General features: G+C 36.6%; 2 protein-coding genes across 3 annotated transcripts; one reads left to right on the top strand and one right to left on the bottom strand.

The window, feature by feature from the left end:
* Positions 1 to 18795: 18795 nt before the first annotated feature.
* LOC149840799 (uncharacterized) lies at positions 18796 to 22445 on the top strand. Of its 2 annotated transcripts, none has more exons than XM_090004552.1 (4): positions 18796 to 19548; positions 21272 to 21393; positions 21512 to 21602; positions 21738 to 22079. In XM_090004552.1, the coding sequence occupies exons 1-4, from the start codon at positions 19003 to 19005 to the stop codon at positions 21768 to 21770; spliced, it is 792 nt and encodes a 263-aa protein (XP_089860678.1). In that variant the 5' UTR covers positions 18796 to 19002; the 3' UTR covers positions 21771 to 22079. The 2 variants fall into 2 exon arrangements, with proteins under 2 accessions (XP_089860678.1, XP_089860676.1); XM_090004550.1 differs by lacking the exon at positions 21738 to 22079 and adding an exon at positions 22106 to 22445 and having other exon boundaries at positions 18802 to 19548.
* An 8419-nt stretch (positions 22446 to 30864) lies between these two features.
* LOC149840798 (tetratricopeptide repeat (TPR)-containing protein) lies at positions 30865 to 134022 on the bottom strand. Its single transcript, XM_090003341.1, has 11 exons — positions 133558 to 134022; positions 87533 to 87746; positions 86059 to 86151; positions 85878 to 85979; positions 85559 to 85723; positions 85351 to 85439; positions 84352 to 84473; positions 51264 to 51445; positions 39269 to 39553; positions 31435 to 31582; positions 30865 to 31346 (listed from the first exon to the last, which is right to left on the bottom strand). The coding sequence occupies exons 1-11, from the start codon at positions 134019 to 134021 to the stop codon at positions 30889 to 30891; spliced, it is 2322 nt and encodes a 773-aa protein (XP_089859467.1). The 5' UTR covers position 134022; the 3' UTR covers positions 30865 to 30888.
* Positions 134023 to 144179: the final 10157 nt, after the last annotated feature.

The raw sequence follows: 144179 nt of genomic DNA, 5'->3' as shown, positions 1-144179 counted from the left end.
TGGACATGTCTGCAATGCTCTATGATTCTTAAATCCTGTGATTGTAAATCACGATCACCATATTTTCTCAAGGTTAATGAAACATGAAAAAGTACAAGTGATTCTGATTTCCAACAGTGATTGGTTTTGCCCGTTTTTCCCTTGAATCTTATGAAAGTTTATTACAATTCACAAGGTTGACCTTGTCACCAACAATCACAACTTCTACTTTCTCAACTGTAACTGAAGCAAACATGCCCTTACACTGCAGACATAAAAACAAGGCTACGGATATCGTGGCACTTCCTGACCTATAATGATACATTTAAACCAAAGCAATGACTTATCCTATGCATATCAGGAAAAAAAAAAAGATCCATCTTTTTTTCATTACTTATAGATATCTACGATCAAAAGAATCTACAAGGTTCAGAATTATGGCCAGGAAACAGTGGTGGAGCTAGGAGTTTTTCGTTGGGTGGGCAGACCTGGGGTCTCGGGGACAATGCTCTGGTCTTGAAGGACGATCCATTTATTCAGATCAATGGCGGAGCCAAAAAAAATTGGTTGGAGGCACAGTCGTTGGTGAAGAGATAAAACTTAAATAAGTCTTTGAATTATATTGAAATCTATTGGTTATCAATGTAAAAAAAATCAGCAATATTTATCACAATATACTCAAATCATTTGAGATCAGTCTTGCATACATTCAGCTCAAATAAACAGCAAGGAACCAGAACATTATGCTGCTTTTCGAAAGCAGCTTCTAAAGCTTAAAACGCACAATCCAGAACCCGGTTGAATGCAGATTCGAACTCGGGGATTGACAGACGCGGATCCAGATTAGGTGGAAGCTTAGGGTGTATGTGATACCGCTGCCACGGAAAGACATAAACGTGTTAGCACCACTTGCTGATTGCTGTCCTGAGCGAGTGCTAGCCACCTAAAACAAACTGCATCTAAATGACAACACACCACGGACGATAATATCCAGAGCAGATTGCTGGATTAAAAGTAAACATACACTTATTTTCTGTTTGTCACACACCAGACAAATTAAAACACACATAGCGGTAGGCATTAGCATGCAAGAGTTAAAATCAGATTCTTTGTTTCTTTATGAAATATCGTTGGAGGCACAGTATTTTTTTTTTTTTGGTTTCAAATTCTGGGATGGGCGACTGCCCACCCATGCCCATCCGGGCCACCCCTGGCTCTGCCACTGCCAGGAAACATTGAATATCAACCATATAATCTTTAAGATCAGATAGCCAAAGGAATTCATCATGGTCACAATGTTTTATTACCTTTAACTTGCCAAAATGATAGGAGTCACTCATTTAGTGGAGAAGGCCTTCTCTCCATGTTAGAGATCATGACTCTTCACCCACTAAAAGAGGAGGTCTTGATGAAGAAGGTAAGTTTACCAAAAAAGAAAGAATTGGTAAAGAAGGGAAGTCCACCACAAGAGAAAGTCACAAGTCCACTAAAAGAGAAAGTCTTGAAGATAACATAAAACAAAAAAAAAAATAGACCAAAGAGAGATTCTTGATTATGGCATCAACATAAGAGATCTCCAAGACAATAAAGAAACTAAGTTTTCTAAAGAAAGAAGAAGAGAAGGAAACCTTATCATACAAGGAATTTCCATAATTGATAAGGATATAAACTTTCAAATGGAAGTTGGAATTTGTTATGTTTCTATAAAAATAGAAACTCCTCAAAACTTTGTATATGGTTGAGGTCCTCTGTATTGTCATTTGTGAGAGATAGAGAGATGATCATATCGTGGACACGAATCCTTGAGATCTAACTACATTGAAATCTGTTGTGAGCCTGTTTTTTGCATTTATGTGTGGTTTGGCAAGTCTATTACTTTCGCAATCCGGATTCTTACAATTATCTTATAGTATGATAGTCTGTTTGTTCGAGCATGAAGATGGAGCACCAAAAACTTAGCATTGGTTAGGATCCAGGATAGAGGTTTTGCAAATTTTGGTTGTTTTGAATAGGACCAAATCTTACTCCCCAATGTATTTAGCTGATTTGGATCAGAACCATTTGCATCCCTGGCACCAGTATTATTGATCAATGTGATAGAGACTAAGATGATTGATCATGCACAAAGTGTTTTAAATAAAATCATGTCTATGTCACAGGGACAGATTATTTTGAGTCTTGGCATGTCACTTAGCATGCTATGACACACATTTGACAATATTTATTTTTTAAATAGTTCTTTCTATATTTTGTTTTAAAGTTAATATGTTTTTACATATTATACTATTTAAGAGATATATTTTTATATATTATGAATTGAAAAAATGTCTTATCATGGTCATTCTTTTTATAAAAATCACATGCTTATGTCTTGAACTTGTTTCGTATTTGTATCCATACCCATATCTATGTGACATAGAACCATATGAAAATTTCAAGCATTATCTCATGGATTGGACTCGATAAGGATTTGTTACTCTACCAAGTCAAGTCAATCTTGGAGTTCTTAAATGGCATGATGACTCTTCAAAGATATGCATAAAGACTTGGTTAACAAGTCAAGCATCGGGTAATACAATTCTCCCTACAAGAATATGCAACCGAAATTTACAAATTGACCTTTTGATGATTTTTTGGTACATTTTTTTTCACAAAACCAACCTCGTAGATGTGTTGGCATGGTCGATTTACTAGAAATTAACGCTTGAATAATGTTTTTTTTTTAAAATATGAATTTTGAGACTTGAATACCTGTGAAAATTTTGAGATGTTTTTTTTTTATATAAAATCAAGCAGCATCTCTTTCGGTTCTTTGGTCACCCAAGGGTGTATATTCATTCGATTCAGTATGGACTGATGTAATATCTAATGAACAATTGGCTTAACCAAGTCTTTTTCTTTTTTTCTTTTTTGAAAGGCAAGTTGGGGTTAGGCAGACCCCTACCAGTTATACCAATTATACCATTGGGTTTTGAACCTGCAACGTCTCAACATAAGGTGACGTGCACTAGCTGTTCCTACCAGACAAGCGGAGTCCCCGTTGGTGTAACCAAGTCTTTTTCATAATAGCCCTTCTCGTCTAATACACCATTCTTGGTTGGAGGATCTTTCTCAGACCGACTATCTTAAAGTCACGTTTGGACAAGAAATATCAGGAAACCAGGATCACATCTATATGATCAAATTAAAAAAAAAAATACATATTTACTTTTCATATTTTGGTAGGGAGAATTGGATTAAATCATGAGTAATGTGCTGGTTCTGCCCCACTTTCTCGTTATGCCCCATTAGGTTCCTTCTAAAATCGTAGTTTTTGGTATTTTTTTCTCACATCTAACACCATAGGTGTGATCTATAGGTTTTGTTTAGTGGGAAATGGGTTTTGGATCACCGGAATCTGACATTTATACAGGTTTTTTGGGTGATCCAAAATCAATGGCCATGAAGGTATCAGTTTTTTTAGGCTCAAAAAAATATGTTTTTCCATCAAAAAAACATGATCCAAGAGCGGATCCTCACTAAATCGAGCATGTTAAACACATCTAAGGGTTCAGATCTGTCATAAAACACTTTGAACTATGGGGCCTAATGGTACGGAACGAGAAAGTGGAACTAATATGTTCACATCATAGCTGATTTAAACGGTGGAGCTTATCTAAATCAAGCATCTCAAAACGGCTTTGTGATCATTTAGTAGAGCCTTAATTAAGTTGTGTATCCTAATTAAATTAACGCGGTTTTGGTAACCCCAACTTGCTTCAATCTTTTGGCTTTCACCCTGTAGGGGTCAGGTACTCAACAAAAGTCATGACCCAAACCTCTCTTATATGTCATTTTTCAGCTATATGCACTGAAATTTGAGAAAAATAAAAACAAGAACAAAGATAGATCAAGACATTAGCTTTTCAACATCATTAAAATCACCTTATCTAACGACTGGTCGGGGAGAAATATTCTGTATAAGATAAATTGTTCGGTTGTTCCAGTCTACAAAATATACCTTTATTATAGTTTTGAAGTTAAAAAACAAAAATTTTAGATGGGTTTTCGGCTCTAACTCAAAACAAGAAAATTATAGGCCTATGTATCAGCTTTCCAACGACTATAAAAATGCAAGTTTTTAATATTGAAGTGGAGAGATATAGACCTGAGAATAGTGACTGTTCTGCAAAAAATATATATGCAATTTTTGCACATGTTTTATGTTAATTCCTCTTAAATATATGTGGAGTTTCTTCTATACAATTTTTCTCCTGTGTATATGATTTTTCTCCTAAATATGTAACTTTTTCATCTATTTTTTACTATTTTCTCTTAAATATATATGGAGTTCTTCTTATATATGCAATGTTTTTCCTAAACATGTGATTTTCATATATATTTTTTGTGATTTTTTTTAAATATGTGTCCTATATGTGTAATTTTTCTTCTATATAAGTGATTTTCTCTTAAATATATATATAATTTTCTTCTAAATATATATATGAAATTCCTTCTATATATATGTTTTTTTGTTCATAAAAATCATATATATAGAAAAAAATCAAATATTTGAGAGAAAATTATATATAAAAGAAAAAATCACATATATTTAAGAGAAAAATCATATATAGAAGAGAAAATTGCATATATTTAGAAGAAAATCACATATATATATAAAAAGAACTTTACATATATTTAAGAGAAAATTGAAGAAAATATATGCAAAAATCACATATATATTTTCTATAAAATAGTCTATATTCTCATGCATGTATCTCTCTGCTCCGACGTTGAAAACCTGCATTTTTATAGTTGTTAGAAAGTTGAGATATGAACCTATAACTTTCATGTTTCAGTTAGAGCCGAAAACCCCTCTATGGTTCTTATTTTTGAGCTCCAAAACCAAAATAGAAGTATGTTCTGTAGACTGAAACAATTAAACAATCTAACTTTTATTTTATATTTCTCTCTAACCGCTCACAAGATCAAAGTAATCTTGGTGGCGTTGAAAAACTAACATTCTGATCTATCTCTGTTATTTTTTTTATTTTTCTTAATTTTAAGCATATGCGGTTGGAAAATAGCATAGAACAGACAGAAAAGACATAGTCGCACATGTTCTAGTCTGCAAAGCACTCTTCTATTTTGGTTTTGGAATTGTAAAAATGAAAACCCTAGAAGGGTTTTCGGTTCCGACTCAAAACAAGAAAGTTATACACTTATGTCTCATATTTTTAACGACTGTAAAAATATAAGTTTTCTTCATCGAATATGAGAATAGAGATTGTTCTTCAAAAAATAGTTATATATTTAAGAGAAAATTCACATATATTTAAGAAATCACATGTACGAAAGGTAAAAAGGTCTTTTTAAAACTAGATATTTGTGATTTTGGACATGGAGAGAATAGCAGAAAGTGTGAGGCATTTCGATAAATGCATCATATTTGTTGTACAATGTTGATTTTTCAACCTAGAATATCCAACATACAAGTTTGAAAAATATGATCCAACTTCTACTAAAACAAACATATAGATTACATTTGGAGAGTCACATGTATAAACAAAATAAAAAAATTAAAGTTTTATACTAGGGAATTTGGAACCCATGAGCATAGCAAACATTTTCACTCACATGCACAAAATGATAGATCTTTCCAATAGTCGGATGTAAACTTGGGATCCAGGTATCTCTTAAGTGATCCCTTATGTGCACTACAAGAAAATTGTTAATTAGCGACGGAAATTTGCAACGGATTTTTTTCGTCGCTAATTAGCGACAGATTAGCTAGAGATACAATCTATCGCTAATTCGCGACGGATTAGCGAGGAAACAACTTTTATCGCTAATCTGTCGCTACTTAGCGACGGATTAGCGACTGCAATTTTTTGTCGCTAATTTTTATTACAAGAACACCATTTTAGCGATGGATTTAGAGAGGGAACTCTGTCGTCGCTAATTAGCGACGACGTAGCGACAGAATATATTCCGTCGCTTTTTTGGTATTTTAATTTACGACGGCTTAGCGACGGAATTTTTCCGTCGCTAAGTCGTCGCTAAATGTCGCGTAAATCCCTAATCCCATCCCTCTTTCTCTTTTTCCTGTTTCGCTGTCTTGCTCCCGCCCGCCGCCCTCTCCCTCCCGCCGCCCGTCGACTCTCGCCACCGCCCGGCCGCCGCCGCTCGCCAGCCGCCGCTCACCAGCCGTCCACCGCTCGCCAGCTGCCGCTCCCCGTCAGCCTCCCGCCACCGCCCGGCGACGCGCAGGTAATCACTTGCATCTTCTTCTTCTTCTTCTTCTTCTTCTTCTTCTTCTTATTCTTCTTCTTATTCTTCTTCTTCTTCTTCTTCTTCTTCTTCTTCTTCCTCTGATTCCTCATCTGCAGCCTCCGATTCCTCATCTGCATACTCAGGCCTGACTATTTTCGTCATAGATTTTTCTTTCTTGTCCCTTTTTCGGAGAGCAGTACTTGAAACAACTAGAATATCCTTGTGATTTTTTCTGGAGATTTCTCCTTAAGAGAAAGATTTTAAGATATTTCATCGTTTTTAATCCCTAAATGTCTTGATTTTTTTTAGGAAGGGACGGCCTGCGATTTTGTGGTGGTAATTGAAGAAAGCGTTAGTTTTTTGTGGGTATTGAAGACGAGTTTTGGAGGAAGGTGGGAATTAAAAGGCCACGACCAGAGCCATTGATAGAGGTAAGCGCGTTCACGTTTCTTGCCGTAATTTTTCAAATCAAAGCAATTTCTTTCAGCTATTAGTACCTAGTTGTGTGCCTATCTCCAACTGTACGAAATCCAATGACCCATTCCTTTCCTTTCCTGCTGTGAGAAACCCTGTCCTGTTCTTGACTCTTTGTTCCACCTCTTTTCTGATGACCTTGTTGTGTTTATCCATTCTGATGGTTTTGTCCGGTTTAGGTGATTAAAAGTTAGTCAGGCGATCATTTCACAAATTTGGTTTTGTCTTCTCACATCTATGAGCAAATACCATTCAGGATAAATTGTTTCTCTTCTCTAGTTAAGGGTTGCTCTGAATACTTTCATTTTATAAAGAAAGGTTGACCGATGCATTCCTTGTCAGGTGGATATCCATGCAGAGAGTTGAATGGTCTAGATGAGAAAGCTGATCCACCAGTCATTTTATTTCTAGTAGACCTTCTTCAGTCCATACTTCCAAGAAAGTCATAATTGAGTAATATGATCTGCATTAGGCTTTTCCTATTTACACGGTTCAAGTGCTTTTGGGTGTTTTTTGATCAGTGGAATTTGCTAACTGCAAGTGATGTGCTGAGCATCATGGTTCTGCCATGTGTGCAATGTGAAAGTGATCGAGGAACTTTCAAAAAAGTTTGTTATATTTTTCTTTCAAAACAATAGTTGCAGATTTAGAGGTTTTGGATTGCATAAGATTTCGGTACTAGAAATGCCATTCCATGACTATGTGTGATTGGGATATTATTGATTCATTATTTGAAATTTGTTTTCCAATCTTTAATTACCCAAATTCCTGGTTTCTAAACTCCTATCGAAAAGGATAGGAATTCTATTCTTCCTGGTTACGCTATTTTTTTTTCATAAAAGTCATCTATAACTAAAGTCATAGTATATTCTCGTTCGATATAGAATGTCATATAGTCAGCAAGAAAATCATCGTCCATTTTGTTACGAATTTTCATCTTACATGCTTCATCACTGAAAATGCTCATTCTGTAGTGATTATAGAAACTAGTAATGTCAATACAAAATAAAATAATCTAGTTAGTATGACATAACTTTCTGACTTTCCACTTGTAACCAACTTTTGATACAAATCAGGTAGAGTAGGTATTTGAAATCGAGGATCAGAAACCACATCAATTTGCTAATATTGTAACTTTGCTTTCAAGTTAAATATATCTTGGATATCAGAACATTAAAACACAAGTTAGAAATAAGGACTTTTCTATAATTCTATATAATTTGGTCATGCATTTCAAACTCATCCTTGTCACTGCTGATTTTTATAAGAGACCTATGCAATAAGGTATCAATTGCTATGTCAGGGTAGAAATCCTAATCCCTCCACATGTGAATTGCTTCTTCTTAATTCATTTTTTCCATGATGTTCAATGCTTCTTTTTCACTTTATTTCATCGCATTTCATCATTAGATATATCATCAACAGTTTAGTTGTTTTTTGCATTGCATAAGTGTTTGTGTTTCCCTAATTAGCTTCAATATTCATTTTAACACAGTGTTTTTTGCAGATTTCTCAATGGAACTCGCTTGTGCCCCGCCAACCGTGGTAAGTAAGTGACAAAAACAATGCAAATCGGGTAAATACCCGTGGTGAGTAAGTGATGCAAGCGCATCACATGTTATTTAATTTATTGAATGTAACACTTTATTGTTCACACACTCACTTAGTTGTTGATATCTAGGACTGCTTTGTTAGAGTTCGGAGATCACGCTGAGCATGATTTTAATGTATGAATATGGAAGTGTTCTTATTTTTGGAGTACGGAGTCCATGCTATGCATGGTAGTAGTTAGTGGGATATTGAAGTGTGTTTGCTGCAGGTACATGTTTGACATTTGTTTGATATGAATTATTTCGATGTATTGCAATGTTTGATGTGATTGTATCCATGCTTACATGTAGTTACTTTCAATTTGATTATGTCTTCCATGTGAAATTGTATACTGAAAGCATGCTTCAAATGAATGTATCGTGTCATGAATAGTTTGCACATGAAAATATTAAGTTATCAATGCATGCATCATAATTCTTGTGATTGTATGACATCATATATTGCATGATAAATTTGATATTTTCTTCATCATAGCATTCTGATGGTTCTCTTTTAACTGGTTAGGATACTATTCGTAACATCATACGACAGAATGACTGCAAACCGTGAATGGATGTACCGTAGGATAGTGGACAATGAGTTATCGCATAAATATATGGATGGTGTCGACAGTTTTATTGAATTTGCAACGGCAAGTGTCAGTACGGTAGATCCCACAGGTCGGATTAGGTGTCCCTGCAAGATTTGTAAGAATAATCGATTTGTAGAACCTCATGGCGTTAGACATCACCTATAGAGGAAGGGTTTTGTGAGTGATTATCAGAACTGGACGTTTCATGGAGAAGAATTTAGAAACGATTTTGATGCACGGGTGAATATGGTGCACGATAATCCATATACGAATTTGATATTTGATGCTGCAGGAACAGAACTGGGTTCAACTAATGAATTTGAAGTCCGAGTATAATTTGAGTCAATCATGTTTTGACCGTTTGCGCATGATTGTGAAGAGTATGTTGCCTAAAGATGAGAAATTGCCACAAAATTTCTATCGTGCGAAAGTTATGGTCAACGCTCTAGGTATGGGTTACAAAAAGATTGATGCTTGTCCAAATCACTGCATGCTGTATTTCAAGGAGCAGGAAAACGACATATCATGCCCGTCATGTGGGCATCCTCGGTTCAAGCCAAAGACAAGAGGCAATGGTAGCACGAGATCAAAGGAAGTTTCATACAAGTCGCTCCGCTACTTTCCTATCACTCCTAGATTGTAGCGATTGTATATGTCTTCAAGAACAGCTAAACACATGAGATGGCATGCAAATAAAGTTCGACACGATGAAAACAAGATCACGCATCCTGTTGACGCTGAAGCTTGGAAGCACTTTGATCGTACTCATCAGAACTTTGCAATGGAAGTGCGAAATGTTAGACTCGGTCTATGTACAGATGGATTTAATCCATTTGGGGGTAGATCAACTCCATACTCATGCTGGCCAGTATTTGTAACTCCATACAACCTTCCACCAAGCTTGTGTATGAAACGTCCAAATCTTTTCTTGTCTCTGTTGATCCCTGGTCCGACCTCACCTAGCCAAAATCTTGATGTATATCTAAGGCCATTGATTGATGAATTAAAAGTACTTTGGGATGACGGTGTTACCACGTATGATGCCCACAAAAAACAAAATTTCAACATGAAGGCCGTTGTTCTATGGACAATCAGTGACTTCCCTGCATATGGTATGTTATCTGGTTGGAGCACACATGGGAGGTTGGCTTGTCCGTACTGCATGGAGGATTCCAAAGCTTTTAGATTGAGGCATGGAAGGAAGCCTTGCTGGTTTGATTGCCATCGTCGATTTCTACCCAGCGATCATCCATTCTGACGTCAAAAGAATGCATTTAAAGCAGGCACAACTGAAACGGAAGGTTCATCCTCAAGATTGTCTGGCATAGAGATTCTAAGAAGATTGCGATACTTTCCAGATGTATTAACAGATGCCCGCAGTCCTACACCCTTCCGTGGATTTGGGAAGGATAACAATTGGACGAAAAAATCTATTTTTTGGGAACTACCGTATTGGCCGACCCTATTGATACGACATAATTTGGATGTGATGCATGTAGAGAAAAATGTGTTTGATAATGTGTTCAATACAGTAATGAATATTAAAGGAAAAATGAAGGATAATCCGAAGGCCCGTATGGATTTAAAATTAATATGTAAAAGACCAGAATTGGAACTCAAAGAGTATAATGGCAAAGTACTGAAACCAAAGGCGAAGTACGTGCTCGGACCTGATCAAATAAAACATGTATGTCAATGGTTGAGACAACTGAGATTTCCAGATGGATATGTCTCTAACATTGCTCGGGCTGTGAAGATTGACGATGGACAGTTATATGGGTTGAAGAGCCATGATTGTCATATCTTTATGCAACGATTGATACCCCTAGCATTCCATGATATGTTAGACAAACCTATATGGGGGGTATTGTCTGAGTTGAGCGGATTTTTCAGAACATTGTGCGCATCGGAGGTCGTTGTATCAGATGTAAAGAATCTCGAGGACTCTGTCATCACCACTGTTTGTCTGTTAGAAAAGATATTTCCGCCAGCATTTTTCGATGTTATGGAACATTTGATCATACATCTGCCATATGAACTAAGGGTTGGTGGCCCTGTGCAATATCGATGGATGTATCCATTTGAAAGGTATATGTTTTTTTATATTTGTCTCTTTAATGACAGATATTTAAAATTTGAAATGTATATTCTTGTCAGATGCATGTTCGACCTAAAAAAAAGGTTCGTAATAAAGCAAGAGTAGAAGGCTCTATTTGTGAGGCGTACACTTTAGAAGAGATTTCAAATTTCTCATCTATGTACTTCGAACCTCATATTCCAACACGTTACACATGCCCGCCTCGTAACGATGATGGAGAACAAGTAACTGTAGCTGACAAGCTGTCGATATTTCGACCACTTGGGCATGCATTTGGTAGTTGCCGATCAAGGCTATTGACAGATCGAGAGCAAGATGCAACACACATCTATATTCTTTTTAATTGCTCAGCGATCGACCCATACATCGAGTAAGTATATGTATATGCAACTCAATTATAAATCCTTTTATGTTCTATATGTAGATACATGACTCGGTAATATAAGTATTTGTGATTTGCAGACGATTTGATCTGGAGTTGCAAAACGAAGTTTCACATCTCACTGATGCAGAAGTACAAAAAGAACGTGAAACTAAGTTTGTGGAGTGGTTGAAACAGTTGGTAAAGAAGCTAACATAAATTTTGTACTTATAAACAACACTAAGTTACTTAATTGATCGTGATCACAATCATTGTTTATGTTTGTGCGTAGGTTCGCAATGGTGATGTTAAAGATCAAGGAATATGTGATTTAGAAAATGGTCCGACCAAAGTTGTGCAATGCTACAACGGGTATATCGTAAATGGTTATCGATTCCATACAAAAGACTACGGTATAAACAAATCAACGATAAATAGTGGCGTGTGTGTCAAGGGTAGCAGCTACGGTGAAAATGAACATGATTACTACGGTGTTATAGAGGAAATAATGGAGTTGACTTACTTAGGCATGAATAACAGGGTTACGATATTCAAGTGTCATTGGTTTGATCCAACTGCAACAAGACTCGACAAAGCTTCAGGCATTGTAGAGGTGAATCATAAATCCAGGTTTGGAACATATGAACCATTCATATTAGCCTCGCAAGCTCAACAAGTTTATTATACTTCATATCCGAGTATAAAAAAGTCAGATAGAAATGAATGGTGGGCAGTTTGCAAGGTGAAATCCAAACTATACCCCGAGTATGATCAGTTACAGGAAGATGAGTTAGCTGAAGACAGTGATTACTATCAATCAGATGATGTTTGTGACTTCGCTTATGGTCACGATGTTGCGCATGATATGCATGTCATATCTCCATTGGCCGATGAAACATTCATAGAGGAATGTGATCCAAATGATGTACCAAGTGGATGGGCAAACAATGAAGAAGAAGAAGAAGAAAGTCAAACTAGTGACGAGGAAGAATTCTTAAGCTAGTGAGCAAAATCTTATACTACAAACCTCTATTTAAATGCATTGTAATACTTGATGTGAGTTGTATTGCAATACTTGGTGTGAATGATTAAAAATTTTATTTGAATGTATTGTAATACTTGATACGAATGATTCGAATGCATTGTAATACTTGATGTGAATGATTTCAATTATCTGAATGTATTATAATTTATGCAATTAACGAATGATTTGAATTAGTGCAATACTTGATGTCAATGATTTGAATTATTTGAATGCATTGCAATGCTTGATGTGAATGACTTGAATGCATTGTAATACTTGATGTGAATTATTTGAATGTATTGTATGACATATGTTATTTGTTAGAATATGGTTCGTGGAGGTTATAGTGGTCGCTCATCCAGTAGTAGCCAGGCTCAGCCTTCATCTTCACGGGCTCCTGTGATAGGTATATCATATAACTAATTAGATGCTTGATTAGTTCAAATGCACATTCTGAGAATTTCTAATGTATTTTTTTACAGATGATGTTGCGTCTGTACACGACCCACCTACATCAGTTGATCACACAAGTCAACAGCCAACACAGGAAATAGGGTCTTCTCAGGCTGGCACAAGAAGACTCATTCGAATAGTGTATATCGATAATCGACCGTAAGTATTTTGTTTTCAATTATTGTATATCTTTTAAATATTTTATATTGATATTTACTGTGTAACAATTCATGTGCAGCACGAGGTTTGAGCCACGAGAAGTGGTACGGGAGATTAGGAATTCACTTCTTCAACATCTACCAGAACCAGTTGCTCAATGGAAAGAGTACCCAAAGGAGGTGTTAGACAGATTGTGGTCCTCATTCATGGTATATAGTTGTTCCTCATAGTTAATGTGTTTCATATTTAATTTATTTAAGCAATGTCTACTAACTTTCTGAAAATATTTGTAGGCTTTGAATCGCTTCGCAACTACGGTGGAAGAAAATGATGCAAGGAAGGTGTGGCAGAAGGTGGCTGCCAATCGATTTGCAGACATGCTGCACACTATGAAGACTGCAGCAAAAAAAGCATCTGGCGTAGTAGATGATCCATTACTGTGGAAGGGCCATGGTCCTATTACTATCAGGAGAGATTACTGGGATGAAATGTGCGATAAGTGGGCGGGAGATGCATTTAAAAATCGCTCTGCGAAGGCTTCACAAAATCGATCGAAGATGCCCGAAGCCCATCTACACACAGGTGGATCTAAGACATTTGGGAGCCACCTAAAGAAAATGGTAACTCATCAATATATAATATTAATTTTATAAGTATTGTTGCAAACTTGTGTATTAAATCTTTTGTTATTTAACTTCGCAGGAAGCAGAAAAAGGAGGCAGTGTACCATATAAGGATGTGTTTGTAGAAACACATAAACGGAAGACCACGGGAGTCTTCGTATCAGAGAAGGCGAGAACGACAACGGTATGTATTAATTCTATTAATAATCATTGCAATATATATGCAAGTTATCATAATGTTATCATTAATTATTAATGAATACTTTAAACATTATTTTGTAGGAGGCATATGAGCAACAGATGGTAGAGCGATATGACGATGACGCTACTCAGCATCCATCATTTGATCCTACAGCATGGGTGACTGCAGCAGGTGAACCCAAAAAAGGTCGTGTGTTCGGGTTTGGGAGTAATATGAACACTTCACCAGTTATTGGTTCTTCCAGTTACGGCTCACCGACTTCTTGCGCCGACATAAGCTCCAAGCAACCGACTATTCTTTCCGGTGATGATGTACGCCAGATCATTAATGAATCACTGAATAACTACTTTCAATACACCGTCGCCCCCTTTCTCCGAAATGAGATCAAGGCCGCTGTTCAGGATAGGGGATCTTCGATTCCAGGTCCCTCTCAGGTATAATCACATATTCAGTTTTTTGACTGCCTTAGAGCACATATGAGCATGCTATAATAACATATAGAGTTTTTTTATTGCATTAGAGCACATATGAGCATGCTATAATCACATATAAAGTTTTTTTGTCTGCCTTAGAGCACATATGAGCATGCTATAATCACATATAAAGTTGCTTTGCCTGCCTTAGAGCACATATGAGCATGCTATATTCACATATTCAATTTTTTGACTGCCTTAGCACACATACGAGCATGATCGAATCACATATATAGTTTTTTGCCTGCCTTAAAGCACATCTGAGCATGGTAGAATCACATATAGAGTTTTTTTAGATGCCTTAGAACACATATGAACATGCTATAATCACATATTCAATTTTTTGACTGCCTTAGCACACATATGAGCATGATAGAATCATATATATATATATATATATATATATATATATAACTTTTTGTCTGCCTTAGAGCACATATGAGCATGATAGAATCACATATAAAGTTTTTTTGACTGCATTAGAACACATATGAGCATGCTATAATCACATATTCAGTTTTTTGACTGCCTAAGAACACATATGAGCATATTATAATCACATATTCAGTTTTTTGACTGCCTTAGCACACATATGAGCATGCTATAATAACATATAGAGTTTTTTTACTGCCTTAGAACACATATGAACATGTTATATATCATTTATGATAGAATCACATATAAAATTTTTGGCTTTGCCTGCCTTAGAGCACATATGAGCATGCTATATTCACATATTCAATTTTTTGACTGCCTTAGCACACATACGAGCATGATCGAATCACATATATAGTTTTTTGCCTGCCTTAAAGCACATCTGAGCATGGTAGAATCACATATAGAGTTTTTTTAGATGCCTTAGAACACATATGAACATGCTATAATCACATATTCAATTTTTTTACTGCCTTAGCACACATATGAGCATGATAGAATCACATATAGAGTTTTTTTATTGCCTTAGATCACACATGAGCACATGATAGAATCACATATAGTGTGTAATTTATTTCATTATATTTTGTTTATCAATACTGACTGTTCTTTTCTTGTGTAGGCTGCTAGCGATAATCAGGGTAGTGGAGCTGAAGGGACAGATAAAGACAATGAACAAGAAGACGCACGAAATCTTGGCGATGATTAGAGGACTGTGTTGAAGAAGTTCTATTTTTTTTATTTTTCCTAATTGTAATTGTTGAATTGTAAATAATGAAACTTCTTAATTTTAAGGTGGAACGATTAATTGTTGTAGATTCTTGTTATATGAATTTTTTTGTGTGGTTTGTTTTTTATTTACAGGAAATATAAATTGTACAGGAAATAGAAATTGTACAGTTCTCGGTAATTAATTTTCAAATAAATTTTTTTAAATTTTTTTTCGTGTTTGCGACGGATTAGCGACGGAACCATCCGTCGCTATTCATATTAATCTAGCGACGGAAGTAAATCCGTCGCCAAGCTGTGGTCGCCGTTTAGTACCGGCGGATTGGCGACGAAATATAGCGCTCGTTATTCCGTCGTAATTAGCGACGGACCTAACAATGAAATAATTCCGTCGCCAGTTAGCGTCGAAATATTCGCGACGTAAGCATACTGTCGCCTCGTTGTCGCTAATCCGTCGCTAAATGTGGTCGTCGCTAATCTACTGCTTTGTTGTAGTGGTGCCCCAGCCAACATGCTTTAGAGACTATGAAAAACCAAGCAGGTTTTTTAATTGTGCTTTTCTTGTATACAACTATGGAAACCATACAGGTCCAAGGGGTTTGGCATGGTAGGATGACTCATAGACTCTTTGATTGGCAGTCTAGGTTCAAATCTCACCTAAGCCATTTTGCTTAGGTGGGGCTCGGGTCTATCCAAATATTAGTTGGGTCTGCACTTTTCATGCCCAGACTCAAGAATTCGAGTTAAGGTTAGGTCGGGTATCGGATACAAACCGGACCCGTGCCCCGACACTAAATAACCTTACCTTTTTCAAACTTTTTGTGAGAAATGCCATCCAAAAGTATCACCAAAAGAACTTACCAACATCGTGACACTGACGGTAGGAAGGGTAGGCATCATGAATGGCGTTTTCTTACCGTCAAATCCACGTGGACGACTTAATATCTAGCTCATGAAAAAGGCGTCCTATGTGGGACCCAGTAGCCCTTGTTTTTTAGGCTCGCTTTTTGTACTTTTTACAAGATCACGTGTCATAGCATTCCCCACAGCCATGAAATGAACCAAAGTCCACTTGGCTCGGCTCGGCTCGGCTCGGCTCGGCTCGGCTCAAGCCGTATCAGAACCATACTCCCTTGGCTGCACTTAATAGACGGGTCAAGTCCTAGCAGTGTTTTTGTGCATAGGGCTCCCCCTCTTCTGAGAAGGACAATGTGTGAACGTCACCAAGGTGAAGGGACAATTTGTCATGGTTTATGAGTCCTGTATTTTCACTAAAATTTGAATCGCAAATTTTTAGTTTAAAGAGAGAGATCTTACGGTAGTCATGGCATCACATCGTGTCAGATTGTTGAATCTAAGGTGGAAATTAATCAAACTTAACGCACCCTTACGTGCTTTGTGGAACGTGCTTTGTGGAGTGAGCTTACAACTTCTCCATTTTTCTCCTAACCCAATTAGTAAAAAGAAGCGGAACATTCAAGATAACAGAATTGACAAGTCTGAGCCGAGTCACCAGCGCAAGCCGAGCCAGATGCAGCAGTCACACGTCAGCAACTACAGCGTGAGGAAATCTGGATAACATCATAGCTTCCAATCATTGTTTGCCACGTGTCTCCCAAGGATGACGATTCTCGAAGATAACACCGATCTCTCCTTCCCCTTCAAATTGACTTTTAGAAAGAGATGACGAATCTAAATGTTAAGTCCTATCGTCATGCAAAATTACAGCTTCGCCACTGACACCGTTCACCAGGCTACTTCCTAACCTTGTTTTATTGAAGGGCTCGAGCTTTGGTCACAAATCAGACTTAGCAAGGGGCCCTGGATGCCGTTCATCAAGAAAATGAATGGCACCCAAAAATGTACCTTCGGCTGTCCATTTTACTGTGGTTGATGATGCCGTTCGTCTGGAAAGTGAATGACATCAAAACTTCTTGTAGGGCCCATGTTGGTGGGGACAATCCTATTTGTTGAGTTTTGGATGCCGTTCATTTTTTTAGATGGGCGGCATCTAAGGTGCTTTAGACAGTTTTCTGTCCAAAGTCGCTTGTCATGCTCACGTTGAGTACCAGTTTGTGCCTGCAACCATCAACCATAACCATATGTGATATAGATACTCATTGTTTATTTTTTCCTATTTATTATTGGAAGCAACCACATCAGGGATACAAGACTTGGTCGCGCTGGCTCAGCTTGCATACCTATAGTCGTCATCTCATAGGCCTAAAACTTTGAGTCTAGAACCCTTGCCTATGTTCATTGTTAGCCCCCAATGAAGTCAAGCCAGGGCTCGTGAAAGAGCCCATTGAACCAAACATGATATGTTCAGCTCGAGTCTAATGCAAGCTGACTCATGTAAGAACATTTCTTGTTATTTATACATAGAATATATATTATATATTAAACTATAATATATTTATAGATATATACTACATATTACACTTATGGAGATGTAAATTATAGGATAAAGGTTAGGTGGATGAAATGAAAAAGTATAACTGGAGTGTTCTGCGATCATAAAATGATATTGGATTGAAGAGAAAGTTTTATAGAACGACAATTAAGCCCAAGTTACTATATGGTACGGAATATTGGACTGCCAAGAGACATCATATTCAAAAAATGAGTATAGCGGAGATGCGTATGCTTAGATGAATGTGTGAAAATACAATAAAAGATAAGATTCGAAACGAAAAGATACGTAAGAAGGTAGGCGTTGCATCCATTGAAAATAAGATGAGAGAGAATCATTTGTGGTAGTTAATTTGAACATATTCGGCGAAGGCTTAATGATGCTCCAGTTAGAAGGATGGAGAAATAGAAAAATATATTAGTTAAAAGAGATCGGGGTAGGCTTAAGAAAACTTGGATGGAGATGACAGAAAAGGATATGAATGCTTTGAACCTCACCCGGGACATGGCATTGGATAGAAATGATTGGAGGAGAAGAATTCATGTGGAAGACCGAGAATGATTTTTTTTTTGTTCATATCCAACCCCAATTGTTTTGGGATGAAGGCCTTGTTGTTGTTGTTGAGCCGATCTTAACACCCTATGTTCAGCTTCAACTCGCTTAAGCTAGTGAGCTGCTCATGACTCAGCTCGGCAGCTATACGAACCAATTACAAGCGAGTTCGTGATCCAAACCCAACGAGTCACGAGCAGATGGGTTCGTTTACCAGCCCTAAGCCAAGCCACCATCAAAAGCATATAGCACCGACGACAGAAATGGCCTTACGTAAAATTATCCAAAAATGTGGTACAAGAACTGTGTATAGAGAGAGAGAGAGAGAGAGAGAGATTGATTGGTGTGAAAAGTATACAAAGGCCCACCACCTCACAAGCATCACTCCAAAAAGGCGCAGGCTTCTCCTCGTTTGCCAAAAGTGACGGAAGCGCTGGGGAGGGCAGCAGAAAAACAACCACTTCATCTTCATCCTTTTCTTCCCAACTCACACTAACAGCAGCAGTGAGTAAGCAAAAAGAACAAATCAACCATCACCACCAATACCAAAAGGCAGAGGCTTCGCCTCGAGCATCCCTTACACAGAGAGAGTGATGACTCCGAAACCGTCAGATAGCGAGCTGAACCTGTTCCCCCTCCACCCGGAGAACCTCGTCAACCACCTGTCCAGGGAGCCCGAGGATAAGGACATCGCCGGCAACATGGCGTGGTTCCTCGACCCGGAGGGCGGCGCCACCATGAGCGGCCTCCTCGGTGGCTCCCTCTCCGACGACGATCCCTTGCCGCCAGCTGACTACAGCCCGGCGGGGCCGGAGAACTCCGAAGGCTCCGGCGACCTCGCCCTCGCGGCCCTCCGGCACAGGGGCCGCTACCCGGAGGAGCCGGAGAGCTGGATGTTCTATCCCAAGGTGATGCTGATGGAGAGTGGCCGCCACAACTGCTCGTCGGTGGAGGAGGAGGACTGCAGCAGCACCGGATTCGGGAGCTGCTCCGCCGTGGATGAACACCAACAGCAGGCGCAAGGCTTGTCGTTGAAGCTGGACTATGAGGAGATACTCAACGCCTGGTCCGACAAGGGCTCGCTCTACATCGATGGAGAGTGCCCTCAAACCGTTCCTCACGATGATTCTCACATCACGGTCTCTCTCTCTCTCTCTCTCAAAATAGATTCAGTAATCTGACAGTCTGATTGAAGGACGGAACTGGAACTGAACAGTTCACTGCTGGCCGGGCGCAAAGGTGTCCTGAGCAAGTCGAGTTTTTATTCTAGGTGTTTCACAATTTTCTAAAATTTTCTTTATTTTTTGGGTTTTTGTCCCATGTGTTTCGCACACCCTGCTCCAAAGGGAGAGGTGGAACACCGAAGGACCGCTAGATGCAAGGGACAATGTTCCTGACGTCCCGCGGGTCTGATGTTTGCGTCGTGCGCAGGCAGCAGCGACCCACCACGGATGCTGCTGTCTGCACAATCAAACGCCCATCACCTACAGAAGTAAGCATGTGTTCCTTCTTAGCTAAGAGCGCCATTGTTATCGATTCATGCCCACAAACCGCATTAACAGTCGGCTTTCTATTTATCTGGCTATTTATTCTCTTTCCGATCTAGCGAGTTTTATGTGATCAGAACATGAATTACAACCAAAACTTGTAGTTGCTTAAAAGCAATTTAATTGAAAAGTGCCTCTCAATTTAGTTTGTCATTTCCTCTCTGTTCAAACTAGCAAGTTTTATAATGTTAGAGCCGTTAGATACACTTCAATAGGGGACGCAGCTGGTCTTCTTCTGGAGGAGTTATCACTTCTCTTATTACTGGATCCATGATTTATCTATCTATCTATTTTTCTATCAACCTATCTATGCAGTATTTCTTGTCATTGTTGGTATTATATTATATTGTGTTATGGGTAATTAGACTTTAATTAACACAAAGGGACTATCGAATATAGGCAACTGGCGCCTAACTTATATGTTCTCATGGCTAATTAATTTACATCCTACCAGTTTGGTTTACACTTAGAACGAGGGATTGGATCTTATCCATTTCATTCTGGCTGTTGAGAAGATGGTTTAAGTCATCTGACACTTTTGGATCGGTTGGTTGAAATGTTAAGATCCTCTAAAAAACCAAGTTGACTTTTCAAGCATAGATTTTTAATTAAAATATTAAATTAAGCAAAAAGGTTCGTGGTATTAAAGTATCAAAGACAGGAATTGTGGACAGAAGAAGGCTCGTGGTATTAATTCACAACTGTATTATCCGATCTGCCAAAAAAACGAAAAATTATGAAAAAAACTGATTTTTCTTCAACTATATATATATATATATATATATATATATATATATATAGATAGATAGATAGATAGATAGATAGATAGATAGATAGATAGATAGAGAGAGAGAGAGAGAGAGAGAGTAATAAGTAGCTCCTAAATAATTTTATCTCCTGAACCCTTTAGTTTGAAAGGACAAAGCTTCAGTGTTTGAGAAAGAGAGAGTAACGAGTATCTCCTAAATGGTCTTATCTCCTAAACCCTTTAGTTTAAAAGGACAAAGCTTCAGGTGTTTGCTTAATCCAAACTCATATAGGTATTCTCTATAGTTTATGTAGTAAAAAACATGTATTAGATTGAGCATTTTCATGTTTAAATATGTATTTAGAACAATCGAAAATCAACGGCTCATATTGCACCAACACTTGTGAAATATAGAAATCAAGGTTTTCTCATTGAATCAACTCAGGGCACGTGGTTGAAATAATAGATTCTTATCCTTCCATAAAAAGGAAGAAACCCTTTCCTTTTATTAATGAATAGCATTTAAATGGTTGTCTGTTGCTTGATAAAATGAGTGTGGCAATGCAGGTAGCCATGGAAATGGTACATGGGAGGAATATGGCATCATGGAGGGTGCCTGAGGATGCCTGTGGCACTGCAGAGGACAGTGGAGAAGGAAAATTAGGTACAAGGGAGGCACGTGTGCTGAGGTACAAAGCTGTCACAGAGACACTTTAATTTATTCACGCGTGTCGTGTCTTATTTTAAACTATTCTTAACGACAACATTACAAAAAAAATGTGTCCTTATCGTGTCCTTTTGACATAGGTACAAAGAAAAGAAGCAGAGTAGGCTTTTCTCCAAGAGAATTCGGTATGAGGTTAGAAAACATAATGCAGAAAAACGCCCACGCATGAAGGTAAGTCCTCTCTCTCTCTCTCTCTCTCTCTCTCTCTCTCTCTCTCTCTCTCTCTCTCTCTCTCTCTCTTATTTTATCTTTTGAACATCCTGTTACACTTCTAAAAGAGTTGTCCTTTTTTTTATCTTTTTACAGGGTCGATTTGTGAAGAGGATAGAGGGATTCTAGTTCCATTATGCTTTTTATTTTTACTTTGTCCAGCAACAGATTATGTCTTAATTCTCCTCTCGGTTATTATTTGTAATTGTGACTATTAAAACCTAAAGGATAAGATGGTACCCCATAAATATTGATAAATGGAGTCAAATGTTTTCACTTACAGGCCATCCAGTTTCCTACGTATAGACCATTCCACAAATTGGGATCTCTAGTGTGGGACACAGTTTTCCTATGTATGGACCATTCCACAAATGTGGATGTCTAATGTGAGAGGAGACATGCTTTATGTAGAATAAAATAATTACCCTTTGAAGGTAATGTGCTGTATTTTTTTTCTTTTGCAGGATGTGCTCCCCTTTATGTTGGGAACATGCTTATTTTGTGTATTGGAGGGAGAGAGAAAAAACAGAATGTTTTCATAGTGAAGGAAAAGTTAGAAAGAGGCCAGTCAATGTGCAGCTGATGATGGGGGTTTCCCTTGGATTATCCCAAAAAAAGAAAAAATTTGTTGTATAGTAAATGGAAGACTCCAATGTAGTTGCAAAACTGTGATTTACGCCATAATCAGAATTTAATATCAATGCAACCCGAGGCATCGGCCTCGAGTATTTAATAAAGAAAGTAGAGGGAAGATACCTGGAGTTATGGTGTGTGGACTCTTTGAATAAGTTGATTTGCAGAAGACAAAATACTCTCCAAACAAATGGAGAAAATGTTGCTTCATTGTCATCTACTGCAATATGGAAAAGCAGCGAATTTGAGTCTTATGCAAAATATGATAAATCATGACAGGATAAAAAACATCAACATATGCTAGATTAAGCGAAACAGGCGATGGATCAGGTGCAATCACATTGTACCAAGTGCATTTGCCGCTGCACCTGGCCACAACCCATCATTCTGATACAACCTGTGACATGTGGGGGCCCAACAGCTGATGGGTGATGGCTAGATGAAGCGGCAAATGCACTTTGTGCTATGTGATTGCACCTTATCCAAATTCAGCTAAACATGATACCTGGATTTTTAAACGGGAAAGAATTTTCATCAAACTCTACGTGTCTAAGATCTGGACGTGATAATTGGTGCAGTTAGACCCATGTATCATATGATTTCATGGTTTTTTTTACTCGGTGAAACCGCTCCAAGCGCAGAGACCTAGCCGCACTGGCTCAGCCTGCCATACTTACCATGTCAGCATAAAACTCGAGGGCTTAATTACCTCTCGACCCCAGGGAGTCGCCAAGCTTAGGCTTACTTAGGGGTGACTTCCATGATATTTGAACCTAGACTGCCCATCCAAGAGTCTAGGCTTCATCCCACTACGTCAAACCCCTTGATTCTATATGATTTTATGGTTGTATACAAGAAAAACACAATAAAAACCTGCTTGGTTTTAGCATATTCTCTAAAGTATGGGAAACATTACATCGGATACAAAATGCTGTCGCTTGATTGGCTGGGGGCACATAAGGGATCACTTAAGAGATCCCTGGATCCCAAGTTTGCATCCGAATGTTGGAAAGATCCATCATTTTGTGCATGTGAGTGCGAAAATGTTTGCAATGCTTGTGGATTCCAAATTCCCTAGTGTAAAACTTTATTTTTATTTTTATTTTTACATGTGACTGTCCAAATGTAATCTACATGTTTGTTTTAGTAGATGTTGGATCATATTTTTCTAACTTGTATGTTGGATATTCTAGGTTAAAAAATCAACAGAAAATGACTGTATTGTACAACAAATATGACTCATTTACCGAAATGCCTCATAATTTTTGTTTTTCTCCCCATGTCCAAAATCACAAATATCTAGTTTTAAAAAGATCTTTTTACCCTTCGTACATGTGATTTCCTAAATATATGTGAATTTTCTCTTAAATATATGACTATTTTTTGCAGAATAATATCTATTCTCAGATCCAACATCGAAAACTTACATTTTTATAGTCGTCAAAAAGCTGAGACATAGGCATGTAACTTTTCTGTTTTGAGTAAAAACTGAAAACCTCTCTACGGTTCATGTTTTTGCATTCCAAAACCAGAATAGAGGAACGGTCTGCAGACTGGAACAGGCACAACTGCACCTTTTCTTTTTGTTCTATGCTATTTTTCAACCACATGCACTAAAAAACGAGAAAAATAAAAAAATAACAGAGATAGTTTAGGGTGTTAGTTTTTCAACGCCACCAAGATTACTTTGATCTTATGGGCAGTTGGAGAGAAACATCATTTGAAAGTTCGATTGTTTAGTTGTTTTAGTATGTAGAGAATGCTTCAATTCTGATTTTGAAGCTAAAAAATGGAAACCCTAGAGGGGTTTTCAGCTCTCACTAAAACATGAAAGTTATAGGCCCTTGTCTCAACTTTCAAACAATTATAAAAATGCAGGTTTTCAACATCGAAGCAGAGAGATACAAACGTGAGAACAAAGACTATTTTGCAGAAAATATATATAATTTTTGCATATATTTTCTATAATTTTTTCTTAAATATATTCGGATTTCCTCCTATATATGTGATTTCCTCTTATATATGTAATTTTCTCCTAAACATACAATTTTCTTATAAATATATATAATTTTTCTCCTAAATATATGCAATTTTGCTCTTTTATATGTGATTATCTCCCAAATATGTGATTCTCTTCTTAATTATATATGATTTTCATAAACAAAAAATCATATATATAGAAGGAACTCCACATATATTTACAAAAAAATTATATATACTTAATAGAAAATCGCATATATACGAGAAAATTGCATATATATGACATATATTTAAGAAAAAATCACAGAAAATATATGCAAAATTTATATGTTTAGGAGAAAGATTGCATATATAGGAGGAGCTCTATATATATTTAAGAGAAAATTATAGAAAATATATGAAAAAATCATATATTTAGGAGGAAAATCACATATATATGAGGAACTCCTCATATATTTAAGAGAAAATCATAGAAAACATATGTGAAAATCGCATATATATTTTTTGCAGAACCGTCTCTATTCTCAGGTTTGTATCTCTCTCCTCCAATATTAAAAATATGCATTTTTATAGTTGTTGAAAAGTTGAGACCTATGCCTATAATTTTTTTTTATTTTAAGTCAGAGCTGAAAACCTCTCTAGGATTTCTGTTTTTTAGCTCCAAAACTATAATAGAAGTATGTTTGCATACTGGAACAACCGAACAATTTATCTTCTAAAAGACGTTTCTCTACAATCGCTCATCAGATAAGGTGATCTTAATGGCATTGGAGAGCTAATGTCATGATCTATCTCTATTCTTCTTTTTATTTTTCTCGATTTTCAGTGCATGTTGTTGAAAATGGCATAGAACATATAGAAAAGGCGTAATTATGCATGTTTTAGTCTGCAGAGCATGCTTCTATTCTAGTTTTGAAATGCAGAAACAGAAATCCTAGAGGGGCTTTCATTTCGGATTCAAAACTGAAAAGTTATAGGCCTATGTCTCAGCTTTCCAACAACTATAAAAATACAAGTTTTTGATGTTGAATCAAAGAGATATATATCTAAAAACCGATATTGTTATGTAAAAAATAATCACATATTTGAGAGGAAATTCGTATATATTTAGGAAATCGCATGTGCGAAGGGTAAAAATGTTTTTTTAAAACCAGATATTTTTTTAATATGGGGAGAAAAGCAAGAATTGTAGGGCATTTTAAAAAATGTGACATATTTTCTGTATAGTGCATACAAGCATTTTTCAAAAAATCAATGGCCCACAATGTACTGAATTTTCAACCCCCACAATAACGTAGTTTTACAGTGAAAAAGTAAAATCCAAGGGTTGATTCCTACTATTTTGTTCATGTTTAACACATCCATAGAATTAAATCTTATCAAAATGACCTCCTCTTAACAAAAAATCTTGTTTACAACTTACATGCATCCATATTTGGTATTATGGTGTTAATATAGACAAAAATTCCCTTAGGACTAAATCCTATACTATAATAAATACCTACACTTTGCAATATTTGATTAATGACAATTTTGTAAATTCCAATCACTATAAAGGTTCTCAAGGAATTCATTAGAGGAATGTTTTCAAGTAATCTAGTTTAATTTTTCATATTTTTACTGATTCTTCAAATTAACCCTATGAGTATATATAACTTAGAGGAAATATGTAATTGATTCATAAATATCCTTTTTATCAAAAGTTTGACCAATAGATATAATTCTAAAATAATTAAACTTCAATTTCTTGGCCTATATCTACAATTTTTGCAATTGATAAAGTTGTTCTATCAAGCCCTAATCCCTCAAATTTGATCTAACAAAATCCAAGTAAAAACATTCCCTCAATCCTACCATCCTAGTGCATCTTAAGTTTCCCACTTTTTAGAAAGATCCTATTATTGGCTCACTCTTTAAACAACTCAATTTATCAATGATGGCAAATTTATTCCATTTAATGAATCATACAAATTTTCATTTTATCCAACCAATCTTCGTCCCCAACCTTGAAGTATCAATGGGTCGAGTTTTAACCAGAGCCAACCCATACCAAACCCTATAGGGTCAAGGTTTGGTGATAAATAAGGTCCTATTAGAATCTAGGTTAACCTAAAGGATCCAATTAATATATGGAGCCTGGTATGGTTTGTGAAATTCCATACTAAACTCGGGCCCGACCCGAGTTCAAATTAAGATCTCCAAATTTTCATTGTAAAAAAGATAAAGAATATTATTTTACTAGATATGGTTCGGGTCTAGTTCATATAATCGTTATAGGATCCAGCTATGGTCTCTCTTATGGTGGATTTGATTGGACCTGGGTCCAAACCTGGTACTATCATCACAAATCAGGTTTGGGACTGGTTTCACCTGGGTCTGAACTAAACCCAACCCATTGACACCCTACCACAAACCCTTTATATATATATATATATATATATATATATATATATATATATATATATATATATATATATATATATATATATATATATATATATATATATATATATATATATATATATATATATATATATATAGAGAGAGAGAGAGAGAGAGAGAGAGAGAGAGAGAGAGAGAGAATTTGAGCATTTTTAATCTGATCAAATAAGTCCATTATCAAAAGAAGCATATACTTGTTCTTCATTGTCAATTTGTTGAATGCTTGGTAAACACACAAGCACTTTGATCCATCATGTTTTGCTTGAAACAACATGGGCACTCCAAAGAGTACTTTGGATGGTCGAATAATCCTTACTTCAAGCATGTCATTCAGTTGCTTTCGCAATTCTGCCAACTCAGTGATCACCATGTAGTATGGTATCATCGTGGGTGATCATGCACCCAACACCAACTTAATCTGATGGTCTACCTCACGTTGTGGAGGTAAATTTTGTGGCAGCTCGGTGAGCATCATATCATCAAACTCCTTTAGTACGAGCACTAACACTCCTAGGACATTAGCAATATCTCCTACTTCTTTCACTTCTTGAATAGTCACAAGGAATGTCTTGTCACCTCTGTTCATGCCTTTGTTTAGTTGAAGCACAAACACCAAACGCTCACAAGGCTTCTCTGCAGGATGTGTGACAATCATGCAAGGTTATTTCTCTTCCTCAAAGTTGAAAATATTCAGATAAGGCATCGCCAGTGCCTTGTTGTTTCACAGGAATTTCATTCCAAAGACGACCTTAAAATCATCTATCGGGGCTACAGAAAATGTGACTCTTCCAGACCAACTTCAGATGCGTAATAGCGCACCATGGACAACATTGTAGATAGATTTGGCTTTAGAGTTGACCGTTTTCATCTAGCTCTCTTTTTTTTTTCAAATGCAATCCTAGTCACTGTGCTTCTTTAAGATAAACAAAGTTGTGTGTGGCACTCATGTCTACTGAGGATTTGGTAAGTATCTCATTCAAAAGAACATACAAGTACATTAGATCTTTGCTTATGGTTGGCTCAATGGTAGGTGTCACCTTCACGACGTTCATCATTTGCACAACTGGCTCAGACGGTGCTTCTTCAATCGCATGCCCTCTTCATCTTGAATAGTGTTTGCAGCTCTAGGCTCATGGCTATCTACGTTTCCTTGACCATGATTATTGTTGGGATACTCATTAGCCCAGTAATCACTATGACAGTGATAACAGTCACGACGATAATAGTTTCACCCTCTATAGTTGTTATTCCTTTGTTGATTGTTGTTTTGTATATCCTGCCAACTATGATTATGTTGGTTATCACCTTGTCGGTTCTCATTACCAGCATTATCCCTGATATTATTCCTTGTGTTATCCCTCTTGTTGGTGGTGTTACTATTATGGTTATTTCTTAATGGTCTACCTTACTTTACATATTCGAGCAACTTGGCGACCTATCCCCATATGTTGCACTTCATCCAGCAGAGACAATTTTCAATTGTCAATCTAGCTGGTCATTATTTTTTTGGACCTCAACAATTTCTTCGACCATAGTGTTGAATCTCTCCAGCAGATCTTCGAAATTGATCGTAAGATTGTCTATAGAGTCCTTCACTACTTTCATTGCAGACTTGATCTCGTGATCAAGCATCAAAAAATTAGTGCTTTCATTATTAATCAACTGCTCTATGTTGGTCACAGTATCTGTCAGCTTGGAAACAACATTCACCAAAGTCGTCACACGGTCATCTACCATGAACTCTTCTTTGGGAGGAACCAGACTCCTTGAAGCAATCTCTTTCTGCTTTTGATTGTGATTCCCTTTGAAAGGTGGTTTAGTCATCTTCCAAGACATGATCAACGATGATCATCAACTCGCTAGACACTGGTCATCGAGCCTCTTTCTCAGCTTTGGCAAGACTCGGGTACCACTTTGTCATGAGCTTAAAAGCAAAGGCCCCCATGACTTGCCCCAATGCTCCTTAATACCGAAGGCTAGCCTCTTGAGTATGCAGCGAATGCTTGAAAGTAGACGGTCAAAGGCACATGGGTGCGAGAACACAAGCCCGCATGCGTACAATTACATAAGAGGCAGAAAAGGCAGAGAACAAGAGAGAAAGATTGCAATAAGACAAGAATGCATAAACTTCTTATAACATAAGAAATCATCTACAAAGGGGTCGTGTATCTCTTCATACACGAGGATTCTTAGGGCAAAGCTCATTCACATCACTTAGAAAGAGTAAAGAAGTACTACATCAAGTAAACAAAGTGAAAAACTTGGCGGTCTAGAACACTAATAATGAGTTGACAAAAAATAAGTGGTAGAAAATTCTCGTACACAAAACCAATGAAAAGAGGACTTTTTGTGCCTAGGATTTATGCCGACTATGTGGGCCCCCATTGAAATTGGGACCTTTCTCGTATCATGATACCACAACAATTCGAACTGTTACCAAAGCCTGAGTGCATTGCACTCAAGCACACAATAAATATATATATATAGGGTTAATATTGGCTACTAATGAAGGTACGGAACTAATGAGTAGAAATCACTCTTTTTTTCAAAAATTTCTAATTTTTATAAATCAAATGTCATAGATGTGATCTACATGGTTTGTTCAGTAGGAAACTTGTTTTGAATCATGTATACCATAAGTAATTAGGTTTTTAAAGGAGTTAAAAAATCAACCACCCCACAGTGTGCCAAAATTTCATAACTCAAAATATCACAATTTTACATAAAAAAAAACATGATCCAAGGCTTGATCCTTATCAAATAAACCATGTTGAATGCATATATATATATATATATATATATATATATATATATATATATATATAGAGAGAGAGAGAGAGAGAGAGAGAGAGAGATTGGTTCCTCCTAACCTTCTATAAAGTATGGACAATACTGATTTTCAATGTTCCAAGCAATGTTTGATAAATTTGACACTACAAATGTGTTCAGCATGACCTATTTGCTAGGAGTTGATTCTTGAATCAAGCTTTTTGACAAAAAAACATGAATTTATTAGTTTTAAAATCTATAAAATTCTAAGCCATTGATTTTGAATCATCATAAAAACTTACCTCACATGTCATAATTAGATTATTCAAAAGTTGATTCCTACTAAACAAGGTATGTAGGTCACATATGCAAGGTTAGATTCTAAAAAATTGTCAAAAAATGAAAAAATTACAGTCCACACACCGTTAGAAAGAACCATTCATTTTATATGTGTGTGTGCGTGTGAACAAAAAGAATGGAGAGAGGAGAATTTAGTGCCTATTGGTCATGTTGAATAGGACAAACCGACCTTAATCAAAACAAAGCCCTTTGAATTAGGCGTGATCAGCTACATTGTGTATTATCCATATAAGAGATTCCAATTGAGATTTGTCAACTTGAAACGAAGAACAAAGTTTACACATTTTATTTAACATCTAACAAAAAATTAATTTCACCGTCTGTTTTGCACCAATACACAAGTAACTCCCGATATAACAGTAAAATCAAAGCAAATTAACTCATCAAGTTTCCATTGAAATAGAAATCACTCGTCATTCCTTGCTTATAAGAGGCATCCCAGAATTGTGTGGCTAGAAATATGACTTAAAAATTAAGTTCCAAATTAGTTGATGCTGCCAAAGAGAGTAGCAATGTTGTATGCAAAAAGGAAAGCTCATATAATATCCGAGCTATATGAGCTTTGGTACATTTTTTGTTAATCCACGAATAGGATCAAATCTTATTTCATGATACTCTTCTTTCTTATTCTTAAACAAGCCCTCTAGAGGACTTGGTTGCTCTACGATTTATGTTTCTTTCTTTTGATTTGTTTTGAGAAACAATCAACATGGATTCTTGTTTTTCTTATTGATTTTTTTTATCAAGATGTATGAATCCATGGATCTGTCTATAGGTATTGATCCTCTTCATGGGAATCTGTAAATATCTCATTTAAATATTTCTAAAAACACTTGAAACTTTTTATGAAATTGGGTGCAGTTACTAATTCATGATCTAGTGTATCCAGAATGAAGCTTCATTCTTGATTCTGTGAGATTTTTTATGAAAAGTGCTTCATTTGCTTTTTTTTATGAAAGTTTTATTTTTCAGAATGATCGATTTAACCCGTTATCAACACACACACACACACACACACACACACACACACAAGACAAGCTTTCAGCCCAAAGTGATCTACATTTCAGTCAGATGTATCATGAGGCGCATGAGTTGAAAGATGCATTTGGTTTTTTGAACAAGAATCAAATGGACCTCTAGACTGAACAATTTCTTGAGCAGCCGATGGATCCTTGACTGCGATAACTTTAGACATAGCCACTGCTTTCATCAGGTTTGACTTTGCTGCATCAAGCAGAGGATCAGCCACAAGTGCTTTGCTAAAACAATCTACAGCATCGGCCCACCGACCCTCAGCAACAAACACCAGCCCCAGATTATTGTATGCAGGTGCATATCCAGGGCATTCTTCAATCGATTTTGTGAACATCTTGTGGGCATCTTCAAAGCGCTTCTGTTGACGGTAGAGATTTCCGAGGTTGGAAAGAGCAACATGAGACTGTTCTGGGGTTGATAACGACAACGCTCTTTTGTATGCCTCCTCAGAAAGTGTTGGATCATCAGACAATTGCAATGAGATACCTAAATATTTAAAATACATCTCTAAAATTAAACAAGCCTACACAAGTACACAATGGAAACGAAATAAGCTAATACAATTATCCAATACCAAGATTTGACCATGCATAGCTGCAGTGATTATGGCGTGCTACTGCAGCTTTTAGATAGTCTTGTGATTTCTTGAACTGTAGGGTGCAAAGAGAGTGCAGCCCAAGTTGGTGCCACTGAACAGCATCATCTGGATCTTCAGATATCGCCTTCAGAAAACAAGACTCAAATTGTATCAACATGAAAGATGCTAAGGATGTGACTTGCATAATGAGAATTCTCACGTGGGTAAATGAAATACAGAAAACTCTAGAATGGTGTCAAAGTTCCACCAAAATTTCAAAAGCTAGATAGATGGCCTTTTCAACAGTGTTTATTTCTTGGAAGCTGCTGAGCCTATGGTACCTGACAATTCTCATGACCCGTGTTAGAAACCCTGATTAATGGGAATTCCTTTTGCCACCACCTTCTGTCTTACCCAAACGCACTATTCCTTCACAATCATATTTAACATATTTCTAGGCGAGCATAAAATTAATCTTACATAGAGTTTCAGTACATGCATAATTTACTTGGCAAAGATTAGTAACAAGCATTTACATGACCAAGCTTAGGCATCTACAGAACTTCATCATTCAGTATGGATGTCCACAGCAAATTTTGTTGCATTAATTTTAAGCAAATACAATAATTTTATACATTTAAGGGAAGTGGTGGTGGTGAAGAAAGGGGTAGTAGTTGTGTCAGTGGTGGAGATGGTGATGGAGGAGTAATGATAGTGGTGGTAGTCATGGCAGTGAAGAGGAGGTGGTGATGGTGATGGTGTGGTTGAAAAGGTGGTGGTGGTGGTGAAGAACAGGTGGTAAAGAAGAAATGGTGGTGGCTCTAGCACTGAAGAAGGGGGATTTGTCGTGGTAGTGGAATGGAAGAAGACAAATAGCGGTAGAAAGAAAAAATAGGACCCCTTGTTTTTTAAAAAAGAGATGCTTAACATTTATATTTACGAAAACTCGACAGAAAAATAAAAATAAAGTTGCCAAAAACAAACTTTGTTATTTAAAATAAGGGCTTTTTGCAAATTGGTCCGTGCCCTATAGCCAATTTGCAAAATAGTCCCTGCCTTATGCTATTTTGCAAATCCGTCCTTGCCTTTTCATTAACCCTTACAAATTAGTCCTTGAGGTTACCAGTTGTTAGCTTTCTTGACAGTAACTGTTAAAGGATAGACAAATTGATGGTTCTGCCCTTACATGAGGACAAATTTGAAAAATGTAAATAAGGTAGCGACTAATTTGCAAAAAGTTAATACACTAACTATTTGATGAAGGGCATTTTGGTGACCAGTTAACCATGGCCAGTTTTTTAACATAGTCAAACTAACAGCTGTTGACAGAAGGACCAGTTTCTAATAACAGTGAGAAAGCCGAGGACTGATTTGCAAAATGGCATAAGGCAAAGACTATTTTGCAAATCGGCCATAAGGCGGGGACTAATTTGCAAAAAAAGCCTTAAAATAAATATAAACCGCAGGGAGCTATTCATAAAAACATCCAAAGGGGGGTACAGAATCACAACTGCAGTCCTCAAAAACTACAGGCCAGCACAAACAACACAAAGGTCCCGAAGACCATTGAGAAAGCAAGATACACTTCTCCATGTCCTCGCTCCACTACAATATTAAGATTTAGAGAAGGCTGGAAGAGATTAGAAATAAAAGAATGGCACAGAAGCTTACTGAAAGAGCAGTGAATAGATAAACCTATACTAATGAAAGACAAAGATGGACTTTCCAAACATAAACAAGTCATTGATGAATACAAACATAAACCATGAACAACATCAGCAACATGGAAACAAGTTCCAGAAATAGGTCATCGATGAATACTGTAATGAAATAGTGGTTTTCAACAAATGCACAAATAACTCACAAACAAGTGTCTATTGGAGACACTACAAGCATGACCCTTGAAAGGGTATAAAAGGAAGAACACTTGAAAAATAAATAATACTTTATTCATGAACAAAATGCTTAAGAAGCATAGTTATTTACATTGAAGGGGTTCACCCCTATATATACAAAAAACTGGGAGAGAGAGGAGAGCTCATTTTGAGCTCTCCAAAAGAGACGTTGGATTCCAACGTCTCTTAATATAGCTGTTGGACTACAGTCCAACAACATTTATTATTATAGTTGTTGGACTATAGTCCAACAGCATTTATTATAGCTCAGTCCAACAGCTATTTGCACAGTCAAGTTCCTGGATCAAATATCTAGTTTCTATTGAACTAGATGCTAAAAAAGAAAATAAAGAAAAATAGAAAAAGAAAATAATAAAAGAAAATATAATAATATTAAATTATATATATATATATATTACAGTTTACATTTTAACACTCCCCCTCAAACTTACGGTACAATGAGCGAAAATTTGTCTAAGAGGAAGTGAAATCTGGGAGCAGCGAGAGGCTTGGTGAAGAAGTCTGCTAATTGATATTCTGATGTAACATATGGCAGATCAATGGTTCCATGTAAGTATTCCTCTCTAACATAGTGGCAGTACATCTCAATGTGTTTAGTGCGCTCATGGAATGTCCGGTTGCTTGCAATGTAGATCGCACTTTTGTTGTCACAGCACATCTTTGAAGCTTGCGTTGCTTTAGCTCCCATATCCGCTAGCAATCGTCTGAGCCAAACAACCTCCATAGTGGTGGTTGTCATGGCTCTGTATTCAGCTTCGGTGGAGGAAAGAGAGACTTTCTGTTGCTTCTTGCACCTCCACGAAATTAAGGTTTCACCTAAGAACACACAAAAACCAGTAGTTGAGTGTCTATTATTGGGATCACCTCCCCAGTCAGCATCAGTATATGCAATTAAATTTAATGAAGATGAAGCAGACAAGAAGAGTCCTCGTGAAAAAGAGGATTTTAAGTATCTAATAATACGCAAAATCGCTCTCATGTGCACGGAGGTGGGAGCATGCTGAAACTGACTGACTGTATGAACCGCATGAGTTATATCTGGCCTAGTAATGGAAAGATAAAAAAGAGCTTCAACAAGCTGTCTATAAGGAGTAGGATCATCAAGAAGTTCTCCATCATCAATTTTCATTTTAACATTGACAACTTCTGGAGTGTCTACTTTCTTATCATCTGTAATTCCAGACCTGGAAACGATATCAAGAGCAAATTTAGATTGAGATATCAAATACCCCCGAGGGGAATAAACAACTTCAATGCCTAAAAAATGTCTTAATAAACCTAAGTCAATCATTTCAAAGTGAGTTTTAAGAAGAGATTTGATATTTGCAACTCCCTGTTTGTCGCCTCCGGTGATGATCATATCGTTCACATAGAGAAGAAGAATAATGATGCCAGCATCAGATTTCTTAACAAACAAAGCAGTGTCAGCTAAACAAGGTTGAAAACCAATATCAAGCATAACATGACTAAATCGGTCATATCAGGCTTTTGGAGCCTGTTTAAGACCATAAAGAGCTTTTTCTAGACGAAGAGCTTTACTGTTAGGGATACTAATACCAGGTGGGGCTTCCATGTATACTTCTTCAACAAGATTCTCATTCAGGAAAGCATTTTTGACATTTAATTGAAAGATAGGCCATGTTCTAATGGAGGCCAAGGCTATTAAAGTTCTAACAGTGGTCATACGGGCCACAGGAGGAAATGTTTCTTCATAATCGATGCCATACTCTTGGGCGTATCCTTTTGCTACTAAACGGGCCTTATATCTTTCCAGGGTCCCATCACTTTTGGTTTTGACTTTGTATACCCACCTACAACCTATAGGTTTCTTACCCGGAGGGATATCTTGTATCGTCCAAGTATTGGCCTTTTCTAGTGCATCCAATTCTATTTTCATGGCTTCTATCCATTCTATATGATTTTTTGCTTGAGAATAGGATGATGGTTCAACATATGATTGTATTAATGTAATGGCGGCCCTATACGTGGGTGAAAAAGATTCATAAGACACAAATATTTCTGGAGGTTTAGAGATTCTAGACGTTCTTCTAGGTGAGACTTCAGAGTATTTTTGTAATGCACATGGAAGATTTTGCTCTCTACGTCTTGAATATTGTAGACTAACATCCCTATGGATTTGCTCTTCATTATAATCATTTTCAACAACAATAGGACTTTGATCATTGTCAAGGTCACATCCAACATCACATTCATTGGATTTTGAAGTTGGATCAATTAAAAACGAGTATTCAGTGACATCCTTGGATTTTTCAAATTCAAAGAAGCTTTCTTTTTCCAAAAAAGATACATTTCTTGATACATATAATTTGTCATTTTGAAAATCGAAACACCTGTAGCCTTTTTTATTATCAGCATATCCTAAAAAGGCACATGGGATTGCACGAGGAGAGAGTTTGTCATTTCTGTTGGTGAAAACAAAACATTTGCATCCAAAGACTCTTAATCTAGAATAATTTGGAGTTAAATTAACAAGCTTTTCTATTGGAGTTGTATTCTTTAATGAGGAAGATGGCATCCTATTAATGAGGTAGGGGGCAGTTAGGACCGCTTCAGCCCAAAAACTTTTTGGAACTTGATTTGCAATTAACAATGTCCTAGTAGTTTCCATAATGTGCCAATGTTTGTGTTCGGCTAGGCCATTCTGTTGTGGAGTGTGTGGACATGATCTTTGATGTGTAATACCATGTAAATTGAGATAGTCTTTGAATTTGTTGGACATAAATTCTCCCCCTGAATCAGTGCGAAAAACAGAAATATCATTTTGAAACTTATTTTTAACCATTTTATGAAATATTTGGAAGTTAGCAAAGACATCAGATTTATGTTTAAGAAAATAAATCCAAGTATGTCTAGAAAAGTCATCAACAAAAATGACATAATATGTATAACCACCTTTAGAAATAACTGGTGCGGGGCCCCAAACATCCGAATGTATTAACTCAAGTGATTGTAAGGAAACAAAAGTTCTAAGAAATGGTAACCTTTTCATTTTGCCAAGAATGCAGTCTTTACAAGAAAAATTTTCAGAATTACAAAATTTTTTCAAACTTGGAAAATATTGAATTTTAGACATATGAGGATGGCCAAGCCTTTTGTGCCATAAATCCAATTCTAATTTCTGAATATTATAACAAAATGCATTCTTGGGTAATTCCAAAAAGTCCATGTAATAAAGTCCTCCCTCTCTATGGCCTTCCCCAATCAGCTTCCCTGACTGGCGATCCTGTACCCAACAACCATGAGAAGAGAAGGAGATATTACATCCATAATCAGATATTTGCGAGACAGATAAGAGATTCAAATTAAGTTTAGGGATATATCTAACTTCTGGGATAAAAAATCTTTTGGATTTTTGAAGATTTTCAAAACATCTTATTCCTTTTACTTCAAGAGATGTGCCATCGGCTGTAAAAACCTTTGACACACTTGAGTTATTTTTAAGACATTCGGATAGACTATTAACATTTGGGGTCATATGAAAAGAAGCACCAGAATCTAAAAGCCAAGGAAAGTTACCTGGACCGGAGAAAGATGCAACTGCCGCTCCAGTTGAGGCTTCGGTTGAGGAGGATACCCCTTTGAGAAGAGGTTGAACGATTTCCATCAGTTGAGCCATAGACACAAGTGCATCTTGATCTTTTGACTCAGATTCAACAGATGCAACTCTTTTTTCTTCTCTTCTTTTTAACTTTGGACATTGAGGCCTATAGTGCCCCGGTTCATGACAATGATGACAAATAACTTTTCTTTTATCAAAGTCGCTGTTTTGCCTTCCAAAATGAGGCAGCTTGTAAGTACGAGTATGATTCTCCGGTCTAGATACAACTAAAACAGAGTCATCATCAACTTTTGGAGTACTTTTCCAAGTCTATTTTCCTCCATAGTGAGCTCTTCTATAGTATCAACAATAGAAGGAATTTTTCCACGATGTAAAAGGGTCGATTTGGTGGATTCAAACTCCAGCCTTAGACCATTCACAAATTGATAGAAATGTTTCATATCGAGTTGCTTTTGGCGAAGCTCGATGTCTTCGGCACAATGCCATTTGGGCTCAAGAAGAGCCAACTCTTCCCAAAGTTCGGACAACTCATTATAATATTCTCGAATAGTTTTATCTTTTTGAGTCATTGTCCGAACTTTATCTTGTAAATTGCATACATGTGCAATATCTTTAAGGGAATACATGTTTTTGAGGTATTCTCAAGCCTTATCGGCATGCTCAAACTTAGCTAGACTAGAGCATTTTTTAATGTTTATGCTATTGATGAGCCATGACATAATTTTTGCATGCCCTATCCTCCATTCTTTCCATTTCTTCTCATAAGTGGCTAACGCCCTACACTTCTCTTCTTCCGTTAGAGGAACCTCTTTATCACCCTCTTTCTTGGTAAGAGATAGTTTAGGTTCCAAATCGAAACCATCCACTATACCCCATAAACCTTTTCTCCAAATGTGGTGCTTCATAATCGAAGTCCACATTACATAGTTACTATCATTTAGCTTCATAGGAATGATGGTGATCTTATCATTGTCATCCATCTTTTACAAGGGTAAGAGAGGAATAAATAGGAGGAGAGAGAGAAAAATAAAAAGAAAAGAAAAAGAGTAGACAAAGGAATAAGAGAGGATACAAAACCAAAATTTTTGTAGCACAAGTTCGCCTTTCTTCAAACAAATCTTCTTGAGCCAAGAACAAGGTGATGAAACACCTTTTGTAAATGTGGCACAGAAATCGAGGCGGAAGCACTTCAAGATCTAAGGATTTCGTAGCTCTGATACCATGTAATGAAATGGTGGTCTTCAACAAATGCACAAATAACTCACAAACAAGTGTCTATTGGAGACACTACAAGCATGACCCTTGAAAGGGTATAAAAGGAAGAACACTTGAAAAATAAATAATACTTTATTCATGAACAAAATGCTTAAGAAGCATGGTTGTTTACATTGAAGGGGTTCACCCCTATATATACAAAAAAGTGGAAGAGAGAGGAGAGCTCATTTTGAGCTCTCCAAAAGAGATGTTGGATTCCAACATCTCTTAATATAGCTGTTGGACTACAATCCAACAGCATTTATTATTATAGCTGTTGGACTATAGTCCAACAGCATTTATTATAGCTGTTGGACTACAGTCCAACAGCTATTTGCACAGTCAAGTTCAAACAGGAACTTGACTGGATCAAATATCTAGTTTCTATTGAACTAGATGCTAAAAAGAAAATAAAGAAAAATAGAAAAATAAAATAATAAAAGAAAATATAATAATATTAAATAATATATATATATATATTACAGTTTACATTTTAACAAATACAAACATAAACGGTGAATAGCATCAGCAACTTGAAAATTAAGTTCCAGAAATAGGTCATTGATGAATACAAACATAAACCATGAATAGCATCAGCAACTTGGGAATAAGTTCAAGAAATAGGTCATTGATGAATACAAGCATAATCCATGAATATCATCAGACAACTTGGAGACTAAACACATAAACAAGCAGTCTTTTCAACCAAAGATTATCCATACATAGGCAAACACAAGTTCCAGAAATAGATCAACAATGAGTACAAGCACAAACCATGCAATAGCATCAACTTGGAAACTGAATACATAAACAAGCAGTCCTATCGGCAAAAGATCGTGCCATGATCTATTACTACATTTGAAGAACATAGAAACAACATGAGGAGTTTGAACAGAAACAGACCAAACAAACACAAAAGTTGTACAGAGAAAATCTCCTTAATAACCATCACAAACAAAGACAACGAGATGTACCAAAGCAAACCACAACTTGGTTATACCAAACAAGAACAAATGTTCACCATGCAATTAAATATGTCAAACAGTTTTCTTATGTGCGAATATACAAGTGCAAACAGTACCTGCTGCAGGGTATACAAGGCTCTTTCTTCAACCTCTTTTAAGTCCAGTTCTACATTTCCAAAACCTGCTGCAATTTCATGTTGTGCTCTGTGAACCATTGCAAGTCCTGCCCATGCGATACGAGGTTCAATGACAGCTGGGTCGCCTTCTCTAAGGATTGAAGCCATTTCATAGGCAGCCCATGATAACTGCTGTGTGGGATCTTGAGACCTTTCTGCATCTTTTATCCGATGCAGTGCAACTGCATATCTAGTAGACATTCGATTGGGATCAAACTTGCTAGCCTGCAAAACATGCAGAGGAAAGAATAACAGGAAAATCTTATAAAAAATTCATGAACTCTAAATCAAATGCCAAAACTTTAAAGTAGGTAACCCACAATTTTTGAACCAAAAGATTGGAAAATAACAAAAAATTCCACCAATAAATAACAGAATGTATTTGCAGGAGACTGCACACGGTCTTCTTCCCTTTCCATCAATCCTTACCATTTGTAAAAAAAAGTTGATTTCCCCGTAATCAAAGTGTTCACAAACAGACAGAAAAGATGCTTTCCTTTGCAACATGGGTACAGAATGACAGTACAGAATGCTTTACAGTGGTTCATGACAAAAGGATACACTCAATAACCTATGTCACATGGACATGCCCAAAAGGACACAGAACACTTCACTTTGTGTAATTTTCCATTAGGACAGTATTATAAGGGGATTCAACATGGCTGCAGCTTAAAGTGCCCCTATGAAAGTTAAATAATGTAGCCTGGACTTCGAGACATTTAGTCATCCAAATGAGGGACAATCTGGACTATTCTGTAACTTGCAGCAACTCATTGTTTAGAATTATGTTAAATGGACGTCAAGAATGGCTTCCTATCTATGTCACATAGGTGCGGGTGCGGGTGTGGATGCGGATGCACCTGCGGGTACGGGTGCGGATGCAGCACTTTAAAAAAACTTGGGTGCAGGGGTGCGGGGAGGATATATATATATATATATATATATATATATATACAATTTTTAACAGTTTTAAGTTAACACTATGTGTATTTGTGTGCATTTATGTATTTATACATATAATATAGATAAAAATGGACTTGATTAGGGTTAATTGAATCTACTTTTGGATAGAAATGGACCTCAGTGTGGTTAACTTCACCTAATACAAAGGAAGCTGTGTCCAAGTGTCGCACCCACCTGGGTGTGGTGCCCTGTTAGAAGAGTCCGTGTCACATAACTTCCTATAAGACGTCAACAATCTTCATGAGAAGGTAATCCTTTAGTGTATCTTGAAGGTAATGTTTGCACAACTATGTCAGCTAAAGAAGGCGATTTATGTGCTCAACCAAGCCCTCACATGCATGTTCAAGCCATTAGCATAGTTATACACTCCCTTGGTTTTGTTCAATAGAATCAATACTTTTCATTCACTATTACAGGTTGAGCATTTTGTTCACATGAATGATATAATTACCACAGGGAGTGACACAAAAGTAGCAAGGTTGAAAGAAATGCTTAATCATAAATCTGATGTGAAGGACTTGGATGCCTTAAGTTTGGTTGGAGGCTGATTAGACCAAGGATATTGTGGTCCGGGCACAATGCAAGTATGCTATGGATCTCCTTAATTGCTAGGAGATGCTTGACTACCAGCTAGTTCAGACACCTATTGCTTTGAATATAAGATTATGTGAGAACCAGAAAGATGATGAGATATTTCAACCAAAGAGGTTCAGAAGTTAGTCAGGGCATTGCAATATTTCACTTTTACAAAGTTGCATTGCAATTCATGCATTCTTCATCTATAAGACAATGAAAAAGAACTAAGCAAATAGATGTTTAGTTGTGATAGCTTATTTAGATGCAAATTAGGCAAGGGACCCTTCTATTAGAAGATCAATACAGGTGCACTATTCTTGGGGTCTCATTTGGTATCATAGCCCACTTCAAGTACGGAAGCAAAGTATCAAGCATTGGTGGCAATAAGATGCATTATCTTCTAAGTCTGCTACATCAGATTATTACAATATCAGTGTTATACTGTGATAATAGGAGTGTTATAGTAATTTCCACCAATTTGGTACATGAAAAACTGAAACTTGGAGTTGGATTGGAAACTAGAAGATAATCATTATTTGTGAGAAGCGAATACCAAACAGCCAATCCATTCACTTAACCAGTAACATGCATTCAGTCATTGATATTTAAAAGGCATGGTTTTTGAACATCCATACGCAATTCGAGGAGTGTTAAGGATGGACATGCAGAGATATTTCTTGTAATATGTAGCCATATTTTATTAAATTATCAATATGGTATATTATGGTGGTGGTCGATGTGTAATGTTAAATATATGTATATGTTTATACATGTACAAAATGACTTTTTTATAGTTTGTATTTAGGTATTTTTCGTATTTAGTTTTCTGTATTTTTATTTCTCTTTTGACATATTTTTCATGCCCTTTAAGGGCACTTTTGTCCATTGGGAGCTAGCCATTGAGCTAGGTCTAACGGTTAGCTAACTAGCCGTTGGACCATGCCAATGGCTAGTTTAGCTAGCTGTTAGAGCTACCTAACAGCTAGCTCTCCCTCTCTTTTTTATGTATATTCTCTCCTCCCTCTCTCATGTATATATTGGGGTATTTCCCTCTTCTCCCTAATGCTTTTCTTGAGCATTTGAGTTCTAATAAAATTATATTTTTTATATTGTGCTCTTAGCCCTTGGTGGCTTGTGTTTATGTACTCTTGTGCTTTTGTATTTGCCTATAGTGGCTCTTGTGCTTAGCCCATTAATGGCCTTGTGATTGTGCACTTTTTCTTGTGATTTCATTACATGGTATTAGAGCTAATAGGCTCTTGATTCTTGGACCTTTGATCAAGTGCTCATGTGAGATTGTGAAGATCGAGGTTTGTGGTGATCAAGCACATGTCGCTTTCTTTCTTCCTTCCACCTTCCTCGTGAGATCGTGGAGATATATGTAGCACGAACTCCTCTAATAGAGCACTGGTGCGGGTGCGACACTTGGACACGGCTTCTTTTGTGGCAGGTAAAGTCAACCACACTGAGGACCATTTTTGTCCAAAAGTAGATTTAGTTAACCCTAACCAAGTCCAGTTTTATCCATTTTGTGGCAGGTAGGCGTTGCACCCATTGAAAATAAGATGAGAGAGAATCGTTTACAGTGGTTTGGACATATTCGGGGAAGGCCTAATGATGCTCCAGTTAGAAGGATAGAGAAATGGGAAAATATATTAGTTAAAAGAGGTCAGGGTAGGCCTAGGAAGACTTGGATGGAGATGATAGGAAAGGATATGAATGCTTTGAACCTCACCGAGGACATGGCATTGGATAGAAATGATTGGAGGAGAAGGATTCATGTGGAAGACCCAGAATGATTTTCTTTGTTGGTTCATATCGCCGACCCCAATTGTTTTGGGATGAAGGCATAGTTGTTGTTGTTGTTGTATATATAACAATACATAAATGTGCATGCATACACATAGTGTTAACTTAAAATTGTTAAAAAAATTATATATATATATACCCTCCCCGCACCAAAGTTTTTTTAAAGTGCCGCATCACCACATCCGCACCCGTATCAGCACCCACCCCTGCACCTATGTGACATAGGTGATGATCTAGTGATCGTTGTTTTCCTTCTTCCTACATTCTCTGGCTTCCTCTTATTTTTTCTCTTCATCATGGCCAAGCCCAAATCAAAGATTTAGCCCTCATTCAAACTAAATGGATCAAACTACTTAATGCATACCACAGTTATACAAAATCACCTCAAAGGAAAGAAACTTTGGAATTATGTTTGTGGCAATCCCCGAGCCGCAACTCAAGCTCACAAAGAAGGAGATCAACATAAAGCACCTCTTGGAGATAAAAGAGAGAACAATGTTCAAGAATAACAAGCTAAGATGAAAGATTGAGAAAGTGGACATGTTAAGACCTTGTCATGGTTCATCATAGTTGGCAAACCCGTGACTCAGATTCGGATCACTTGACCCTTGACTAGTGGGTCAGTGGGTCGATTCAGTAACTCGGATGGATTACAACCTAAATTTTTTAAGTGTTTTTTCAATAAAACCTTAAATATTGAATATAACACTATGTTTTTCTACAATATGAATGCAAATAATCAAAATCCAAGGCACAAGCAGCAAATTATAAAGAAAAGAAAGGCGAAAGACCCCTAAATATGGGGTTTATTTGTTGTCCATGCTGCACACATAGAGGAACCCCCATCAGTCTCTATGAGGGCCTCGCTCACTATTGGGGGTTCCTCTCTGTGAGGTGAGACAAGGCTCTCATAGAGAGGAACCCCCAACTGTATGGAAAAAAATGGCTTCAGCGAGAGTGAGTGCCTCGCTCAATGTCGGGGGATCCTCTATGTGAGGTGAGCCAAGGCCCTCACTCTCACCTCGCAGAGAGGAACCCCCAACAATGAGGGCCTCGCTTCAGAGAGAGAGAGAGACTTGCAGAAAGAGAGAGCCTCGCAGAGAGAGAGAGAGAACCTCTTGGGCTCAGAGCCTTGTAGAAAGAGAGAGGGAGAGAGAGAAATTGGTTGTTTGCAACGCAGATGGTCGTCGATGGTCACCGACAATTGATGGTGTCATCAGCAGTTCGTTTGGAGTCTCTGGACACCAACCTGAGGGAGGGGGAAATGGAGGAGAGGGATGAAGGGTTTCGACCCCTTTTTTAGAAGAATATATATCTTTTAAAACTAATTTGTCTCGGAATGAACTAATATGACTCCCGGTTCAACTCGGTGAATCGGGTTGTAACCGGGTGTCAACGTATATGTCCTAAATTGGACGATTCAGGACTGACTCGGCAAGTTGTCGATTCCAGGCTGAGTTGGTTGACTCCTAGCCGATTCCCATCCAACCTTGCTAAAATAGGTTTAGGCTGAATCAATGGCCGAGTGGTTGGGCGATCCAATCCAACCTTTTTTTCCAACAAATTCACCAACTCCCATTTTACTAGTGTTTCTACCATCGATGGCACTTCATTAGAAAATAAAGGTGTTGAAAATTTAGAAAAAGTTTTCAAAAATTCCAAAGAATTTTTTTTCTTAAGATAAGAATTATTCCTAAATTGAATTTAAATATATTTTCGGTCTCTCAAATTTTCAACCATGGATGCGGAATCTCCTTCCTCTCATTTAAGAGTTGCTCTGTACAGGATCTCCAATCAATAAAGTTGATTAGGCAAGGCCATAGGAGAGGAGAGGAGATCTCTACTACATGTATTTTTTCTCTCTTCCTACCAATTTTTTTTTTGTAACTATGCTCAAAAACAGGATATTGTTACTTCGCATAAAAGACTTGGGCATCTTACCTCATCTAAGTTGTATATATTTCCTTTCTTGAAAAATTCTTATAATTGAAAAGAATTCATTTGTAAGGATTGCATTCTTGAGAAAATGAGGTCTTTACCATTTGCAAATAAAACCTTTGTCTCAACTAGACCATTTGAGTTGGTGCACTCATATATATGAGGACCCGCTTCCATCTTGACAAAAGGAGGATACTTGTATTATGTTACATTCATAGATGATTTCAATAGATATGTATATATCTACTTCCTTAGATTTAAATTGGATGTTTTATCATATTTTAAAAAAAATTACATGATAATCAAAAATCAATTTTAAAGCAATATTTTCATTTTATGATCTGATTTGAGAGGAGAATAATATCTAATGAATTTTAATAATTATTTAAAACAAAATAAAAATTTTCACCAAAGATCTTTCCCAAAGGCTCCACAACAAAATGGTCCAGAAGAAAACATAGGCATATCATTGAAACAACTACAACTTTATTTATTTCAAAAAATGTTCCAAAAAAGTTTTGGGTTGAAGTCACACTTACCTCCATTTATTTGAAATATAGGATGCCTTTTCTTCTTTAGACAACATTTCACCCCTAGAAAATTTATTTAATATTACTTCCAATTTCAAATGGTTAAGAGTCTTTGGATGTAAATGTTTTGTTCTTTTTAAAGGAAATGATAAACTATCACCTAAAGCTTTGGACAATATCGTTCTTGGTTATGGTGAAAAGAAGAAAAGATATAGATGTTATGATATAAAAAATGATAAATTATATATTTCAAGAAATGTCACTTTTATTAAAGAAAAAAATGGATTTGAAAAGGAAAAGTCTGAGGAGGAAGTAGATTATTCATTTTTATTTGATCTTTTGCCTAAGAAAAGTGATAAAACCCTTAGCTCAAATGATTGTCAATCCAAATAATGAATCCTCATATGAGCTTCATGTCTACACCCAAAGAGATAATGGGGAGAATCCATGTGCCTTAGAGAAGCACTCTGAAGAACAAGCTATAGATGAACCTAATCCTAGAAGATCCCAAAGGGTATCTAAACCACCAAGTAGGTTTATAACTAATGAATCTTTTTCTCCAAATTATAGAGCATGCTTAATAGTCATTTACTCCTACTATGAACCATCCAACTGCAGTGAAGTCAAAGACCAACCCAGTGGATAGAAGCAATGAAAGTGGAACTATAAGCCTTATATAGAGCCAAGACATGGGAATTAGTGACCTTACCCTTAGAAAAAAAGGTCATAGGATATAGACAAGTGTTTAACGTCAAAACTAAGAGTAATGGATCCCTTAAGAGGTATAAGGCTAGATTGGTTACAAAAGGGTATTTACAGGAATATGGTATTGGTTACGAGAAAACCTTTGCTCTCATAGCTAGGATGACGAGTGTTAAGACCCTTATTGTTGTTTCTTCCGTCAAACAATGGCCCATCTAACAATTACATGCTAAGAATGCATTGGCAATCTTAGTGAAGAACTCTACATGGAGCCTATGTCACAGGGATTCGGCTAGCAAGGTGTCGCACCCGCGTCGACGCGACTCGACGCGGATGCAGGTGCGGGTGCGGCACCGGGTGCGGTCAACCCAATCCTGGGTGCGTTGACCGCACCCAGGATCATTTCGGTCCATTTTTGTTTGGATTTTTTTTTTTTAAAAAAAAATTGCCCTACGAAATGGGCTGCGAAATTTTTTTAAAAAAAAAATTCTGCTGACAGCTGCTGTCAGCAGCTGCCTTTTCAATTTCGTAAAAGATTTTCTCTCTCCACAATAAATGACAGCAGCTGTTGCTCCTGCCTTTTCAATTTCGTAAAGGATTTTCTCTCTCCACAATAAATGACAGCACTGACTTTTCAATTTCGTAAAAGATTTTCTCTCTCCACAATAAATGACAGCAGCTGCTGCTCCTGCCTTTTCAATTTCGTAAAGGATTTTCTCTCTCCACAATAAATGACAGTTGCTGACAGCAGCTGCCTTTTCAATCCTTTTTTGTAAAGGATTTTCTCTCTCCATAATAAATGATAATGATGGTTCTTTTTAGTAAAGGATTTCCACTGTTCTCCTGACGAAATGGGTGCGTGCAGCTGTATATAAAATGAAATTTGAAAAAACCCGCGTCGTATATATATATATATATATATATATATATATTATATATTTTTGCCCCTGCCGCACCCCCGCACCCGGGTTTTTTGGAAGTGCCGAATCCCCGCACCCGCACCCGCACCCATGTGACATAGCATGGAGCCTGCTCCCGGGCTTAACATTGAAAAAGTTGAAGTATTTCGTCTTAAAAAGCCTTGTATAGTTTAACACAGACTCCTAAGGCCTAGTATGATCGCTTTACTAAAAGTCATGATAAATCTTGGAATTGCCTCTTGCTATACTGACATTGCTCTTTTTGTTAGAAATACAAAGACAGGTATGGTTGTTTAATTGTTATATATTGATGATATAATTATTAATGGAAGTGATAAAAAGGGGATTGATAATATTAAAAACATTCTTAAAGAAAGTTTTGATATGTAGATACTTTTTAGGAATTGAAGTTGTGTACTCCCCAAGAGGATACATCTTGTCTCAAATGAAATTGGCTTTCAATATTGTTAAATCAGGATTGTCAGATGATAAGGTAGTTGACACTCTGAAGCTTATCAATGCTAAAATAAGAGCGAATAATGGATCCTTATTCGAAGACCCTACTCCCTATCGGTAACCGATTCACTCTCTTACATATCTATCAATCACTCGTCCTGACATTTCTCATGTAGTTCACAGTGCAAGCCAATTTCAACATGTTCCTACAACGGTTCATGAGTGATGTAATGAGAATCATCAAATATTTGAAAGGCACCATAACCAAAGGATTATTTTTATCTTTATTATCTTTGGATTTAATTGCCTATATTGACTCTGATTGGAGAGGAAATCTCAATTATCGTATCTCAACTACTGGTTTCTATGTTTTTCTAGCTAACTCCATTTCTTGGAGGTGTAAAAAGCAACAAAGGTGTTTATTTCTTCTATCGAAACAGAGTATCATGTCATGGAAACCACAACCTATAAGATAGTATGGTTGCGAAGTCTCTCGAAAGATATGGCCATCACCATCTCCAACCCATCGAAGTTGTATAAGAGTGTTATCTACATTGCAAGCAACCACACCTTCCATAAGTGCACTAAGCATATAAAGAAGAACAATTTAGTTATCATATGTTAAATCTGAATATAAGTTGGTCGATTTCTTCACCAAGGTGTTGCCATTAGTACACACAAGCCAAGTTTAAGCTAAGCTTGGGTTGTTCAAACGTGGCTCGGTTCAAAATGCCTTTGTCCAAGATTAGCTCGAGCTCAGAGCCGATCTTGAATGGCATTGTCCAGACTCAGCTCGATTCCGAGCTCGAGCGTAGCCGAGCTTTAATGACATTACAAAAAGGTTGATCTTGTAAAAAAATTTGAGAAGTTAGGATTTGATCCCCGACCTCTCTCAACGTTTCACAAGTGATCCACCACTAAGCCAAAACATGCATTTTGTCTATTGTGACCAAAAAAAATATATACATACTAAAAATTCTCTAGATTAACGTACAACAAAAAAGGTAAAAGACGGGATTCGAACTCAACACCTTTTGAGGAAAAGACTAATGCTCTACCCACTACGATAACAATGACTTTTTGATGTTTTTGCAAACATATTATATATATATATACTTTTATCTGCGCCTTATCAAGCCTATCGAGGCTTATCGAGCTTAGTAGGCAAAGTAAACTCGGCTTGTTTGCTCGTCTGAGCCTCAGAGCCATGTAAAAGCTTGACTCATTTAAAGCACGAACGAGCTTCGGGCCGAGCTTAACCGAGACGAGCTCGATCCGGCTGAGTTTGTTGTGCATCCCTAATTGCCATCACTTTGTTTCATGTTTCCTTTTGGCAAACTTTTAGTGATTACACCGTAAGTTTAAGGGTGGGTGTTAATTATATGTATATTTTTATACATATACTTCCCTTTGTACATATATATATATATATATATATATATATATATATACATGATCCTTTATAGTTTGCATTTAAGTATTTTTTTATTAGTTTTTTTTATATTTTATTTCTCTTTTCATGTATTTTTCATGCCCTTTAAGGGCACTTTTGTCCATTGGGAGCTAGTCATTGGACTAGGTCTAACAGCTAGTTTAGCTAGTTGTTGGAGCTAGCTAACAGCTCTCTCTCTCTCTCTCTCTCTCTCTCTCTCTCTCTCTCTCTCTCTCTCTCTCTCTCTCTCTCTCTCTTATATATTTTCTCATCCCTCTCTCATGTATATAGGGATTTTTCCCTCTTCTCCCTAATGCTTTACTTGAGCATTTGAGTTCTAATAAAATTATACTTTTATATTGTGCTATTAGCCCTTAGTGGTTCGTGTTTGTGTACATTCTTGTGATTTTGTATTTGCCTATACTGGCTCTTGTGCTTAGCTCATTAGTGGCCTTATGATTGTGCACTTTTTTTTGTGATCCTATTACAGTGTAAGGGACTACCTGTGCTTCAAGATGAAAGGTTAATATAAAAATGGGGGGAGGGGTGCAGGTTGTTTGTAAGAGAAGAGAGCATGATTCCCTACATTGTCCAATCCTCTCTCTCCTCTTCATCTACTCCATCAACTTCTCTTCCTTCAGAATGTTTGCTTTTATTGTGCAGGACATGGCTTCCAAGGACATATTTACAGTGCACATGGGTAGCTTATATGTGGATAACGACTAAGAACTTGAACATACAATAAAGCTGGAAAAAATCCACCAATGGTGCACTTGAAAGCAAACTAGGCTTTTCTATCATACATTGAACTAATAAGTAATATACTGATCAATTTTACAGTTGAAATATGAAGATCTTTTACAATACGAGGAACCTGTTAATATTACAAGGTATCTTGGACGTCCCTTATAGAACTCACTCATAATTTAGGGCCTGTTTATCTCATTGGAAAAGACTCATTTTCGTACGAAAATAGGCCTTTTCAACCATTGGGTAAAACAAACACCCCATAATGCCTAGTAGCATGGACCCCACATTTTTGGAGGAAAATGGGTTTTCCAATGAAAACCTTTTCATTCATCCTCCTAGGGAAGATGTTCATTCATCCTCCTAAGGTTCAAAGTTCATATGATGACTTTGTAAAACGCCCCCACCCACCAACTTTTCAGTCCAGTTGCTACATGGTTTCACTCAGGTTAGTGACACCATCCATACTGATTTGGCTGATGGCACAAGTCCTTGATACAAAGATTTTTTTATGCTTATTATCTTCAAAAGAGAAGCTAAAAAGTAGTGTCTTTCCCTTTTTTCCTTCTAATATATCATTGCTTCCACACTGAAAGTAGGATACAAAATTGTTGATACAAGCCATTTCCGAAGAGACAAAGTATGAAATCATATTCCATGAAACAATAGACTCCTTCATGTTGTGCGGGAAGCATGGAACAGGATCGATCAGTACCAACAATCAATGCAAAGAAAAAGAGAAAACAAACCACAAGACAGATATGCGTGGTTCACTACAATATGTGGTTACGTCCATGGGAACACTGACATAATATTTCATTGTGTGTCAAGGCAAACACAATACAAAGAGCAATATGCAGGGTCTTGTCACAAGAACAAGACTCCACCAATGGAATCAATAGCGTAAAGCTCAAAATTGTCAAAGACGAATCTCTATACCTCCAAAATAGACAAAAGAGTACATGTGCAATCTTTTTCCCAAAGCCTTCACAAAAAAGATGCTCACTATCTCCTCCTCTCATAAGGGATGCAGATGGTAGTCACTCTCCTCCCACAAAACCTCACCCATAAAAGGGCAAAAACCAATACCAGTCAACAAAAGGATACCAAAACCCTAAATCACCTCACAAGAATAGAAGTCCAACCTAATGTCCTATATGGTTTCCAAAAGAGAGCAACATTTGACATTACCCAAAATGCATTTGATGGGCCTTCTATAAAACACATGCCTTATGAGGGATTTTTGTCACACAAATAAGAGGCATATTTTCAACACCCCATGCTTCTAGAGAGAGCACTCATCTGCCTTTCACTTTGGAAAACTCTTTCCCACTCCGATATTTTAATAATGTTTTCCCTTTTATTGGCAATCAAGGGAACAATTAAAAATAGCACTTGACAGAGAAGAAATAAAACTGTTCATCTGAATAACATGAAAATTAGAATAGCCTAAATGACCAATCCAAGTAGTTGTTTTGGTGTTCATTAGGCAGACGCTAATGCTGTAAAAGAACTCATGCCTCAACTAGTAAAAGTATCCTTTAACACTTCCATACATGGTCAAAAAAGAACATCAAGAACTCCAGATGGTATATATATTCCATTTACTGTTGGAAAATGTTCCTTATGTGAAGATCCTTCTGAATGGAAAAGGGTCTGAAATAACAATAATAAACAAGAATTACCGCTAAATGAGATTTATATCCATGAGAATAGAAAAGCTAAGTAAAGAAATACTGAATAAGAATGAAAAAAAAAAACATTAGTTTTCTAAGAATAATGATGCCAACAAAGGTTGCTTGATGTCTGCCAAGAGCTGAACTTTTATTAGTTCATTGAAATGAGTGACACAGATGGAATACCTGCTCTAAGCACTTCCCAGCACTTCTATGGTCACCAGTCATATGGTATGCATTAGAAAGATTCACCCAAAGGTGCCCTAATTTTGGATCTGTTTTCAATGCTGCAGCAAAACATTCCTTTGCAACAATTGCAGCAACATTTTGAGGTGCATTTGACCCTCCACTACCGTTAGCTCCAGCACCTAACGAGTCATATTGGTCTTCACAATCAGGGAGTTCTTTCAGTTGCAAAAAAACATATATTGACTGAAATTTACATCCGGAGTAAGTCTATTTAGAAAAAGTAGCCTAGACAATTAAATTACATGCGACAGGTTAAGAACTACAATAATTGCATAATTGATATATGACATCATTTAAGAGCGCCAGAGTTCTTTAATTCTTATATACTAGTAGTGTGCTGGTGCTCTACAACAAAACACGTGAGAGAGAGAGAGAGCATAGTGGTGAAAACAGCACACCCTTTTGCCACACTTTTAACCTATGTCGCTTGTTAAATTATGTATATATGTACATATGTACATGTTAGTAATATATACATCTATTATATATATATATATGTGTGTGTGTGTGTGCATACGTATATGTATGTATACATGTATATATATAAGTATATAGATTTTTTGTACATATTTTTTATCCTATTTCTTTTTTGTATTTTTTTTTTGTTTTAATGGCTAGATTTCTAGTCTAATGGCTCATTTGGGCTCTCTTTGGTGTATATAAAGGGGATCTCCCCCATGTAATTTTTATGCATTATTTGTGCATTTCAGCCATTAATAAAATAATATTTTATATCTTGAGTGTGCTTCCTTGTGTGTGCCTATTGTGCCCTTAATGGCCCTTGTGAGTTTGGCCTTAGTGGCTATGGTGTTTTTGCCCATTGTGGCTGTTTTGGTGGACTGTTATACTCATCAGATTAGTGGCATTGATGCGCTTGGATCTTGCTTTGGTGTTGATGTGCTTGGATCTTCCTTGTGGGTGATTACTGTAAGGAAATAAGGTCCTCTAAAATGTATTCACTAAAACAACAAGGTGGACACACAAACACCTACTAAAGGGGCAAACACAAGGAATAAAAATAATGTTTTATTAATCAAGACCATACAAGAAGCTTACATTTGAGAGGAGGTTTCACCCCAATTTATACATGCATAAGGGTCTCCTAGGAGAGACGTTAGGAGAGGCCCCAATGGCTCATATAGAGCCATTGGGCACTCACTCCAATGCCTTTCTAGCTAAAAAGAAACTAACCTAGTTACTATTTACTAGTTAGATACTAACCTAACATTTATATATATACACAAATATGTATATGTACACATATGTTGTATATATATTTACATTTTTAACACTCCCCCTCAAACTTCCTGTTGAATAACCGAAAGTTTGTCCAAAAAAAGAGGAACCTAGAAGCAGCGAGAGGCTTGGTAAAAAAGTCCGCCAATTGATATTCTCAAGTAACGTAGGGAAGATCAATAGTATCATGTAGGTATTCCTCTCGTACATAGTGACAGTCCATCTCAATGTGTTTGGTTCGTTTGTAGAAGGTCCAGTTGTTGGCAATATAGATGAAACTTTTATTGTTACAGCATAGTCGTGATAGTCCTATGCTTGGAACTCCCATGTCAGCCAACAATCACTTTAGCCAGACCACTTCCATAATGGTTGTAGTCATGGCTCGATATTCTGCTTCGGTTGATTTGAAAGAAACTTTATGTTGCTTCTTGCACCTCCATGAGATCAACGAGTCACCTAAAAACATACAAATAGTGGTTGAGTGTCGATTATTGGGATCACCTTTACAGTCAGCATCAGTATAAGAAAGGAAGAAGCATACAAGAAAAGTCCTCGAAAAATAGAAGTTTTGATATATCTAATAATATACAAAATTGCTCTCATATGAATAGTGGTGGGTGCATGCTGAAACCGGCTCGCTATGTAAACTGCATGGGCAATATCAGGTCTCGCAATTGATAGATATGATTGAGCCACGACAAGTAGTTCTCCATCATGAATCTTCATTTTGACATTTACAACTTCGGAAGTATCAACCTTCTTATCTTCTGAAATATTTGACCTGACAATAATATCTAAAGCAAATTTAGATTAAGTTACTAAATAACCTCAAGAGGAATAAGCAACTTTTATACCAAGAAAATACTTTAAAAACCCTAAATCAATCATTTCAAAATGTGTTTTGAGAAGTCTTTTAATGTTTTTAACTCCCTATTTGTCACCTCATGTAATATCGCGTACTTTTCCATGTTTTTTAAATTTGAAAAATAAGAATTTTTAGTATATATATTTAATTAAAATTGATAAAAATAAGAAAAAATATATTAAAATATAAGTGGTATCAGCTGGGTCTAGGCATAGCCCAGAGCCCACTGACAAGACCTAAATGAGTCAATTATAATTTGAGATTTTTTCAACCTTTAAATTCAAGCACAAATCAAGCGAAGTTTAGATTAAATTCAGGCAAAATTCAAAAGCGAAAATAAGGTATGTATACCATTTAGATGCGCCTCGTAATTCTGAGTACATTGAAAACCTGTTTTTCTGAAAGTGTGTTACGGTTGGCCCAAAAATCACATTTTTCAAAAATAGCCCACCTCTATTTTTGCTTTTTTCTATATTGGATCGAACTGGAACCGCTCTGTTTGATCCAAGTTAGTATGGATCTGGACCCAATACAGGACCCATATTAACTAGGATCTGGTCCGGGTAGGATCCATATAGATTTGGATCTGAATTTGGATATCAGATCCAAATCTAGATCTGAAATCCATCTATGGATAATTTAAAACTTTAAAATCAATTTAAAAGTTAAATTGGTAGGTAGAGTTCTACTTGGAGTAGAACTCTACTCTAAGGAGGCTTCCAGAGGGTGGTGACACCCTCTCTAATATTCCCAAAATATTATATTATTAAATTAAATAATTAAATAAATTTTTGAATTTATCTAATAGAAGTAGAACTCTACCTAACTGAGTATTCTAGAGGGGACGTCACCCTTTAGATAAATCTAAGTTAAAATAAATAATATCATAATAAAAATAAGAGGATAATAGTATATAAAAAGGAGATAGACTCCTCTCTCTCTAGAAATCATGATTCTAGAGAGAGAGGGAGAGAGTTAGAGAGAAAGAGAAAGAGAGAGAGCCCCAAAAATCGTGAGAGGGAGAGAGAAAGAAAGAAAGGAGAGAAAAAAAGAAAAAGGAAGAAAAGAAGAGGATAGTGTAGAAAAAAATTTGTTTTCTATACATCCATCGTCTTCCTTGTAAGAAGATGAAGCCCACAACTAAAGCTTCAAATGAAGAACACAAAAGGTCTCTTTCAATGAACACAATGGTTCATTCAACATACACAATAACCGAAATACATAAAAAGAGTGTACACAAGAAGAGAGGAAAAATTATATATCATTCAAGTGGGAAAACCCACACTCAAGAGTATATCTTACAAGGGAGAATAGCCCCATATTTATAGAGCATAAAGCATAGAGCTGGAGGGAGTTGTTGGGCTCCCAACAGCTCTAATTAGAGTCGTTGGAAGCCCAACAAATCTAAAAGTACATGTTGCTTTTTTACTATGGTCAAAAAGTAACATGTCCAAAAGTCTAAAAATGTCCAAACTAAAATCCTAAACCTAATTCTAACTAGTTTCTAACTAGTTTCTAACTAAACTAAAAAAGGATAACTAAACTACAAATATATTACATATAAATATTACATTTTTTAACATTCCTCGGGTCTTTTTCTACGCTTCGATTAAGGTACAGATTTTTCTCTAAGTCTTTATAGGAAGGAATAGGTAAAAATCTGATGCATGTATAGGTTTAAGGAAAGAAGGGAAATCTGATTAAAAATATGTATATATACTTGCATAAAGTGACATTTTTCATGCATATATACATATATGAGATTATTTCTTGAGATTTCGATTTTCCTAGAGTATTACGTTCTGAAATATCATGGTTTTTAGTGTTCATAAATATTGATTTTTCTTGATTTGATATGAGCATGCCATCGATTTTTCCTTGTTTAAGCATGTGTTCAACTTTTGTTGACTTCAGATATGCATACAGCGTGGGATACATGTTGTCGATTTCTTTTTATAGTCAAGCATGCTGAATAAATATATATATATATATATATCCCTGGTCGGCCTTGATATTTGATGATTCTTTTTATGTTCTGGAAAAAAAATTATTGATTGGATCAGATTTGATCTGATCTGATTTTGTCGATTTTAGCATATTGGCAAACCTAATCAGATATACCAATATATAGTGTTTGTGCAATCTGATCAGATCTGCCGATATGTATTTGATGCAGTCTGACTGCTGATATGTTGTTTTTTATGATGTTAGCAAATCTGCAAATATATTTTTTTTATGTTAGCAGATCTGCAAATATATTGTTGTTTTTATGTTGTTAGCAGATATGCAAATATGTTGTTTTGATGATGTTAGCAGATATGCAAATATGTTGTTTTGATGTTGTTATCATATCTACAAATATGATATTTTTTATGTTGTAATTTGATCTACAAATATGTTATTTTTTTTATGTTGTGATGAGACATGCACTATACTACATGTATGTAATCTGATCAGATTTGCACTATGTTGCATGAGTGCAATCTGATCAGATCTGACACCATGTTAAGTGTATACAATCTTATCAGATCTGCACTATGTTGCGTGTAGGCAATCTGATCAGATCTGCACTGTGTGTTGTGTGTGTAAGCTAATCAAATCTACCACCGTGTTTTGCATGTGCAATCTGATCAGACTGCTGATGTGTGTGCATGTGCAGATCAGATTTGCCAAAGTTTTGTGCTTGTGCAATTTGATCAGATTTGGTCATATATGTGCATGTGCATTCTGATCAGATTTGCCAATGTGTCAGTATGTGTGCATGTGCAATTTTATCAGACTACCGGTGTCTACATTAGCAAGCTGATAAGACTGTCGATATGTGGGGTTTGAGCAATCTGATCGAAATTGCCAATGTCAGCTATGTTTGTAATCTGATCAGATTTGCTAGTGTGTTGGGTTTGCAATCTGATCAGATTTGCTATGGTGCCCTATATGTTAAATTTGAACAGTTTTGTCATGTTCAGACCCACACTCATGTTGACTACAGGATTATGTATCTGATTATATGTTTTGATTTGGTTATGAATGCTCATGCATTTGAATACCATGTTGCAAACGTGCATATCATATTCATGGAATCTAAAGTTTTTTTTTATGTTTGCATAAATATGATCATATTCATGTTTGGGTGTTTATGCATAGAATTGATCATGATAATGTGTTTCAAGCATCTCTTCACATGCGTATGTGTTTGGCTTTACGTGCATTCATATTGTGTATTTGAATGTACATTATGAACATGTTTTGAAACAAGGTATGCATTGCATGTTCTATAAAATTTTGCAAAAGATGCATAAATCACCATTGAGATGTGTTGGTCATCAGATGTGAACCATTGCGGGACGTGTATGCCAGGAGCATGTGTTGCTCTACATATTATTAATTTTATTTATGCATTACAAAATTTACTTTTGGAAAGTTAATGGTTATTTCCAAAATTAATTGCCATGTTATATTTTACAGGCTAGGGCCTGAAATTGGTTTTGCATGTTGATTTGCAAAACGGTTCTTGTGTAAAGAACTGGAAAGTATTTAAAAAGGTAAAAAAGACCAAACAGTGAAATTAATTTCTTCATTGATGTCCCTTCCACAGTATGGGAATCTTGGATAGTGGTTTTAGAAAACAGTGAGAATACTAAAACTTTGTGTATGATTGTGCCCCTGAACTCGATATGGTGGTTCACCTCCGGGTTACGGTTTTAGGAAGATTCAGCCACTTTGTTTCGGGTGGTGTTGTTGACTCAGTTATAGTTATTGGTATAACAAGAAACTGACATCAGTGGATATTGATTTTCCTGATGTCCCGACATTAGATGTTGATTTTTAATATTCTGGTGAATGGTGTTGATTCTTGATATTGATCAAGGAACGAGTGTAGAACCTAGCAACAAAATACAAATTGTGTGTTAAGTTACAACTGAAAATCTAACTTAACTTCAAAAATTTATGCCCATTTTGAATATCCGTAGGTTTAAAAAAATAAAAATTAAAATTGTGTATATTTAATAGGGACATGCATGAAAAAACAACTCTAATAAATAACTTAATAAATTATTCATGCATCTTTACTGTTCAGCATTAGTTCATGCATTCATGCTTATTTTGTTTCGCATGATATTTGTTATTGCATGATATTTTGTTTAAATACTTGAATGGTAAGTTGATTCTGATAAGTTGTTAATTGTGATATTTCTTTGAAATTTATACATAATTTGGTTTATGTTATTTACTTATTATTTGAATTTTTAGATGAATTTGTACGAAGAACTTTGGTTCTTACTCATTTTCATAAAACTGTTTTACAAGATCCGATGCTCAGTGATGTCTTGACTGGCTGACTAGAGACTACGAGCCCTGTGACTGATTTTGGGTTCTCTAACATAATGGCTCATTTATGACATAAACGATTTTTTGGTGTCTTGGTCTTTTGACATTATTTAATAAATTAATAAAGTTGATTATTCTTCTTCTTTTGATTCAATGCAGTGGTTTGGTATATTAAATCTGTGAGACTCTAGTTCCTTGGGTTTATTTCTGCAATTGTTTTAAAAGAAAATAAATCCAATATTTTTTCAAAGGTCAGTTGAGGTCGTTACACCTCCCGTAATGATCATATTGTCCACATAAAGAAGAAGAATAATACATGCATCAGAAATCTTAACAAACAAAGTTGTGTCAGTTAAACAAGATTGAAATCTAACATCAAGTATAACTTAACTAAACCTGTCATAACAAGCCTTTGGAGATTGTTTAAGGTTACACAAAGCCTTATCTAAACAAAGAGTCTTTCCTTTAGGAATACCTATACCAAACGGTGCCTCCATAGACTTCTTCAACCAATTTACCATTAAGAAACGCATTCTAAACATCCATTTGGTATATAAGCCATTTTTTCACAGAGACAAGGACTACTATGGTTTTAACTTTGGTCATCCTAGCAACAGGTGCAAAGGTTTTCTCATAATCGATTTTATACTCTTGGGAGTATTCTTTGGCAACTAACCTAGCTTCGTACCTTTCAAGGGTTTCATCACTCTTAGTCTTTATCTTATAAACTCATCGACAACCTATGGGTTTCTTTCATAGGAGAATATCTTGAACAGTCCAAGTATTCGCTTTTCTAAAGCATCTAATTATACCCTCATGGCTTTCACCCATTAAGAATGTTTCTTTGTTTCAACATAATTAGAGGATTTTATGTAGGAATGTATCAATGCAATGTAAGCTTGATACTTAGGTGAAAAGAACTATAGGACACAAATTTCTCAGGGGGGGTTAATACTCACGATGACCTAGTTTGTATTTCTACATTGTTTTCATTAGTATATTTTTCAAAGGCACATGGATGTTCAGAACTATTATGCTTGGAATATTGAATACAGTTCTGATTTTTAGATTGTTCTTCACTCAACATATCATTTATGATATAATGATCTTCATCAAGATCAACATCACAATCACCAAACTTTGGAATTAGATCTAACAGGAAAGAATACTCAGAAAAAATCTAAGAAAGGCACATTTCTTGAAACATATAATTTCTTATTTTTAAAATCAAAGCATCTATAGCCTTTTTTATTATTTACATACCCCAAAAAAGAACAAGGAATAGCACGAGGAGAAAGTTTATCATTTTTATCGGTGAATACAAAACATTTGCATCCAAAAACCTTAGTCTAGAATAATCAGGAGTAAGTTTACAGAGTTTTTCAACTAGTTATATATTTTTCAAGATAACAGATGGCATTTTGTTAATAAGATAAATTGCGGTCAAAGTGGCTTCGGCTCAAAAAAATTTAGGTATATGATTTGAGATAAGCAAAGTTCTTGTTGTTTCTATGATGTACCTATGTTTTCTTTCGGCCATAGGAACAAGATTTTTTTATGTGCAATACCATTTGATTTAAGGTAATCTTTAAAGTCTTCTAATAAAAATTCTCCCTTCGAATCATTGCGAAAGATAGACATCCTTTTAAAATTTATTTTTGATCAAATTGTAAAATATTTTAAAATATGAAAAAACTTCAGATTTATGTTTGAAAAAATAAATTCATGTGTGTTTGGTAAAACCATCAACAAAGATTACATAATATGCAAACCCACCCTTCGATATAACAGGTGTTGGGCCTCAAACATCTGAATGCACTGACTCAGGCAGTCGTGTAGAGACAAAAGTTCTTTCTTGGAATGGCAATCTTTTCATCTTAACAAGAATACAATCTTCACATGTAAAATTTTCAAAATTATAAATTTTTTTCATATTTGGAAAGTGTTGGATTTTGGATACATTAGGATAGCCAAGTCTTTTTTCATAAATCCAAATCATGTTTCTGAACATTGTAGCAAAAGGTATTTTGGGGTATTTCCAAAAAATCCATGTAGTATAAACCTCCTTCCCTATGGCTTTTCCCAATCTGCTATTCTGACTGGTGATCCTGCACTCGACAGCCAATAGAAGAGAATAAAATATTATACCCATGGTGAGATAATTGAGAGACAGACAAAAAATTTAAGTTTAACTTGAGAATATATTTAATTTTTGGAATAGAAAAACTTTTTAAAATATTTTTGAAATTTCCTATTCCCTTTATCTTCCAACAGCAGTAAAAACATTTGACCCGCTTGAGTTATGACACTCGGATAAGATATCACTATTTAGTGTTATACGAAATGAGGCACCTGAGTCAAGAAGCCACGAAGTCTTACTGGGATTAGAGATGCCAACAGAAGAGGTCGTGACTTCGGTTGATAGATTGGTGAGCTTCTACAAGTTTAATTAAAGACATGCTCATAATGTTTGATTCTTGTGTAGCTTTGAGCTCACTTGATTATTGTGTGATCGATGCTACCTTCTTCTCATAGGATCTTTTTAATTTAGGACAATATGTCTTGACATGTCTCGGTTCACGATAATAATAAAAAATATATTTTTGCTTCTCAAACTCATTATCTTTTTTTCCATAGTTATCATTGTTTGATCTCCCATAATTCGGTGGTTTGTAAGCATGGACATGATTTTTCGGCCTAGACATGGCTACGACCGAATCATCATCTTCTTTAAATGTCTTCTTTTTTAGTCTGTTTTCCTCCATACTTAGCTCTTCAATAGTATCTTCAATAGATGAAACTTTTCCTTTATGAGGAAGAGCCAATTTGGTAGACTTAAACTCCGATCTTAAACCATTGATAAATTGATAGAAATGCTCTCCATCAATTTGTCTTTGATGAAATTCTGTCTTCAAGACAATGCTATTGTGGCTCAAGAAAAGCCTGAAATGAAATGGGGATCTTCGAAACACGAGCTTTGATTAACAAGAGCAAGTGTCAAGAATGACACTAAAGCATAACCCTTAAAAAGGGTATAACTGGAAACAAAATAAAAATAAAAATGTATTCTTTATTGATATGAAAAACCAATTGCTTAAGAAGCATTGGAGTAAAATACAAGAGGGGCTGCACCCCTTTATATACACAACTGAAAGAGGACTCAATAGAGCTGTTGGGCACAGTCCAACAGCTCTATTGCTAGTCAAGTCTGGACAGGACTTGACTAGCAACAGTCATTCTAGTTCAAACTGAACTAGATGACATAAAGACAAAAAATAAAAATAAAGGAAAAAAAATACAGAAAAGAAAGAAATTAAAAATGTATTTATATATATATAATAATATAATATTATTATATATACATATATGTACAGTTTTACATTTTAACACTCCCCCTCAAACTTACGGTACAATGAGCGAAAGTTTGTCTAAGAGAAAGTGAAATCGGGGAGCAGCGAGAGGCTTTGTAAAGAGGTCTGCTAACTGATATTCTGAAGTGACATATGGCAGATCAATTATCCCGTGTAGATATTCCTCTCTGACGTAGTGACAATCCATTTCGATGTGTTTGGTGCGTTCGTGGAATGTTCTGTTACTGGCAATGTAGATCGCACTTTTGTTGTCACAACACATTTGTGAAGCCTTTGTTGCTTCAACTCCCATGTCAGCAAGCAGTCGTCGGAGCCAAACTACTTTCATGGTCGTGGTTGCCATGGCTCTGTATTCAGCTTCGGTGGATGAGAGAGATACCTTCTGCTGCTTTTTACACCTCCACGAGATTAATGATTCCCCTAAAAAGACACAAAAGCCAGTGGTTGAGTGTCTGTTATTGGGATCACCTCCCCAATCAGCATCAGTATATGCAATTAAATCAAGAGAAGAGGAGGAAGACAAGAAAAGTCCTCGTGAAAGAGAGGACTTGATGTATCTGATAATACGCATGACTGCTCCCATATGAACAGAAGTAGGAGCATGTTGAAATTGACTTGCTGTATGAACAACATGTGCTATATCTGGTCTGGTAATGGATAGATAGGAAAGTGCCCCGACAAGCTGTCTGTAAAGAGTAGGGTCTGCAAGAAGTTCTCCATCATCAATCTTCATTTTAACATTAACAACTTCTGGAGTGTCAACTTTCTTATCATCAGTAATACCAGACCTGAAAACAATATCAAAAGCAAATTTAGTCTGAGATAATAAATATCCTCTAGGAGAATAAGCAACTTCAATGCCTAAAAAATATCTCAACAAGCCCAAATCAGTCATTTCAAAATGAGATTTAAGAAGTGTTTTGATTGTTTCAACTCCCTGTTTATCGCTTCCGGTGATGATCATATCATCCACATAGAGAAGAAGCACAATGATCCCTGCATCAGAATTCTTAATAAACAAAGCAGTGTCAGTTAAACAGAATTGAAAACCAATATCAATCATAACACGACTAAACCTATCATACCAAGCTTTTGGTGCTTGTTTAAGTCCATAAAGAGCTTTTTCTAAGCGAAGGACTTTACCCTTAGGAATACTTAGACCAGGAGGGGGTTCCATATATACTTCTTCAACTAGCTTTCCATTTAAAAAAGCATTTTTGACATCCATTTGAAAAATAGACCATTTTTTGATAGAAGCTAAGGCAATTAAGGTTCGGACAGTAGTCATACGAGCCACCGGAGCAAAGGTTTCTTCATAATCAATCCCATATTCTTGGGCATAACCTTTGGCTACTAAACGGGCTTTATATCTTTCAAGAGTACCATCACTCTTGGTTTTAATTTTATAAACCCATCGACATCCTATAGTTTTCTTCCCTGGAGGAAGATCTTGAATATTCCATGTAGAAGCCTTTTCAAGTGCATCTAATTCAACTTTCATGGCTTCTATCCATTTGATATCATTTTTTGCTTGAAAATATGTGGATGGTTCTTCATATGAGTGAATTAATGCAATAACTGCCCTATATGTGGGTGAGAAAGACTCGTATGATACAAACTTTTCTGGAGGCCTCGAGATTCGGGATGATTGTCTAGTTGGAATGTTAGAATATTTCTCAAGTGCACATGGAGTATTAGACTCTTGTCGCCTGGAATATTCAATACTAGTATCTCTATGAACTTCTTCATTTTCAACATTAAGATCAATAATTCTTGGATCATCATCAAAGTTACAATCAAGGTCATATTCATCAGATGTTGATGTTAGATCTAGCAAAAAGGAGTACTCAGTGCCGTCTTTTAATTTTCTAAAATCAAAGAAGCTCTCCTTTTCAAGAAAGGAAACATTTCTAGACACATATAGTTTATTATTTTTGAAGTCAAAATATTTATAACCTTTCTGGTTTTCAGCATATCCTAAAAAGGCACAGGGAATCGCACGAGGGGAAAGTTTATCATTTTTGTCAGTAAATATGAAACATTTGCACCCAAATATTCTTAATCTAGAGTAGTCTGGAGAAATGTTCATAAGTTTTTCAATGAGAGTGATATTTTGTAACGAAGAAGATGGCATCCTATTAATGAGATAGGTGGCAGTTAAGGCAGCTTCTGCCCAAAAGTCTTTAGGGACTTGATTTGCTATTAATAAAGTTCTAGTGGTTTCTATAATATGGCGATGTTTTCGTTCTGCCAGTCCATTTTGTTGAGGTGTATAAGGACAAGATCTTTGATGTGTGATGCCATGCAATTTAAGATAATTTTGAAAATCTGTGGATAAAAACTCTCCCCCTGAATCTGTGCGAAAAATAGTAATATCATTTTGAAATTTGTTTTTAACCATATTATGAAAAGTTTGAAAGTATGAAAATACTTCAGACTTATGTTTGAGAAAGTACATCCACGTATGTCGGGAGAAATCATCGACAAAAATAACATAGTAAACAAATCCTCCTTTAGAAATTACTGGTGCAGGACCCCAAACATCCGAGTGTATTAATTCAAGTGGTCTTGAAGAGAAAAAGGTTCTGTTCTGAAATGGTAATCTTTTCATTTTGCCGAGAATACAATCTTTACAATCAAATGATTCAGAGTTACAAAATTTCCCTAGATTTGGAAAATGTTGGATTTTGGCTATATGTGGGTGACCAAGTCTCTTATGCCACAGTTCCAACTCTATTTTTTGAATATTGTAACAAAAAGCTTTCTTCGGCATTTCCAAAAAATCCATGTAATAGAGTCCTTCTTCTCTATGGCCTTCCCCAATCAGCTTGCCTGACTGGCGATCCTGTACCCAACAACCATGAGAAGAAAAAGAAATATTACACCCATAATCAGAAATTTGAGATACAGATAAAAGATTTAAATTTAATTTGGGAACATGTCTAATTTCTGGAATAAAAAAAAATTTTGTTTTATAAATTTTTTCAAAATCTCCTATTCCTTCTATTTCAAGAGAAGTCCCATCAGCAGTAAAGACCTTTGACACACTTGTTTTATTTTTAACACATTTGGATAGACTTTGATTATTTGGGGTCATATGAAAAGATGCACCAGAGTCAAGAAGCCAAGAAATTTTACCTAAATCAGAAAAAGATGAGGCTGCTGCGCCGGTTGAAGCTTCAGATGAGGAAGAGGCACCTTTGATGAGAGGCTGAAGGATCTCCATTAGTTGGGCCAGGGAAACTGGTGCATCCTGATCTTTAGGCTCCGATCCAGCAATTGCAACTCTTTTTTCTCTCAGCTCCTTAAGTTTGGGACATTGTGGCCTGTAGTGTCCCGGTTCATGACAGTGATGACAAATAACTTTCTTCTTATCATAGTCACCATTTTGTCGGTTAAAGTGAGGAGGCCTATATGATCGAACATGATTCCCTGGTCTAGACACAGCTAAAACGGAATCATCTTCAATTTTTAAAGAACCTTTCCGGAGACGATTTTCTTCCATTGTTAACTTTTCAATAGTTTCAACAATAGAAGGAATTTTTCCCCAGTGAAGTAGGGCCGATTTAGTGGTTTCAAATTCCGGCCTTAATCCAGTGATAAACTGGTAAAAATGTTCAACATCGAGTTGTTTCTGACGAAGCTCGATGTCTTCGGCACAATGCCACTTTGGTTCTAAAAGGGAAAGTTCTTCCCAAAGTTCGGACAACCCATTGTAATATTCACGAATAGTTTTGTCTCCTTGTGTCATCATTCGAACTTTTTCTTGGAGGTTGCACACGTGTGCAATATCTTTAAGGGAATACATATTCTTAAGGTATTCCCATGCCTTATCGGCATGATCAAATTTGGCAAGACTTGAGCATTTTTTAATATCAACGCTATTGATAAGCCATGACATTATCTTCGCATGAGATATTCTCCATTCTTTCCATTTCTTCTCGTATGAGGCAATAGCCTTGATTTTCTCTTCTTCCGATAGAGGGACGTCTTTATCTCCCTCCTTTTTAGTAAGAGATAGCTTAGGTTCCGAATCGAAACCATCCACAATCCCCTATAAGCCTTTTCCCCATATATGGTGCTTCATGATTGAAGCCCATGTTACATAGTTCGTATCGCTTAGTTTCATAGGCATGATGGTGACTTTATCATTGTCATCCATCGATTACAAGGAGAGAAAGAATAGGGATAGAAGAGAAACAAGAAGGAAAATGAGAAAGAAAGAAAAAAAAAACAATACAACAAGATGTGAAATCTTCTCCAATGAAGTGATAAAACACTTCTCTTCAAGTGGCGAACACTTTTGCAAACGGGCACGGAAACCGAGGCAGCTTTTCCTCAAGATTTAGTACTTCCGCGGCTCTGATACCATGAAATGAAATGGGGATCTTCGAAACACGAGCTTTGATTAACAAGAGCAAGTGTCAAGAATGACACTAAAGCATAACCCTTAAAAAGGGTATAACTGGAAACAAAATAAAAATAAAAATGTATTCTTTATTGATATGAAAAACCAATTGCTTAAGAAGCATTGGAGTAAAATACAAGTGGGGTTGCACCCCTTTATATACACAGCTGAAAGAGGACTCAATAAAGCTGTTGGGCACAGTCCAACAGCTCTATTTAGAGCTGTTGGAATGTGTCAGTCCAACAGCTCTATTAAGAGCTGTTGGACTGTGTCAGTCCAACAGCTCTATTGCTAGTCAAGTCTGGACAGGACTTGACTAGCAACAGTCATTCTAGTTCAAACTGAACTAGATGACATAAAGACAAAAAACAAAAATAAAGGAAAAAAAAATACAGAAAAGAAAGAAATTAAAAATGTATTTATATATATATATATATATATATATAATATTATTATATATACATATATGTACAGTTTTACATTTTAACAAAGCCAACTCACTAAAGTATTATCTAATATGTTTTCCTCCTTGAGTCATAACATGGGCAACATCTTTAAGAGAATACATTCTCTTGAGATATTTTCATGCTTTATTTGCATGCTCAAACTTAGCTAGACTCAAGCATTTCTTGATATCAACACTACTAATGAGCCAAGACATAATTTTGGCAAGCCACATTCTTCATTTTTTTCATTCTTTTCATTTTTTTCATATGTGGTAATAGCCTTGGCCTTTTCCGCCTCCGTAAGAGGTACCTCTTTTTTTCCTTCTATCTTAGTAAGAATTAGTTTGGGTTTCAAATCCGACCCATCCACTAATCCCCATAACCCTTTTCTTCGTATGAAGTGCGTCATGATTGAAGCCCATGTTACAAAGTTTGTCATTGAGTTTGATGGGTTTTAAGGCGACATTAGCATTGTCATCCATGTTTACAAGAGTTAAGAGAAAGAAGATAGAGAGGAGATAATTAAAAGTATCACGAGCACTCTATCACCAAGAGAACACCTCCAATGAAGAACACCAACACACGAGCACTGCACCACCAAGAGAGCACTTCTAATGAAGAGCACGAACACGAGCACTTCAATAAATTTTGCAAAAGAGACTTAGTCTTTTCAAAATCTTGAGTGGCACACTTCCCAATGTACCAAAAAAACATTTTGATCTCCAAGCTCTGATACCGTGTAAGAAAACAAGGTCCTCCAAAATGTATTCACCAAAACAACAAAGTGGACACTCAAAGAGTTCCACCAAAACACCAAAAGAACATTCACAAGCCACAAAATGGGCCCACACACAAACACCCATTAAAAGGGCAAACACAAGGAATAAAAATAATGGAAATAATGGAAAGAATAGAGGATCGAGTATACAAAAGTAATGCCATGGCTTATTAATAATGTTGACATTAAAAAATGCTTTAATTTGGCTAAGTTTGAAATGCCCCTTTGGAACTACCTTAAGCACATGTATTCTCTTAAAGACATTGCGCATGTGTGCAATCTTCAAGACAAGATAAGAACTATGACGCAAAGAGAAATAAGCATTAAAGAGTACTATAATGTTCTAACCGAGTTGTAAGATGAGTTTGTTGTTTTGGAGCCAAAGTGGCACATGTGGGTAATCTTTAAGACGAGATAAGAACTATGACGCAAGGAGAAATGAGTATTAGAAAGTACTATAATGCTCTAACCGAGTTGTGAGATGAGTTTGTCATTTTGGAACCAAAGCGGCATTGCCCTTTGGATATAGAGGTACACCAAAACCAAATAAAGGCGGATCATTTTTACCAATTTGTCAATGGGTTGAGACCCGAATTTGAAGCAACTAAATCAGCCCTCTTTCATAGGGGAAAATTTATTAAAATATGAGTTGTATATGTTAATGTATATACATATATACATATGTAATATACAATGCCCTCTAGGGGCATTCTTGTCTTTTTACCTGCATGTAATAGGTACTGCCCATTAGAACAGATTTGTCTTTGTTTATATTTTTATTTTCTTTATTTTATTATTTGTCTTTTCTTTTATGTATAAGGGCATATTGGTCATTGGGATCTCCCCAATGGCTATATTTATAGCCATTCGGAGCATCCGAACGACTCTTTTGGGTGTCATGCCATCAGTAGCACCAAATATTAACTCATATATATTGTATATATAGCGATAATATCAGGATATTATCAGTTTTGTTTTTGAATGACGCTGGGGGGTTACCCCGAGATTATCAGGATAATATTAGTTTCTTTTACATTTTTTTACTTTACTATATCTTAAAAAAAAATCTGCATTCCTTTATATTTTTACTTATTTATTTTATTATATTATACTCTATTATCTAAACATGTTATTTTCTTACTTATTTCTGTTATTTTTATATTTTTAAAAAATTTGAAGCACCGAGTATTTCATGAGATTTATCAACCAAATCTATATTATCGTGAGAAATTGCTTTGCTGAGATATAGTCAAGACCAATATTTGTGACCATGGAACTTTGGAGCACTCCACTCAAGGGTAATCATAACTTTATAGGATGAGACACATTTATGAAGCAAAATTTTACTCATTTTGGTCCCTTCCATAGCTTACGTGTCCAAGAGCTTCATTTGTTAGGAATATAGGATATGTTTGTAATTTCATGTTCTTGGTATGTTTGTATTTTTATATTAAGTGAACGATATTTTGGTAAATCACCAAACCTTAATGTAACCACAATAACTAGTTATACATAAGAATGGGCATAGTCCCTGGGTGTACAGGCCATATTGGCTTTACACATTGTTTTACTCTTTCTCTTTTGTATCTTCATTGAGAAAACTGTTACAGTATCAAAGCCATAACACCCAGGTACGTCCCATTAATCTAAGCTCCTTATCTTCCTAGTTCTTTCTTTCTTACCTCTTCTTATTCTTTCTTCTTTCTCCTTCTCTCACTGTTTCTTTTATCGTTTTTCTCTTCTACCTTTGCATCAGATCTGACCTAATCAGGTCTGACCAGATTCATTCCTCCTCACGACCATTTGAATCAGATCTGGTTCTTTTTTGGGGACAGATCTAATCCATTTTTCCTCTTCTTTCTTTTATACCAAATCAGATTTGACAAGATGATTTGACTTCTTTATAATCTTTCCTGTTGGTTCTATATCAGACCTGTTTTAATAAGATCTCATCCATTCTTTATCTTCCAAAGCCATTGAATGTGTGCTTCTTGGTTATGCTAATAATAAAAAAGGATATAGATACTAATGATAAGAAAAATGGCAAACTACATGTTTCAAGAGGTGTTAACTTTCTCGAAGATGAAAATGATTTTGATTTTGAAAAGTCTAGGGATAATTTCGAATATTCCTTTTTGTTCGACTTATTGCCAAAGGCATCTGATTAAATTATGCATGATAATGATCATGATGATATGCATATTGATGACTCTGGTGTTCTCATGGAGGATATCTAGAATCATGATATTCAAACTAATTCCAAAAGAACTCTTGATCATCCTCCATGTACACTTGATAGATATTCCTAGAACCAAAATCTAAGATAATCTAGTGTTAAGAAATCTAGTAGATCCTCTAGACATCCTAAAAGGTTTGTATCATATGAGACCTTTTCACCAAGATATAGAACATGTCTTTTGTCTATTCACTCTTTTTATGAACCATGAACCATCAACCTATAATGAGGCTAAAAAAAATCCAAAATGGATTGATGCCATGAGCTTAGAACTAGGCACTCTCGAGAAAGCCAAGACCTGGAAAATTCAACCATTACCTACACAAAAAAAGACCAAAGGATGTAAGTGGGTATATAAGGTCAAAAAAAAAAGGAGATGCATCTTTAGAAAGATATAAAGCTACGTTGGCCAAAGATTATTCTTAAGAGTATGGAATAAACTATGAAGAGACATTTGCTCTCGTAGCCCATATGACTAGTGTTAGAACACTCATTGCCTTAGCATCCATTAGAAAGTGACCTATCTACCAACTTGATGTTAAAAACATTTTTTTTGAATAGTGACCTAAACGAGGTAGTGTACATAGATTCTCCTCCCGGTCTTGAGATCGAGAGAGAAAAAGTTCTTCAGTTAAGGAAGGCCTTGTATGAGCTAAAGCAAGCACTCAAAGCTTAGTATGATAGGTTTCGCAATATTATGTTAAACTTGGGTTATAAATCTTATTATACTGACACTGCTCTTTTTGTTAAAGATGCAGGTATTGATATTGTCATACTTTTATTATATGTTGATGAAATGATTATCACAGGGAGTAATAAAAAGATAATTGATGAAATTAAAAATATTCTTAAAAAATATTTTGATATATCTAACCTTGGCTTTCTGAAGATATTTTCTAGGTATTGAACTGGCTTATTCACTTAGAAGATATATATTGTCTCAAATGAAGCCGGTTGCAGATATTATTGTCAAATATAGAATCTTTGATGATAAGAAGGTTGATACACTAAAAGGTGTAAATGCAAAATTAAGATTGGAGGATGGAACTCCTCTTGAAGATCCAACTGTAAAATTGCCTACGAAGAGACAATACGCATACAAGCATAAATACTTTATGAAAGATGTGCACGAAAGCACTCACACAACACTTGAACAAAATACGCACAAAAGCGTAAAAGTAGCAAACATGCACTAAGGCATGCATTTTATAGAAAAGAGCAAATGCCTGAGACTCTCAAGCTTCAGAAATAACAAGGGGGAACACCCCTATTTATACAAAAGCAAAGGGTTACAAGGGGGGCTCCCAAAGGAGTCATTGGGGGTCCCCAACGACTCTATTGGGGGGGACCCCCAATGCACCTTTATGAAAAAGAAAAATAAAAAATAGAAAAAAAAAGAAATACAAAAAAAATAAAAAGAAATTACAACATATTCGAAGTGGAATATGCGCAAGATGTGAAATTACAAGAATACCCTTTTCGGGTATAAGAAAATAAAATATGTATATATATAGAGAGAGAGAGAGATACATATACATATATGATATATATGTATATGTATCTCTATATATAAGTATATATATTTATACTTACAACAATGGTTTTGGAGATACATTTTAACACCCCCCCCCTCAAACTTACGGTGCGATAACTGCAAGTTTTTTAAGTAGGAAATGAAATCTGGGCGAACAAAGAGCTTTTATAAAGAAGTCCGCAAGTTGATACTCAGATGTCACATACGGTAGATCAATGACCTTCTTCAGGTATTCTTCCCTGACATAATGGCAGTTCATCTCTATATGCTTTGTTCGGTCGTGAAAGGTGTGATTTTTGGCAATATAAATTGCACTTTTGTTGTCGCAACATAGCTTTTTTGGTTCTCTGATAAGCACTCCCATATTTTCCAAAAGGCGTCGAATCCATACAATTTTCATGGTAGTGGATGCCATGGCTCTATATTCTGCTTCAGTGGATGACAGAGAGACCTTCTGTTGCCTTTACATCACCATAAAATCAAAGACTCTCCTAGGAAACACAAAAGCCAGTGGTGGAGTGACGGTTATTAGGGTCACCTCCCCAATCTGAGTCAGTATAAGCAAGTAATTTTAATTCAGGAGGAAGATAGAAATACTCCCTTATTCACTGTTCCCTTTAAATATTTGATGATGCGAAGAACAACACTCATATGAATTGTTGTAGGGGCGTGCTAAAACTGACTGGCGATGTGAATAGCATGTGACAAATCAGATCGAGTGATGCTAAGGTACATTAAAGAGCCTACCAACTGCTTGTAAGGAGTAGGATCGGTTAGAAAAACACTGTCATCAATCTTTATTTTTTATCCCACGACTTCAAAAGTTTTGTAGACTTTGTCATCAGAAATCCCTGACCTGTCAATAATTTCACAAACAAGTTTAGACTGAGATAGAAAGTAACCATGTTGAAAATAGGCAACCTCAATTCCAAGAAAGTATGTCAGAAAACCCAAATCTGACATCTCAAATTTTGAAGTCAAGACGGACTTAATACCCTTGACTCCTTGAATATCATCACCTGTAATTAACATGTCATCAACATAGAGCAATAGTATCACAATTCCTGCATCAGATTTTCTAGTAAACAAAGCAGTATCAGTATAACAGGAGGAAAAACCATTTTCCAGCATTACACTGGTGAATCTATCATACCAGGCTTTGGGGGCCTGTTTCAAACCATAGAGGGTCTTTCGAAGATAAAGAACTTTATCTTTAGGAATCTTCATGCCTGGTGGAGGATCCATATAAACTTCTTCGTTAAGATCACCATTCAAAAAAGCATTTTTCACATCCATTTGAAAAATGTTCCAATTTTTAATAGATGCAATAGTAATAAGACATCTAACTGTAACCATTCGGGTTACAGGAGAAAAAGTTTCATCATAATCAATTTCATACTCTTGCCCATATCCTTTTGCGACTAAGCGAGTTTTATACCTTTCCAGTGATCCATCGCTCTTAGTCTTAACCTTAAAAACCTATCGACAACTTATAGTTTTCTTTCCTATGGGTAGAGTTTGGAAATCCCAGGTTTCAGCCTTCCTAAGAGCGTTAAGTTCATTTTGCATAGCTTCTTGACATTCTATACATTTTTTAGCTTCTTCAAAATTTCTAGGTTCAAAATAAGAGTGAATAGCACTAAGACAAGCCCTATATCGGGGTGAGAAGGAATCAAACGAGACAAAACGAGTTGGAGGTCTCCTATTCCTTTCAGATCTTCTGTGGTCGAGAGTAGGAACAAACTCACTATATTGATCAATATCACTTCTAAAGGTATCTTGCTTTCTTCGAGAATAGGTTATTGAATCACTTGAAATTCTACCTTCTTGTTTATTGGGTAAGTTATATTCACCAATATCACCATCATTTTCCCCATCATGGTTTGATGATACATTATCATCACTAGATATGTCATCATTGCTAGACAATAAGTCAAATAAAAAAGAGTAATCAACATTTTCTTGTTGAGAAACATTTTTTTCAAAGCCGCTTTCATTTTCTAAGAGTGTTACATTTCTTGAGACATATAACTTATCATCTCTAATGTCATAACAACGAAACCCTTTTTGAGTTTCAGAATATCCAAGAAAGGCACAAGGAATAGTGTTGGGAGAGAGCTTGTCATTTTTATGAGTAAGTAAAAAACACTTACACCCAAAGACTCGTAACCTATTATAATCAAGTTCAAGCTTATGTAATACCTTAAAAAGAGATTTTTCCCAATATCCTAGAGGGTAAGCGATTTATCAGATAAACAGAAGCAAGAGCTGCTTCGGCCCAAAAGTTTTTAGGAATGTTTTGGGATATAACAAGGGTCCTAGTGGTCTCAATGATGTGCCTATGTTTTCTTTCGACCAACCCATTTTGTTGAGGAGTTTTAGGACAAGACCTTTGGTGAACAATTCTGTTATCCTCAAGGTACTCCTTAAATTGATTGGAGAGATATTCTCCACCAAAATCACTTCTAAATATCTTTATGTTACTGTTGAATTGATTTTTGATCATTGTATGAAAAGTTTTGAAACACGAAAATACTTCATGTTTGAACTTAAGAAAATCGATCCACGAATATCTGAAAAAGTCATCCACAAAAATTACATAATAAGAAAAGCCTCCTTTTGAACAACAGGTGCGGGTCCCCAAACATCTGAATGAACAATTTCGAAAGTTTTAGAAGAGAACATAGTTCTTTACTCAAAAGGCAAACTCCGCATTTTTCCGAGAATACAATCATTACAAGAAAATGAACTTTTACATAGGTCTTTTGTAAAGTGTAAATAAGATAACTTGGTGATATTAGGATGACCAATTCTTTTATGCCACACATTTATATCTTTGTGTCAGGCAACATTCCAAAAAAAAATTGGAACTTGAAGAGAGTCCATATAGTATAAGTCTCCCTTCCTAAAGCCTTCCCTAATCAATTTCCCGGACTGACGATCTTGTATTAAACATTTATCATAAGAGAATTTAATATCGCAACCATGGTCCGAGAGTTGAGAAACAGAGAGAAGGTTTAAGTTTAGTTTAGGTATAAATCTAATTTTTGAAATAAAAAAGTCTTGAGTTTCAAAATTACCTATGTCTTTAATTTCAAGAGAGGTTTCATCCGCAGTGGAAACAAAAGATGAAAAAACATTTTTTGAGTAATCGAAAAGCGAAAATATGTTTGCAAACATGTAAAAAGATGCACCGGAGTCCAAAAGCCAAGAGACTTTACCTGGAGAGGAAGGAGTAGACACGGCGGCACCGGAGGTAGCTCCCTTGAGGAGAGGTTGAATGGCTTCCATTATTTGACTTAGAGAGAGATCCACTTGAAGATGCCTCCTCTTTTTGCAGTACACTGGTGGTAGCCATCGCGAGAAGCTTCTTCCATTTAGGACATATGGGTTTGATATGCCCCGGTTCTTTACAGAAATGACAAATAATTTTGCTATAGTCCTTTTTCCCTCTTTGCCCACCGTTTTTACTTTGATTTTGTGGTTTAAAGTGAGGAGTTTTTACATTGTTTTCGGGTCTTGATACAGCATTGACCCCATTGTTTTCTTCATAATTACAAGGAACCGCAAGAACATTTGATCCTTGTTTACATAAACCCATACGAGTCTCCTCACCACTTAATTTGGTGAGTACATCTTCAAGAGAGGGAGGAGTAAACGATGATAGAAAAGATGACCTTATTTGCTCAAATTTGGGACTTAGCCCATTCAAAAAGTTGAAGAACCAATCTTCTTCAAGTTGCTTGTGACGGAGTTCAATCGCCTCTCCACTCCATTTTGGTTCAAGCATGGCAAGATCGTCCCAAATGGAAGAAAGATCGGCAAATATATTCTCTAATAGTCATTTCACCTTGAGTAAGAGAGAGAGTCTTCTTTTGAAGGTAATACTTGTAATGAAATGGTGGTCTTCAGCAAATGCAAAAATAACTCACAAACAAGTGTCTATTGGAGACACTACAAGCATGACCCTTGAAAGGGTATAAAAGGAATAACACTTGAAAAATAAATAATACTTTATTCATTAACAAAATGCTTAAGAAGCATAGTTATTTACATTGAAGGGTTTCACCCCTATATATACAAAAAACTGGGAGAGAGAAGAGAGCTCATTTTGAGCTCTCCAAAAGAGACGTTGGATTCCAACGTCTCTTAATATAGCTGTTGGACTATAGTCCAACAGCATTTATTATAGCTGTTGGACTACGGTCCAACAGCTATTTGCACAGTCAAGTTCCAACAGGAACTTGACTGGATCAAATATCTAGTTTTTATTAAACTAGATGCTAAAAAAGAAAATAAAGAAAAATAGAAAAAGAAAATAATAAAAGAAAATATAATAATATTAAATAATATATATATTACAGTTTACATTTTAACACTCCCCCTCAAACTTACGGTACAAAGAGCGAAAGTTTGTCTAAGAGGAAGTGAAATCTGGGAGCAGCGAGAGGCTTGGTGAAGAAGTCTGCTAATTGATATTCTGATGTAACATATGGCAGATCAATGGTTCCATGTAAGTATTCCTCTCTAACATAGTGGCAGTACATCTCAATGTGTTTAGTGCGCTCATGGAATGTCCGGTTGCTTGCAATGTAGATCGCACTTTTGTTGTCACAGCACATCTTTGAAGCTTGCGTTGCTTTAGCTCCCATATCCGCTAGCAATCGTCTGAGCCAAACAACCTCCATAGTGGTGGTTGTCATGGCTCTGTATTCAGCTTCGGTGGAGGAAAGAGAGACTTTCTGTTGCTTCTTGCACCTCCACGAAATTAAGGTTTCACCTAAGAACACACAAAAACCAGTAGTTGAGTGTCTATTATTGGGATCACCTCCCCAGTCAGCATCAGTATATGCAATTAAATTTAATGAAGATGAAGCAGACAAGAAGAGTCCTCGTGAAAAAGAGGATTTTAAGTATCTAATAATACGCAAAATCGCTCCCATGTGCACGGAGGTGGGAGCATGCTGAAACTGACTGACTGTATGAACCGCATGAGTTATATCTGGCCTAGTAATGGAAAGATAAAAAAGAGCTTCAACAAGCTGTCTATAAGGAGTAGGATCATCAAGAAGTTCTCCATCATCAATTTTCATTTTAACATTGACAACTTCTGGAGTGTCTACTTTCTTATCATCTGTAATTCCAGACCTGGAAACGATATCAAGAGCAAATTTAGATTGAGATATCAAATACCCCCGAGGGGAATAAACAACTTCAATGCCTAAAAAATGTCTTAATAAACCTAAGTCAATCATTTCAAAGTGAGTTTTAAGAAGAGATTTGATATTTGCAACTCCCTGTTTGTCGCCTCCGGTGATGATCATATCGTTCACATAGAGAAGAAGAATAATGATGCCAGCATCAGATTTCTTAACAAACAAAGCAGTGTCAGCTAAACAAGGTTGAAAACCAATATCAAGCATAACATGACTAAATCGGTCATATCAGGCTTTTGGAGCCTGTTTAAGACCATAAAGAGCTTTTTCTAGACGAAGAGCTTTACTGTTAGGGATACTAATACCAGGTGGGGCTTCCATGTATACTTCTTCAACAAGATTCTCATTCAGGAAAGCATTTTTGACATTTAATTGAAAGATAGGCCATGTTCTAATGGAGGCCAAGGCTATTAAAGTTCTAACAGTGGTCATACGGGCCACAGGAGGAAATGTTTCTTCATAATCGATGCCATACTCTTGGGCGTATCCTTTTGCTACTAAACGGGCCTTATATCTTTCCAGGGTCCCATCACTTTTGGTTTTGACTTTGTATACCCACCTACAACCTATAGGTTTCTTACCCGGAGGGATATCTTGTATCGTCCAAGTATTGGCCTTTTCTAGTGCATCCAATTCTATTTTCATGGCTTCTATCCATTCTATATGATTTTTTGCTTGAGAATAGGATGATGGTTCAACATATGATTGTATTAATGTAATGGCGGCCCTATACGTGGGTGAAAAAGATTCATAAGACACAAATATTTCTGGAGGTTTAGAGATTCTAGACGTTCTTCTAGGTGAGACTTCAGAGTATTTTTGTAATGCACATGGAAGATTTTGCTCTCTACGTCTTGAATATTGTAGACTAACATCCCTATGGATTTGCTCTTCATTATAATCATTTTCAACAACAATAGGACTTTGATCATTGTCAAGGTCACATCCAACATCACATTCATTGGATTTTGAAGTTGGATCAATTAAAAACGAGTATTCAGTGACATCCTTGGATTTTTCAAATTCAAAGAAGCTTTCTTTTTCCAAAAAAGATACATTTCTTGATACATATAATTTGTCATTTTGAAAATCGAAACACCTGTAGCCTTTTTTATTATCAGCATATCCTAAAAAGGCACATGGGATTGCACGAGGAGAGAGTTTGTCATTTCTGTTGGTGAAAACAAAACATTTGCATCCAAAGACTCTTAATCTAGAATAATTTGGAGTTAAATTAACAAGCTTTTCTATTGGAGTTGTATTCTTTAATGAGGAAGATGGCATCCTATTAATGAGGTAGGGGGCAGTTAGGACCGCTTCAGCCCAAAAACTTTTTGGAACTTGATTTGCAATTAACAATGTCCTAGTAGTTTCCATAATGTGCCAATGTTTGTGTTCGGCTAGGCCATTCTGTTGTGGAGTGTGTGGACATGATCTTTGATGTGTAATACCATGTAAATTGAGATAGTCTTTGAATTTGTTGGACATAAATTCTCCCCCTGAATCAGTGCGAAAAACAGAAATATCATTTTGAAACTTATTTTTAACCATTTTATGAAATATTTGGAAGTTAGCAAAGACATCAGATTTATGTTTAAGAAAATAAATCCAAGTATGTCTAGAAAAGTCATCAACAAAAATGACATAATATGTATAACCACCTTTAGAAATAACTGGTGCGGGGCCCCAAACATCCGAATGTATTAACTCAAGTGATTGTAAGGAAACAAAAGTTCTAAGAAATGGTAACCTTTTCATTTTGCCAAGAATGCAGTCTTTACAAGAAAAATTTTCAGAATTACAAAATTTTTTCAAACTTGGAAAATATTGAATTTTAGACATATGAGGATGGCCAAGCCTTTTGTGCCATAAATCCAATTCTAATTTCTGAATATTATAACAAAATGCATTCTTGGGTAATTCCAAAAAGTCCATGTAATAAAGTCCTCCCTCTCTATGGCCTTCCCCAATCAGCTTCCCTGACTGGCGATCCTGTACCCAACAACCATGAGAAGAGAAGGAGATATTACATCCATAATCAGATATTTGCGAGACAGATAAGAGATTCAAATTAAGTTTAGGGATATATCTAACTTCTGGGATAAAAAATCTTTTGGATTTTTGAAGATTTTCAAAACATCTTATTCCTTTTACTTCAAGAGATGTGCCATCGGCTGTAAAAACCTTTGACACACTTGAGTTATTTTTAAGACATTCGGATAGACTATTAACATTTGGGGTCATATGAAAAGAAGCACCAGAATCTAAAAGCCAAGGAAAGTTACCTGGACCGGAGAAAGATGCAACTGCCGCTCCAGTTGAGGCTTCGGTTGAGGAGGATACCCCTTTGAGAAGAGGTTGAACGATTTCCATCAGTTGAGCCATAGACACAAGTGCATCTTGATCTTTTGACTCAGATTCAACAGATGCAACTCTTTTTTCTTCTCTTCTTTTTAACTTTGGACATTGAGGCCTATAGTGCCCCGGTTCATGACAATGATGACAAATAACTTTTCTTTTATCAAAGTCGCCGTTTTGCCTTCCAAAATGAGGCAGCTTGTAAGTACGAGTATGATTCTCCGGTCTAGATACAACTAAAACAGAGTCATCATCAACTTTTGGAGTACTTTTCCAAGTCTATTTTCCTCCATAGTGAGCTCTTCTATAGTATCAACAATAGAAGGAATTTTTCCACGATGTAAAAGGGTCGATTTGGTGGATTCAAACTCCAGCCTTAGACCATTCACAAATTGATAGAAATGTTTCATATCGAGTTGCTTTTGGCGAAGCTCGATGTCTTCGGCACAATGCCATTTGGGCTCAAGAAGAGCCAACTCTTCCCAAAGTTCGGACAACTCATTATAATATTTTCGAATAGTTTTATCTTTTTGAGTCATTGTCCGAACTTTATCTTGTAAATTACATACATGTGCAATATCTTTAAGGGAATACATGTTTTTGAGGTATTCTCAAGCCTTATCGACATGCTCAAACTTAGCTAGACTAGAGCATTTTTTAATGTTTATGCTATTGATGAGCCATGACATAATTTTTGCATGCCCTATCCTCCATTCTTTCCATTTCTTCTCATAAGTGGCTAACGCCCTACACTTCTCTTCTTCCGTTAGAGGAACCTCTTTATCACCCTCTTTCTTGGTAAGAGATAGTTTAGGTTCCAAATCGAAACCATCCACTATACCCCATAAACCTTTTCTCCAAATGTGGTGCTTCATAATCGAAGTCCACATTACATAGTTACTATCATTTAGCTTCATAGGAATGATGGTGATCTTATCATTGTCATCCATCTTTTACAAGGGTAAGAGAGGAATAAATAGGAGGAGAGAGAGAAAAATAAAAAGAAAAGAAAAAGAGTAGACAAAGGAATAAGAGAGGATACAAAACCAAAATTTTTGTAGCACAAGTTCGCCTTTCTTCAAACAAATCTTCTTGAGCCAAGAACAAGGTGATGAAACACCTTTTGTAAATGTGGCACAGAAATCGAGGCGGAAGCACTTCAAGATCTAAGGATTTCGTAGCTCTGATACTATGTAATGAAATGGTGGTCTTCAACAAATGCACAAATAACTCACAAACAAGTGTCTATTGGAGACACTACAAGCATGACCCTTGAAAGGGTATAAAAGGAAGAACACTTGAAAAATAAATAATACTTTATTCATGAACAAAATGCTTAAGAAGCATGGTTGTTTACATTGAAGGGGTTCACCCCTATATATACAAAAAAGTGGAAGAGAGAGGAGAGCTCATTTTGAGCTCTCCAAAAGAGACGTTGGATTCCAACGTCTCTTAATATAGCTGTTGAACAGCATTTATTATTATAGTTGTTGGACTATAGTCCAACAGCATTTATTATAGCACAGTCAAGTTCCAACAGGAACTTGATTGGATCAAATATCTAGTTTCTATTGAACTAGACGCTAAAAAAGAAAATAAAGAAAAATAGAAAAAGAAAATAATAAAAGAAAATATAATAATATTAAATAATATATATATATAAATTACAGTTTACATTTTAACAATACTTATGAGATAAGTCCCTTGTCGTATACATTTTCTTGAACTTAATAATGTTGGCATTAATCTTAGTTTCAACGGATGAGAAAAACAAGAAAAGAATCTTGAAATTTTTCATTTCTCATTCATCGTGCTTCTTAGAATACTCTTCAAAGGGCTTTGATTCTTTCTTCTCTCTAAAAAATCTTGATTTCACTTCCGTTTATCACGGTAATTTTGGGTTCCGGTTCCAGAATTGTGCCTTGCACATAACTCCATAGCCCCTTTCCTTTTACGTGAGCCTCCATGTTCCCAGCCCAAACACGATAGTTGGACCCATTTAGTTTGAAGCCAAGAGCAAAATGAGACTCTTTTTCAACCATTAAGGAGTAAAGAGGAAGAGAGAAAATGCGTACCAACACAAGATTTCAAAAACTGACTTGCACAAGATTCTTCTAAAATATTTGAGAAGCAAGATCCACCACTTCAAACTTCAAAGATCTGAAAGCATGCTTTTCGAGGCACTCAAAAAAGAAGAATCCCACGATCCTCTATCACCAACCTAGCTCTGATACCATGTAAAATTGCCTACGAAAAGACAATACGCATAAAAGCACAAATACTTTATAAAAGATGTGCACGAATGCACTCACACAACACTTGAACAAAATACGCACAAAAGCGTAAAAGTAGCAAACATGCACTAAGGCATGTATTTTATAGAAAAGAGCAAATGCTTGAGACTCTTAAGCTTCAGGAATAACAAGAGGGAACACCCCTATTTATACAAAAGCAAAGGGGTACAAGGGGGGCTCCCAAAGGAGTCGTTGGGGAGCCCCCAACGGTCACATTTGTGACCGTTGGGGGTCCCCGACGACTCTATTGGGAGGGACCCCCAATGCACCTTTATGAAAAAGGAAAAATAAAAAAATACAAAAAAAGAAATACAAAAAAAATAAAAAGAAATTACAATATATTCCAAGTGGAATATGCGTATGATGTGAAATTATAAGAATACCCTTTTCGGGTATAAGAAAATAAAATATGTATATATATAGAGAGAGATAGAGAGATACGTATACATATATGATATATATGTATATGTATCTCTCTATATATATAAGTATATATATTTATACTTACAACAATGGTTTTGGAGATACATTTTAACACCAAATTCATGTCAACAACTGATTGGATCCTTGACCTACTTATCCATTACCAGACCAGACATCTCTCATGTAGTTCACTCAGTCAGTTTCAGCATGCACCAACTATAGTGTATATGAGTGTTGTTCTACAAGTAACATAAACTCTATCACCAAAGGGCTATTTTTATACTCTCTCTTTTTTAGAGTTAATTTCTTATATTGATAAAGTCTCAACTATGGGTCATTATGTGTTTTTAGGAGACCTATATCTCGGAGGTGTAAGAAGTAGCAGAAGGTCTCCCTGTCAAACACAAAAGTTGAATATTGAGCCAAGGCAACAACCACGATGAGATTATTTGGTTGATGGGTCTTCTCAAAGATGTAGGCGTAATCATATTTAGTCCTTCGAAGATATATTGTGACAATAAGAGTGCTATCTATATTACAAGCAACTACATCTTCCACGAGCGAACCAAGCACATAAAGATGGATTGTCACTATGTCTGAGAGGAATTTTTGTGAGGGGCCATTGAATTATGTGATCTGTAAAACTCATAATTTTTAAGGATTATTAATAAATAAAGAACTCATTTTTTTATCTCTAAATTAGAAATGTGTTTTTAGCTTTTGAATTTCATTTATTTATTTATTACATATTCATTTGTTCATTCAAGTCAATCAGGGTATAATTTACATTTATAGAACTATTTTGGGTTATAAATCATTATTTATATATATATATATATATATTATATTTAAATATATTTTTCATAGAGTTTGTAAATTATTGGAGTGTATTTGTGTGTTATTTGGCTCTTGATAATGATTTATAAGGTAATTTGCTATTTTTGGCTAATCTTGTTATAATTGGCATTTTTTGAGTTTTTGGCATTTACAATCGCACACGAAGGGTTCGTTGTATTGCTTGGGTAGCGGTCTTTGCGAACTTCGAAACCCCTCGGTCTTTTGAGTTTCGATTCATTATTCTTCACATTATTAAGGTAAGATACCTTAACTGAACTTATAGAAAGCATGTTTAGGCACTAATTGTGTAAGCATGATATTGCACTGAATATCTAAATGAATTGCAAATACAAGTTATGCTCACACACTTCACTTGTGGATATCTAGGACTCTTGTGATTGTAGTTCGAAGATCATGCTTGTCATGATTGTAGTTAGCGGAATATAGAGTGTTTGCTACAGGTACACCTGTGTGTGGGTTTGAATGTCTGTGCACTTATGAATGTATAATATGTACGCAATGTGTGTCATCGTACTTTGGTTTGCGGATACTATGTTGCTTTGTGTGTTTGTATGAATTTGATACATGGTGCACATATAACTACTATGGATATGTATAAGTCGTGTTTGATGCATATTGTGGATGTTATATATATTGTCTTATCATATGATGGACTCATTTATTCTTGTATAGAAGAATGCATGCGAATGTTATAAATTGTTTTGAACTTGTATGTCTTATTTGCTTGAGAAATATATGTGTATGATGTACGGTAGGATGGTCAATGAGATTTTGACCAACCCTTATACAATTATATCTAAAGTGCTATATCGATTCATGTGGTGAAAAATGCATGACTTTTATCGTGTGTGCAAATCTCGAACTACGTAAGAGTTATGTATGTTGAAGTTTAGTTGCTTCATATTATGAAATGTGAAGGTTCACGTATGCATGCATAGAACTTATGTTTTGATTACGCATGCTTCGAGGTTAAATTTACGAAGTACAATGTTCTTTGTGGCGATAATATGATGCGTAGAATAATATGCTTATGTATGATATGATTTAAATGCCACGTGAAATGAAATTATGAATGCATGCGATAAATGTTTAAGTTCAATAGTGAACTTTGGTTCATGAAGCCTTAGTGGTTAAATGTGTGATTTTATAATTTTAATGACATATGAAGTGATGTATGATGTGATGCTTTGATTGTATACATGCTTATGCCTCTGTTGATGGCTATCGACCTTGAGAGTGATCAATTGTATTGATGCATGTATCACAATAATTTTCACGGGATATGGTACCCATTGAAGAACCGTTCTCAAAGGATTCTCTGTGAGGGTGTGCATGGCCAGATCAGGTAATCCGGCTAGAGCGGTAAGTCTCTTTGAGGGAGTGCATTGTCCAAGAGCGGGTAGCCCGCGAAGACGATATATTCCTGTGAGGAAGTGCATTGTCCAAGACCAAGCAGACCATCCGTCTAGGGCGGTAATTCCTTGTGAGGTTGTACGTTTCTCAGACCAGGTGATCCGGCGTGAATTTTGTAAATCTTTATTATGAATAAATGAAATGTTATGATGAATTGTGATGATCTTCTGAGTTGATTGAGATAGTCAGTTATGAATCTATAGCTTTGGCTTTTCTGTTATAGCATGACTATATATTGAACTCATATATGATAATCAGATCCTTATTGATTTTAGATCTTGATATGAGGTTATGATTGTGACGCTTATGTTAGCGTATAGGTGAATGATACATCACACCTACAAATGACTAGTTTTGACTTATTAGGTGAATGATACAGCATGCCTACATAGTTCCATTGCAAATGATTGCATTATGATTGTCTGATTAAATATATCACACTTATGTATCATGATTGATGTTATCATGAATATCTAACTAAATTTGTAAAACCCGAAAAAAAAATACAACTTGGATTAGGGTCGGACCCGAACCCAATGGCGGCACTGCCTCTCTCGTGTCTTTTAAAGACAGCGAGGCAAAGGGGGGAGGTTTCTCGAAACCTCCTTCCCCTCTGCTCTCGCTCTCTCGTCTCTCTCCCCCGACCGCCTCTCCCACTCTCCTCGCGTCTGCCGTGTAGCCGCCACCGGCGCCCCCCTACGGCAAGCTCCCTCCGGCGACCCCCAGGTACGCACCCTCCTCTTCCCCTTTTCTTTTCTTTTCTTTCTCTTCCGTTCTTCCCCCCTTTTCTTCGAAGAGCCGACAGGAGGCCACCTTCATTGGCACATAGACCAAATCGTGACAAGTTTGAACTAAGTGTTATAAAATGCATTTAGGTGCATTCCTCAAAAGGGTCATAGGTGCTAAAATCCTACATCTAAGAAAGGGAGTGAGGTTAGCTATAGACATGCACACTGATTATCAAGAAATCCTTAATTTCACAAGGGAAGTAGGTCATATATTTGCATAAGAAAACTACAGGGCATCAATATAAGCTAACTAGCAAGCACTAAAAGATGTGAAAATGTATTATTTGACAATCAACCATCCAAGGACAACATATGAGTTTCCAAGTTTCAAAACTCAAAAATACCTCATCATAGAGAGAACTCAGTCTTAAACATTATGAAAGATTTCACCAAGGAATTTAAATCAGTTACAATCAATAAGAAGATTACACCATATTAACATTGAAATATTAGCAACGGTTTAGTTATATACCTGCAATAGTTGAACCATGTTGACACAAAAGCAACGCCCCATAGTTGATAAGAGCTCCTGGATGGTTTTGATCTTTAAGAACCAAGATTTGGAAATATTTTGCAGCTTCTGCCCAATTCCCACTAAAGAGAAAATGTCCACCCACAAAAGTGTTACTATCAACACCGCCAGGAGAAAAAAGGACTCTTTCAATGAACCTAAGGTGAAGCTACATGATGACACACCATGACTTGATGAACATAGTTAATGTGTGTGACCATTTTAATCTTCATGAATTTTCATTAGCTTAATGATCTTGACACCTGACCTGGAATATATAATTATGATTCTGAAATTTGAAGATTAGCTACAAATACATGCATACATACATATGCAAAATATATATACAGACTATATATCTAAAGATATAAATCCCTTTATCCTAATGTTCACAAAATTATACGAGTGCCATATTTTTCTCTTAATGAGATTTGATAAAGTTCTAGAAAGAAAGTTGCAACAGATATTATATGTCATAATGGCCAAGCTTCTACAACCTGAGTATGATCAACTTATGAAGCCACTTGAAGGTATGCAGCTAATATGAGAGGAAAGCATCTCTAGCGCACAATAGAAGAATCTCAGTCTTTGATATGCCTTCCATAATTGATAATCAAGAGATTGCATAGACTCACCATTGAAAACTTACAGTTGATGACTGATTTCTTCTGTTAAAGACCACAGTTTGGCATTTATAACAACTTGACCATTTTAGATATTATTTATTAAACAAAGGAATTGAAATATATGATACACAAGTATTTTCGACCCAATTGTAGTAATAAACCAGAGCATGCCAATGCTCAATGTTCACATGGGAAAGGTTTGTACTCTGTTTATACACATGCAGCAAAAATAGATATTATGAACAGTAGCAAGCGCGATAGCAACTTTAAAGACATGATCACTTAACTACCACAGAAAATATTAAACAAATAATACAATGGTAAAATATCTTACCACTGCAGGTGTGCAACACCAAGGTTGGAGAGGGCATCTAAGAAGTCTGGCACAATAATTAGGAGAGCTGACAAAAGTGAAATTGCACTCTGAAAGGTATCACAAACGCCAAAATAAGCAAACTGCAGATTCATGTTAGTCAGTATTGTAAGCAAAAGTAACAAGAACTTCAAGGAGCAAGATTTATGTACTGTTTAAACTTTAATACCAGCAGGCGGCCAGTTCTTATAAGTATCTGACCAAGCATATTCCACACAGCAGCTTGTCTAACATCTGATAAAACTGATTCCTTCATCTTTGAAATAATTTCATCAAGTTCTTGTGATTCAAGGTCTCTGTCTGATCCATCCCCAATAGAACCTTGCAGAAGGCACTTAATACAGTAACAAAGAATGTTTAACATAGGTAGCTACCTCAAGGAATTTTCAATTCCTTGTTGGATTTATAATGGCAATAAAAAATTGAGTAACTGGCTTAAAGAAACAGACTTGAGCTCTTTCTGCTAAATTATATGACATGGTCCACACCTGTGCATGGTGAATTTGGACTTGAGATAATAATTCAGGTCTCCTAACTTCTTCCTCAGACTGCTGTAAAATTTCAGATGCTTTCTCGAATGCTAGGACTGCCTAGGCAGCGTGGCAACAATATCAAAAATGTCTGGTTAAGAACATTCAGACAACTTGTAATACCAATTGTTTCATTTACCTTTTGTGGTTGACCTAACCTCTGATACATTAGACCAAGGATGAAATGGGTATGAGCATTTTTGGGCATCTTGCGTGCAACATGAACTAATCCCTGAAAATTTGGCACAGTTCACAGAACATGCATAAGCATTACAGATCATACGAACATAGTCAAATATATGCATAACTTGCAGTTTGATCTAAGAAAGTTCTCAATGAACCAAATTTATGATGCAGGGAAACGTCTGAATGTTTTATAATAAGGAATCATAATAGAGGCAAGGTCATTTGAGCAAGACAACCAAAGAGGACTTGACAGAAGAACTGAGCCTCAGAAGGAGTTAGCACAGCATCCCTAAGCTAAGAACTATTGCCAAAAACCCTAGTCTTCAGAAATGCTAATCAGTTCTAATTACTCAAGGAAATAATTGGTACCATTTCAAGAAAATAAAATAAATCAAAATGAATAAAATTATTTATAAAATACCAATTCACAGTGACAAGTGAACTTTAAAGATCTAGCATACATTCATATATAAACCATGACTTTTAGAAATAATATTACAATCCAAAAGCTAATGAAACAGCCAAGTTTCAAAATTGCAAAACTTTACACAGCTGTATCTTAGTATGTGCTAAACAAGTACCCATGGAACTGAAATACTGTTTGCCCTACCATATGGTGCTAAATGTTAGACAACTGAAAAAACAAGGAAAGAGCACTTATAGCTAAGTTACACAGGTGAATTTGTCCAAAGCACCAAAGAACAACAAAAAAAAAGGAATCACACTGGAAGTTTAGAAGTAGCGACAATAGAAAAGGAGATTAAGGACTTCCATTTGAGATGTCATATCATGTCAATCAAAGTCTTAAAACATTCCTAGAACAAACTCACAATAATATAAGGTCATGCTTAGATGTAATTTTATTTATTTTTATAAAAAGAAATAAAAACATTGTTTATATACAAATTATTATTCTTACTGATAAATAGAGGCCCTGTTTGGATGTTTTTTCATATAAATAAAATTTATAAGGAATACGGAAGCACCCCTAGGCCCAATGAAAAGCAGAGGGGAGTGGGGGACGATAAGCGGGGAGGTGTCTCTGACTCTTTGCATTCACTTTCAATCTCATGAAGGCTACCCACGCATCAGTACACTTAATACAGCTTGGAAGGACTGTTCCCATTGGCTATGTATGATACAGGTTTACATCTTTTCTTATCTTGCAACTCATTTATGATATTTCTCTCATAAGGATCAGAGAGCAATGTTCTTGCACCTTAACTATCATTATTTGATATTAATAAGAAGGTAACCCCATCATACTGCTTAGACAATTTTGGTAGATATGTTCAAACTTAAAATGCATTCCCTCCCCTCCTCACAACTTTTTTAAATTGCCAGAATAATAAGTTCAACACATGGACATTCTTCTCAATAAATAATTATGGCAAAGAAATTAATAAGAATCAATGCACAAAGCCTACCACTTTAAGGCTGCTAACTTTTTCTTCCTGAGATGTAGAAACACCTTGGCACTGCGGATCAGCATCTGTCTCATGTCCAGATTCATTAGGGTACTCACTTTTAAGTTTCAAACGACACTTAGCTGTTTTCGCAGATTTTTCTTCTGCATCATTTATATCAATGTCTCTAATCGAGGAGGTAACATCCAATCTCTTATTTTCATCATTCATCCTCCTGCATTCCGCTTCAATTTAGAGAAACTTGTGAATTATATTGGAAAAGGAAAAAAAAGTCTATCCATTCAAGAGCCCATGGTTAGGAGGCAGCATCAGACAAATTTTCATTGATGCGTTTGAAAAAAGGAAAATGATGTGTTTGAGTTTTTAGCACTACATAAAAGTAGTTGTTACAAACTTCAAAAGAAGGAATGGAAGCCCATAAATAGTTATCATCATGTATTATCCCCATTACATGATCAGATAACATACACCAACAAGCTATGTCAACTGTGGAGCAGACAATTCATACCAAAAGCATTAGTCATGGTCTACATCTTAGTCTTTAAACAAAAGTATTCTTACCAACTGAAGGAAAAGGCAAATTCATACAAAAAACAATATACAAAACTCTGCTTTCCAATTACTAGAACAAACTAACTAACATACATGAGATATTAAATATCCAATATGCAGTATATTAAAAGCATTTTATAGTTAAAATCTTTAAAAACTGGACACAGAATAATATATCCACAAGTACATAGAAATTGTCTGAACAAATGACAAAATAATAAGATTGACTACGGAGAAGCTTTACCATGGACAAGCAAAAGCTCACATGTTCAAAATAAACAGATACATGGGGAAGTCGAGTCTATAAGTGAATTAATGCTAAATGATCAAAACCATGGGACACTTAAGGCACAGAAACAAGTGTACATTTTTGTTAAAATGAATCTCCTGACAAATAATTTATCAAACCAAAAGCTACAGGTAAAGGTTAAAGCATGATTTCTACAAGTGAAACAAATTAAGCAGTCGAATTTCATTATTAACTAAAAAAGAATGACGGCCAATTAGTGGGAACAAATAAAATTTAGAACCAACTGAGATGGGAGAACAATGATTGCTTGGTCACATATAGTCACAATTACTTTATCACTAATATGGATGTCCTTTTGTTATAGTTGAAATTGCAACTTAGGGGCTTAATTATCAAATATCAATCTATATACCAAAGTCTGTGTCTAGTTGTAGCCAATTAGACCTTCCACTAATTGAATTCTATAAAAAGGCGGTGAAGACAAGCTGGGCTGAAATTGGGCCCAAACTCAGACCCATGCTTGAGACAGAGCACAACTTGACAAGATATGCTCAAGCCTGGGTATAGTATTTATTTATTCTTATAAGACACATAATGTCTTCAACCAGCATTTGGCATGATTCATGTTAACCTGACTAACTGCACCATTGGCCCATGCATATCAGGAGCCTTAACTCAGGTATATCCATGATCAGTTTGAAAGGGAGCCCAAACCCATTAGAACCCAAGAGATCTCACTTTAGCTGTGGAGCTTATAAAGGAAACCTAGGAACCTAGTTTTCAAAACTTGAATTTGTATGCAAAGTACTTCTTGTTTGGACTCTTGTTCTGATGGCCAATGGCAGCAAGAAAGATTCTCAAGTGGGTCAATTTGAAAACCTTGTCCATAAAAAACTAGATATGACTCTGAACCAACCTGGGAGATTCACTAAGTCTCAAAAGGCTACCATGGGCCTTAAGATCCAAGAACTAGGCATAAGTCAAATAACGCATTCATAGACCCTCATTTGCATTGCATTTTGTTGCATATCCAAGGCCATTTTCCATGTGGGCAATGTGTCAGATGCCTTATTCATCCATCTTTATCCAATAAGCAGTGTTATATCTTAGCAACTACTAAGCATTTTACCAAATGAGTAGAAGTGGTCTCATTGACTAGGGTACAATGTATGCATGTAGCAGCATTCATTCATAAGAACATTGTGTGTTGTTTTGGCATACTCTAAAACCAAGTATGTGAAAATGACACTCATTTCAAAAATGAGAATATGAGAAAAGCAAGCAAGATGTTTGGCATAACCCAACACTTTTCAGCTCCATATTACCCACAAGGAAATGGACAAGTTGAAGCCACCAACAAGACCACCATCTGCATCACTGGGAGAATCATTAAGAAAGGTCACGACTGGCATGAAAAACTACATGATGCATTATAGACATATCACACTACCGTTCGTACTCCTATAAATGTAACTCTCTTTGAATCAGATTGAACCTGTCTTGCCCTTGCAAGTGCAATTACCTTCTTTGAGAATTGTTGCAGCCTTAGAAATGCCTTTAGAAATACAATAGCTTAGATTAGTTGAGTTAAATCTACTAAATGAGAAAAGGCTCCTAACAACAGAGCATGTTGAAGGGTATAGGAGGAGAATTGAGTGATACTATGTGAAACAGGTAATTGTGAGATTATTCAAACTCCACGATTTGGTCCTTAAGTGGATTCATGGTGGCGTAGGAGTCAGGTACCCGACAGGCTTTGAGTACCCAGCCTTACTCGGTTTGGGCCTAGGCCTCATTTTAAGGACCCATCCCAAAAGTAGGGCCGAGCCCAATCCGATATGATATCAGGTCATGCTTGGGCTTGGGTCCCAGCCCGAGTTGGCCCTTACGATGGATGTTAAAAAAAATTAAAAAGTAACTAAAAAGACTTTATCACCTTACGAAGTTACCTTTACAAGTTAAAATAAATAAATAAAAGTAAAACAAAAACAGTTACAAGTTAAAATAAATAAATAAAAGTAAAACAAAAACAGTTATGATTGACAGCATTGATGTGACTGGAGAGGAACATTTTTTGCTCTCTCTCTCTCTCTCTCTCTCTCTCTCTCTCTCTCTCTCTCTCTCTCTCTCTCTCTCTCTCTCTCTCTCTCTCTCTCTCTCTCTCGCGCGCGCGCGCGTGCACGCGCCAAAATAGGGGTCATTTTTCCCCTTTCCAGTAGTCCCCCTCTCTCTTGCTACCAAGAAAAGGGGTCAATTCCCTTTTCAAAGGCCAGAAAGTCTTGGTTAATAAAGAATGCATCAAAGGTTCAGCAAAAGTGTTTAGGTTTTAAAAGCCAACACAGTTTCTAACAATAAGAGGGGTTGTAATAACCCGGAAAAAAAAAATTGTTTGGATCCGGGCCGGATCCGACCCTGGTGATAAGTCAGCTGCGTGCTTTTAAAAGCACGCAGCGACAAAGGGGGGAGGTTCTCGAAACCGCCTTCCCCCTCTCGTCTCTCAGTCTCTCTCCCCCGACCGACTCCCTCTATGCGTTGTCGAGCATTGCCACCGACGCCCCCCTCTTTCCGGCGAGCTCCCTTCCGACAGTCTCCCTAGGTACGCCCCTACTCTCGTCCCTCCCTGCGGCCACCGACGCCGACGACTTGCCGCGGGCCACCGCCTTCGTCTTGTGTGTTGCAGGAAGCCGGCTTCCTCAGCCGCCAGCGGCAGTATCGCCAGCCACCTTTCCGCCTCTTCTCCCCTCTCATTCTCCCCCACCTCTTCGTTGCGCAAGGAGGGTGGTCGAGCCGCCTCCCTGCGACTCTTTTTAGTGAGGGAGGCCCTGTGCCGTGCTTGGTAAGGGAGGGGTTGATTCCCCTCCCGATGCCTTCTGATTGCAGGGGTGGGGTCGAGCCCCTCCCTGCATCCCCTTATGGCAGGGGAGGGGCTGAGCCCCCTCCTTGGTCCCTATCACGGCAGGGGAGGGGCTGAGCCCCCTCCCTGCTTCGTGTTATGACAGAGGAGGGGTTGAGCCCCCTGCCTGCTCTTTGTTTTGACAGGGAAGCGGGTCGAGCCCCTCCCTGCTCCTTGTTGCGGCAGGGGAGGGGGCCGAGCCCTCCCTGTGCCTCTTTTCTCGTTAGGCAGAGGCATCACCCCTGCCTTCGTTGTTTTTCGGCAGGCAGGGGCAAGCCCCCTCGCCTCGCTTTTCCCTGGCATCAGGCGGGGGCTTCGCCCCCTGCCTATTCGTATTTCGACAGGCACGGGCAAGGCCCCTTGCCTGTTCGTATTTCGACAGGCAGGGGCAAGGCCCCCTGCCTCCCTCTTAGCATGTTTGTTAGGCAGGGGCGAAGCCCCCTGCCTCCGTTCGTTGTTGACAGGCAGAGGCTTTGACCCTGCCTCTCTTCTACTTTGTCAGGCAGGGGCGCAACCCTGCCTACCCTCGCTTTATGAGGGCAGGGGTGCAACCCCCTGCCTCCTCGTAGTCCGCTGACAGCAGGTCAGCAGGGGCTCGCAGCCCCTGCCCCTGCTTCTTGCGCTTATAGCAGGTGCGCAAGGGCACGATGCCCCTTACTCTGCTTCCTTTAGGTCAGGACGGCGACAATGCCCCTGACCTTCTATTTTTGTGTTAGCTTGCTAAGATCGTTACTTTTGCAGCTTGTACGATGGATCATGCTCGCGCTCCGAGACCCAAGTCGTCCATCGCTTACACTCGCGGACGCCAGCAAGCTTGTAACTCCCAAAGGTAGGGAAAGATTGCACGGAAGACTTGGACAATTGAATTAAGTTAAATTAACTAAAAAGGTCAATTAAATAAATATATATGCATATATATATCATATATATTTATACGAGTACGCATTTAACTCAAGGACGCAGTTTCGCGATCATTGTCCTTTACTTTGTCGTCGTGCATCGCGCAAAGGTTTTGCGCTGCACTCCTGCTCACATCCTTTACTTTGTCGTCGCGCATCGCGCAAAGGCTTTGCGTTGTACTCCTGCTTACAGCCTTTACTTTGTCGTCGCGCATCGCGCAAAGGCTCTTGCTTTTGCATATGTGTTGGTATTGCCTTGCTATTGCAGATGACGTGCAGGTTCTTGCTCTTTGCGTATGCCTTAAAGGCATCCTCGTGGAAGATGCAAGGAGCATTTACCACTCTCTCTCTTGCGACGAGAGTTGAGTTGGGAGCTAGCGTTACATCCTCGTCTAAGGAGAAGGATAACTTGCAAGGATCCCGACTCTTCGAGTATGCAGTCCTGCAGACGAGTTGGGGTTCGAACGAACTACTTAACAGGGATTCTGTTGAGAAACGTGTATACCGTCTATCGAGGCCGGTATTAAGTCATGTGAGGCATGTAGATACCTGATAACGGATGAGATTCTAGAAAATCGCATGCATAATGTTGGCACAAGGTACTGTTGTTTCAAAAGATAAACATTACGTCTTTGTGAAACACTCCTGTTGAGGCTTCTATTGAAGAGTTATACCCCCTTCATCCTAGAGTACTTGTAGTCGTGCACGACACGTCTAGTACTGCGATGATCGGATGAGACGGTTGTGCGACCTCGAACAGTGCTAAATGCACAATGCTGTAATCACATAAATGGCCTCACATTCGCCTTCACAGGCAAAATGCTCGAGTGGTTTAAAGACCACAGCATAGGATGGGTTGTTAGTTAAGCAACCCCTAACGCACTCATTCGCTTCTAATTGTTCTGTCAAGGGAGAGGACATAGCGGTACAAAACTCCAATGGACAGGTTGTTAACAACCACCCCACGGGCAATGATCCGGCCTCCCCAGTCATTATAGTTAAGGGGAAAGGGGCTACAATAGTTAGCTCAACACTTCTGCAGAAGTTGGATGCATCTGTGGTACTGCCTCCTTTGGGGAATCCTCTCTCGACTAAAGTCGTCCCTTTGGAGCGGACTCAACTAGCTATTCGGGTTATTAAAAATACATAGAATAACAGACACCCGAACTAGTCTCAGCTGTTTCTACGTTTTGCCTGTGCGTACCCGCAGGCCAGTAATATCGAAACATAAAGTTTGTTCACACTGGTCGATTGCTTGCTTGCTTGGTAGTTCAGTATGTTACTCATTGAGTTGTACCCGCCTGTCGAGGCGTTACTCTAGTTGTTAAACTGCTTACGCAGTTCTTTGCTAAGTAAATTCTAGCTTCTCATACTAGTTAAATGCTTATAATAATAGCATTATGCCAGTTGTTACATATTAGCATGTGACTTGCTTTATCCCTTGGTCGAACTGGTTGGTGCTTATTGTAACGTAGCACTTGTTGGCTTGCATCTCTTATGATTGATGTGATTGCATACAGCCCGTAATCTACGAACTGGTGGCAACTAAGATTGATGTGGTCGCTTGTCTTATAAGTTGCTTACATATTGTGATATAACTGTTGTCATATGATTGCTTATGAATGGTTTGTGATACAATGGTTTATGTCTTACGATTAATTTAATTATTTGTTGATGGACTGAGTCATTTGATGGTAATTGTATGTATTACGAGCATTGTTGTGAGTGCTTGTCTTATTCAGTTGTTTTGTTTGGCTGTTGGATAGAGTTAGTTACTCTTCGCCTATAGAATCAGCTGGATTGCCATATATGCATGTTCTTGTGTTGTCGTTTATGCATGCTTTAAGGTCCTATTTGAGGATTGCAATGTTCCTTGTGGCAATAATACGATGCGTACGATTTTATACTTCTGTGTGATGAGATTGTTATGACACGCGATAAGAATATTGAAAGTATGCAATAATATGTTCATGGTTCATGGAACCTTATTGGAGGAATGTGTGATCGTGTGTTTTGTTTTACTATGTGAAGTGATACGATGCATATTGCTGATATACATGTTTGTGCCCATATTGTAGTTGCTGACCCAAGAGCGGTCAATTGTTCGGAGCAGTCGACTGTATTGATACATGTATCACTGAGTAGGGTGTCTGTTGAGGACCTGATCTCCAAAGGATTATCTACGAGGGCGTATATGATCAAGATCAAGTACCCGACTAGAGTGGTAGATTCTCTGTGAGGATGTACACTGTCTACGAACGGGTAGCCGCAAAGACGATAAACTCCTATGAGGAAGTGTATGGTCCAAGACCAGGTATACCATCTAGGGCGATGATTCCTTGTGAGGTTATACATTTCCCAGATTGGGTAATCTGGCTAGAGCGGTAGAATCTCTGTGAGGATGTACATTGTCCACGAACGAGTAGCCGCAAAGATGGTGAACTCCTGTGAGGAAGTGTATGGTCCAAGACCAGGTATACCCTCTAGAGCGGTAATTCCTTGTCAGGTCGTATATCTCCTGGACCGAGCGATCCGACGTGGATCTTGTGTTTTTGCTTACCATAAAAAGTTAGGGTGAGCTGTGATGATCTTCTGAGATTGTTTGAGATAGTCACTTATGAATTTATAGTTTCGGCTTTCTGTTTTAACATGACTACATGCAGGACTCAGATGTGAGAATCAGATCGTTAGCGATTTGAGATAGTGATTATGTTTTGGACCTTCTATGAAAAAGTGGGTTTTTCTGAGAAAGTATGATGCCTTAGTGAGTCATAACCGGTGACAGGTGGTCGCGTAAGGCCTTGAGAGATGGAAATAGTTTAAGGTTGTTCAGGACAAAGAGTTTGTTAGAAATAGTGAGAGCGACAAACAATGTCCTGATAATGATTAGATGCAGAGACCTTGTTCTAGGAACGAGAACAAACTTGTTGTGTGGTAGTTCATAGCTTACGATCAAATGAATCGTTCTTGCTACGTTTTACACTACTTACGCGTTTGCACTGCTTACTCGTTTGCACTACTTACGCGTTTGCACTGCTTACTCGCTTGCACTACTTATGCGTTTACACTACTTACCTTGTTGTACTGCTTACCTGTTTAACTGCATATCTGCTTTAAACTGCTCAACATACTGAATTAAACGTACTTAATTCAGTTTCTTGTAGTCTCTCTTGTGCACCTACTAGTTTTTCGCGAAACTAACTCATTCTATGGGTACAGATGATGATTAAGTACACTACAGGCGATGACGCGATTGCAAGATGACTTCAAGACTTCTTTTTTCTGCTCTTAGCTCGCGTCCTGGACGCTTTGGGTTTGTAACGGATTTTTGTTAGGATACCCTAATTTTGTGAGTTTTGGTTCTTTTAGCTAACGTGCCCAAAGTTGTCAGTTTACCTTCTGATTTAACAAAAGAAAAATATTTCGCTGATTTCATAAACAAACTCTGAAGGAAAGAGATATTTCTAGTCTCTTGCCTGTTTTTCTAAAAAGGTTCGCAAGTTTGAAATTTGGGGCGTTACAGGGGTACTTGTCATTAGAACTTACCTCTTGTAGTCAAAACTTAAAAGCGAAAAATAAACTTGCCCAAACGGTGAGAACGCCTCAGGAATAAGTTTTCCTTAACAAATAACAGACAAGAAAGAAAGAGAATAAAACAAAAAAGGAGGAAAGGGTTTCCCAATGAAGACGTCACCCATTGTGAGTGGCATGATCTTGTATTTATAATATAATACCAAAGATTACAATAATACCCTCACTTAGTTGGGTAGCTATGATATAGGAATTACATGGATCAGATCCAAATCCGATCAAACCAGCATACTCTTAACATGCCCCCCTCAAACTGAACATGGTGGAGAACCATGGACAGTTTGGATTTTAAATCCTAGTACTGATTGACTGGAAGCTATGTAACAGGGATTCGGCTAGCAGGGTGCGGCACCGGGTGCGGTCAACCCGACCCTGGGTGCGTTGACCGCACCCAGGGTCATTTCGGTCCATTTTTTGGATTTTTTTTTACAAAAATCCCTATGAAATGGGCTGCGGAATTTTAAAAAAAACTTGTGGTTTTGCCCCTACCGCACCCTCGCACCAGGGTTTTTTGGAAGTGCCGAATCCCCGCACCCGCACCCATGTGACATAGACTGGAAGGGCCTTGGTGAATAAATCTACCACTTGGTCTTCTCTGCGAATAAACATAGGATGAATCTCCTTGGATTCAACTTTTTCTCTGACGAAATGGTGGTCTATCTCCACATGTTTCATTTCTCCATGTTGAACTAGATTAGTGGAAATAGAAACCTCACTGCGGTTGTCACAATAAACTAGAGAGTTGGAGATGGATTAGTGCAGGCTACATAAAATATGCTTAATCCAAGTGACTTCAAACATCACGGCTGCCATGGCCCTATACTCTACCTCAGTGCTAAACCGCACAACTGTTTTCTGCTTTCTGCTTGCCCAAGAGACTAGATAAAAACCTAAATAAACACCATAGCTCGTGACTGATCTCCTTGTAACTGGATCATGAGCCCAATCAGCATCTGAGTAAGCAATCACATTGATGGAATAATGGGTGTGCTCACGGGTCGGTCTCATGTAAACAAGTCCATCAGAAAGAGAACCTTTGTTATACCGTAAGATTCGCTTTACAACTTCCATATGTTTTGTCTGAGGCCTATGCATGTACTCAAAGACATGATTCATAGCAAAATTAAATCAAGTCTAGTGAAGGTCAAATACTGAAGAGATCCAACTATGTTCCGATATTTTTTGGGATCTTCCAAATATGTATCATCTACCGAGTCTGCACTCAAAAACATGTGAACAACCATCGGAGTATCCATGGATTTACATTGTAACATTCTATTTCATTGTAGAATATCACGGGCATATTTTTGTTGGGAAAGAATAAGATGATCGGGTTGTTGGTTCACCTACACTCTAAGGAAGAATCGAAGAGGACCCAAGTCTTTCGTATGAAATGCCTTGTGTAACAACGACTTTATCTCATTAATCTTTCTTGTGCTATTTCCTATAATGATGATGTCATCAACATAAACCAAGATAATAGTGATGTACGAGTGTACTTTTTGCATAAATAATGAACAGTCACAATGGCTTCTCTCAAATTTAAGGGTTTTCACAACAGTACTAAAAGTATCAAACCATGCTCGAGAAGCCTGCTTAAGATTCATAGCTTACACATCTAGATGGCGGATTCCTAATTCGAGTACTCACACGAGTAGGAGCAACTCTTGAAAATCTTCAATTGGAACAATCATATGTTGAAGTTGTAGTCGCATGACTAGGAGTCTCTATTGGTTGTTGCTGCTGCTGATCAGAAATAGAAGAAAATACAGCACCTCATGATTGTACGAGGATGGCATCGTTGGACTATTGTGTTGGTCTCCTTCTAGCATAGACCTGATCAAAGAAAGGAAACTGATTTTCCTTTGGTGCATGAGAATTGTTGAACGAAGATGGGACATCAACATTAATATGTCTTGCACTTGTTACCTCATGTGAGGAAGGCCAAAAAGAATGCAAGAGATCGGAATTAGATTTATGTTGGCTGCCACACGTCGAAAACATGTTGTGAAATGATAACTTTGTTAGCAGCATGATCAAAACAGCGATAGCCCATAAATTCATCAGCATACCCAATGAATTGGCACATTGTGGCCCTTGGAGATAGTTTATTTCTCAAAGACTAGTTGATATGAACAAAACATCGACAACAATAAGTTTTTAGCTTTGTGTAATCCGGATGAACACCATACAGCAGAAAATAGCATGACTCTCCTCCAAGAGTGGACAAGGGCATTTTGTTTATTAAGTGAAATGTTGTGTGAAAAGCTTTCAGCCATAGGCCCTCCTTTAAATTCATATCATACATCATCATTAGGGTTGTTTCGACTACATGTGGATGCTTGCATTCAGCGACTCCGTTTTGTTGAGAAATTCTAGGATAACTCAACTCACCCTGAATACCATTATCACGTAGAAAACATATGAATTCATTTGACATGTATTCACCACCACCGTCACTTTGCAGAGCAAGGATTTTTCTTCAGAATTGGGTTTTCACATATGATTTGAATAGACGAAATATGGGAAAGACTTGATCAAGTATAACAACTATAATCATCCACAAAAATCAAATAATATTTAAATTTTGATAAGGACACAACAGGTGAAGGACCTCATACATCAGAATGAATGAGTTCAAAAAGAAATAAAGCCCTTTTACTAGATCTCGAAAAAGAGAGTTCATGACTTACAAACTCGACAACTAACATAAGAGGAGACACTTCAGTCTTTAACGTAAATAAGACCTTTATTACACAAACTATCAAGAAAACTGAAATTGCAATGTCCTAATCTACGATGCCAGATATTGACATCCTGGCCAACAGCGGACTTTGATGAAGAAAACAAGTCAATGCTAGCTGAAAAATGAGGAGCAGACGACGAGGTTGGGGCTTCATCAAGCAGGTATAGATTCCCACATCTTATTCCCTCAGCGAGCATCTAATTCGTGTGAATGTCCTTCACAAAAATAGAAGACGGAGAAAAGGTAACACAAGAATTAGTGTCTTGAATAACTGAGAAACGAATATTAAATTTTTGAATAAGATTGGTATCAGCAAAGTAGTTGTATACCCATAGAAAAGCACACGGCGGTGGGCATGATGGATTGGGATCATTCCGAAGATTAGGAACAATGAAAACATTTGACAAAAGAAGGGAACCTCTACTGGTGGGGACAGTAGTAGTGCCCATACAAATGATGTGGTGATGTTTTCCATCTCTAGTGATCATACTGTTAAAATACATGTAATCTATATATATATATAAAATGTCTAATATACCTAATAGGGGTATTTTAGTCATTTCACAAGTACCCGATAGGGGTACTTGTTATTTTCACTTTTCTTTTCTTTCTTTTGTATTTATTTTTGCACTTTATTTTTTGTTTTGTTTTTTGTTTTTTTACTCTCATAAGGGGCCCCACCATGGAGTCGATGGGGCCCCCAACGGTCACATTTGTGACCGTTGGGGGCTCCCAACGACTCCATGGGGAGCCCCCTATGTGGATCTTCTTTTAAGGCCATAAGGTCACCCCTCACTCTCCTTTTTTTGTGTATATATAGGGGTGAACCCCTCTTGTATTCTTTACTCTTGAGAGCTTTCTCTCTTTCAATAAGAGGTTTATATTTTTATGTTGTGTTGTCTCTTTGTGGATTTGAGTGTTATCCCTTTTGTTTGTCCATTGGTGGATGTTGTAAGTGCTTATCGTACTTTGTGTTTTTCCGCATATCTCATTACACACACGTCCATTTTCATGATAAGATTCAGAATAAGTGAGTTTACCTGAATCTCCCATAACATGATTTGCAGCCTCGAAGTCCAAGAACCAGCCTTGATGAGACCTTGATGGAGTTGACAGGCCAGGTTGTGTTGCCCAAGAGATCCCTGTAGGATTATGTGGTTGCTGAATATTTAATTGTCCAAAACAGTGCCAAGGGTATCCATATCATAAGGAGATGCAACTGATGAAGTTGTTGCAGTGGGGTAACTCTGTATGAAATTAGTTGGAATGCATGGTTACGGACCAGACGTGGGTGAAGAAATTGCAGCCAAAGCACAAAAACGGGGAGGTATAGGCATTGTGGGTGGTCTATAAGTAGGGACATATTGCCAGTAGCAGTTAGAGGCAGTATGTCCTTTATTTTCACACATTTGACACACGACATTGGAATTATTTTGAGGTATGGGTAAGATACCCGCACCTCGACCACCACCACCAAAATTTCGTACATGCCCTCTGCCTCTTCCTCTAGGCACAGACAATCTAGTATATCCTTAGGCAACAACCAGCACTTCATGATTAACTTCATTCCTTTGGGGTCTTGCTGACAAATCGAACATTGCCTCATGCTCCAGCAACATAGTACGCAGACGATCAAAAGGTGGGTGTGGTGTCGTGCTTGTATACACGGTGATAAACATATTGCATTCTGCCCCCAATCCTCGAATAGTTTTTGTGCATATATCCTCATCAGATAAAGGAGAACCAATAGTTGTCGGTTAATCCACGATAACTTTCACTTTGGCAAGATAATCATCAATGAAAGAATCATCTCTTTTTAAATCTGCAAATTCGGCTTTCAATTGATATACCTTTAGTGTAGAGATCTCTTCGTACCAGTGATGCAAGACATCCCACAATTCTTTTGTGGGAATGTCAAAGGGGATATGCAGCAAAACTTCTCGTGAAAGAGTGAACATGATGAATGCAACGACTATTTGATCATCTTTCTGCCAAGCAATAAAAACAAGATTGCGAATTTGGGATTGCACCACCTTTTCTGAACCTCCCTGCACTGAAGTTGTTTGGAAAATAAATTCCAAAGGTCCAGGGATCGATCCGTCAAGGTGTCCCATTAAATCATAGATGTACAAGAAATGAAAGATTTGCTTTTTCCAGGTAATGAAATGTGGAAATGAGTTTTTTGGTGATGAGATGGTTGAGGAAAAAAGCATTGAGCCCAGCCATTGAGAAAATTAGGGGAACAACGAAAATCACGGGAACAACAGAAATCATGGGAACATATAAAGAAAAGATAAAACAAAGAATGAATACGGGAAAGGGATGAAATATCAGAACAATAATAAAATATCAGAACAATAATGCCTTTTTTTTAAAGACAGTCAGGGACGCCTGTTAAGACCTCTCTTTCTTTGTTATTGTTCACATGTTACTATTCATGCGACTCTCTTTTAGAGAAAAATGATAGATCTAAACGATTGTGGTGGATCTAATCTGATTTTGATCATATCTGCAAGAAAAGAGACAGATCTTGGTGCTTGGAGAGAAAAGAAATTAGATATGATGCTATTTTGATCAGATCTGAAAGAAAAAGGTATAGATCTGGTAAATACGCACCAGATCTGACACAAAAGAGAGAAAAGAAATGAAGGAGAGGGCCAGATCTGATTCAGAAAATAGGGAAAAAGAAGAGATAGATGTGGAAAAAGATATGCAGCCAAGATTTAATGAGACTTACCTTTTTTTCAGGCTCTGATACCATGTGTGAATGCCTCGGGAATAAGTTTTCCTAAACAAACAACAGACAAGAAAGAAAGAATGAAACAAAAAAAGAGGAAAGGGTTTCCCAATGGAGACGTCACCGCTTGTGGGTGGTGTGATCTTGTATTTATAATAAAATACCAGAGATTACAATAATACCACTCAGTTGGGTATTTATGATATACACATTATATGGAATTACATGGATCGGATCCAGATCCGATGCAACCAGCATACTCTTATCACAAACTTGGCCACTTATCGTCAAAAGGGATTTGGAAGGTGGTAGCTTGTCACCAAAAGTGAGATGTCGTGTAATAAAAAATGACAACCTTGTGGTCAGAACCTCGGAACAAAAAAGGAAAATTGCCTGAACTTGGCCCATTGCCGACCAAAAACCTATTTTTTAGGTAGGACCCACTTTGAGTACATTTCTTACCAACAAAATTATGGAATTTAGTTTTGCACTTAAAAAAAGAGATTAGAGTTGAGGATGTTAGCTTTCCAACGCACCAAATTGCACCTCAAACCAACATCTGAATAGGGAGATATGACCAAAACAAGTTAATCTATCGGTGATGTCGGGAGCTGATTTATGACGATGAGTCATTCATTGTCTTGTCATTAGAACTTAACTTGTCTTTTCATCAGAGCTCAATAGATTTTCATCAGAAGTGACCAAAATCATAACTTGTCATCAAAACTTTATATATCGTCTTCAGAATTTTCTTGCCTTTTTAGCCCGGATTCATGTGGGCAATGAAGATAAGCCTTATCAAGATCATCCCTTATCGCCCAAGATTCTGGATAAGGACTTTCACATTCAATGAACCTACTCTCATTTAGGTTTTCTTAGCCCTTAAGCATGACCTCCATCCAATCATAGTGTGGCTTGCAATCTCCACGGCCAATTAGGATCAAGTTGTTGTGAAGCAATCAAATCCAAATATTTAGGTTTGAGATTCATAAACGAAAGACGTAAAATCCAATTAGAAACTTATAAATAGGGTCCAACCCCTTATTTCAAGTACCTAGAACTAGGGTGAGGAACTACTACTACTTTAAGAGTCAAGTTTAGCCGAGGTGTTACCACATTGTTGAGCTAATTAACCCACCTTCTAGTTCTAAGTCTGGCATTAGGGTCCATTCTACATGACCCGAGCCTCCCTTAGCTCGTTCCTTGTAGAGGTGTTGTCTACTTCGCGCTCATCGACAAGGCACCCCAAGCCCGTGATAAGTCTCTTTTAAGTAGTTGATCTCTACTCATCGAAAGAGGAAAAGCGCAATACTTGAGAATGAGACCCTACAACTCTTTAACCCTGTTCCGTTTCAAAAAGATTGCTTTAAAAATCCAAATTCCATTTTTTTTTAAATATGGATCCACAAGATCCTATTGCAACTTCGACTCTCCCAATCCCTCTCTTGCATTTACACCTTTCTCACAAAAAGGTCGTTGTGTCCCATACTGCTCAAAGCCAACAGTGGCTGCCCTGCGAGAGCCAACCCCCCCCCCCCCCCCCCCCGGCCTACTCCCTACCTGTGAGCCTCTATCATCTCAAAGAGCGTTTTGGCATGGCACAACTTGTTCTTGTAATCCTTGTGCTTGCCCTTTTGTGAAACAGCAAAGAAACATCAGCACTCAAAAATGTTCTTACAAAATTTTCACAATTTCAGGAAAAAAATAAGGGGTCTAAGCAAGGGAGATGATTTTCATTCACTATCCTAAAAGCTAAAAACCTAGATTTAAAAAGCAATTGAGCTCACCTCAAAAGCAATGTCACCCTCAACCAATCAATTTGGGCTCGAGATGCAACCTCAACCTCGGCCACAACATCCTTCCAAGAAGTCTATGCCTCTGCCAATGATGCCCACAACTCCTCTATCATGCAGTTTAATCCGAGCTAACAAGCATTAAAGACCTGACGCTCCTCCAATCAAGGAAGATTGTTACAAGAATACTAAAGTGCCAACAAGGCAAGGAAAGGGAGAAGTAAGAAAAAGTACCTCAAAGGGCCAAAAGGGCTACTTAACTAGAGGGCTTAGTACGCTAGCGTCATGTAACAAGTTGATTATCCTCATCGTCATCCTCTATTTTTAGTTGTCAACATCGCACTAAGAGAAAGGAATCATGCACCTCTGCATTGTCTTCCACAAAGAGCTCTCCCTCAATGGAAAAGAATGGATCCATACCCACCTCATGATTGTCAGCCCTACATCACCTCTAGCAGCATCCTCATTAACCTCACCCACTGGATCTCTGCAATGGCATTGTGTCCAAATGAACTTGAGCACATATACATTTTTTAGTGCAGAACTATGTCATAGGGATTCGGCTAACCAGGTGTCACACCCGATGTGACATGGGTGCACGTGCGGGTGTGGCACCTGGTGTTAAAATATGGTATGCGTATGGATCTGGATCCAGATCCATACGCACGTTATGTTTTAACTTTTAACACATGCTCAATGCCATTTCATTAATGGCATGTCTGTAATTTTTCCAGCTATTGTATTTTTCCCTATTTATAATGTTTAGGGCTGGGAGGTTGGGTCCACGTGCGCCGCCCCCAGCCATTGTGAATCTCCCTCTTCTCTCTCTCTCTTTTCTTAGTTCTTGCAGTGAAGGCTGAGCCCACAGAGAATCTCATATGGTATCAAAGCTCGGTTGCGGAACCCTACCAGACGTGTGTTCAGCGAGTCCTGGTAACTTCTGAAGGAATTGTTTTGATACATTTCCTCGCCCATTCCTCCTTCAATTCTTCCTTCTTCACGGTAACTGCTGCACTCATTTTTTTTCTGATTTCTGGTAATGTCTGCAGCAACATTAACGACTGCAGTTTCCCCTACGTCTGCAGTTTTCACATCAACGACTGCAGTTTTCCCACTTTAACTGCAATTTCCCCTCTTTGATTGCAGTCTCCTTTTGATTGCAATCAAATCTACTGCAGTTATTCAGTATTTTTTTATTTATTTCCTCTTTGATTACAGAAGTTCCCTTTTCTATTATTGTTTAATGATTTTTGTGCAACGCCTATAGGCAGGTTATCACAGTCTATATTCTCGACCCTAAAAAAAAAGGGTTTACGTCTATTAATATCACGGGTGCATTCCTTATTAAAGTTCTATTGATTGATTAAGTGATCTTCAATTTTCTTCTCTTTCTCTTCATTCGTCTTGTTCGTTTATTCATTGTCCCATTGATATGGATTACTCTTCGTCATCTACCTTATCCTCCGGTCCCTCTACAAATTTCTTGAGTCAGCCTGTTACAGAAAAACTTACTCTAATTTTTTGACCTGGAAGAGACAAATACTTTCTTTTATACGAAGTCAGGATCTCGATGAACATCTGGATGGTTTGGTTCCTATACCCCCACGGTTTATTTTGCAGGAAACCACCAATGAGAAGGGTGACAAAATTACTATTTCCTTTAAGAATCCAGAGTATACAGTCTGGAGGAAGTGAGATCAGTCTTTGGTTGCTTATATTACGTCAACACTGTCTCAAGAAATGTTGGTTACTCTTTCAGATGATTGCACTTTGGTGGATCTGTGGAGTAAGTTGTCTCAGACATACTCTCAGATATCAGAAGCTCGAGTTATGTACTTAAATAATGAGTTTCAAAGTTTGAAGAAAGGCTCCATGCCAGCCATGGAATACATTGGCCGCTTGAAGAGTATTACTGACCAATTGGCGGTTATTGGAAGTGTTATTTCAGATAAAGATAAAGTTCAACAACTCCTCAATGGATTGGGCCCTGATTTTGACATGTTTACCACAGCTTTGTCATGCCTTCCTCACTTGCCTACTTTTGACGATCTTCAAGCGAAACTTCTCCAGCATGAGATGATTATGAAACAAAGAGCAGAAGGAAATGAATCAGTTCGTTCTCATTCAATTTTGGCCATGGACACTTCTATCGGTTTTGGACGAGGAAATGGAGGGCATCAAGGAGGCAGAGGCCGCGGACGTTTTGGGCAGGGAGGTCGTGGTATCTTGCCTACACCTAATATTTCTGGTGTTTATAATACAGGGAATCAGAGGAGAGTGCCCACTTGTTTCTTATGTAACAAAAGAGGACATGTGAAAGCTGATTGTTGGTTTAATCTACAAAATAGAGGAAAGGTAAACAAAATTGAAAATAAGTTTGCTACTACTGTGGACACGAAAGCGCCATCTACAGATATACAACAACTTTTGTTATCAGCACTGTCACAAATGACGATCAAGCAAAATGAACAAGGCGAGTGGTATGTTGATTCTGGCGCTGCCACTCATGTTACGGGTAATGTCGGTAAGTTATCTCACTTATTGCCTTATTCTGAAAAAGGTAGTATAGTTACGGGAGATGGAACTTGTCACTCCATTAGTCATACTGGCAGTGCACATATCCCTATGTCAGAGTCCTCACTTCACTTGTCTAATGTTCTCGTTGCTCCTAATATTAAAAAGAACATTTTTTTTGTAGCTAAACTTGTTGACGATATGAATTCTTCCGTCGAATTTACTCCCTCTTCTGTTTATGTTAAGGATCTACGAACGAAGGAGACGTTCGCTAAGGGGGAGCGACAAGGAAACATGTACGTCTTCAAGGAGATTCCCTCAATGTCTTCACCTTCAGCCCCAGTCCTCCAGTTGAAGTCGTTCAAGCATTTTTCAGTGTCTTCGCCTTCAGAGTCTTTGTTTTTCCCTTCGTTGGAAGTTTTTAATTCATCTTATTGTAATAAGTCAGACATTTGGCACAGTCGTTTGGGCCATTGTAGTCGGGGCTTCGTTGAAAGTCTTGTATCTGATGGTCTTCTTCCAGAGTCTAGTTTATGTTCATTTTTAAATAATAATAAATGTTCCTCATGCGAACTCTGCAAAAGTCATGTTCTTCCGTTTCATATTATTAATAAAAGGGCTTCAAAGTCATTTGAGATTATTTGTTCCGATGTTTGGGGACCCACATCTATTCCTTCTCTTTCCGGTAGTCGTTACTATGCTATCTTTATTGATTCTTATTCCCGTTATACTTGGATATATTTCTTGAAACATAAGCATGAAGTTTTTCAAGTATTTCGGGAATTCCATTCGATGGTCAAAACAAAGTTTTCCTGTGATATTGTGAACTTACAATGTGATGGTGGGGGCGAGTATTCATCAAACGAGTTTATTGCCTTTCTTCGAGATAAAGGAATAAGTCGACAGGTTTTTTGCCCTCATACACCTCAACAAAATAAGGTTGCGGAAAGGAAACACAGGCATATTGTCGAGAGTGTGATGAACATGTTACATGATAGCAATGTGCCCGTTAGTCTCTGGACAGAAGTTTTTCATACATTTGTTCATGTCATAAATCGTCTTTTTATGGCACTTCTGGATCTGCACTCTCCATATTATACTTTATTTGGGCAACATCCTTCTTATGATGAGTTGTGTGTTTTTTGTTGTGTATGTTATGTACATATTGATTCATCTCTAAGAAATAAGTTTCAGGACAAGGCCGTTAAGTGTAGATTCGTTGGGTATGCGGATGAATACAAAGGCTATCGATGTTATGATCCTACTACAAAACGTATTAGGACCTCTAGGAATGTTGTTTTTTATGAACAAAATTTTCAGGTAAATGACTCTGAAGCGTTGCCATCTAGAGAAGTAGAGGTATATGATCCATGGATGAGCGCAAATCTTTTTGCTAATACAAAAGAAACTTGTCAGGCGAATTGTACTTCCTTTGGCTTGAGCCGGGGGTTGGATGACTCACAGATGCGTGTTGAACCAACCTCAGTAGAACGCTTCTCTGGACAGATATACACTAGACGAGACAAAAATATAAAGCAGAGGAATGTGGAAAGCATCGCTAATGATCCGGCTCAAAGGCCGTCACGCATTAGGCATCCTATTCAACGATGGGTGAGTTATGAGACATTTTCTCTTGATTTCCAGTTGTTTATGTCTCAGCTCATAAAACAGGATAAACCCACTTGCTTTAATCAAGCTCTTCAATCTCGTCATTGGACTGAAGCTATGAATGAAGAAATGGAAGCACTTCATGAGTGCCAGACTTGGGAAATAGTACCTCGGCCAGAAGGAAAGAATGTAGTTGGCTCAAAATGGGTTTAAAAAACAAAGTATAAGCCTGAAAAAAGTATCGACAGATATAAAGCACGACTTGTTGCTCGGGGATTCACACAACAATATGGTGAAGATTACGATGAAACTTTTAGTCCAGTAGTCAAAATGGGTACAATTTGTGTCATCATATCCCTAGTAGTCGACCGAGGATGGAGGCTTAGCCAGATGGATGTTAAAAATGCATTCTTGCATGGAACTTTAAAGAAAGAAGTGTATATGGAGCAACCTCCTGGTTATGTCGAAAAGGATCCTACTGCCTGGGTGTGCAAGCTAAGGAAATCTCTGTATGGGTTGAAACAGGCGTCCCGTTCTTGGTTTGAAAGTTTTTCTATGCAAATTCAAAGTTATGGTTTTAGAAGATGCTCTTTGGACAACTCGCACTTTATTTACCAAAAGACAGGCATTGTTATACTTCTTCTTATATGTGTTGATGACATTGTGATCACTGGGAGCTCAGATAATCATGTGCAAGACGTGAAGCAGTTTTTAATGAAAACTTTCAAGATGAAAGATTTAGGGGAGTTGAGGTACTTCCTTGGTGTGGAAGTTGACAGGCAATAAGACACATTGACACTCATGCAACAAAAATACACTTTTGATCTTCTAGAAAGAGCCGGGATGACTAATTGCAAACCAGTCAGCACTCCGAGTGTATTACATCAAAGGCTGAGCTCTGAAGATGGCCATCTCTGTGTCAACCCAACAACGTATAGAAGCCTTGTGGGGATGCTGCAGTACTTGACTTTTACCAGACCTGATATAGTTTATGTTGTCAATTAGGTATCCCAGTTTATGCATGCTCCAACGGAATGTCATATGGAAGCTGTGAAGCGCATTTTACGATATTTAAAAGGAACTATAGGAGATGGACTTGTTTATCGCAAGAACGATAACCTGCATAGAGGGCATGAACTCATCACTTATACAGACGCAGATTGGGCAGGGGATCCAGATGAAAGACGATTTGTCTCTGGATATTGTGTATATATTGGACACAATTTAGTGTCTTGGAGTAGTAGAAAACAAAAGGCAGTGGCACGGTCAAGTACAGAGGCTGAATACAGGTCGATGGCTGCAGGCACGACAGACGCTACATGGATTAGACACTTATTGAGTGATCTTGGAGAGACAATTATTCGATCATTTCTTCTATGTGACAATCAAAGCGCAATAAACATTGCATGTAATCCTATTCAGCATAGCAGAACGAAGCACATTGAGATTGATCAACATTTTATACGACAGAAAGTCGAGATGAAGGAGATAGAACTACGTCATGTTCGAACAGAAGATCAAGTGGCAGACTTGTTTACCAAGGGGTTAACAGGAGAGCAATTTTGGTATTTGAAGAGCAAGTTGTACATGCTCCAAGACCACGTACAACTTGAGGGAAGGTGTTAAAATATGGTATGCGTATGGATCTGGATCCAGATCCATACGCACGTTATGTTTTAACTTTTAACACATGCTAAATGCCATTTCATTAATGGCATGTCTGTAATTTTTCCAGCTATTGTATTTTTCCCTATTTATAATGTTTAGGGTTGGGAGGTTGGGTCAACGTGCGCCGCCCCCAGCCATTGTGAATCTCCCTCTTCTCTCTCTCTCTCTTTTCTTAGTTCTTGCAGTGAAGGCTGAGCCCACAGAGAATCTCATACCTGGTGCGGTCAACCCGACCCTATGTAAAAAAAAAATGAAAATCACAACATTGACGGAGGCTCGCCTGAAGAAGAAGACGAAGAAGAAGACAACAAGGAAAGAGAGAGGCGAGAGGGAACTCACCGGAAAGGGGGCCGGAAGGCGCATCGCTGGCACAGGAAGGATCGGTGTTGGGTGGCTCGCCGGACGTGGGGCTTGTCAGTGTCAGGTGGCTGAAAAATGAACGAGAGAGAGGGAGCCTGCGGCGGGGGGAGAAGGCGAGCGAGAAGAGAGAGTGAGCAACATGGGGAGGGGGAAGCAGATCAGAACATGAGTGTTTCTGCTCATGCTGACATCGTGGCCATCCGATTTGCATTTTAAAAAGCTAAAAAATCAACAACCCGCGTGGCATTCATCCAAAATGCAAACAGACGACCACGATGTGTGCATGAGCAAAAACGCTCATGTTAAGCATAACCTGATCTGCTTCCGCGTGAGGGAGGGTTTCTCGAATGAGAAACTCTACACTGCATGCTTTAAATAAGCACGGGTCCATTTTTTTTTTTTTTGCCGCACCCCCGCACCCATGTTTTTTTAAAGTGTCGCATCCCTACAACCGCAACTGCACCCATGTGACATAGGTGCAGAATAAACCACCAAGTCAATTATAGGCACCACCTCCTTATCAAACACCATTGTGTACCCTTGCAAGACCCCCATTGGATTGATCAAAAGTTCTTGAATGCATGAGTCATCGCTTAGCTTAAATATGGCATTCAGCTAGGTCAAAGACAAATTTATCTTGAAAAAGGGGTAATGCTAGAACAAACAGCTAGTAAATTCTTCCACCTCGTCAATTCTTCCACCTCCACACACATAACACAACCACTAGTAAGTTGAAAGCCCTACATCGTTGTTTAATCATTGTCAATAAGAAAAAGCAAAGTCATCAAGAAGTCTAGGTTATCTTTCCATACGCTAATTTCAAACAAACACATAGGGGATAGGTAATCGGTGGGGAACCAAGCACAAAAGGAAAGAAAAGGTCGAATGCTTTAACTTGCCTAACAACACAAGCCGAGCAAAAACCTTGGCCCTTGACAAAGAGCCAAAACCCCAAAGAAAATGTCAAGGGAACCACTCTATCCTTGCTCAAGCAACACATGGTAAAAAGAGGATAAGATCAAACTTCCTGAAGTGGAACATAAACATGTGACTCAGTCATGATTTTCTTAAGTTTCTGGTGTCAACTTTTTTTCAAAATATTTTAAAAGATATTTTCAATAAAAATCAAGTGTAAACCGCACACCAAATCTAAATAATCGGCTCACACAAAAGTGGTGAACTTTGAGTCAAACCACAAGGAACGGGATAAGAACAAGTATTCCAAATAAATCACACTCTTTATTGCCTCAAAAATAGAAAAAAATACGAAAGCAAACGCACACAAAGCCTATTACAAAAGCACGAGCGAAAATAAAATTTAAATGGATTACAATCCAAAAATGATAGAAATGTCCTAATGCCCTAACTATAAAAACTTCAAATATAACCCCAAGCTAGCTTCCTTCAACCTAAGCGCAAGGAACTTTGTGCGTCCACTTCAACCACCTTGTCCACCTTGGTACTCGTCGAGGCCACTACCTGCAATCACACAAAATGGAAACCCAAAAGACAAAACTATTTTTATACTATATTAGTGACCCGACAAAGACTCAACTAGACTTAACTTAAGCACTTAAAACTTAACTTTAGGTTCTGATTTTCTTATGAAAATCAGCACCGGACACATACAAAGCAAATCAATCAAGACACCAAATACACTCCAAGCCACTTAATTAAAAAAATAATTAAAATTAATTTTAAAAAATCGTTGCAATTAAAATCGAAAGTCGTACTTCTGCAGGGCCAGAAAATCGGCTTCAGTATAATGGTCGTAAAATCCCAACCCCTGATCGGATTGAGCTGAAATCTGGAGGGAATACTCTAGACACGTACAACTAACACATACTAAAATTTCAGCTTTAAACTCCTTTTGGATCGGTCGAAATAGTCTATTTATCAGACCAAAAAATTCAGGCCTGACACAGAAAATTCGGCCGGTGAAAAAAAGAGTTTTTCGGCAAAAATAAAAATTCTAAAACATAAAACAATGATTCTAAACGATACTAAAAAATCCTAATACACAAAAACCCCAGATATTAGATCTAAATATGCAAGAAAAATAAAAAAATGAAATTTGATCTACATACAAGACACCCTAAAATTCTAAAGAAGAGGTAGAAGAAGGAACTTATCAGCAGTGGTTTCCGATTTTGGATTGAGTTGAGAAAAAAGCAGATCTCCCCTATGATGGTTTTACGTTCCAAAAGTTGCCCACAATGTGAGGGGTGATGTCAGATGGTTGTGCACATGAAATTCACGTGGAGAGAAAGAAGAGAAGAAGGAAGAAAAAAGAAGAAAGAGAGAGAGAGAGAGAGAGTTCCCCATGTTGAGAAAGAAGAGGAGGAAAAAAAAGGGGGGCAGCAGCTCCTAAGGAGAAGAACCTCTTTCCTTAGGTTTCCTAACCTATTTATAATGATAATCTAAAAATAATAATTTCTAAATTTCTAAAAACACTTCTAGCATTGCTATTTTCAAAAACACTTAAAAGTAACTTATTTCTAAAACTACACTACAAATATCATTATTTCATAATAATTCCAATGTGGCACACCCTATGGAGGGTTATTTTGGACTTTTCAACCTTTGCCTAGCTGGATTTGAGATTGAATCATGTAAGATTTGGATCTTGACTATGGATCTTCGCTCCAACTGCTTTGCAATAACTCTAGAATGCCCGAATTGTACCTGATTTGAACGAAATTCGCACCAAAAACTCCTTGCACACAAAAACACCAAAAACCTTCAACCATGGGTATTTTAACATTAAAATCAATGAAATTCATGCATACATTGTATAAAAATACACGTAATTTATGCATGATCAGTTTCCATCCCTCCAGTAGCTTCAGAAGGATCAACCAATCAATGTACTCATCTTCCTTAAAATTCCTCCCAAAAAAGCACACTCAAACCTTCACCTGGAGACCACCATACTCATACATAACAATCACATACTCATACATAACAATCAGGCTGTTGGCTAAGGAGTATAATGATGGAAAGAGAGCAGCAAGCGTGCATTGACCACACCATGAATCATTCCAAAATTTAAAGTGGGAGCCATCACCCAATTATGCAACTATAAAGTGCTCAAAATCATCCAAAACCAAATATCAGCCCTTCGACATGCTGGAACCCTTCTTTGATACACTAGTAATATTCCAATCCCACAGCTAATATGTGGCCTAATTCTTTGCCTTAACTAGTTTCACCCAAGGTTTGTCTCATGCAAGACATGCCCACCACCATTTAGCAAGTAACACCTTGTCGAAAAGGTCAAGTTGGCATATATTCGCCCTTCCCTTCCTCTTAGAGGCGGTGATCAATGTCACATGGGTGCGGGTGAGAAGGGTGTGACAGCAATTTCAAAGACCTTGGGAACGGGGATGTGTGTGCATGTGTGGATGTATATGTATGTATCTATGTACTTATTTATGTAGATAATCTATGTCACATGGGTGCGGGTGTGGGTGCGGAACTTTCAAAAACATTGGGTGCGGGGTTGCGGCAAATAAATTTTATATATATATAAGGGGGGCCCGCGGGGGTCCAGAGGGACCGCCCCTGGCAGGGGGTTATAGGGGGGCAGCCCTCCCCCCTATTAAAATATGTAATCTCATAGACATCTCATGTAATCCCTTGTAATGTTTTTCTTTCTTTTAGTTAGTTTAGTTCTAGTTTAAACCCAACTAGAACTCACTTAAAACCTAGTTTTAGGACACCTTTAGACTTCACCTTTTTGACTAGTCAAAAAGGTGCAGCTCCAAGGGAGCCGTTGGGAGTCCAATGACTCCCTTGAGGCTCCTCTCCCCTTCTTCTGTAAATATGGGGTTGTTTCCCCTTGTAAAGTAATTCTTTGTTCTTTGTGCTTGTGGGAGTTCTCTCCCAAGTTTATGAAATCTTGTTCTTCATTTTATGTATACCCTTTTTTGGGTATTGTGTATGAGTATGAGCTCTTTTGTGTAAATGCCTTTGTTTCATAAATCCGCTTTGTGAGTGTTGAAGAAACAATACTTGTTAGGGATTGCTACATTCTTTCATGGTATCATGAGCAAGGTTGATAGAAGCAATCAGTCTGAAGTTCTTCTTGTGCATTGGGAAGCATGTCGTTCGTGTTTTTCTCAAAGGAAAGAAGCATCTTTGAAAGGCTAGTTGTGTGGAGCCTTGGAAGCTTGGAAGACTAGATATTTTTGCTTCTTGTGGTGGTGTATTTCTCTCTTTTTCTTTCCTTCTTCTCCCCTTCTTCATTTCCTAAGCTTGTAAAATGGATGACAATGATAATGTCACCATTAAGCCCATAAAACTCAATGATTCTAACTATGCAACATGGGCTTCTATCATAAAGCACCTTATTTGGGGAAAGGGGCTATGGGGATTAGTGGATGGAACTGATGAGGAACCTAAACTAATGCTCACTAAAGAAAAAGAAGGAAAAGAAAAACCACTTTCGGTGGTAGAAAAAGTTAAAGTCGTTTCCACTTATGAGAAAAAGTGGAAAAAATAGAGAATGGGTCACGCCAAAATTATGTCTTGGCTCATTTCTAGTGTGGATATAAAGAAGTCTTCAAGCCTTACGAAATTCGAACACGCTAATGATGCTTGAGACTATCTCAAGAGAATGTATTCTCTTAAAGATATTGCCCATATATGTAATCTTCAAGAAAAGGTTCGCAATATGGTTCAAGGAGATAAAAGTATTAGAGAATACTATAATAGCTTGTCCGAGCTATGGGAAGAATTGGCTCTCCTTGAACCAAAGTGGCATTGTCCACAAGATATAGAGCTTCGCCAAAATCAAATAAATGCGGAGCATTTTTTCAATTTATTAATGGTTTAAGACCGGAATTTGAGACAACCAAGTCCGCTCTTCTTCATCGAGGGAAGGTTTCCTCTATTGAGGACACAATTGAAGAATTGAGTATGGAAGAAAACCGACTGAAGAAAAGAATCTCAAAAAATGATGATGACTCAGTTTTAGCTGTTTCAAGACTAGGGAATCATGTTCGTCCATATAAACCTCCACATTTTGGAAGAACATACGATGAGAAATACGAAAGTAAGGTGGAAAGAAAAGAAGTAATTTGTTATTATTGTCGTGAACCTAGGCACGTCAAGACGTACTGCCCAAAGTTAAAGAAGCCTTATGAAAAGAAGGTTGCTATTGTTGAAGCCCAGCAAGAGACAAAAGAAACATCTATTGGAAGCATGTCATTATCTCAGCTAGTGGAGGCACTTCAACCACTTCTTAAAGGAGCTTCAACATCTGTTGGAGCGGCGGTCTCTTCAGTAAGCATCTTCGATCTAGGTAAACCTCTTTGGCTTCTTGATTCTGGTGCATCTTTTCATATGACCCCTAACATAGAATTATTGTTTCAATATCATAACTCAAGTGGTTCAAACGTTTTGACAGCCGACGGCACTTCTCTTGAGATTAAGGGAATAGGATGTTTGAAAATTCTTTTCAAAACTCAAACAAATTTCGTGTTCCAAAAATTAGATATATACCCAAACTTAACTTAAACCTTTTATCTGTATCTCAGTTAACTGATCATGGGTGTAATGTTTTCTTCTCCTCTTGTGATTGTCGACTACAGGATCACCAGTCCAAAAAGCTGATTGGGGAAGGCCATAGAGAAGGAGGCTTGTACTATATGGATTTTTTGGATTTTCCCAAGAGCACACTGTGTTGCAATGTTCAAAAGTTGAATTTGGATCTTTTGCACAAAAGATTTGGACATCCTTATATATCCAAGATTCAACACTTTCCGAACATGAAAAAAATTTGTAATTTTAAAACTTTTACATGTGAAAATTGTATTCTTGGAAAAATAAAAAGATTACCTTTTCCAGAAAGAACATTTGTTTTTACACGACCACTTGAGTTGATTTATTCTGATGTCTGGGGTCCTGCACCAATTATATCAAAAGGTGGGTTTGTTTATTATGTTATCTTTGTAGATGACTTTACACGACACTCTTGGATTTATTTTCTTAAACATAAATCCGAAGTCTTCTCGCATTTTAAAATCTTTCATAATATGGTCAAAAATCAGTTTAAAGAGGACATTTCAATATTTCGTACTGATTCAGGGGGAGAATTGCTATCAAAGGAATTCAAAGATTATTTAAATCAATATGGAGTTATACATCAAAAGTCATGTCCCTACACTCCTCAACAAAATGGCCTAGCTGAAAGAAAGCATAGGCACATTATTGAGACAACAAGAACCCTCCTCATATCACATCAAGTACCAAAATTTTTCTGGGCTAAAGCAGCCTTAACTGTTGTTTATCTCATCAATTGGATGCCCTCTTCGTTGTTAAACAATATTTCTCCAATCGAAAAGCTTCTTAAACAAATTTCTTATTACTCCAGGTTAAGGGTATTCGGGTGCAAATGTTTTGTATTCTCAGATAAAAATGATAAGCTTTCCTCTCGAGCTATTCCTTATGTCTTCTTAGGATATGCAAGTCATCAAAAGGGTTATAAATGTTTTGACTTAAGAGAGAACAGATTATACGTCTCAAGAAACGTATCCTTCTTGGAAAATGAAAGTCAATTTGAAACCAAAACATCTGCAGAAGAATGTAACGTTGAGCAAGATGATCAAAGTGATATTTCTCCTATTGAACCAATTAGTGATAACCAAGAGTTCATTCAATATTCTAGACGAGGAAACTCAGAAAGACCATGTGCCCTTGAAAGGTACTCTGTAGAATCAGAACCCAAGATGTCAACAAGAAAATCTACTAGGATCTCAAAAATTCCTGAGAAATTTGTGTCATATAAATCTTTTTCGCCAAAATTTCAAGCCTTTATAGCCTTAATTCACTCCTATGAAGAACCTCCCAGTTATGTTATAGCCAAAACTCAACCGGGATGGATAAAAGTCATGCAAGTGGAATTAGAAGCCTTAGAAAAGGCAAACACTTGGACTATACAAGAACTTCCGCCTAACAAGAAACCTAATGGTTGTCGATGGGTTTACAAAGTAAAGACTAAAAGCGATGGCAGTCTTGTGCGGTTTAAGGCTAGATTAGCTGTCAAAGGCTACGCTCAAGAATATGGAATAGATTATGAGGAAACCTTTGCTCCAGTAACCAGAATGACCACAATTAGAATCCTAATTGTCCTTGCCTCTATAAAGCAATGGTTCATATATCAAATGGATATTAAGAATGTTATGTTTTCCTAAATGGCAGTTTAACTGAAGAAGTATACATGGATCTACCACCGGGAATTGATGTTCCTAAAGGAAAAACTATTCGTCTAAATAAAGCCTTATATGGACTTAATCAAGCTATGAAGGCTTGGTATGATAAATTTAGCAAGGTGATGCTTGATTTTGGTTTTCAATCTTGTCTTACTGACACTGCTTTGTTTGTTAAGAATTCTAATGCAGGTATCATTATCCTCCTCTACGTCGACGACATGATCATCACTGGCAGTGACAAACAGGGAGTGTGCAATATTAAAAAAATTCTCAAAACTCACTTTGAAATGAGTGATTTGGGTTTCTTAAAGTACTTTCTTGGTATAGAAGTTGCTTATTCTTCTAGAGGATATTTGCTAACACAATCTAAGTTTGCTTGGGATATTGTTGTCAGGTCAGGCATTTCAGATGAAAGACATGTGGACACTCCAGAAGTTGTAAATGTCAAGATGAAGAGTGATAATGGAGAACCTCTTGAAAACCCAACTCCGTATAGACAACTCATTGGGGCTTTGTCATACATTTTCATTACAAGACCTGACATTGCACATGTTGTTCATACAGCCAATCAATTTCAACATGCTCCAACCTCTGTCCATATGGGAGCAATTTTGCGAATTATCAGATACATTAAAAATTTTATATCTCGGGGTCTATTTTTGTCTGCTTCTTCTAATCTCAAGCTTCTTGCTTATACTGATGCAGATTGGAGAGGTGATCTGAATGATCGTCATTCAACGACAGGTTTTTGTGTCTTCTTGGGGGAATCGTTGATCTCATTGAGATATAAGAAGAAACAGAAAGTATCCCTTTCATCAACAGAGACTGAATACAGAACAATGGCTACTACAACTATGAAAGTAGTCTGGCTTCGACGACTGCTTTCCGACATAAGAGTTGAAGTTTAAAAACATCTTACATGTATTGTGACAACAAGAGCTCTATCTACATTGCAAGCAATCAGATGTTCCACGAACGTACCAAGCATATAGAAATGGATTGTCATTATGTTCGAAAGGAATTCTTGCACGGCAACATCAATCTTCCCTATGTTGCTTCAAAATACCAGTTGGCCGATTTCTTCACCAAGCCTCTTGGTGCTCCTAGATTTCACTTTCTCTTAGGCAAACTTTTGGTTATCCAACCGTAAGTTTGAGGGGGGTGTTAAAATATGTAATCTCATAGACAGCTCATATCTCATATGTAATCTCATAGAGAGCTCATTTAATCCCTTGTAATGTTTTTCTTTCTTTTAGTTAGTTTAGTTCTAGTTTAAACCAGGGTTACCGGAAGCGCCTAGCTAAAAGGGGAAGCACGCTTCCCCGAAGCGTGCTTCGGAAGCGCGAAACGTCGCGCTTCCGAAGCGTGCGGGGAAGCGTCCCCCTTTTTTGGGAAGCGCGCTTCCCTTTAATGGGGGACGCGTCCCCCTTTAATGGGGGACGCGCTTCCCTTTAATGGGAAGCGCGCTTCCCATCTCGCTTCCCCCACACTTCCCCCTCGCTTCCCCTGTTTTTTTCAATTTTTTGTATTTTTTATTTTTTATTTTTATTTTTTCGCTTCCCCCTCGCTTCCGAGACGGTTCCTAGGTCGCTTCCGAGACGCTTCCTAGGTCGCTTCCGAGACACTTCCCGAATCGCTCCTAAGTGGTCCCACGCTTCCCCGCTTCCTAAAATTTTGAAAGTGCCTCGCTTCCCGCTCCCGCTTCCCGTATCGCTTCCCGCTCCCGCTCCCGCTTCCCGTATCGCTTCCCGCTCCCGCTTCCTCAACTGGCAACCATGGTTTAAACCCAACTAGAACTCACTTAAAACCCAATTTTAGGACACCTTTAGGCTTCACCTTTTGACTAGTCAAAAAGGCCTTTTGAACCAAGTCAAAAAGGTGCAGCTCCAAGGGAGTCGTTGGGAGTCCAAAGACTCCCTTGAGGCACCTCTCCCCTTCTTCTATAAATATGGGGTTGTTTCCCCTTGTAAAGTAATTCTTTGTTCTTTGTTTTTTGTTCTTTGTTCTTTGTTCTTTGTTCTTTGTTTTTTGTTTTTTGTTCTTTGTTCTCTCCCAAGTTTATGAAATCTTATTCTTCATTTTATGTATACCTTTTTGGGTATTGTGTATGAGTGTGAGCTCTTTTGTGTGAATGCCTTTGTTTCGTAAATCCTCTTTGTGAGTGTTGGAGAAACAATCCTTGTTAGGGATTGCTACATTCTTTCACCCCACCCCCCAAGAATTTTTTTTTTTAAATTCCGCATCCCATTTCATAGGGCAAAAAAAAAATTAAATCCAAAAATGGACCAAAATGACCTTAGGTGCGTTGACTGCACCCAAGGTCGGGTTGACCGCACCCGTGTCGCGTCGACGTGGGTGAAATTCCACTAGAGGAGGGTGAATAGTGAAATATGATAATGATTGATAAAATAAAATAATTAAGCAATAAGGCACAACACATAAAACACAGAAATTATACTGGTTTGGTCAATATCCAGACCTACATCCAGTCCCCAAGCAAACCACTTGAGATTCCACTATAACATCCGAGTTACCGGATAAATAGTACAACACCCTCTTCCCAAGAGGCCTTCTTCTCTCAACAGAGAAGGGCAACACCCTCTTTCACAGAGGTCTACTTCTTTAAACAAAGAAGGAATACAGTGAATAACAGAGTTACAATACTTCCTATAGAACCTTCAGAATGATATGAATGCACGAATGAAGGATTCTAAGAATGTTCTGTTTGTCACTCAGATGATACTCTTTGTCAAAAAGCTGGACTTGACTTTTTCTCTTTTCGTTCTTTTTCTTTTTCTCTTTCTTTTTCAAGGCTCTCTTTTCAAATCACGAATAGAAATTTTTCTCTTTGTAAGCTCACACGTCTATTTCATTCCATTGTTTGAATAGTTTATTTGTGTGTGTTTATATAGCTTATAAAAAGTAGTCGTTACATTTTGGAATTGTAACTTTTTGAAATGTGAAATGTTAGGTCATTTCAAAAACATCTTTTAGAGAAGTTCGAGAATGCCTTTTTTCATAAAGGTGAAATAGAGGGTACACTAGTCGTTGTAATATTTTAGGTAATACATATTTTATGTAAAAAGTCTATTTCTTACAATAGTACATTGAACGTTGGGTTGTAGTTTTGTCTTTATTCTAATTAATGATTTGAGGTACATTAGTACTTCTTTACTTTAAATGAGTGTAAGTACTATGAGTGCTTTGAGATATTTATTTGTACATAGTCATGTCAAGTGTTTTCTTTATGTTGTGTATTTCAAAGTCTCCAGAGAGAATGAGGACCAAAAAGAAGGTCGACATTCTTTGAGAAGGATATTTAACAAGGATTTGTTACAGAAGGCATTTAATGCTTTCTAGAGAGAATGATGACTTCAAGTAAGTCGACATTCTATGGTTATGAAAAAAGGTAACTAGAGTCCTTTTAAAAACATATTTTATTTGTTTTTCTTATGTGTAGCCGATTTATATTTTTGTCTTCTTATAAAAAATATTTCTTTAAAGAGGGAAACTAGAGTCTTTTCAAAAACATATTTTATTTGTTTTCTCCATGTAGTCGATGTTATGTTTTTGTCTTTTTCCTACATTCCTTTTTTTTTCATGTTGTCTTGTATATAGTGTAAGGTACAATGACAAAATGTATTTTTCATAAAAGGTTGTAATAAGGTACAATTATTATATGACAAAATATCTTTTTCATAAAAGGTTGTAAGAAGATACACTTATTGGTTTTCAAAAAGGAGCTTTTTGAAACTATCGTATACTTTTATGATATAGTGTTTATGAATGAGTATGTAATATGCAATATGCAAGTTCCTGAAGGTTCTGTTACATATGACTCTAAAGAAGAAGAAAAATCTTCATCTTGAGGTAGCCGATCTCTTCATTTGAACTTTAGGAAAGCATGGCTCATCAAGCTTTTTCTTCAAGGAGTATGATTGCACCATAGTTGTACTTGAACAGGAAGTCTCCATCCTTATTGGGTGAGATATCCTTGCATCAAATACTCGTTAGATTTAAGGCAAAACATATTCAGTCATAATATAACATTATTTCAAGAGAACATATTATCATATCATATAAAATCAAATGAGACAGTGTATCATATTATGTGACATCAAAACCGAGTTTCTCAACATTCTCCCCCTTTTTTATGATGACAAAATATGCTCCCCCTGTCAAAAAGACATTATGCATAGAAATAATAATATGATAAAAAAGTGAAATAATGTTTAAAGAGAGAATATTTCTCCAATAATGGAGACAGGTTTTCTCCCCCTTTGTCATGGACAAAAAGGAGGGATCAGAGTAAAAAAAAATTTATTACAGACGGTGAAGGTGAAGGTTGGCACGATAATACAAAAAAGTTATTACAGATAAAAAATAATAATAATATAAAAAAGTTATTACAGATAAAAAATGAGTCTATCTCGAAGGTGGAGAAGGTGAAGGTGGTCGGTTGGCACGATTCCGCTTGCGAGTCTGCTGCAACAGGGCTTGATTACGAAGGATTCGATCCTGAGTTTGCTCGATATCCATCATAGCAGAAAAGTAATTGATGGAGGACATTGGATCTGCTTCATCAGAGCCGGGCATATGCAGGGACCTTAGATTGAAGGTGGTACCATCGAGGACGAGAGAGGGACGGAGGATGACTTCGTTGTGAAGTGGTACTTGGAAGTATTTGAGAATGGGAGTTATAAAACACCCAAAAAGAAGAGGCTCAAATTTCTGATAACGAATAAAGAGGTCGAAAATAATGGATGACCAATTTATCGGAAGAGAAGAAAGGATTGCGTAGATAAGAAGAGAGATTTTTCGAGGAACTAATCCCTGGCGGGGACGCTTGGGATAGATGTTGTGGAGAAGAATCTGGGCAAGTAGCTGAGCATGAGGTTGGAGATTCCTCATGTGTCACGGAAGTTGGTAGCAGTTGGTGCAGAGAAGTATTTTTCGAAGTACCGATCGGTCGATTGGTACTATGGTGTTAAGGTCGGTACCGGTGGAAGGTAGGTTTAGAATTCTACCTAGGTCGGAAGCATCGAAAATCATCAGTTGTCCTCGGACTTTGCTGGTGATTGAGGTTTGTTCATGATCAGTAGAGAAGTTGGTATAAAACAGTCGGACTAGTTCGGGATAATAGGCAGCTGGAGATGAAGATCCTATGAGAGGTTTGAGTTCAGGGAAATAGGTGTCTAAGTCGAAGAACATGAAGTCGTCAAAGTTGATCAATTTTCCTTCATGAATGGGGCGAGAGCAGAGTGAGTTGTAGTTGTGAAACAAATCAGGATACCTTAGATCGGCGGAGGTGATCACATTGGTGGAGGAGGAAGAGGCCATTGCAAGAGTTTGTAAAAAAAGAACTAAGGAGAGCGAGTTTGAACCGAGAGAAAGTTTGTATAAGGATAGAAAAGTTCGAATGGAATGGTAAGAGATGAACCAATTGATTAAATAGAAAGAAGAAAATAATTGTTGATATGAAATGAATGACATTGGAAGTGAGTAATTTTTAGATTTTAGTCAAATAAGGAAATCCGTGAGTAGTAAGTTAAGAGACTTGTGAATGACAAATCAAATCAATGTTTGAGGATAGTGTATTATATTAGATTGAGGAGGACATAGTATTGAAATATATAGATGTTACTATGGGTGAGTTTATCGACTAGTGAGAGAAGCCATTAATAGAGTATGGGGTGTCATGTTGAATCAAAAAGAATGATTGATCTTGAAAATAATGGCCTAATAAAACAAACAACTTTTTACTCTATGTGGAGGGATTCTAAATTCGTGAATGGAGAGTTAAAGACATAAAAAGATGATGTGGATATCTAGAGATGAGAGAAAGATGATAAAGGACAACATTTACTTGATTTAGATATGACATAAAGTAGAGTTAGAATAAATAAAGGTTTGCTTGGAGACAAGACTTTAAAGGTTCTCGATTTTAGAGAGATATACAATAAGAGAGAGGCAAGATCACGGATGGAAAGAAAGGTCATGATTGCTTATTTAATATAGAAATAGTTTTTTTATGGAAATAGGTCATAGGGTGATCATGTGATGTGTACTTTGAAAGATATGACATTTTAAAGAAAAGAGTGCCTTAAAAAAATGTTTCATGATTAATGTGTTTTCATATTGGTAATTTTTATGAGTATACGTAGATATGAGGACACATTTTGACTTTGACTAGTGGTAAAAGAGATGATGAGACAAAAAGGAAAAAGAGTCAAAAGTATATAAGAATTGCTAAATGATAGATTAAAAATAAGAATAGACATGGAGGAGTCTGATTCAAAAATATATAAAAAAGTATTCGAGAGATGAAATGAGGAGACAAGGAAATATTTATGAGTGAAGAGTAATAATTGTGAGTTATCATAGAGAGAAATGAGATGACATATATGGATTTTTGTGTAGAATAAAGAAGTAATAAAAAAAACATGATTGATGAAAGACATAATGTTATGATTGATATGAATTATTGTTTATATTCTTAAAGAAGCTCGATTTGAGGAAGTTCATAGTTATTAGAGAATAAGGTTAAGTTTTAAACAAGAATTGACAAGAATGGAGGCTCAATTTGTATATGAGAGAGATGATAATAGAGTGTACGTAATCTATGATATATCAAATGATATAGTAAAAGCAATTTACGTGAGAATATAGCAACTAGATCTTTTGAAAAAAAGGTAAAAGGACCAAAAAGAGTCATTCGATTCTAACTAATGAAAAGTAAAAGTTCTCATAAACTAAGTAGAGAGGTGAAACAATTTATCGTAAGACAAGTTTTCATAAAGGACAAAAGTAATAAAGGAGTTGAGTGATGTGAACATTGTTATGATAGCTTTTAATACAATTAGTTTTTATGGATATGAGAGAAAGGAGATAGGACAAGGAGTTATAATGGATGTGTACTTGAAAGATGACAAGTTGAAAGACATAAAGAATGTGTCTTATAAGAATACGTGAATATGAAAACTTAGTTTGACTAACCAAAATCGATAAGAAGGAAAGCAATTTAAAATAAGATTTAAACAAGACTTATAAGAAGTATTATAATAAGTGTGATTAATTTATAAGTCACTTAGTTTGCATATTCCTAGTTCTCTTTTAATTCTTGTGAAGTCTTCATGTTTTAATGGTTTAGTGAATATGTCTGCTAACTGTTGATTAGTGGGTATGAATTCTAGTTTAACTATGTTGTTTAAGACTTGTTCTCTTAAGAAGTGGTGTCTTATTTGAATGTGCTTAGTTCGTGAGTGTAAAATAGGATTCTTAGATAGGTTTATAGCACTCGTATTATCACAGAAAATAGTTGTATTTTCAAAATTTAAACCAAAATCTTTTAAAGTTTGTTTCATCCAGATGACTTGAGTACAAGCTAGGCTAGCAGCAATGTATTCGGCTTCAGTAGTTGATAATGATACACAGTTTTGTTTCTTACTGAACCATGATACTAGTGAGTGCCCTAGCATGTGACATGTTCCACTTGTGCTTTTTCTGTCAGATTTACTTCCAGCAAAGTCAGCATCGCTGTATGAGATTAGATCAAATGTAGAGGATTTTGAATAGAATAATCCAAAATCAACTGTGTCTTTTAAATATCTCATTATTCTTTTTACAGCTTTAAGATGTGATTCTTTTGGATTTGACTGAAATCTAGCACACAAGCAAACACTAAACATTATATCTGGATGGCTAGCAGTTAAATAAAGAAGTGATCCTATCATACCTCGGTATACCTTTGTATCAACAGACTTACCATCTTCATCTTTGTCCAACACAGTAGTAGTGCTCATAGGAGTAGATTTTGAAGCAGTTGAGTTCATGTTGAACCTCTTCAGAAGTTCACGAGCATACTTAGATTGATTGATGAAAACTCCATCCTTGGTTTGCTTAATATGCAGTCCAAGAAAGTAGGTGAGTTCTCCCATCATACTCATTTCGAATTCCTTCTGCATGGACTTAGAAAAATCTTCACAGAGAGTGCTGTTAGAAGATCCAAATATGATGTCGTCGACATAAATTTGAACAATTAGGGTATGATTATTCACTACTTTGACAAATAGTGTAGAATCTGCTTTGCCAACAGAAAAAACAGTTTTTAATAAAAAGGTTTTAAGTCTTTCGTACCAAGCACGAGGTGCTTGTTTTAAACCATATAAAGCACGTTTGAGTTTAAAAACATGATTTGGGTATTGTTCATTTTCAAATCCTGGAGGTTGTTTTACATAGACTTCTTCATTTATAAAACCATTTAAGAAAGCACTTTTAACATTCATTTGAAATAATTTGAAATACATATGGCTTGCATATGCTAAGAGCATTCTAATAGATTCAAGTCTAGCAACAGGAGCAAATGTTTCATCAAAGTCAATACCTTCCTCCTGGTTGTATCCTTGAGCTACTAGTCTGGCCTTGTTTCTTATAACATTACCTGTTTCGTCTAGCTTGTTTCTGAATATCCATCTTGTCCCAATGATTGGATGATCCTTTGGTCTAGGTACAAGATCCCAAACGTCATTTCTTTGGAATTGATTCAGTTCTTCAGCCATGGCTAGCATCCAGAACTCATCAATGATGGCTTCATCAATCTTCTTTGGTTCAAGTTGAGAAATGAATGCCATGTTTGCAATCCGTTCTAGCTGAGCTCTAGTTTGAACCCCCTTTGTTAGTTCTCCCAAAATCTGCTTTTGAGGATGATCTTTGATATCGACAAAGGTTCTTTGGTGATCATCTTCATTAGACTTAGCTGTGTTATCTAAAAATAAATCTGTACTTTCACCATCATCATCATTAGTTTGTATATGAACAGATTGATCAATAGATTCACAAAAACTAACATGCATAGATTCTTCAATAGTATTATGACTCTTATTGAAAACTTTGTATGCTTTACTATGACTTGAATATCCTAAGAATATGCCTTCAACAGATTTAGCATCAAACTTATCCAGGCTATCTTTTGTGTTTAGGATAAAGCATTTACATCCAAAGACTTTGAAATAGTCTATTCTTGGAGTTCTGTCATAGAATAGTTCATAGGGAGTTTTATTTAATAAGGGTCTAATGAGAACTCTATTTGTTATGTAGCATGCAGTATTAACAGCTTCTGCCCAAAAAGATTTTGCAAGATTATTGTGTTGGAGCATAGTCCTGGCAGATTCTTGAAGGGTTCTATTCTTTCTTTCTACTACACCATTTTGAGGTGCAACTCTAGGAAAGGCAAAGTTATGAGAAATATCATGCAAGTTACAAAAATTTTCGAAGAGTTCATTTTCAAATTCTCCTCCATGGTCACTACGGATTTTAACAATAGAACAAGATTTTTCGTTTTGTAATTTTTTAACGTGTCACTTTTGTTTTTCAAAAAAATTACCCAAGTAAATTTTGAGTAATCATCTACAATGACAAAAGCATATCTATTATGATTAAGGCTAGCTACCCTAGAAGGACCAAAAAGGTCCAGGTGGAGAAGCTCTAAAGGTCTTTTACTTGAAATGACATTTTTTGATTTGAAAGAAGATTTTGACAATTTTCCTAATTGACATGCATCACAAAAATAATCCTTTTTAAAAGATATGTTGGGTAACCCACGTACTAACTTATCTTTAGCTAGTTTAGACATTATTTAGAATTGACATGACTCATTCTCATATGTCATAGATGTTGAGTATTTTTAGCTATGAGGCAATGTTCTGTGATGTTTTCTAGGTATAGTTCATATATATTATTTTTTTTATACCTTTTAAGATGATGTTTTCATTGGTGTCAGCTATGAGGCATGCATCATGATTAAAGCTAACATTATAACCTGTGTCACACATTTGACTGATACTTAGTAGGTTATGTTTTAAGCCTTTAACAAGGAGAACGTCTTTGATAAGAGGTTTGTCTATGTTACCAATATTTCCAATACCAATTATCAAACCTTTGTTGTTGTCTCCAAAGGTGACGGTTCCTCCTTCTTTATGATGAAGAACAGTAAAAAGGTCTGGATGTCCTGTCATGTGCTTTGAGCATCCACTATCTAGTATCCATCTGTTCTTCTTCTTTGGAGCCTGCAAAACATTAAGTAAATCTCCTTTTTGGTACCCAATCGGGTCCTTTTTTGTTAGACTTTGGAACCCATATCCATTTGGATTTGGGTTTGTCTATCTCTTTAGAGGAGTTAAAAATATTATCATTATAATATTCCTTATTTGGTTCAGATGAACTTTTCACAAACGTGGTCTTTTGATTTATACAAGAAGGTTTTTTGAAATGAGAATAGCCAATACCATTCTTGTAAAAAGAGACCTTCTGAGAGGATAAGAGTTTATCCAAGTTCTCTTTACCTTTAGTAAACTTGAAAACCGTTTTCATGAGGTTCTCAGTTTTACTTTTTAGCTCTAAAATCTCTATTTGAATATTTTTAGTTTTGGAGTTAGTAGAAGAAATTTCAGACATAAGCAAAAGATTTTTCTTTTTCAACTCAGAATTTTCACTGCTGAGTTTTTCATTCTCTTGAGAAAGCTTTAAATTTTCAGATTTTAAAACTTTATTTTTGAAACTCAATTTTCTAGATTCTTCAAATAGTTCTTGAAAAGCATCTAGAAGTTCTTCAAAGGAAAAATCAGAGATTTCACTTACCGAATTTTCGTTTGCCATGAAGCACATATTTGCAGTTTCGGCTTCATCATCACTTGACTCTTCACTAGTGGATGGTTCTGAATCATGCCATTGAGCATGCAGAGCCTTTTTCTTGAAGAACCTCGTCTTTGGTTCCTCAGTTTTGGACTTTCTTTTGAGAAGGGGACAGTCACGTTTTAAGTGGCCTGGCTTATTACACTGAAAGCACATGGGATCTTCTTTAAGATCTTTTCTTTCCTTGTGCCTGTTTGGAAGCCGGTTCCTTCTCATGAAGCGCTGGAATTTTCTGGTAAGTAGCGCAATTTCTGATTCTTTATCTGAGTCTTCATTCTCAGATAGGGCTGGGAAAGCTAGAGTTTTCTTTACTGGTTGCTCTTCTTCCCTTCTTTCTTTCATGTGGACTTCATAGGCCATAAGATTGCCTATTAAGTCGTCCAATGTAAGTTTAGATAAATCTTGAGCTTCTTCAATAGCAGTAGTCTTTTTCTCTCAATCAGTTGTGAGAGATCTCAAGATTTTCTTCACCTTTTCAGTTTGGGAATATGTTACACCCAGAGATTTCAGATCATTGGTGATGTTGGTGAATCTGGTAAACATCTCTGTGATGGGTTCATCTTTGTTCATTTTGAACAACTCATATTTTCTAACAAGAGATGATATTTTGGCTTCTTTTACTTTGTTGGTTCATTCATGAATAACCTCCAAAGAATGCCAAATGTCATAAGCAGATTCACATATAGATATTCTGTTGAATTCATTCTGATCAATGGAACAATATAAGGCATTCATAGCCTTTGCATTTAGGTTTGCCATTTTCTTTTCTTCATCAAACCATAAGTTATAGTCTGTGGATGGAGACGTGTATGGATGCTCAACAATTTTCCATACAGCAAAGTCTATGGATTTGAGAAAGATAGTCATTCTGCACTTCCAATATCCATAGTTGGAGCCATTGAAAAAAGGAGGACGAGATGCGTGTTGACCTTCAATATCACGAACATAAGAGGTGGATGTCATTTGTGTTGGAAGACTTGTTACGTCGAAACCAGCAAACCTGCTTTGATACCAAATGAAATTCCACTAGAGGAGGGATGAATAGTGAAATATGATAATGATTGATAAAATAAAATAATTAAGCAATAAGGCACAACACATAAAACACAGAAGTTATACTGGTTCGGTCAATATCCAGACCTACATCCAGTCCCCAAGCAAACCACTTGAGATTCCACTATAACATCCGAGTTACCGGATAAATAGTACAACACCCTCTTCCCAAGAGGTCTTCTTCTCTCAACAGAGAAGCGGCACACCCTCTTCCCAAGAGGTCTTCTTCTCTCAACAGAGAAGGGCAACACCCTCTTTCACAGAGGTCTACTTCTTTAAACAAAGAAGGAATACAGTGAATAACAGAGTTACAATACTTCCTATAGAACCTTCAGAATGATATGAATGCACGAATGAAGGATTCTAAGAATGTTCTGTTTGTCACTCAGATGATACTCTTTGTCAAAAAGCTGGACTTGACTTTTTCTCTTTTCGTTCTTTTTCTTTTTCTCTTTCTTTTTCAAAGCTCTCTTTTCAAATCACGAATAGAAATTTTTCTCTTTGTAAGCTCACACGTCTATTTCATTCCATTGTTTGAATAGTTTATTTGTGTGTGTTTATATAGCTTATAAAAAGTAGTCGTTACATTTTGGAATTGTAACTTTTTGAAATGTGAAATGTTAGGTCATTTCAAAAACATCTTTTAGAGAAGTTCGAGAATGCCTTTTTTCATAAAGGTGAAATAGAGGGTACACTAGTCGTTGTAATATTTTAGGTAATACATATTTTATATAAAAAGTCTATTTCTTACAATAGTACATTGAACGTTGGGTTGTAGTTTTGTCTTTATTCTAATTAATGATTTGAGGTACATTAGTACTTCTTTACTTTAAATGAGTGTAAGTACTATGAGTGCTTTGAGATATTTATTTGTACATAGTCATGTCAAGTGTTTTCTTTATGTTGTGTATTTCAAAGTCTCCAGAGAGAATGAGGACCAAAAAGAAGGTCGACATTCTTTGAGAAGGATATTTAACAAGGATTTGTTACAGAAGGCATTTAATGCTTTCTAGAGAGAATGATGACTTCAAGTAAGTCGACATTCTATGGTTATGAAAAAAGGTAACTAGAGTCCTTTTAAAACATATTTTATTTGTTTTTCTTATGTGTAGCCGATTTATATTTTTGTCTTCTTCTTATAAAAAATATTTCTTTAAAGAGGGAAACTAGAGTCTTTTCAAAAACATATTTTATTTGTTTTCTCCATATAGTCGATGTTATGTTTTTGTCTTTTTCCTACATTCCTTTTTTTTTCATGTTGTCTTGTATATAGTGTAAGGTACAATGACAAAATGTATTTTTCATAAAAGGTTGTAATAAGGTACAATTATTATATGACAAAATATCTTTTTCATAAAAGGTTGTAAGAAGATACACTTATTGGTTTTCAAAAAGGAGCTTTTTGAAACTATCGTATACTTTTATGATATAGTGTTTATGAATGAGTATGTAATATGCAATATGCAAGTTCCTGAAGGTTCTGTTACATATGACTCTAAAGAAGAAAAAAAATCTTCATCTTGAGGTAGCCGATCTCTTCATTTGAACTTTAGGAAAGCATGGCTCATCAAGCTTTTTCTTCAAGGAGTATGATTGCACCATAGTTGTACTTGAACAGGAAGTCTCCATCCTTATTGGGTGAGATATCTTTGCATCAAATACTCATTAGATTTAAGGCAAAACATATTCAGTCATAATATAACATTATTTCAAGAGAACATATTATCATATCATATAAAATCAAATGAGACAGTGTATCATATTATGTGACATCAAAACCGAGTTTCTCAACAGTGGGTGCGGGTGCGGCACCTGTCTGGCCGAATCCTTGTGACATAGCAGATAATATAGATAAATTGACTTTGTTAGGGTTAACTGAATCCAATTTTGGATAGAAATGGACCCGGTGCGGTTAACCACAACATTGCGGAAGTTGTGTCCATGTGTCACACCTGCAGAGATGCGGCTGCAACACGGGTGTGTTGCCCTTTTAGAAGTGTCCATGTTACATAGGTTGTAACAATACTCCAGTTTACCAAAGCACCCTGTCCCCTACTATTGTCAGTAATAGTCCAAAGGAATTCTCACATCGACTTGCTTAGTCTCGTTTCTATTTTTTCATGGCATTCTAAAAGTGCTATAAAAAAGGAAAGGCGCTCAACATCATGAATTTAACGAGAGTAATCCTTCCAGCTAAGGACAAATACTGTGGAGTCCAGACTTGCAATTTTCTTCTAACTTTGTCTTTGACGACTGCCCAATGCAACTCATTCAAGCATCCCTTAACAAGAGACATTACCAGGTATCTAATTGGCAAATACTCATGCATGCAGCAAAAGATGCATTCCACAACCTCACAAATATTCTAGTCAGCATTAAAAACCATCACCATGGATTCTGCTCAATGCCCATTGATCCTTAGGCCAAAAGTACCCGCAATAGCATTCACATAAGCAAAATCCTAGACATTTGTGTGATTACATGAGCTGAAAAATCAAGAGATCATCAGCAAGCTGAAGTATGGAAAATGCAAGATTTTATTCCAGTCCAATTGGAAGATGTTAATTTATGTGTCAAACTTGCTCGTTTGGAAAACATTCTATCCTACCCTTTAATAATGTGATAAATTCCAATCAATATCTAATGATTGACTGGAGGTCTAATTGCTTTAATATTATAGTAAGGTATATATGCCTCACATTTTGCTGTTAAGTGAAGAACCTTTTTGTATCTCATTATTTGATAGTTTTCATTCTAATGTTTTGGGTCCAACATCTATTTGTTCTCTTTCTGAAACATTGTGTTTAAAAGAATTTCTATTGATGATCATTCTGAATATAGTATGAGAAACATAGACAAAGAGGCATGCAATGGCAGAACTATAATTTTTTGGATTTAGTATGTCTAAAAGTCTTTTTCTTCTATATTTATGATTATAATACATGTCTTATGTCAAGAGTAAAATTGTAAAAATGCCCCAATGGCCATCAGATCCTCTTAATATAAATATCTCCAACATCCCAAACAAAGGTTGGTCCGTTGTCTTCCTCTAAACAAAAATTCTCTCTTTTCTCCACATGCTATTAACATCGTGTAGCAGAATATTTTGTAATCCTTCACAAGCAAGACACAACTCTAACTGTCTAACATGGTATCAAAACCATGTCGTCTATTAAGGTACCTATCAACACCTTATTTGTTGTATTTTTCTTTTTATAACTAATTTAACTAAAGCAAGAAATAACTAACTAAGAACATTAACTAATTGACAATCAAGAAAAAGCTAACCGATTTAATCAAGAATTGAACTAATTAAAACTAACTAGCTAAATGACAAAACTAACAAACTATCTAACTTACTAACTAATAAAGGAACATGGTAACCGAACACAAGAATCAAAAGTTGAAATTAACAAGCAACTAACTAACAATCAAGAAAACTAATTTAATAACTAATGTATCTACAAAACATGCTGTACAGATTTCCAAATTAAACTAATTTAACAAGTCTGGAAATAACCATTACAACTAACTAAATAACAATTTATTCTATTAAACATGAAATCAGTTATTACGTATTTGCCAAACTATGCAAGATAAAATTAAACATTAACTAAAATGAAATGACATGAATCAAGTTAAACTAAACTAACTATTACACTAACATTAATTTGGAACAATACATAAAAACTAATCTAACACTAGCTAATTAAGCAAGAATCAATTAATTAATTCAAGAAGTACTAACCGAATACAAGATTCTAACTATATGAAAATAATATCTAACTAATAAACAAAGAAATCATGTTGTGTTGTTTGAAATACACATCTAACTAATTAAATCTGAAAATAAAATAACTAGCTACAACTATTCTAATTAATTAACAATGAATTAAAAGAAACAAGCAAGAATTGGCTAATTATTTAACTAAACTAATTAAGCATATTCCTTTCCTCTATTTTCCTAATTTTCTTACCTTGATTTTCTTTGTTTTTAACGAACCAAAACTACCCTTTACACTGTTCTTTCACATTGTTTCTCCAAATATTTGTGTAGAATCCATTTTCTATTTCATCCTTTCTTTCTTACCTTTTTTTCTTGCTTATTTCTTTCTTTTCTTAATGTCATCAAATCTGAGGCCGACTCCCTGACAAATCTGAAATATTCAGATCTGATTGATTTATTATTAAAAATTGTTGATGTTACCATAGGCTGATGTCATCCTACTTAAATCAGCACAGCCACTATCATATTAGCCTTCTTTTATCTCAAATCCGAGTATCTGACTGCAGTCGGTTCAGATTGCAAATTATAATTTCTGTGTAAGAAGAAAAAAAGGATGGATTACTAAAAGACAAAGGACTTTCCTTGGATTTTACATGCTGCCAGTTACAGCCTCAAGTCTCCTATTTTGAAAATCTGATTATTTTATTCTAATTTCTTTCTTGCTGAATTGTGTTAATCATTTTTCATTAATTGTCTCACTTAGTTCTTAAATTATTTAATTAAGTCTTTAGATATTATGGCCACCATGACCTCATCTTTCCTCAGTTAATTTGCCACTGAAAATCTACATTCTACTAATTTTCTTACTTGGAAGAAACAAGTAACAAGTCCTTTCATTCTTAAGTGATTGATGGGTCATCTTGAAGGCTGAATTCTACTCATTTTTCTCACTTGGAATAAACAAATAATTCCTTTGGTCGCAAATTCGGATTGACACCAAAGTCCCTCATGACGAAATGGACAACGAGGCAGTTAAAAGCCATTGTCTCATGAACGAGCGAACTTATTTAGGTTGGGGAAAGAGTGACCAAAAAACAGTTGTCTATGATGCTTCTACACTCTCTTCTAAAGTTCAGTCTGGGTGCCAGCTCACTGTACAAACACAGTTAGCAAGAATACATCAACTGAAGGACGAGGTTAACAACCTCAAGTGTGATAGTTCTAGTGTGATTGGATCCTCGAAGAAAATGAAGACCATAGCTGACAAACTTGTGATTGTATCATGAAACCATAAATTCTCGAGTTAGAGCAGCATCCTAATTACACTCTAGTTTGATAAGAAGCTACGTGTGATCTTTTAGCATTCTCAATCATCACTGAATTTCAATGTGACAAAAGAAGCATTATCCCCTAAGAGGTGGGCCTAAAGCTGATAATTTGCTGGCTTCAAAATACGTCCTCATTATTAATCATCCCCATCTTCAAACACTTCCCCAAACCTTTCTTTGGTCTTTCTCTCGCTATTTGAATAAATGAAAATGGTAATGCGAAATCATATGCAAAAATAAATAAATCAATCAATCAAGGAAATTACTAAATCGAACCCATGCAATGGCACATAAAACTACAACTACAATTGTGATGGATAACATACCGGCACATAAAAACACAACTGCAACAAATCAAGGAGAAACAAAAACACAAGAATCTATGCTTGAAAACATAAAAAACCTGGAAAGGTCGTGTTGGGGAGGAGGGCACGTGGGCTCCTCGTCCGCAGCAAACTCCTCCCCCTCGCTTTCGGGCGGATCTTCATTAAGGTCGGCGATAAGCGCAAAACCCTTAACCGATTCCTTCGGCTTCAGATCGAGATCCTCATCGTCGATTCCCCCCTTCACTAACACCTCTCCGTCGGCCTCGCCGACGGCGGGAACCCCATCCGAGAAGTCCAGCTCGGGCTTGGGCGCAGGAACCAAGGAAGGGGAAGCGGATTTGGCGTTGGGAGGACTGAATGGGAGATGGTGGCTGCTTAAGGGACGTTGGTGGAAGGGTTGCTGCCGGTGGAGGGGTTGCTGCCGGTGGAGGGGCGAAGGCGATGAAGGCTCCTTTTGGGTAGGTTTGGAATCGGCAGAGGAGGCGGTCGAGCCCTTCAATCTCGCCAGTATGCCTGCAACTGCGTCCCTCTCGTCCTCCATAGTGGTGGAGAGAGAGAGAGAGAGAGAGAGAGAATCTTAACGCGTCTCATAGACGAATTGGAATTTTCGAACCGTATCGGATATTGGCATTCTAACACCAAACCTTGTACGGACGTGGGTGAGGACTGGGGACATGCTTGAAAGATAGTAATCCAAGTTGGGTCTGGCTCAAAGATAGTAATCCAAGTATGGGTCCAAATGCAATGGGACCCGGCAAAATATTCCCAGGTCCACAGTTCTTTAGGAGGTGTTTGTGTGAAAAGGGCTGTCATTTTCATGAGCCCCACATGCCTTGTTCAAGGCTTCAAACACAAAAACATAACGAATTCCCAAGTTCCATTAGAAAAAAAAAACACTAGATGCTTATACTCTTAAAATTTTGATACCCATTTGTTTGTCAAAGATTGCTTTCTTTATGATACTATGATCCACAAATCGCTAGCTGGTTTTAATATGTGCTTGATGTGATCATGCATGAGTCTTTTTGCAGCAATATATTTAGCAGTTACTAAACTTGATTTGTAGGTGTATTTGTGCAAGAATCTAAAAAACACAAAAAATAAACTTCGTGTAGGTTAATTTTGTCATGAAAAATTAAATATTTATACTATTGCAATCCAACAAAGATGGTAATAATTCATCTTGCTAAGAGCTGAAGTTGAGAGTCCCAAAATTAAGCTAAACTTTCACGTAGGCCCCTTTTATTTAAATTGACTGCAGTATTATTTGTGATTGTGTTAATAGATTAAAAGTGTAATCCACGAACCATTTCCAACTAATAGCCGGTTTACATTTTTGTAAGAAAGGCATGTCCGGGTTATGCATGTTACTTTTGAATTAGGATTAGGAAATTGGATTTTGTCGACAATGATGCAATGGCCTAACTACCATGTGAAGTTTGGGAAAGGCATACCATTAAGGACAAACCATATGGATGTGAGTTAGAGATGTAAAAAGCAAACTACAGGCATTAGATAGTTGCATAAAAAAATAGCTTTTAAAAAAATAATGTTGCAATTTAGTTGTGATAAAAACAATAACTTTTTGGGTAGTTTTTATTTTCTCCTAATACTTTGATGGCCTCATTGCATATGCACAGGTCAACATTCACCACACATAATCCTTATGTATTGCTAATAATCGCAAGGAATATCTACTGTATGTAGATTTATAGTAACCATATTAGATACGTGTCTGAGTAAAAAACTTAGATAACAATGCATCAGTTAGAAGTGGAATACTACTGTTTTCATCAAAACTATCCAGCCACCCAATAAAGATAACCTACTGCCCAAATAATCACATCCACATTCTATTAGTCATGATCTAGCCTTCTTAAACCTGAATTTACTCCCTAATCATCCCTCAAACCCTATAGATGGACAACACAATATTATATTTGATAATAAAGGTTGCAAATTCATAGGCAAAGCATAAGAAAGATGAAGAAAAGAAGAAACAATGACTACCAATAATGAAATAGTACAAGAAATCTGTGTTTTATTGGCGCACCCGAGTGGTAGCACCATATTAAAACGTGCTTTACTGGTGAATAAAGGGGGTAGCTTAATGAAATAGTACTAGTGATCATTAAGCTATCAAAAATAAAACAATCAGCAGCTCCGTTAAAAAATATATTGTTTCTCACAAATGTGTTCATGAATCTGCTCATCAACCTACGAAGCAATTAAGCCAAATGTTGCTGAAATATGTTTTATAAATTCACTTAAAAGGGAAAGAGTCCTACAAAAACCCAATAAAAAAAGTGTCCTAATCACTTCATACATGCATAAAATTCATATTTCTATTGACACACCATTGGATATGAATCTTATCACAAACTTAATATTCTTTGTTTTAATTTTTTAAATAAAATATCATATAGCAAAATAACCTAACTTACTAAAGATATTTCACCAAATGAATAATCTCAATATCAACTATCTAAAAACTATCATTTATATCATCAATTAAACCAACATATTTACCTAAAGATCACCATTATGAATAATACAAAATGCATAACATTAATGAAGTTTGCAGTAGCTCAATAGCAAGAGAGTTGATGAGGAATTTGGCTATTATGGATGAAAGCTTAAGAGCTACCAAAGTTGCTGCAGACCTTAGTGTTGTGGTCGATGTCAATGCTGACTTGAGCTGGGAGAGTGAGGAAGGAAGACTGAGAGAGGGGAGAAGGGGAAGAAGAATGCACTGATCAGGAGTGTTTAAGAGAGAAAAAAGGATGCAGGGAATAGAGGGTTTAAGAGGAAAGGAAAATGAAAAAGTTACATAATTAACAACCAACGCATTTTGGTGTTTTCAAAAGCAAAATGGCATCCACGGTTAAGGGACAACACTTGCCCTATTTGGTGGATGATCAAAATTTATCCAATCCAATGATTGTACATGACATATAATGAAACCCCATGTACGAGGGGATCCATTTCCTAAAGCAGTTGCTTCATATGGATAGGGGCCTTAAGTTTCATCTTTCTTTCCTCAATTCATGTTTTGTTATTTTGAATTTCTTTTAACTTAAGACAAGTGAGGTGTCATTGAAAGGTGCGGATGTGTGGACTTTTTTTTTATGAATAAAGAGAATTTGATAGGCATTCTACATGGACTTTCTTTATCATAATTAAGTGTGTTCCTTATGAGTTTAAGACTAAAAAGTAACTTTAAAAGTGAAACCTTTTTGCTATTTGTAATGTTGTTAGGAGGCTTGACAAAGAAAAGCATTGTGAAACCTTGCATTAAGATACAAGTCTAGAGGGGAAAAACATAAATATTGTGATCAAATAATTAAAATATTTAAAAATAATACAAGTAAAAAAGAAAAAACAAGTCACGAATGTCATGAAAGATAGCAAAAGCATATTTAAGTCTAACAATGTTTAACTAAATCAAGCCTTTTATATTAATGTTAGCAACGTTCAACTAATTGATATGACTAAAATACTCTTAAAACTATTTGAACTTTGTAGTGATGATTATTTTTTAGAAAGTGGCAAGATGTAATATAGCAATTTGATTTCAAATAGTAGTTTAATAATAAAAATCCAATCACTCTACTCTTATGAACTTGCATTAAGATGTATTGTATACAATCACATGTTTAGGTAATAAGACTTACTTTCACATATAAATTTATTATGGAGTTCTTAAAAATTCAAGTTAACTTGTATTTTCTTGGTTTGAAACTCATATTGTTAGACACGTAATTGCTTCAAAATGTTCTTATCGTTTCTTAAAATGATAACATGCATTTTTTTCTAATATTAGCAAGAGAAACAATGATAAATCAAAGTAAGATTAAAATAACTTTTTTCTTGTACTTCACAAAACCAACATCCCATTTGACAAATAATGAACATGATTTAAGTGGATCTATAAGCATTTTAAATAATCCATCCATGCTTTAATTTTAAAAACAAATATGCACACTCAACTTTTGTAGGGCATATCAATCACCATAATCACATACTTTTAGCCCCAAAAGTTTTGTACACTTGACTTGGTGGGTTGATATAAAACCATTCAAGTTGAAGGATGTTATAAGTCCAATAGTTTGTGTGTGTTCTTTGCCACAAGGTCGAAGCTGGGAGTACACTGAATGGTCATGGTGGGCCTCAGGGGTTTTATCGATAGAAACTTTCACTAGGGATGGTTGGGTTTACACTCATCTTGGTTACAACTAATTAGAATTTAGTTATCCCTTGGCTTTTAACAACAAAAAACATACTTTCCCAAATTTAAAATTTTTTATTAATAAATGCACTTAAGCAATTAAGAAAATTAACTAGCTAATTTTTTAGCCATTTGCCATTTGTAAGTTATTTTGAGAATTTCACATTTAGAGAATTGTACAAAAAAAGCACACTTTTCTGAGAAGTATAGTTCTCAATTACTTTATATTGTTCTCATTTGCTTTTTAATTGTTTTCGCATTCCTTTGTGTTTAATTTTCAATTGTTTGTACTTTATTTTTTATTTTTTATAGTATATGTTGTTTTCAGCCACAACAAGATTTACATTTGTTTTTATGTCACATCTTGTGCTCCTTCAACACATTTTTGTATTTACTTTGTTTCTTTTTTTTGGATAAATTTTTATTCTCTTCCACTTCAATTTCCATGTCACTTCATGCAAGTTTCCTTTATCACTTGTACAATGCTTTATATATATTTTACAATGTATGCTTTTACTTCTATAATTCTATTCTGCATTTGCTTCTTTGCTTGTGCGTTTTTTGTATACATCCATTTTTAATTATAATAACTTCAGTTTTAAACAAATTAAGTATGTTGAGATAGTGGCGGGAGCCTTTTAAGTAATAATTTACATATAACACTTGATTCTCTTTGTTTTCTTGGCATCATTCGCATTTTCAAGGTCTTAGATGATTGTTTATGATATTTTGATGTTTGTTTGTTTGTTTAATAAAATGACATGTTTATAGATGGTCTTGAGAAACTTATCATAGAATGCAGCTATTTAAATTATTATTATTATTATTATTACCTAAAAGACCTAACCATCTAGCTATCCCAATCTCCACACTTTTGATAAGGATCAACTCAACAAGACTCCAAAAACTCATCATAAAGAACAAATTAATTTGTTAAAAAGGAAACTTTTGATGCTCATTGTCACCTAACACTTAGTCTACATGTTCGTAAGGTAGAAAGTAGAAATTAGGATGTAGCTTATATGTTATATCATTTATAAATTTATGCTTTATTGTATCTGCAAGTTAATTGGGCTAATTTGTTTTTTGTGGTAGAAATTATGTTTTATTTTTCACAAATTATTTTCCTTTTTATATTTTTTTATAACGTAGATTGCACTACTTTTTTTTGTGTGTGTGATGATGACAAAGATTATGTAGTATATATTTTCTTCATTTGTCACTATATAAATGCATTTCTATCATTTTTGGTAATTGACAGAACTACCTGACATTGCCAGTTGTTCTTGTTCTGTCGCCCCTCTTATTATTAAGTAGGGAATCCTATGCAATTTGGGAAAGGAACCCTGCAGTTTCGTGAAACAATTCATGTTGATCCTTTGTTATGAGTAGAATGAAAATATCATAATTTTCATTTATTATGATTTTTATATCATGAATAAAATACCAGTTACTATATTTTTTTAATATCTAGCAATCACTCCATTAAGAAATACAAAAAAAGTTTATTTTTTTATAGCAAACAAACGATATGAGTTTGTCTAGATTATTATTTCCACCTCTTTTGCATGCTCATTTACATAAATTACAAAATGAAACTCTGGTGCTTTAGTATTATGCAAAATATATTAAAATTCTAAAATATGCAAAAAAAAAATCTGTTTAAATCTTTAGATTTTTACACATTCAAGAGTAGCTCCTAAGTGTTTGATGCTTATAAAAAATTGAGTTAAATTTTAAGAATTAAACCCACATAAAATTGTTTGTTATCTTTTAATTTCACATATAAGCATTGTCTCACACCAACCCAACTAGGGCTATTAATTTTTTTTTGTCCTGCAACGTAATAAAAATTACTTTCGTAGGGATAATCTATACCGTCATGGCCTTGTTTTTTTTTTCATCAGCTAAAGAAAAACTGAGTGAAATTTAGAATTTCTAAAGGCACGAAAAAACATGGTTGCACTTTGATTATTTATAAAAAAAAACGTTGTGCACTTTTTATCATATGCCACATCTAAAGGGCGAGGAAATTATGTGGGTACTGTTAATGACATAAAATGTTAAGGCTATTTACATCCACTCCCCAACATTAGTTCTAATTATTCACACCGACCTCTTGTTTAGGGAATAGTATTTTTATCATTTGATTTTAATTTAGCATTTTTTTCATGGAAAAAGAACCTGTGAGGCGTTTAAGTGATGCTCAAAACCATAGAGGAAGTTTGGCAACGCTTAGCCCAAAAGGTGGTGAAAATATAAATCTAAACCTAATGAAAATGTCATTAGCTACTCTTGTTTGCTATTATTGCCATTATTCACAAAAACAAAAAACATATATAGAATAAAATTTACATTATAAATTGCGCGGCCATCTTTATTTGGAAATGTGATTAGTTTTGGAACTTATTGACGCGATGGTTGTGGTATTAGCAACTAACGTCTTTCCTTAATGTGTGTGTGAGAGAGAGAGAGATTCTCTCCCGTTTTCTGCTAAATTTCTCACTCTCTGCCTTCCTTGCTTTCGCTCTTTAGGCCAACACCTTTCCAATCGCTCCAAGAAGAGGACTCCATTTGAAAGAAAGGACCGCCAAGGTATACCATCTAATCTCAATCTCTCCCAGGGCGTTTCTTGCTCGCTCTCTCCTGTTTTCTTGAATTTCGAGGTGTTTGAATATTTGGAATTCAACAGTTCTATCGTTTCTCTTGGTGTTTTCTTTTCTCAACCTTGTCTTTGTTCACTCTATCTTTTGGTTAAAATCGTTCATAATCTCTTGCTGGTCAAGCCCTTCGGTTGCCCTCTGAACCAATGAATCCAAAGAGAAGCAAGAAATTTCTTGTGAGAATTTTAAGAATGCTTGATTATGGTGAATATTGATGACCATCTTGTGGATTCCGTGTGTATTTCTGTTTCCTTTTATCGGCTCTGTTCCTAGTTGTGTGGATGCTATTGCATTCATCACTGAAGATGTTGTTGTTGGTGAATGTAAGAATCTTTTTCTTTGTTATAGTGACTGAAGATTCTTGATATGGAAGTGGTGAGGGAGTTCTTGGTCCATTTCTGAACATAACCATCGGTTGTGGTTGCAGTATATCGATCTGCAACCACTCCATGCTCCCCCTGATGGATGGTTTCTGGGCCTAACTTGTTACCCTTTTCGACATATCCTTAAGATTTAGGTTTTTGGGGTGTAGATTGTAGCGGTTCTCGTGGTAGTGGTGAGTTCTTGGTGCGAGCACTGGTCGTGTACCACCACCATCTAGTTCTGGCTTGATTTTGGGTTCAATATGGTGTTGCATCAGTTGGGTGTTTAGAATTTTCACGCATAAAGGAAGGTGTATAACATGCAGGAAAGATCCATTAAGTGCCATTGTGGTGCATGGATTACAATCCCATGTAGTGATGTTTCATGTTTGATTCTTTTATCTAGTTGGCCTTTGGACCTGAAAAGTAGAGGGAGAAAGAAACAAGAACCAACCGTTATTCATCTGTCATGTAGCCACAAGTGGGAGCAGCATCAAGACATGAACATCATCGAATCCGATAACTTGTAGAAAGAATTGTCTGGAGAGGCTTAGAATTGTGTTTCGTGTATCTGCATGTTGCAGTAGTGGTTATTAATTTTTTCCCCTCATCTATCTTTTCTTTCTAATCTGAAATTTATCCTTGACTAGATGCAAAAATCCACCTTCTCAAGGACGGAGGATATAGGCATCAGGTGCTATCTCTATCTAAGAAGAGTGTGGTCTTTGAGCAGCCTTGTAATGTTTAAAGTGGAAGCTTTGATACAATTTTTTTTTTTGGTCTTTTTTTGAAAATCAAATTCTCAGAATCCCTTCAATGGTTTTGATCTAGGCATCACTGCTTAACAAGTGGATGACTTATTCTGGCTTAAAATCTCCCTCTCTCTCTTGTGCATTTCTCATCACTATGCTTTTGATCTATGCTAGCTTACATAGTCACTTGTTACACGGATTGCTAGGGCAGGCCATCCTGTCATTATGTTTATGTGTCTTACTATTCTGTCACAGTCCTCATTAAGTCTGTGATGCCTATTATTATGGCAAGATCATTGTTGGATATCTAATATGTGCAAAAAAGTTGCATCATGTTCTAACCAGAATAGCATGGATTTTGGACTTGATTACTTCTAGAATATGACTCAGGTTTCTTTTGCTGAATTTATAGTGTAGTCCTGAAGCCACCCAGTTCTACCACTAACATTAATAAATAATCAGTTGTTTTCAAGTTTTGTATTTGTTCCGTAATTGAAGTTTCAGGATAGGGACTGATAGTAGCAGAAATTTTCCCTTTGAGTGTAGATCCTTGGTCAGAAATAAAATCTCATGGTATCAGATCATTCACTCTCAATTAGGCAAACTCACCTCTAATTAGGCAGGTCATTCTTGGGTAGTGCATAGTGATTGAACTCTTATAACATATGAATAAGTGGTACAGGGTTAAATGCATAAAGACTTCAAACAGTAACAAGCTCAAAACTATGCTCTCTCAATTCGCAGTCACAAGTCAGAATTCTACAATCTTATACATGCAGAAACTTAAAATCTAACAGAAAAAGATGTTTCTCATAATCTATATATGCAAATGTACATGTAGATCTGCGAGGACCCATCAGGTGCTAATTCATGCCAAGCTTAATGCATCTGTATTAGAGAAGTATGGGTACATGCCATATGGATACACTTACAAAATAATTTCGTTGGATGCTGCTATTCAAGTATTTATTAATTTTCAGTCACACACAAGTTATTGCAAAGGAAAACATGTTATACTCTGTGGAATTTTCAATTTCATAATTTACAACAGCCCTGTTCTTGCTTCTTTCACTGTGCAACTATGAATTCATCACTTGAATGTTCTTTCCTGCTTATGGTCCGAGGTTAGTTTTCCAATGTCAGATTATAGATATTGTAAGTGCTTTTGAGCATACCATTACTTAAGATTTTCATTTTTTCTTATTTACCCTCTGATTATAAGCATTCCTTAGCTGGGTTTATAACTAGATACGTATGCCAGCCCAATTGATATCTTTGATGTCAAGAGCATAATTGTACATCCTTATCATAGATGCAGCTGGTTATTGCATACAACGAAAACAGGGGCACTGTGTGTTGTGGGTGTAGGACTTACTTGGTTATGAGAAATCAATTTGACAATTGAACCGGATAACTCATCTAATGTAACGACCTCAACTGACCCTCGAAGAAAATAGTGAATTTTTTTTTTAAACATTTGCGGAAAACTTCCCAATGACCCGGGGTGCATCACAAATTTAATATAACCAAATCACAAACAATTCCATGCATTGAATCAATTTAAAGTAATAAATCAAACTTTGTTAATTAAATCAAAAAGTTGAAAATGTCAAAAAACATAAAATCGACTCTATCAACTCATGTGCTTTGGTCAGAACCCAAATACCAAGTCACAAGTCTCGCATCCTCCGACTAGCCAATCCTAGACATCACTTAGCATCTGTGCCCGTAAAACAATTTTAAGAAAACAGGTAAGAATCGAAGTCTTCGTAGGAATTCCTCTAAAAATTCAACAATAAAGAAAATAACATAAATTTTAGTGGAATATCATAAGCAATAACTTACCAGAATTATCTTACCATTCAAGCATTCAATCAAATATCATGCAAAACCAAATATGGAACAATGCATGAACTAATGCTGAACAATAAAATATGTATGATTCAATGCACATGCATGAATGACTTATTAAATTATTTATTATAGTTGATTTTACATGTATGTCCATATTAAATGCACACAAATTTAATTTTTACTTTTTCTTAAATCCGTGGATACTCAAAATAGACATTTTTCTCGAAGTTCAAGTTAGGTTTTCAATCATAGCTTAACACACAATTTGTATTTTATTTACTGGGTTCTATGCTTGTTTCTCGATCGATATCATAAATCCTCACCTCCATCAGAACATTAGGAATCCTCACCTAATGCTGGGACATTGTTAAATTATGTACATAATCATATAATGTAATATATATATTTTATATATATATGGCAATACATATACATATATTAATATATATGTATATGTATCTACTCAAATATATATATAAAATATATATTTCTATTTGTTTTGTCATAAGGGTAGTTTAGTCTTTTCCCTATTTTTGCGCACATTCACTTTTCGGATGTGACTGTAATTATTTTCCTTTTATTTTTATTTTTCTTTTGTTCCTTTTTATTTCTTTTTTGGATGAGTACCATAAAGGTACCTTGGGGGGCCCACCAACATAGTCGTTGGGCCCTCTCCAACGGTCACATTTGTGACCGTTGGAGGGGCTCCAACGACTATGGGTGGAGCCCCTCCAAGGCCCCCTTTAGTGATGTTATAAATAGGGGTTCTCCCCTTTGTATTTCTTCATGGCTTTGAGTCAAAGCCCAAGTTCTCAATAAATTGATTCCATTATTTTATGC

The sequence above is a fragment of the Nuphar pumila genome, chromosome 4, assembly GCF_984573655.1.
Source record: "Nuphar pumila chromosome 4, dmNupPumi1.hap1.1, whole genome shotgun sequence".
In the NCBI taxonomy this organism is placed as follows: domain Eukaryota; kingdom Viridiplantae; phylum Streptophyta; class Magnoliopsida; order Nymphaeales; family Nymphaeaceae; genus Nuphar; species Nuphar pumila.
Note: the sequence above shows the minus strand (reverse complement) of the source record. Positions and strands in the feature narration are given on the sequence as shown.

Bases quoted from the DNA above. Each gene is read 5' to 3' on its own strand.
- LOC149840799 (XM_090004550.1), top strand. From the start codon at position 19,003: ATGACTCCGAAACCGTCAGATAGCGAGCTGAACCTGTTCCCCCTCCAC. The intron at 19,549-21,271 runs GTCTCTCTCTCT...GTGGCAATGCAG, and splicing joins ACGATGATTCTCACATCACG to GTAGCCATGGAAATGGTACA. The intron at 21,394-21,511 runs GTACAAAGCTGT...CTTTTGACATAG, and splicing joins AGGGAGGCACGTGTGCTGAG to GTACAAAGAAAAGAAGCAGA.
- LOC149840798 (XM_090003341.1), bottom strand. From the start codon at position 134,021: ATGGAGGACGAGAGGGACGCAGTTGCAGGCATACTGGCGAGATTGAAG. The intron at 85,440-85,558 runs GTATTAAAGTTT...GATACCTTTCAG, and splicing joins TAAGAACTGGCCGCCTGCTG to AGTGCAATTTCACTTTTGTC. The intron at 31,347-31,434 runs GTATTGGATAAT...TTAAATATTTAG, and splicing joins CTATGCATGGTCAAATCTTG to GTATCTCATTGCAATTGTCT.